Here is a 136,041-nt window from a genome sequence, read left to right on the forward strand (position 1 = left end):
GTATATGCATTTTCATGTGTTTCTATCAATTTCAGTGTTATCGGACACAAACTAGTCACTTTTCATCACATTCGATCTAGACTCACACCTAATGCTTGGTTCTGCTAGCAGAGTGAAGGCACACACAGTATATGCATTTTCATGTGTTTCTATCAACTTCAGTGTTAGTGGGCCCAAACTAGTCACTTTTCATCATATTCGATCCAGACTCACACCTAATGCTTGGTTCTGCTAGCAGAATGAAGACACACAGAGAATGTGCATTTTCATGTGTTTCTATCAATTTCAGTGTTATCGGACACAAACTAGTCACTTTTCATCATATTCGATCCAGACTCACACCTAATGCTTGGTACTGCTAGCAGAGTGAAGACACACAGAGAATATGCATTTTCATGTGTTTCTGTCAATTTCAGTGTTATTGGGCCCGAACTAGTCACTTTTCATCATATTCGATCCAGACTCACACCTAATGCTTGGTTCTGCTAGCAGAGTGAAAGCACACACAGTATATGCATTTTCATGTGTTTCTGTCAATTTCAGTGTTATTGGGCCCAAACTAGTCACTTTTCATCAGAATCGATGCAGACTCGTCCAAAACGCTCTGCTGTACTGGCAGAGTCACGGCACACACCGTACATGCATTTTCATGTGTTTCTGTCAATTTCAGTGTTATTGGGCCAAAACTAGTCACTTTTCATCACATTCGATCCAGACTCACACCTAATGCTTGGTTCTGCTAGCAGAGTGAAGACACACAGAGAATATGCATTTTCATGTGTTTCTATCAATTTCAGTGTTATTGGGCCCAAACTAGTCACTTTTCATCATATTCGATCCAGACTCACACCTAATGCTTGGTTCTGCTAGCAGAGTGAAGACACACAGAGAATATGCATTTTCATGTGTTTCTATCAATTTCAGTGTTATCAGACACAAACTAGTCACTTTTCATCATATTCGATCCAGACTCACACCTAATGCTTGGTTCTGCTAGCAGAGTGAAGACACACAGAGAATATGCATTTTCATGTGTTTCTATCAATTTCAGTGTTATCGGACAGAAACTAGTCACTTTTCATCATATTCGATTCAAACTCACACCTAATGCTTGGTTCTGCTAGCAGAGTGAAGGCACACACAGAATATGCATTTTCATGTGTTTCTGTCAATTTCAGTGTTATTGGGCCCAAACTAGTCACTTTTCATCATATTCGATCCAGACTCACATCTAATGCTTGGTTCTGCTAGCAGAGTGAAGACACACAGAAAATATGCATTTTCATGTGTTTCTATCAATTTCAGTGTTATCGGACACAAACTAGTCACTTTTCATCATATTCGATCCAGACTCACACCTAATGCTTGGTTCTGCTAGCAGAGTGAAGACACACAGAGAATATGCATTTTCATGTGTTTCTATCAATTTCTGTGTTATCGGGCCCAAACTAGTCACTTTTCATCATATTCGATCCAGACTCACACCTAATGCTTGGTTCTTCTAGCAGAGTGAAGACACACAGAAAATATGCATTTTCATGTGTTTCTATCAATTTCAGTGTTATCGGACAGAAACTAGTCACTTTTCATCATATTCGATCCAGACTCACACCTAATACTCGGTTCTGCTAGCAGAGGAAGGCACACACAGTATATGCATTTTCATGTGTTTCTATCAATTTCAGTGTTATTGGGCCCAAACTAGTCACTTTTCATCATATTCGATCGAGACTCACACCTAATGCTTGGTTCTGCTAGCAGAGTGAAGGGATTTGGGATGAGTTTGGCTCATTTCTGATGAAAAATGACTAGTTTGTGTGGAATAGCAGTGAAACTGATAGAAACACATGAAAAAGCATATGCTGCGTGTGCCATGATTCTGCTAGCAGAATCAAGAATTAGGGGTGAGTCTGGATCGAATCTGATGAAAAGTGTCTAGTTTTGTGGAATTGCAGTGAAACTGATAGAAACACATAAAAAAGCATGTGCTGTGTGCGCCGTGACTCTGCTAGCAGAATCAAGCATTCGGGGTGAGTCTGGATCAAATCTGATGAAAAGTGACTAGTTTGTGTAGAATAGCAACGAAACTGATAGAAACACACGAAAAAGCATATTCTGTGCGTGCCATGACTCTGCTAGTCGAATTAAGCATTTGGGATGAGTCTGGATCAGATATGATGAAAAATGACTAGTTTGTGTAGAATAGCAGTGAAATTGTTAGAAACACATAAAAAAGCACATGTTGTGTGTGCCATGACTCTTCTAGTAGAATCAGTGATTTGGTATGAGACTGGCTCAAATCAGATGAAAAATGACTAGTTTGTGTAGAGTAGCAGTGAAATTGCTTTTCCTGCAACCGTAGTGTGTACGATGACTCTGCTAAGTAGAATTACTGATTTCCTATGATTCTGGCTCAAGTCTGATGAAAATTTACTAGTTTGTGTGGAATATCAGTGAAACTGATAGAAACACATGAAAAAGCATATGCTGTGTGTGCCATGACTCTGCTAGCAGAATTAAGAATTAGGGGTGAGTCTGGATCGAATTTGATGAAAAATGACTAGTTTGTGTGGAATAGCAGTAAAACTGATAGAAACACATGAAAAAGCATATGCTGCGTGTGCCATGATTCTACTAGCAGAATCAAGAATTAGGGGTGAGTCTGGATTGAATCTGATGAAAAGTGACTAGTTTTGTGGAACAGCAGTGAAACTGATAGAAACACATAAAAAAGCATGTGCTGTGTGCGCAGTGACTGTGCTTGCAGAATCAAGCATTTGGGGTGAGTCTGGATCAAATCTGATGAAAAGTGACTAGTTTGTGTGTAATAGCAGCGAAACTGATAGAAACACATGAAAAAGCATATTCTGTGCGTGCCATGACTCTGCTAGTAGAATTAAGTATTTGGGATGAGTCTGGCTCAATTCTGATGAAAAATGACTAGTTTGTGTGGAATAGCAGTGAAATTGTTAGAAACACATAAAAAAGCACATGTTGTGTGTGCCATGACTCTGCTAGTAGAATCAGTGATTTGGTATGAGACTGGCTGAAATCGGATGAAAAATGACTAGTTTGTGTGGAATAGCAGTGAGATTGCTAGAAACACATAAAAATGTGTTTTTGAAAAAATTTAAAATGGTGGAAAAATTTTCATGGCGCAAATGGGCATGGCCTATATCAGTCTACTTGGTACCATCCAAGGAATACACTGTGCAAAAATTGTTTGGATAGGCCTCACGGTTCATGAGGTATAAGCCAAAACGTAAAACACGTAATAACTGACCACATGGTGGTACTATAGATCCTATTTTGAAATATGTTAAGCATTTCCACATGGGCCATCTGTCAATCAAGTTTGAAGACTTTAGCTCTTTTAGTTTTTGAGATATGAGCTCTCAAACATTGCTCCCATTGACTATATTGATTATATAAAATCATTGGAATAAGTTAGAGATAAGAAAAGTAATAGCACACATCTCCTTATGGGGATGCACAATTTGACATTGATACGACATGTATGACTAGTTGGACTATGAAAAACGGCTAAATAATAATAATAATAATAATGATAATAATAATAATAAAGAGCGAAGATAACATAGTGCGCAGCTCCCACACAATAATAATAAATAAAGATTTCTATAACAAAAGTATATAGAGCCTACTTTCTTTACATTATAGAGCCTACTTTCATCATTCCGGCTTTAAGAATATCTGTTCAAAGAGGAGAATGAGATCACCTAGCAGTTACACCATAGAGAATGCATGTAGCCTACATCTGTACAATGGATAGTAGAGTTCTTAGTAAACACTGGATTGTTGAACAGAATATAGTAGAGTTTTTTTGTTTTGTTTTGTTTTTTTTGAGTAAGCGATTGTAAACTTCTACGTACTCCGGCACGGTAGGTGGCGGTATACACCTATAAGTTGGTATTGCAATCCGCCAATAAACGCAAGGAAGAAGAAAGGGAAGGAGGAAATGTTTGTAGTAGTCCCTTAAGTTGAGTAGTTTCGACCAGTGACCGAGCGCAGCTTTGTGTTGAGCATCTCTACTGTCCTCACAGGATGGCTGAAGAGCAACATCACAGCGGCTTTGATAGAAAATCACTGGTAGGTTAGCACCGTTGTTAAAGGCCATTAAATGCTGTTTTAGTCGATGTGCATGTTGTATTGTTTATTTGTGTGCTTTGGTTTCTGTGTACAGTGTTAGCTGCGGCTATGCTAACTAGTAACCTTAAGCTAGCTTTGACAAAGACTGGGTTGAACTTAATAGCATGATAACGTGAAACGAGTGTGACTACCGTGATATAATGGTGCTTTTTCAGTTTAACGTTAGTTCTCACAATGTAAATTAACGTTTAACTGTCACTTGTTTGTAAACTGCCGTTTGTCCATTGGCTAACATACATGGCGATAACACTATAATGTTGGATAACGCTGTTAATGTTTTTGTGGTTTTGTTCAAAGCTCCCCAGATACATAGTGCCATGCATTTTACAAAGTGCCTTGCCATTAGCGAGTTGTTTTCCTTTTAGGCTTCAGTTTGCACACAGTGGACTTGAAACGTAACGGTAGTATTTCTGGAAAGTAACGTGACTGGCAGTAGCTAAAGGTACAAAACCTCCATCAAGTGGTTAACCTTCGTGTTGAACTTGATATGCTGTAACTTAGTGTTTACAAGCCCTCGTTAATACTGTATGTGCTACTGCTGTGGCCAATTGCATTTATCAGTGGCGGGTCTAAAACATTTTACATGGGGTGGCAAGATGTTTCGGCAGGGTGGCATGGGAGAGTGCAATGGAAGGGATTTACAACTCAAGGAAATCTGACCTTTTGTACAAACGAGTTAAATTGGTTAATGCCACATATTTGCTGACTTAGAAATAGTGCAGAATCTTAAATATTTCTTCTTTATTTTACATGTCATTACTTCTTGTGTTTTTCAATGTTTCTGAACCCTCAAACTCTAAATTATTAGAGATTTTCAATGTGGTCTCAGATTTTTGGACCCCATTGTATATCATTGGTTTTCTAAGGGTATAATATTAAAGGATAAATGATCATGAATGTACATGAGCTGCTGCTGCTGATAATACTTTACATTTTAGACTGAGCCTTGCAGCTTTCACATGATGAAATCCCTGATGCAGCGCTCTAATGTAGTGCCACAGCGCCACCAGTAGGGGGAGCGAGGTGTCACTTTTTTTGCTGTCTACAAGCCCTTGGGGAGAGCACACTTTACGTGGCAGCCACTCTCCCCGTGTATTCAACTGTTGTTGAGAAGACTGTCACATGTCACACAAATATCCTGCTGTATATGTGTTTTGAATGTACTGACAGTATCTAAATTGATTGATCAACGCTCCCAGTCTGTCTGTGAGCTCGCCTGTTTCACTACAGGCATATTCACTCGCTACAGTGGGCGGGGAAATAAAATCAATGAATCAATAAATACAAACACTGCTGATTTCTTCCCGTGGACCCGACATGAAAGCTATTTTGGTTCAGTAAATTTCTGCTGTCAGTCAGCCTGGTGAAGGCAGGTTATCCGGCCACTGGTCTGCAACTGCTGCGAACAGACAGCTGTTTCTGTGGACAAAGACACTGAACGCAGGTTTAAGTTGGTGTGAAGTCAATGGTTAACGCACTCGCTCATGTCTCGCTTCCTATGTGGACTCCCAGTTGTGTTGGTGGAGGCTTGCAGTACGAGGATAAAACTTGGTGGGCACAGGGGGCCACCTACATGGAATATTTGGTTACCTTTTTGTGGCTACGGGCCATGGTTAATTTCGAACTCTGCGTCACTTACCAGGGCCACTCATACTCTCGGAGTGAACCCATGTCAGAATTGAATAGTCACTTCTATTGCTAGTGTACAGATTCAGCTGTAGTAATCATTAGTAATGAAGTAGTCTAGATTTGAATGATGGGTTCCCTGCTATCACATATTGTTAATATGGTATAGTATTAATACCACAATGCAAAAATACTTAATTACAAGTAAAAGTCCTGCATTTAAAATCATACTTATTATCAGCCAAATTTACTTAAAGTATTATAGTGAAAGTACTTGTTTTGCAGAAAACTGGGCTGTGACCTGTATATTAAATAAATTGAACAAAGTACATAATTAATACTAATAAGTTGATGTATTAGCAGCATTTTATTGTTGTAGCTGCTGGAAGTGAAGCTAGTTTGAACTACTTTGCATTGATTTGATTTATTGGTTGGGACAGTGTGCAGTTTTAAACATCAAAGATGCACTGCACCGGAGTTAGTTTGAAGCTAATTTGCATCCATAGTCCCCCACAACCAAAACATACAACAGCACAACAACAAACAGTACAAAGCAAAAAAAAAACCCCAAAACAAACAAAAAACCCAAAACAAAACGAAAAAAACACACAAAACACACCATACAAAATACAAAGCTACCAAGATATTTAAAATCAGTAACTATGTCAATTTTTTCACCTTTGATGGAAATATCAGCATTAGGAGGTTGTGCCATAGGTTTAGAGAAAAACATGCCCTTTGTCTTGTTTACATTTAGACTCAGACATGATTGATAAAGCCAATGTGTGATCCTTTCCAATGCAATTGTTAGCTTAGCAGCAGCTAACTCAGCTGTTTTTGCATGTGTGTGTACACAACGGTATCATCTGCATACATTTGCAGTTCTACATCATGACACTGTTGAGGTAGATCATTAATATATAGGCTAAATAATAGTGGGCCTAACACTGACCAGTGTGGAACACCCATTGTGTACTTCATGTTACTGGACAGTGTGTCACCAACTTGAACACATTGTATCTTATTGGATAAATATGAAGACATCCATGCCAGTGCTCTAGATGAGAAGGTAAATTTAGAGAGTTTTGATATTAAACATCATGATTGACTGTATTGAATGCCCTATGCAGATCTAAAAATACAGCACCAACTACTCCTCCGTTGTCAAGTCTTGATTTAATTTGCTCTATTAAGTGCAAGGTAGCAGTTTCAGTGGAATGATTTGCTCTAAAACCAAATTGCATACAATGTAGACCAAAATTGCTTGTATTAAGAAATGTTGTCAGTTGTTTAGTGACAACTTTCTCAGCAACCTTTTGAGAGTACTGGCAGTATACCTATTGGTCTGTAGTTACTGGCTTTTAGGCGGTCTCCAGATTTAAAAACAGGCGTGACAGTGTCAATTTCCAGTCATCAAGAAAAGTGCTCTGTTTAAAAGACAAGTTAATTAAGTGAGCAGCAGGGGGAGTTAAAATAACTTTGTGTGATTTGACAAACATAGTGTCAAATTGGAAAGCATCTTTTGGAGCTTTTGAAGGAGCTGATGATTTTGTTTAGGCTAATTGTGACTCATTAGTCTCTACCAGCTTGAAAACCTGACCTGTAGCATCTATAGGAACAATATCCAGTTTCTTTTTCTAATTTTTTTCTAAGTCAAATACAGACTCAAGAAAAAAAATATTGAAGACAGAAGCAACAGTAAAATGATCTTCAATTAACTTAAACCCTATACTTTGAGCTTAAAATCTCTTAAAAATTTTGGGTCCCTCCTTGTGAAATTATCGATGTTTTTCCAGATCAATTTACTGTTGCCTTTTGCCTCATTCAAAATATTGAGATAAAAATGAGATTTAGCTTCACTTAGCTCTTGGATAACTTTGTTCCTTTAACCTTTATAAATCAGCATGTCAATGTCTCTTCTAGTTTTAATTGCCTTCCTTAGTGCAGCATCGCTAGATTTCATAAGTTTCCACAAATTTTCATTAAATCACTGTAAATTGTTTTTATTCGTAGATTTTATCTGTATCCTCACATTAAGTCTTTCCCTCACAGAGTTGATCCTGTGAGTAAAAGTATCACAGCCATAGTTCAGATCATCAGACAGTACATCATCCCAGTTCAAGCTGTTAATTTCACTGACAAATTCCTCTTGCTTAGCTCTGGGTATGCATTGAAGGATTATTGTCTTAGTTGCTGTGGTCTTAAATCTATTTTTAGTCAGTTTTCTCTCACATAGAGTTAGGTTATGATCTGATAAGCCAGTGATTAAATTATAGCTTTTAGTTATTCTGGTTAGTAAATATCAGATCAATTTGTGCACTGGAGCATTCTGCAATCCTAGTTGGGCCTTTTACTAGTTGTTCTAGTTGGAATTTCTCTGTGATCACTTTTAGTTTTTTCCTCTTAGATTTATCCTCCCAGTTCACATAATGAAACACAAGTAATAATTCTTTGTTGAGATTGCACTCTTTCAAGACTTCTTTGAGTTGGTCATAGAAAGTGTCATCTGCAGAAGGGGGCCTATAGACACCTATGCTGTTAGAAAACATTTGTTGGGATAACATTATTTTTATCCCAACATATCCTAGCATGTTACCCTCATTGTAAACCACATGTTCACATTTGATGTTGACCCTTCCTCCTCTTCCATTGGGTCTGTCTCTTCTGAAACATTGGTATTGGCATCGTAAGCACACTCGCAGGTGTTGTTTGTTTCAACCATGTTTCAGTCAGTCAGAGGAAGTCCAGATTTTGACAGAGGATGAGTTAGATGATTGCTCTTTGCAGTAATGCTTCTGATGTTAAAATGTCCACTGAATAGCCCCCTCGGTTTCAGCTTCGGGTCCCATGAGACTTTTGCATGATTGACAGTTTGGAAGGTTTTGAATAACCTCTGCCTCCTCACTGCAGGGTTTAGACACACACTGGTGTCAGCAGCAGGTTTTGTGAGAGACACTGGACCTATCAAGGTTTCCGCAGCCCGGTAGCGAAAAGTTATTCATTGAGACATCATGCCTCGTGTTAGTTAAGTTTGTTAAGGGAGAAGTGCAGCTCAGAAAGTTGCTGCTCATTCATTACTGGCACCAGAGGAGTCCCAGACACACTCGGGTACAAATCAGCATCGAAGTTCTGCAGCACTCTAGGGGTCACTGGTCCAGGATTTAGCTGAACATCTTCGGAGAGCAGGATCAGCATGAAGAGGAGACCTGCTATTCTCCGATTTGGGATGGCAGATGACCAGTCCACTGGATCGGTGATTCAATCTGGTACCTGGGTTTGCATAGATTGCAAAATATCCCAGTAAGTTATGATGAAAACTCACTGTAGGGGCGTCAACTGGCCATGAGCCAGCATTTGTCCCAAGCTCAATCACTCTGCGTCCCAGTTGATTGAGTTCCATCAGTGTTGATTGCTCTGGCCAGACAGACGCGTACAGGCAATACAGCAATGAGTACCAACAGTAGTCCAAAAAGCACTCCATGAAACACAGCCCAGGTGTTTTTGCTGATGAAACACTGCTTTGAATTTGACGCAGTTTTTGACAGGCATGCTCTGTGGTACGATTAACGGCCTCTGATGACAGTCCTATGTAGCAATCCCATCCAGGATCCCAGTGGCCAGAGGGTAGAAGCTCCTCTTAAGCCCCTCAGCACTGGCCCGGTGGACCCGGAATCTCCTCTCAACCTCAGCGGGGAGAAAAGGCCGCCATTCAGGCAGTTAGGAACCCCAGAAGATCCATGTGGCCAGGACCGTTTCCTTCGATGTTGAGATGGATATACAGATGGTCTTAATTGATGTTTAATCTGATGTTTACATTTGAAAAACTGGACTGGCCTGGTAGCAGAGTTGGCAGGGGGCTGAGGTGACAATCTCCCCATCCCAATGAGTGACCCTCAGTCATATGCCATCACTTCTTCAGTCCATGGTGCACAGAGAGACCCCAGCATACGTGGACCACACCACCAGCAAGGATGCCCCAAGCCCTCTTCTTGCTTTCAAAAAAACCTCTTCTGTTAGCTTCTTAAGTGCTGTCATGAGAGGGCCATGAGATAAATCTGAGGGGTTTTGAGATAATAGATTGGGTAGGAAAGAAGGAAAAATGTAGTTGTAGTAGTAAAATTGAATTTGGATTTATTTTTCAGAACTTTTCTTTAATCCTTGCATTTTTGTGAAATATTGGAGAGTTTAACCACTTTGGTTCTTAAACAGTTATTTTTTCAAAACCTTGTGAGTGGAAATGTTTCTTTAGTGTAACTGCAAACAACTCAGACATCTGAAACATGACAGAGAGACATAAATACCCACTGATTTAAAAAAAAAAAAAAACATTGTAAGGGGCCACAAGCCTAACAGTTTGGGAACCACTGGTTTAATCTTCAACAATGTATTGTAATTTGTTAACTCATCATTATGTTATATTATGGAAAAAATTAATCTGAAAAGTAACTAGCAACTAAAGCTGTCAAGTAAATGTAGTGGAGAAGAAAATACTAAATATTTCTCTCTGAAATGTAGTGGAGTGGAAGTATAAAATAGCATAAATTTGAAATACTCAAGTAAATACAAGTACCTTGATATTATACATAAGTACAGTACTTGAATAAATTTACTTAATTACTTTCCACCACTGCATTTAAGTAATTGAAACCAACTAAAGGATGAATGAATGAATGAAGCATAATTGTGCGTTCTAAATTTTGACACCCAAAAAAAAGCCCTGAAAAAAACAAATCAGTCGACCCTTAGTCAAAATGCAAATTCAAAGCTTCAAAACAGGAGTCTACAAACCAATAGGTGACGTCAATGTGGCTACATCCATTATTTTTAAGAGTCTTTGTACCAGACCTTTACTAAATCCCATGAATGAACTGTCAAGCTCCTCATTCTTTAAACATTATTGATTCAAACATAACGTAACATTTGTTGAACACTGCAATGACGCACTTGCAGCTCTTTCATATTAATTAGTAATAAGTTAATGTGGAAGAAAATTAGGGGAAAATGTACTATCTCCCTTGTAGCAATCAACTTAATTTTTGGCTAACATTGTAAATGTGTAGTTTGTCACACAGGAGTTGCGTTCATTACTAACTTGATTTGAGAAGCTCTGACCTCACCTCCACATGCAGCAGCAGCTCTCAGTAACTCCATGTGTTGTTGTGTTCTGACTCGCTGTGATTGTATGTGTCTCTTTATGTTTAGTGCAGTGCTGTACTGGCAGATTTCAGTGGCCAAAGTGGGCATTGAGGATTATAGATCTTCTTTCTATTTCTTGCTTATTTTAGTTCTTTAGACACTTTAAGAACATAGTGGTGACTGAAAATTATGTTTATTTTCCATAGAATAAGCCAATAAGGTGTGGCGTTTAGCCACTGGGTTGAGCGGATGTGTGGGGGTGTGTGGGCGTGTTTATTTGTGCTCTTAAATGCAACTGCTGTGGAACACTCGGAAAATAACGTTTTATTGATCTGATTGTCCGGCTTTCTCGCTACCAGCACTCACTCTCTTCATTCACTCTCCAGGTTGTTTGACCACAGCTGCTCTCTCTCTTTTTCTCTCATCTTTTTTAAAATGAGTCAGGAAGCCATTAGCAAAGCCTAACTTTACTTTTAACGTTATCAAACGAAGAGAAATGTCCTCCTCTCCTCCTGACGTAACTGTGATTGGCCACAGGCAGCCTTCAGCTGCAGTGACGTCAGGTTGCGTTTCTCCAGAAGTTGACTCTGGCTCAACTTTCAGGCTGCAGTCAGGTGCGGCACCACTGCAGCCAAAATGCCTGCAGCTGAAACACACTATCTTCATTCAAATGAATGGGAAGACTAGCCTTTTTCGCCACACTACCTGATTTGATCTGAATATGGCCTTACACAGATCTTCGTCAGATCACTGGAGCTGTATGAAGTTCCCTCCTGCTTCAAACACTCCACTATCATTCTGGTCCCCAAGAAACACCCATCAATCGAGAAACTGGTGTTGACCCACATGAGCGACACCACAGCCCCCCTGTTGGACCCCTGCAGTTTGCCTGCAACAGGTTGGTGGATGACGCAGTCAACATGGGACTGCACTACATTTTCGGTTCGGCATTGAACACTATCATCCCAGAAGTCCTCCTCACCCAGCTCACTGTGCCTGCCTTCACCTGTCAGTGGATCACAAACTTCCTGACAGACAGTAAGTAGCAGGTGAGGCTAGGAAAATCTCATCCAGCATCTGGACAGTCAGCACTGAGACAATGACAGCTATTATTCAGTGTGATCTGACTTTACAGCCCAGTGTCCCCCGCTGAACAACAGAGATTCAGAAAGCACCCAGCAACCCTACAGGGGAAAGCCGAGAAAGGCTCAGCTTCATGCAAATGTCCTCTGATGCCGTGTGAGTGACAACCAGCGAGAGCCAATTACACTCCTTTTGATTCATGTGGAAATGGAAGCACATAGTTGTTTGCTGCTCCCCTCTGCTACGTGAAATAACTCTAAACAAAATGGAGGAAAAGTTGATCATTGCGGTGTCCAGTTTCTCTACTACCTGTTTTTAACGAGCTGCAAAAAGCTGTTAAAAGAACAATGATGTGTGAAAACTAATCACAGACATTGTTCATTAGTATAGCTGCTACGCAAGAAAACAACTGTCCAGTTGGAGCAGAGTATGTGAATTACGTGTTCAACACAACACACACGGGTTCATGAGAGACCAAACACTACTTTGTATCTGTGAATGCCCTGTAACAACTGCGCGTGAGGAGACCCGTCTGTCCTGAAACTTGCAGACGACACAACAGTCATCGGCCTCATCTGAGACAGAGATGAGTCTGCATACAGACGGGAGGTTGAACAGCTCTCCTTGTGATGTGGTGGCAACAACCTGGAGCTGAACACGCTCAAAACTGTGGTTATGACAGTGGACCAACACTGCCCCCCCTCACCATACTCAAAAGCACTGTGTTGGCTGTAGAGACCTTCAGGTTTCTGTGATCTACAATCTCACAGGACCTGAAGTGGGAGTCCAACATCGACACAGTCATCAAAAAGGCCAAGCAGAGGATCTATTTCCTGTGCCATCTCACAAAGTTCAACCTGCCTCAGGAGCTACTGATCCAGAGGCAGGTTGTTCTCTGCACATCCATCACTGTCTGGTTTGGACCGGCCACCCAACAGGACAGGAATAGACTATAACAGTCAGGTCTGCATTATTGGTGCTGACCTGCCCACCATCCAGGACCTGTACACTTTCAAAGTTAGGAAATGGGCAGGGAAAATCACAGCAGACCCCATACACCCTGGACATAACACATACACAGACATGTATAAATGCATGTACTGTAAATAATCACCTAGCCTACTATATTTATATAAAGTAACTTATCACATTACCCATTCAATATTTATTCAGCACATCTTGCACTCTTACACACCTTTGCACTACTTGTATCCTTTTTTACATTCTACAAAAACTGACCTGTATGTAGACACTGTGTGTTGTTTTTGTTGTTTCTATAAGTTTATATCTATTTTTCACCTACTTGCCTTTATTTAATAGTCATATGTTTATGTTTGCACATCTCTTTTCAGTTTGTTGTCCTTGTTTTGGCTGCATGTCCATATATATTTTCCTCTTCCTGAACATTGTTGTGTATAAGTGCATTGAGAGCCACTAGAAACTGAACAAATTCTTTGTATGTGTAAACATACTTTGCCAATGAAGCTGAATCTGATTCTGATAAATAGGAAGTCATGCTTGTGAATGATGAAGGCTATTTTATGGTTCCTTTTGTTGATCAGACCAACAGTTAACACACTATTTTTTAACAAATATAATCTAAATGTTTGGAGTAGTCTGGCATTCAAAGAGTGGCATTACTCTGATGAGTTGGTTCTTTTAAAAAAATATTATTTTGCTCTTTCCAGATTGAACATTTCAAAAGTATAAGAAATGACTGAAATTATGGTAAGGAAGGGAAAACCCCCAAGAAGACAAGACTAACTCAAATTAAAATAGAAACAGACATTTAGATTACGATACAACAGTTGAGAGGTATTGGTGATACAATTAATTGGGAATTTGACCTATTGTTTTGTGATGTGATAAAAACATGATAACATTTTAATCTGGTTGAGAGGAATGTTTTTTTTATATAATCAATGAAAGGCTGTCATGTAAAAAGATTTACTCTTGTTTCTCAACCAATAGATATGGCCACCCAACCTGATCAAAGGCTCTTTCAGCGTCATTCATCAGATTTGACTCTGATATTTGTCCTGGTATAAAACTATGTTGTGGTGATGTGGTTTCAGATTGGCCAGATCTAATTAAGGAATGTGTCGGTCTGATAAAAAGACTTCTGTCAAGGATGGTTTAGTGTATCCTCACGCATGTGTCCCCCTGGATCCCTCTTTACTCCTCAATCTTAACTCTCCTGAACAGTAATAAACCAGTTGAGACATCCTTCAATTTCCGGATCATTTAAGGAGGGCAGAGGAAGGAAACATTAAATAAGGCAAATAAGCACCCCAATTGTCTGTTTCCTCTTTGCATTAACTTGTCTTCTTCTGTGATGTGTTCAGAACAGGTTCATGCTTGTGAAATAGAACCTCCAGGCTGCAGGAGGGAGGAAGTGTGTGTGTAGAAGCCTGACCAGTGACGTGGAAGTGATGGGTCCAAGGAGGAAGGCCTCTAAACTCCAGCCTTTAGTGGGCAGTAGTGAAGGAGAAGTGGTCCCAAGACCCAGTGATCCCAAAGACTACATCAACGAACTGTCCCATGAAGTCCTCTGTCATATATTCAGGTACACTGCTTTCCAGCTTCACCACTCTGGTGTGTACTTTACAATATAATTTTGGGCTGAGTGGGGTTCCATGGTATGTATGTGTTTTCTATTGTTGTGAATGTTGCATGACCATTACTTTGAGGAGGATGTTGTGACTGTGGTTGAGATTGAGACTGTGCATACAAGTAAGCATGCTGGTGACATCACCCTAACCTATATTTTAACAGAATTGTCTGATATACAGTACCTGACAAATCAAGGTACTTCATCACATTAATGCCAAACTCATAAAAATTAAATACTGTTATAAACAGTTCCACACATTGATTTGCAACATTGTCCATATGGTCTCGAAGACCCAGAGATATTAGAGGGAGAACTACTATAGTATAAACAGTATTGCAAAGTCTCTAACAGTAAACAAATGTATGTTGTCTCATGGTATCATCATATGACCCAACCCCACCACAGCTGACTTTTCAAAAATGAGTGACACCATTTTGAAAGTTGGAACATTTTTTGTTTTGCAGGTACCTTCCCATGAAGGACATCATGTGCATGGAGTGTCTGTCCAGAAAGCTTCGAGAGGCTGTAACTCTGTACCTGCGAGTGGTCAAAGTAGTAGATCTGTGTGCTGGTCGCTGGTGGGAGTATATGCCTTCAGGTAAGAGACTGCCGAACAACCACTGCAATCCCAACAACCTGATAACTAAACGCGTGTTCAGTGCTACAGTACAACTGCTTAGAAGTAGTTGTTTTTTAATGCTGTAAAGTTTTGAACTACACGTTAAATAACTTTTTCTACGGTCTACACATAAGCACATAGGCTTATGTTGGCATGTGATGTTAATACAAGAGATTTTTCCAACAATACACACTGTAAAAAATGATTTTTCTGCTCAAAATTAGCTTAGATTTGTAAATTCAGTTCAACCAAACCTTTGCCCCCCCCCTAATCATGACGTTTTAGGCAAGACTCTGAGTTATATTTTGTGTATCAGCTCCTGCGTCAAGTATAAATAACAAGACACTGGCTAAATGCAGCCTCAGTTTGTGCTTCTCACACAGAGCTGCTGGTTGCGTTAGCAAGCCTGATTAGGTGACAGGAGATAGACGACGTTTTACATGAACGGGAGATTTGTTACTCTTCTGTGGCAGTAGGGCTGTTTGATATGACAATATACATTGTGTGACGAGAGAAAAATGTTTATTGTTTCATATTTTGCTCTATCGTTTATATCGTTGTGACGCAAATCACACTCTCACTACCAGTGCTCCCTCTCTTCATTCACTCTTGAGCTCACTTGAACACAGCTGCTCTCTCTCTCTGCTGCTCTCAGCTCTCACTCTCTTTTCTCTCATCTTTTTTAAGGTTGGGAAGCCGACAGAAAAGTCTAACTTAACTTTTAATGTTATCAAACGAAGCGAAATGTCCTCCTCTCATTCTAGTAACGTCTTTGTCCTCCCTCATGGCAGAGTTTACACCTCTGATCAGTCTGATCTTCATCATGTCTCTGAATCTGGAACACCTGCATGCTTTGTAAAAGCACACACAGAGGCGGCTTCATGCCGGCGGGGGGAGATGGAGGGGATGGACCAACTATTTATTCATTGAATTAAAATGCACTATATCAGGATAGGTATCGTTATTGGCATATGAAATGACCTATATTGGGATATGAAATTTTGGTGGCCCAGCCCAATGTGGCAGTAAACATAATACATAGGCCTGCTGATAACTGTGCTATATTAAGAGCTTAACAAGATATTCAAGGATGACGACTGTAACAATAACCATGATTAACAACTTCAGACTGGGGTGAAAGATGGGCAGTGACTCTGGTGTCCTGGCCGAGATGAGACCACGGGGTCTTCAGAGTGACGGGGCAGCCAGTCGTCCAGTGGCAGAGAGGCATAAGGGTCATGTCTGAGTTAGGGATGTGACGATATGTGTATTTTTCCCAAACCATCACGGTATGGACTTCACAGTTTGGTGCATGCAGTTGTACGAAGAATATGCTCTGTGACCGAAACAATTACTGTCAAAATAGTTTAATAATCCAATTACTCATACATGCAGAACAATAATTCTAGATTGCGAGTTCCACCTGGAACGTTTCGGCAGAGCACCACTAGCATGCTCATGGGTGTGTTAGCCAATTTAGCCAAGGTAGTCTGCGTTGGCTACCCTGCCGTCAGAATGACAAACGAGAGACTCATAACACTAACTGAGTGCAACATTGTTATTAAATTATGCTTTGTTATCTCCGTAGTGAAACAATACTGCATCTCCCCATACCCCTCCCCTGCCCTCCCCTCCCTGTGACGGTCAGCTTTTCTCTCCCTTTCACTCCACTTTTGGGTCTCACTCGCTTACCACATGTTTCAAGACTCTAAGAAACCTGAGTCCTTGGTTGTTCGCTCCTCATTGTGAAATCCCATCCATGGACTCAGGTTAACAAAACTAGAGATCCCCCTCTTCTCATTCTCATTCTCATTCTCTTCTCATACTCTCTGCCACTCAGCTCTCTGCTCTCTGGTGTGGCCAGCTCACAGCATACTCACACAGAACTCTTTTCTTTACGGCAGAAGATGAGAGCCTGCCTAAGACTAAGACTCAGTAACTAAGTTATTTAGTGCCAGCAGCTACCACACAAGTCTGCTGGCTGATTTAACAAGTACAGGAGCCATGAAGCAGAGTTGGCTTGCTGCTAACTCTGTAAGGACTGCACAAAGGAGTGACCTGGGCCCTCTGACCTGCACGACTGGAGCACCATCTACCTAGCAAGGCCTGCATCCTTGGAGCCAAACTCATCTCGGCCTGACTCATCCACAGATTTGCCAGCTAAGCAGCAGCACACCATAAAGCATCTCTCTCCCTCCATGGACTTGGTAACAACTGGGCATAGCTTAGTAACATATAGTGTAGCATAGCACAGCTAAGCAAGACTGTTTAACTCGATCAAAGCACTGTACATGTATGATTTGGCTAATGTTATTCAGTGAACTATTGTTGTGATGTCCTTGTTGTGATGGTCAGGTTATTGCATAGCCACACCGCTAAGTTAATGTTAGCATGCTTAACACATGTTACATCCAGTAACTAGGCCTTGCATGCAACTAACCTCTTCCTAACCTGGCACCTTTATCCTACACCGATTGGTCTTGAACAGAGAACCACACAGTTAAGAGGTTTAAAACCTAGCTTTGCAAACTTTGGTTCAGGCAGCACATGTGGCCCAATACACCACATGGTCTGGCCTTTTGTCTCTCTGGTTCTCTTTGTCAGCCATATTGTCTGCATGCCATGTGCTCAGTCACCAGGTGACTTCAGCCCTACACACGCACGCACACACACACACACACACACACATACACTTGTATATATGTACCCATAGCTAGATTAATATTGTGTGTTTTGTTCTTTTACCTTTTTGTTAAATAAATGGTTTTGGACATACTTGTTGTCTGTTTTAATGTTGTTTTGCCAACCTCTGCTCTGCAAAGAACTCCAAAATCCTTCAACCTTAACTAGCTATTGATATGATGATTTTGTTTATAGTTATTAAGTTAATTATTAATCAAAGTTCCAAATTGATAGATTAGTACACTTTGAGACTGAATTGGCTATCTTTTTCCCAGGTCCAGGTGGTGGCCTGTTATTATTAATTCTTATTAATAATTTTATTGATTTTAATAATTACTAATTATCTTTGATCATTAATTATTGCTGATTGCCAAACTTGTAGCCAAGGCCCAACACTGCCTTTCAGTGAAGCCATTCAGAACAATTTACCAATAACAATATATTTGAATTCTGATGTGGTCAGACAGCACATCGTAAGAACCAGTTCTGAGAGAGAAAAACGTAGATAAAAAATATCTCAGTAAAAGTAGTTGGTCCCTTTGACTGATTTATTATATATGACATCATTAGATTATGAATAGTGAAGCATCAGCGTGTAAGCAGCATGTTACTGTTGTAGCTGCTGGAAGTGGAGCTAGTTTGAAGTATTTTATATACAGTTAGATCATAAATCAGCATAAAACAGCTGGCAGTGTTTCCTTGCAAGAAACAGGTTGTTTCTTGTTCCACTGCAGCACAACTATATTGTTTCAGTAATACTTACAGTCAATGAGCCATTGTGAGATGTTTACATTTTTTCAAAAAGAAAGACCAAAACTGTATTTTCTACCTTTCTCTTTTTTTCCCTGCTGTACCGAAATCGCGCTGAAACGTGACCCCAAAACTGAGGTACATACCAAACCGTGAACTTGGTGTACCATTACATCTCTAGTCTGAGTGTAATGTTTAGGCCCCAAATATGGTCCGCGCAAGTACGTGAACACATACGCTTCGAGCTATGCAAGTTCAATTTCACGTGTAGTTACATTGTGGAGTGTGACACCTGAAAAATCTTAACACAAGTGTGACCTGCACTTAGAGGCAATTGCAAGAAATAACAAGAGAAAGCTGACCGCTTCCTTTTGGGTTCACTTCCATATGTATAGGCATACTTACAATACTTTATCACCTCTTCATTCAGACAGCAATGCAATTGAAAATACTGTTCTGAGTGCCTCATCAAAATGCATGGGTTTGGACGGGGATAAATTCTCCATCCTCCCTTGTGAGATTTTGAGTAAAGGGTCTGAGTTGTGTTTTCTGGTTTAGGTTTCACAGACAGCAGCTTTCTGCTCCTTTTGAAGAAGATGCCAGATCTGGAGCAGCTATATGGCCTCCACCCTCGATACCTGGAGAGGAGAAGAGTCCGAGGTTACGAGGCTTTCAGTATACCTGGAGTCCTGGAGGCACTACAATTCTGTCCCAGTCTGCTGGTCAGTATGCATTGTGAGGATGATACCCTACTATAGGGAGGTGCAGCACTGATTGGTTCTTCCTCTTTGGTTGTTGGTGTTTGAATCAGTGAAGTGTCCTTCTGAAAGTGTTTGGTTGTATTAGAAATGTGTATATTCTTGGTATTTTAAGGAACACAGCAGCGTGTCTGTGCCTTACAGGCTTGTGATAAATCTCTAGTCTGTAGAGAATCAGTCTTTGCTCTAGAGTTTAGTGAGACACTGACAGACGTTCAGCACTTTTGTAGTTAACAGACTGGTACGGTAGGTCTTCTCAAGTTAGTTCCTCTATTCAGTCAGTGACTTTAACACATTCTTATACCCCATTCATACTGACACAGCTGCATCAGGGGTCTTTGTAAATGGGTCAGTGCTGACTGTCCTTCACGACTCTCCTCTTGACCAGGGTTGGACGTGGGTCAGAAGCTGCCTGGCTTTGGTAAACTGGCTTTTCCTGTTGGAAAGGAGGGATGGATGTAACATGACAAAGTGCACAGTGAACTCAGGAGTCACACATTTCTCCGTTCTCTAAACTTTGGAGCTAACCCCCTTCACTTTTCCAGCATTTGGGAAAACAACAAACTTGATTTTTTTAGCATTTATTAACTGTTGCACTGGAGTCTGTACTGTACATTTACTGCCTGACTTACTGCTAACTTTTTTCTCTGCTCCACTCGCATCCACTGTCACTTTCCTGCCGCTTGCTCTTTCCCACTCACTACGCAAACATACTACGCAATGCTGTATTCCTTAACGGAGTTATGCTACCAATAGTTTCACAGGCAACGACACAGAGGTAGACTCACGTACCGGGACAGCGCTGCACAGAGACTCCATAACGCTATTGATTTCCAAATGAATGGATATTTGGCGTTATTTCTGACATTAAAAAAATATTTTTTTGGCCTGGCGGGAGTTCTTGTTGTTTAATTATAGGAGAAACACTGATTCAGTAACCGTTTAGTATGTTCAGTAAACGCTCTGTAAACATTGAGTACAGTTACCCAGCAGACCTAGCAGTCTCCATTAGGTTGGGCGAGTTCAAAGTTGAAAACAACAGGGGTGTTTTGAATACAAAGTCTGTCCCTCCTGCCGCAGGAAATAATGGATTAATTCTGGAAGGCTACTGATGCAGCAATTTTCTCCTTATGAAAGTAACACAGAGATTATTTGACCAATGAGCATTTGATCGGATGAGAGCATATCGATCAACTAATTGACCAGTTGACCAGGAGACTGCAGCCCTATTAATCTGGTGATTATGCAGTGTAATTCAAAGGTTTGTTAGTGAAGTGTATGAGTACTATACTGCAGAATGGAGTCTCTAACAGTTAGAAGCAGGGTGACAGCTGTCTCATATTAATGGGTCTAACACGTCCTACATGTGTCTGTTATCTGTATTATTCAGCTAGCCTGCTTTTAGAGACATATATTAACAACATAAGTGGGTTAAAAAAACAATAAACAGTAAAATCTGACTGAGAAATGTTTAAAGCCCTTTTAACTTGTGTGTTAAACAGATTACTGTGCAGTTGAGAATACTTTTTGGTTTGGACCAAATTCTTCACAGGATGATAACAAAAACAGCCTTTGGACCTTGATTTAAGATCTTTTGTCAATTTAGGTTGAGAATAAATGTTCATGCTTATACTTACTACTTACTAGGTTTATATACTAGATTTTTGAAGCTAGATTTGAAGCTTCCGCATGACACAGTCCTCTTCAGTGGAGCGAAAGCTATGAGAGAAGCTAGTTAGTGGACCTTGAGATGAAGCTTTTTTGTCAGATAACCTTATTTGACTTTATCTCAGGGTGTGGAGACATCCCATCTAGAGCTGGTGGAGGCCATATGGAACTACATGCCCCAGGTTCACATACTGGGAAAATTCCGCAACCGTAATGGGGCTTTTCCCATTCCTGCTGAGAACAAACTGACCATCCCCATAACTGCAAAAATCCAAACCCTGCATCTAGTGGGTGAGTTGGACATCACAACAAACTGACAGTTAATGCTACTGCCTCCACATTACAGTGTATGAGCATGGGTTTGTGATGAACAAACTGGCCTGAAGAATGTTCTTGTTAGTTTAAATGCCATGGGGCCTATACTGTTTCACCTTAAGTTTTAAAAATACCATAGCTGTATTGATATATCTCATATAGTGTTTGTTTGTTGTAGGTGTGAATGTCCCAGAGATCCCTTGTGTATCCATGCTGCGCCACCTTTACCTGAAGTGGGTCCGTCTTACCAAACCACAGCCGTTTAAGGACTTTCTGTGTGTGAGCCTGAGAACCTTTGTCATGCGGAACTGTGCAGGGCCAACCAACTCCCTCAAATATGTTCCCCTGGTTACTGGTTTAGCATCAGCCCGGAACCTGGAGCAGCTGGAGCTTGTGAGAGTTCCCTTCCTGGGAGGGCTGATCCAACATGTGGTAGAGGATAGCTGGAGATCAGGTGAGGAGAGCATGTGTTTATTTAAAGCCCTACGTGTTGCTTTTACCAGACATACATCACTGCTAGGACCAAATCATTGTTTTTTGGGGTCATTTGTTGACAATAAAAAGGCCTTGTACTTAATGGTCAGCTCATTATTCATTATCATTCTTCAGCAGAAATCTGGCTGCTAACCACAGTATTCTTTATTCCCTGACATGATAAAGGAAGTTACAGGTCCTGTTCACATGGAAGTTTAATCAGATTACTGCTCAAGTATAAGCCTTCAGTGACCGTTTTGACAGCACCTGTCACCAAAAATTATTGGCGGGACGTTGAAGTCATTCATACATACAGATACAAAATAGTCTGCTGTCTCTGGCCTGTCATGAATCTGTAGTTTTGTATGTTTGTTGTGTTGAGCACGTAAATCACATACTCTGCTCTGACTGGGCAGTTGTTTTCTGACCTAGCCACCACACTAATGAACAACAATATCAGTGATTTGTTTCCTCATGTCATTCTTTCAGTCTCGACAGCTCATTAAAGGTATACTATGTAGGAATTGTCGGTTATCACAACATTCAAGGTTGGCCCCTCCTCCCCAGCCCAATTAGCCGGAGAGAGAGAGAGAGCAGTGGTCAAGCGAGCTAGATAAGGAATGTAGAGGCTGAATGGCGCTTGTGAGAATGAAGCTGTGAATCACAGTAATAAAACATTATTAACAGCAGAGAAGGAAGATGGAGAAGCAGGGGGAACACGGAATTAAATGAAAACACAGTGATGTCACCCACCCACTGCCCAAAGGTTGCAGAAGCATCCCAAACACAGCAAAATACAAGAAAATAATAACTTACCGGCAGTGGGTCATAAATGATGATTGCGAGGGATAACTTTTGTATGAGTCTATACATTGTTTTTAAGGAAAATCCTTAGGGCTGACTATCATTTAAGAAATTACGATACCAGTAGTGATATCAGTATCCTCAAAAGTGATACCGATACCAATATAGTACTTCATTTGGTACCTTTTTTTTCTACTTCATTCGATACCCATCATGTGAATGGAAGCATTCAGTTGCGTAAAATACCACCACTCCTCCCCATCCAAATGATTTTTACATGAATACATTTTGAAAGTGTCCAAATAACTGTAAAAATGTACAATGAAGTATTATCACCACAGACTATATGGGTTGTAGCTGCTGCAGGAATGGGCCAATAACATGTTGCATTAAATCAAAGAACACTTGTGGTGATTAGCTGTAAGCAAAACCATACAAATAGTCATTTTTTTTCTAGATCTGGGTACAAAAAGAAAAAATGCAGGTATTGTTTGAATGGAGAAGTTTCGATACTACTTGGTACTGGGTTATTTCAGTTGATACCTTAAAGGTATCAAGTACAGATACCTAGTCGTCCTAAAATCCTGTATAGTATACCTTTAAATACATGTCAAATACAATACATTGTTTACCTTTAAAGGACCAGTGTGTAGGATTTAGTGTGTAGAAACATGGCAGACTTTGAGGAAGGGGACCTGCTCCCTATGTAGATATAAAGGGCTCATTCTAAGGTAACGAAAACACAATGATTCTAATTACTAATTAAAACATACTTCTGAATGTTACATTCCATTTCTGCCAAGTTGGTTCTGCTAGACACCACTAAGTTCTACACACTTCACCTTTAATCAAAACGAACATGTTATTTAAGTTATTTCACATAGTGGAGTGGAGTAGTGAACAACTATGTGCTTCAGTTTCCACATGAATCAAAATCATCATGAGTGCAGTTGACTCTTGCTGGTTGTCACTTGCACTGTGTCAGAGGACATTTGCATGAAGTTGCACCTTTTTCAACTTTCCCCTTTAGTGAAGCTGGGCACTTTTTAATTCTCTCTAGCTCAGTGGGGCGCACTGGGCTATAAAGTCAGGTCTCTTTCACAATGAAAAGCAGCACAGCTTTTCAGTCCGTATATATACAGTGCTGCTTGAAAGTTTGTGAGTCCTTTAGAATTTTCTGTATTTCTGCATAAATATGTCCTAGTCCTAAAACTAGATAAAGTGAACCCAATTAAACAAATGAGACAAAAAACGCTTTTCATTTATTTATTGAGGAAAATTATCCAATCTTACATATTTGTGGAGGCAAAAGTATGTGAACCCTTGCTTTCAGTAACTGGTGTGACCCCCTTTTGCAGCAATAACTTCAACCAAACGTTTCCAGTAACTGTTTGTCAGCCCTGCACATCAGCTTGGAGGAATTTTAGCTCATTCCTCCTTACAGAACAGTCTCAACTCAGGGATGTTGTGGGCTTCTTTGCATGAACTGCGTGCTTCAGGTCCTTCCACAGCATTTCTGTAGGATTAAGGTCATGACTTTGACTTGGCCATTCCAAAACATTATCTTTCTTCTGCTCTAACCATTCTTTGGTGGAATGACTTATGTCTTTAGTGTTGTTTTCTTACTGCATGACACACTTTCTGCTGAGCTTCAGTTCACAGATGGATACCTCAACATTTTCCTGTAGGATGTGCTGGTACAACTCAGAACTCATAGCTCCTTCAATGATTGCAAGCTGTCCTGGTCCAGAGGCAGCAAAGCAGGGTTAAGGTTCTTATGCTGGAATGCAGTGTTTGCTCATCGCCAAACATAACGCTTCATTAATTAAAGTCAAAGAGTTTGATTTTGGTCTCATCCAACGTTTCAATCGCCTTCTGGCTTATCCATGTGATCATGAGCAAACTGTAGATGGCAGCAATGTTCTTTTTGGATAGAGGTGGCTTTCTCCTTACAACTCTGCTATGTGCACCATTTATGTTCAATGTTCTCTTGATGGTGGACTCATGAACATTGACTGTAGCCAGTACAAGAGAGGTCTTTAGTTCCTAGACGTTACCCTGGGGTCCCTTGTGGCCTCCCAAAGTATTGCATGCCTGCTCTTGGTGTGATCACTGTTGTTTGACCACTCCTGGTGAGAGTAGCAATGGTGTTGGACGTCTTCAATTTGTAAACGATCTGCCTGGCAATCGACTGGTGGAGTCCAAACTCTTGAGAAATGGTTTTGTAACAGTTTCCAGCTTAGTGAGCATCAACAACTCTTCTTCTAAGTCCCCAGAAACATCCTTTGTTTGAGTCATGACACACTTCCACAAACCTGTGTTGTGAAGCTCAGACTTTGATAGTGAAGACCCAGATTTCTCTTCTTTAAATAAGGTAGGACCTCCCAGACTCACGCTTGATTGTCCTCCTATTGATTGAAACACCCGACTCTAATTTCCTCTTCAAATGAATTGATAATCCTAGAGGTTCACATACTTTTGCCACACACAAATATGTAAAATTAGATCATTTTCCTTAATTAATAAATGAACAAGTGTAAGGTTTTTGTCTCATTTGTTTAACTGATGTCTCTTTATCAAGTTTTAGGGCTTGAATGGGAATCTGGTCATGTTTAAGGTCATATTTTTGCAGAAATAGAACAAATTCTAAAGGGTTCACTGTATAAATATTTTTTTTCAGTAGTAATGTTTTTTTCAATTTGAAGACACAAATTTTGCATTATATTCGCTGATATTTTTTTGGCTGATTATAGATTGACCAAATTGGGTCATTATTCAAGTTTCATTCACAAACCATTATGGCACAGTTTTCATGTAAAAAGATGAAGCATAACTATGTCCTTCATGCAGTATTTCAATGCTGGATCGAGAGAGGGCCAGAACACTGAATAACAAGTTATGGCCTGAACCCTAGTGAAGCTGCACTATACAGGAGTTGATTCAGTTCCCTATGGTGTATAGATACGACATGTAGAATTTAAACAGCATGTTGATAAGTTTTTTACTTTAGTATACTTGTGTACACCCTGTCAGTTCGAACATCATGTTTGGTGTCATTTTTCCCCTCATCATGTATTCATGTAAGAGAGGAACCAATCTTTTGAGGATGGGCAGCGCAAGTGCTTCAAGGTCAAAAAGTTAGTCTGGAGGCCTGAAGTGGGAACAATGGTTGCTAAAGTGCATGTAAACACTGCACGGGATATTCTAAATTGCTTCAATCAATTTTATATTCGGAACTAACAGTGTAGGTCCTTGTATGTGGGTTAGGACTTGATCAAATCGCTATTTGTCAAGTCTGTCTTAAAACAGACAAATTAGTCAGGTGCCATTATGAACATTGAAAGACGTTTTGCTTGCCCTAATCATTCCTCCTGTTTATACTGATCATCTGAAGATTCTTCACTATGAACTGTCAATGAAAACATTGCATCAAAAGTAGCAACAGTATTCTAAGTTTATCTGAAGCTTATATGAGGCTTCAGCAGTTTGAAGCCCCTTTTACACAGCCTGTTCAAGGTGGGAATGCTTTACTTTTATTCCGCCTCACTGGTCTTTATAAAGGTACGGACACAGAGTGGGGGGACAGAGTTGCACTGCCAATAAGCCGGCTACGGAGGTAGTCACAGAGCTGGATCAACATCTGTGTAAAAGTGACAGCTGGCACAGCGGGACAGGGAGCTGATGCTGGTGTGTTACACGTCACACCTCTGAATCCAGAACACCGGCATCATGCTATGTAGCACACACGGGGGTGGCTTTATGACAGATCTTCTTTACAGATACAGTATAATGTGGGATCTCTGTATAAAAGAGCCTTGAGTGAAATGGATATCATCAAGTCTTTTTAGGACAAAATTTGGTGTGAATAAGAAGTTGGGCGGCTGCATTCTGGACCAGTTGCAATCTGTTGATGGAGCTTGCACTGATGCCATAGAGGAGTGAGTTGCAATAGTCAAGATATGAGGAAATGCAGGCGTGGGTCAGTGTTTCAGCAGCAGAGCGTGTAAGAGAGGGCCTGATCTTTGCAATATTGCAAAGGTGGTAGAGAGAGGATTTGATAATTGGATGTGGGGCTCAAGGGAGAGGATGGGGTCAAGGGTCACACAAAGGTTACAGGCCTGAGAGGATGGGGAGACAGCGGTACCATCAATGATGAGTGTGAATATGTTGGTTCTGCTGAGGGTGGACTTGGACCTGATGGGGACGAGTTCAGTTTTGTCACTGTTGAGCTTGAGAAAATTTTGTTGCATCCAGACTTTTATTGTCAGGAATTAATGTGGGAGAGGGGTTGGTTGTGGGGGTATTTGGTGCTGTGGTATATCTGAGTGTCATCAGCATAGCACTGGAAATCCAAATTTAAGTGGTGGAGAAATTAAGTGTGATATGTTGGAGAGGTATGTTTTTGTGTGTGTTGCTTCTCTGTAATGCTGCTTATGTGTCTCTCCAGGTGGATTTCGTAACCTTCACACCATTGTGTTTGGAGCCTGTAAGAACGCTTTGGAGGTGGACTTGGGCTACCTTGTCATCACTGCTGCTCGCAGGTCCTTAGCCAATCATCAACTCCTCAATTTAGCTGAGAGGAAAACACTTGTTGATATACAGCTTATGTTCTTGAAGAAAAATGCAGTCTTGCAGTCAGCAGTATGTAACAAAGTAAATGAACATCCAAAGTAAGAAGTTCAGACTAGTGATACATATAGTGCAGTATATGACATTGTCAAGGCCAATACCCAGTTTTACACTGAGGTTCCTCATAGGCAGTATGTTTTGTCAGTATTGCAAATATTTGTGAGCAGTATATTAGTAGACAAATACCATATCAGAATAATTACCACAGCATTATCTTGTTATCCATATATTTTAACATTTACTTAATGTACATTGTGAAGTTTTCTTGTAAACAAAAAAATTCTAAATTTGTAAAACAATATTGTTTTAATGGTTTAGTAGGGATGGACATAAATGTATACATTTAAATTGATGATTTCTGTGTGTTTAACAGGCTTCATGAGCTGCGTATCCAGCCTTCACTGACTAAAGATGGAGTCTTTTCAGCTCTCAAGATGGCTGAACTAGAGTTTCCTCAGTTTGAGACACTTCATCTGGGATATGTGGATGAGTTCCTGCTGCAATGTTAGTTAATACTCTCAGATACCACTAGGCTTAGAGGAGAGATGACAGAAATTAGTGGCTTCTTCTGTACTTCATTGTCTTGCCATCATTTTATTTTGGTTGATTTTTGTTTTGGTTTTTTGTTTGTTTGTTTTTTTATTGAGTAATGATTTTTTTTGAATTTTGCACACAGAGGTGATGCAGACAAGAAACTGTAAGGGAGAGAGCGGGATACCAAAGGTCCCCAATTGGATCTTAGTATATGGTGTTTGGTCTTAACCACCATACCACTTGGACGCTCCTGTGAGCATTCATTCTAACTGGCATTACTCATAAGGCAGTCTTGTCTCTCCAAAGTCAGTTTGTTGTGAATATTGTGGCCCAAATGACTGAATTTGCATTGGCAGGAAGGAGGTAGGAAGTAATTGTACCAAAATGTGTGACCATTTTGGTGTAAATTATTGATAACTGATTCAGTTTATAGGTTTGTGAAAAAGTGCAACGTCTTGTGTGTGTTTAAATGCAGGTAAGATGAGTCATTCGGAACTGGTGAAATACGGTCTGGCTGATGTCATTGAGAACCCAGGCATCATCACGGATATTGGCATAAAGGTGGTGAACGAGGTGTTCACTAATATTAAATACCTGCTCATCTACAACTGTCCTCACCTGCATAACCCTCATCACTGGATCACAGGTAAAACATACTCCTGACTCACTCTCCACACGAGTTCTCACCACTACTTGCCTAACTTCAGTCACACATGGCCCGAAAAATGAATGCTCATATATTCGTTGTGTGCTCAGTTTCTGTAATAAAAAACTGTACTGGATACCAAGTGGAACCTTCATTAATCTGCTGTCTCCCATCCTTCTCGTTGAGTCATTGAAAAGTGAAGTGCTGTCATACTCTGTCTAGCTCTTATGTTCTACCCGTTTGGGTCTTCAGATCAGTCCAGATGGAGCCGTCTTGTTGATCTCACTCTGGTTCGCTGTCATGCTATCAAACTGGAATCCTTCTCCCAGTTCATAGAGTTACTGCCCAGTCTGGAGTTTATCTGTCTGGACCAGATGTTTAGAGAACCACCCAAGGTATACAGTATGTTTATAAGCACACACATACACACACCTTTCACATGCATTCATGTATATCTTACACATACCTATAGCCTTTTATAGAATATATGCCTCAAGCATTTGTTCTGAATCCCACTTATACTCAACATCCTTCATCCTTTAACTATACTGTATATGATTAGCTGTTTTACTATAAAGCTTTCTATAGCAGAACCACACTGTTATGTTCACTCTTCATTATTATTGTTATTATTATTGTGTAAGAAATGCAAAAAGAATAATTTTGACCCTAGGCCAGTAATTTAAGATTGGCATCTCTTGGCACCTTGTGCCTCGTTTCCAGATGACCACGCTGGTAGGTTTATATCTTAAGTAGTAACATCTCCTGCAAGTCCTGTAGGTGTTTTGTATGATTTAGTCTGGTTTCTGTTCATGTACTTGAAGATTAGGTTTTCTTGAGATGTTGTGTACATCACTTTGGCCCTGTGGTGGCCTTTGAAAGGAGAGTCATGGGCATGTTTGGACATTACCCACCACTGGTCTGAATCACTGGAGCAGGAGGGGTAAATGCATCTGATCCAGGTATTAATGGAGCCTTAAAGAGGTTTGAGTGCCTGTCCCACCCACCTCACCTCCCTCTTCCCTCTGCAGTGTGTCAGCTACCATGGCAACTGTTGAGTTTGAACCCTGGAGAAATATGGCTGATGGAGAGAACATAGTGGTGCCCAAGTGCAGCAAACACACCAAACATATTGTTGTTTATTATTTATACACAAAGATGTCTACATACTGTGTAACTGTGATGTCGTCTCAGCAGGTCTGGGTTTGTGTTGGTTGAGCTGTAGTTGACTGCAGTGTGGAGCCATCAGCGGATTTTAGTTAGTGCACAGCACGGAGCAGACATGCTTCGGATGAGTCTTTGTGGATGCCGCAGTGACAAATCACTGCTGAGGCAGAGTCAAGCTGTGAAAGAGGCTTCTTGTCAGCTTTACTCCTAGCTTGGCCATACTGCTGTCTGCAAGCAGGCCAAGATCCAGTTTAAGCATTGCTGTCTTCTTCAAAGTGACATTTCAGTTTGAGTTGAGGATTCAGGCTTTTGCTGGCTTCTTGTAATCTTAATGGAGTGCCGAATAAACTTTCCTGACTGCACTCAGATCTTTATTCAACAGTGGCACAAACTTCAAATCAGATCAAATAGTTAAAATCGATCAGATCGTTACAAATCAAATAAAAACAAACTGGATGTGTTTTAAAAGATTGAAATACGCGCATACTTGGTCGAAAACAAAAAGAAAAGAGATGTCTTAATAGAAGGATTGTGTCTTGGTTCATGAGTTTTTGGAGGCCAGCTCTTAAAAAATCCCTTTGTGGTTGTTTTTATGAGTTTAGACAAGACAGGCAGAGTTTCTGTGTGTTTTAAATGTTTTCGCGTTCGCGAGTTCTAATAAATATGGATTTTCTTTGTTTTGGGACTTTGTAGGTGTGGCTGATACTTTGGCTTTAGAGTAGTAAATTTCTTTTTTTACGGTGGGGAATTCAATTTTGAGTTTAAAATGCAAAATTCACACTTAAGAATCACTAATGTCTGAATACTTCATGTCACATTGTCAACAGTATATTTTAAAACCATAAAAAAACCAATTTAGCATTATACGTTTATTTCATAGTAAGTCAATCCCTCCTATCAACATACCAAACATTAACATTCATATTACAGTACTTGTGATGTTTAGACATTGAACTTTCATTGATTCAATCTTTTCAAACCAAAAAAAGTTTAAATCAACAATTATGTGGTTAGATTTAAAAACTTTCAGAAACATTATTTCAATTAAAGCTGCAAGTAGCGATGAACAGGCCCTCACACTTCTCGCACATCAGAGGGAGGGCAGCTGTGTTATCACTATTTGAGGTCTGTTGCCAAGGCTCTTAATTGTCAGGATTATCAGACATTGTGTGCATGGGTAAAATATTATTTCCTGTGTGCAGTATGTGGCGCTAGAGATGACTTATCAGAAATTGTGTATATATTTGATGAACTGCGGACGTGGCCGAAATTATTGGTACTCTTGCATTTTATTAAAATAATGCACCATTCACTAAAAAGCTTCACAATTTAACATTTTGAAGGTCTTTAGTTGTCACCTACCAAATTTGAAGTTGTTTGGGTTAAATCTCTAGGAGGAGTTTGTTAAATGCCTGTCAATGGTTTCACTTCATGAAAAAAATGCAAAGTAGACTCAAAATGGCTTACTTCCTGTTGGATTTAGAGTATGGCTCCAAGAGGCTTTTTTTTTAAATTGGGAGACAGTACATCTGCCTACCAAATTTCATATATCTACGTCAAATTTAAAGGTGGGGGCTTTGACTTTGAAATTTCCTAGGGGGCGCCCTTGAGCCATTTGTCCACACCCAAACCCAAGACCCATATCAGTGTGTGCCACTTCTGATGCATGTGCAAAGTTTCATGAGTTTTCAAGCACCCCTAGCACCTGCTAAAAGTAATAAGGTGGCGCTATAGAGCCAACAAGCCACGCCCTAACCCATATCACCATACTAACTGAAATTTTTAGTAGTTTGAACATAGTTGCAAAGTTTTGCGAGTTTTCGCGCACCTAAAGGCCTCAAACATGTTCGTAAAATAAAAATTGACGTACGAAATCTAAAATGGCTGACTTTCTGTTGGGCAAAAAAATAAGTATTATGTCAAGAATGATGAGCGCATGAACCCACTGAATTTCACCAACAAAGAAACTTTGTTCCAAAATGGTCCTGCGTTTGGGGGCGCTAAGGAGCCGGCTGGCCATGCCTGAGCCCAATCACTACAGAAGTTTGCAATTTTCACCAGTTCTGAGGTGTGTGCCAGTTTTCGTGAGTTTTGAAACATCCCAAGACCCTTAAAAATGCAATGGTGTAGGGTAATAATAATAATCGATAATAATAATTGTTGGGTCACCAGCTGACCACATGTTTCAAGACTCTAAGAAACAAAGGGAGTCCTCAAGAAACTTTCCCCAGTCCTTGATTGTTCACACCCAAGTGTGAACCCCACCCATGGACCCAAGTTAACAAAACTAGAGATTCCCCTCTTCCTTTTTCTCTGTCCCCACATGGCTGCTGCTGGAGCAGCTCTGCTGCTCAGCTCTCTGCTCTCTACTGTGGCCTGCTCACAGCAGACACACACAGAACTCTTTTCTTTATAGCAGAAGACGTGAGAGCCTACATAAGACTCAGTAACTAAGTTATCTAGATCCAGCAGCTACCACACAAGTCTGCTGGTGGATTGAACAATCACAGGAGCCACGAAGCAGAGTTAGCTTGCTGCTAACTCTATAAGGACTGCACAAAGGAGTGACCTGGGCCCTCTGACCTGCTCAACTGGAGCACCGATACCCAGCCATAGAGCCAAACTCTTCTCAGCCTGACTCATTCATGGATTCACAAAGCATCTCTCTCCCTCCTTGGAATCGGCAACAACTAGGCATAGCCTAGTAACTTATAGTGTAGAATAGCACGGCTAAGCAAGAATGTTAAACTCAATCAATGTACTGTACATGTATTGATTTGGCTAAAGTTATTCATTGAACTATTGTTGTGATGTCCTTGTTGTGATGGTCAGATTATTGTATAGTCACACTGCTAAGTTAATGTTGGAATGCTTAACACAAGTTACATCCAGTAACTAGGCCTTGCATGCAACTAACCTCTTCCTAACCTGGCACCTTTAGTCTACACCAGTTGACCTTGAACAGAGAACCGCACAGTTAAGAGGTTTAAAACCTAGCTTTGCAAACTTTGGTTCAGGCAGCACATGTAGTCCAATACATCACATGGGGTACGTCTCAAGTCTCTTATTTTATGTCTCCTTGCTCCTCGCCTGAACTGCAAGTTGTTCTTGATGCGCCATTTTGGATATGGATTGGATATCATTTATTGATTGGACGCTGCAGCTGATATGACTGATCTAATACATCACTGCAGTTTAATACCGAAGCAGAGACAGATTACAGATTAAATTTAAGTGTATCACTCCCAAGTTTTATGCTTTACTTGTTTTCTGATTCATTATATAGTTAAAAATCTGTTAATTGTTTAGTCTGATCAACAAAAGAACCATAAACAATTTTCCTCGTTTATTATAAAGATTTTTCTTTTCATGATCTGTTATTTCCTCCATTAAACTGTTTCTTGCTGACAGACAGACTCTTCATGACTTTAATTTTATCCACAATAACAGTTAAACACATTTATATTTTGCGTCATGGATTGTCATTTCCATTCAGTGACATGTGAGGCTGAAAATTCTTGAGCGTCGGGTTTGATATGAGATATATAATTTACATTTTCCCTGAAACATTTAGCCAAATTCATATTTTCCAGTGTTCAGAAGACACCATGATCATATTCTGGGTTATTGAATAATGAATTCACTATCAGGATTATCAAAAAATACAGATGCAAATAATCAATAAATAGTATGAATGCATTCTGCAAATAGAAATGGTTCCTGTGCCTCTGAGCAGGACATAGGACACAATATAAATGCAGAATGCAGGTTTTTATTTAGGTGTTTGTTAAACAGGTAACAGGCTTCAGAGAGAAAACAGCTGCTCTAGTGGTGATAACTGTGAACCTTTATAAGTGTCAGCACAGTGCACATGTGTGCAGACACAAACTCCATCAGGAGTCTCTACAGCTCTTAAAGCTGACTGACTGTCATCAGAAACGGACGTCGCTTCACATGACGCTTCGGAGGAGAGGACATCTCATGTCTCTTAAAACATATTTCCTTGATTCCTCTCTGCTTGCTTGGTTTCATTGCGTCTCTCCTTGCATCCACAGTGGGAGGGACTAAGGGGGAAATATTGGATTGGATATACATGTTGTCTCTTTAATGTAGCACAAGATTTTGCCAACCTCTGCTCTGCAAAGAACTCCAAAATCCTTCAACTTTAGCTAACTTAAGCTTAATTATTATGATAATTTTGGTTACAGTTATTACATTAATTATTAATCAGAGTTCCAAATTGATAGCTTAGTAGTAGAAAGTAAGTAGTAGACTAGTAAGTAGACTGAATTGGCTATCTTTTTTCCTGACTCCAGGGTGGTGCCCTGTTATTATTAATTCTTATTAATAATGTCTATTGATTTTAATAATCAGTAATTATCTTTGATAATTATTATTTATTGCTGACAGCCAAACTTTTAGCCAAGGCCCAACATAATGTAATAATAATAACAATAATAATAATAATCATCTTTACAAAAACAATAGGGGCACCTGGCACTTTCGTGCTGGGGTCCTAATAATTCTTTCAGATACAATAGGGCCTTCGTACTGTTTGGTACTCAGGCCCTAATAATTCCTTCAAATGCAATAGGACCTTCGCACCATTTCGTGGTGCTTGGGCACTAACAGTTCCTTCAGTTATAATAGGGCCTTCACACCATTCGGTGCTTGGGCCCTAATAATAATTCCTTCAAGTACGATAGGGTCTTCGCACCATTTGGTGCTCGGGCCCTAATACTTCCTTCAGATACAATAGGGCATTAGAACCATTTGGTGGTGCTCGGGCACTAACAATTCCTTCAATTAGAATAGGGCCTTCACACCATTTGGTCCTTGGGCCCTAATAATACTTTCTTCAAATACAATAGGGCCTTTGCACCACTCGGTGCTCGGGCCCTATTAATCTCTTCAAAAGCAATAGGTTCCTCACATCTTCAGTACCAGGGACTGTTGGGCCCCTGGCACTTTCATGCTCAGGCCCTAAGAACAATAATAATAATAATAATTATATCTACAAAACTATAGGTTACTCGCACTGTCGGTACCAGGGACCATTGGGCCTTGGCACTTCAGTGCTTGGGCCATAATAATAATAATAATAATAATAATAATAATAATAATAATAATAATAATAATAATAATAATGATAATAAACGGCACAAACACAGATGGGTTCTAGCCCTTTGGGGTTTGAACCCTGATAATGCAATAAACAAAGTAGTGCAAACATTACATGTAAAATGTGCAGTAAATTAAATTATGTAACAGTGGAGGATGAATGTAATGTACAAAGTTAAGTCCAGTTCGATGAAATATATGAAAGTGACTTGTGCCGGGATTAAACAAGGCATGGGAAATGTAAAGTCCAGTTTGATAACAGCACAGTTCAGCTACTTAGTAGGGCAACAGCTTCTGTCTGCTGTGGAGGTTTTTATGGATCTCAGTGTTTTTCCTGAGGGAAGAAGTTCAAAGAGTCTGTGTCCAGGGTGGGATGCATCAGAGATAATCTTTCTTGCATGCTGCCTGGTCCCGGAGGAGTGCAGCTGATCAATAGGGGGGAGTTTGCAGCCGATCATCTTCTCAGCTGAGCAAATGATGTGCTGTAACCTTTTGAATGTCCTTTTTTGCTGCACTGTACCAAACAGTGATGGATGATGTAAGGATGGACTCAACAATGGCAGTGTAGAACTGGATCAACACTGTCTGCGGCAGGTTGAACTTATTCAGCTGCCTCAGGAAGAACATCCTCTGTTGGGCCCTCCTGGTTATGCAGCTTATGTTGATGTCCCATTTAAGATCCTTGGAGATGGTGTTGCCAAGGAACTTAAATGACTTAACAGCTGCGACTGTGATGCTGTTGATGGTGAATGGAGGGAGCGATGGGGAGGCTCTCCTGAAGTCTATTGTTAACTCTACTGTCTTGAGGGTGTTTAGCTCCAGGCTGTTATGGCTGCACCAGGATGTTAGTCGCGCCTCTTGTGTGCAGGCCCAGGTTGACTGTGTCATCCACAGACCTGTTAGTCTGGTATGCGAACTGCATGGGGTCCATCAGGGGGTCAGTGATTGATCTAAGGTGGGGCAAGAGGAATCTTTCAAAAACCTTCATGGCCACAGGGGTCAGAGGGCCTGGCCTGTAGTCGTTGAGCTCTGTAATCTTCTGCTTTTTGGGGACCAGGACTATGGTGGAGGATTTGAAGCAGGCAGGCACTGTGCAGAATTGCTGTGACTAGTTGAAGATGTTAGTGTATAAAGAGGATGGTGACATGTTGTATGGTCTAACTGCTCCAGCTGCTTTCCGGGGCTTGACTGAATTAATATAATTAATAGAGGAGACACAGAATTTTAAAATAATCTGATCTACTTAATCAAGTTGTGTGTGCGCTGCTGCATATTATCCTGCAAATCTGTTTGTGTTTATGTGTGTGTCAGGGCTGTGCCAGGGTGGGCCTGAGTGCAGGCACTGGTATTGGTGTGTCCTCAGCACTGGTCAGCAACCAGAACTCCAACAATGACAACGACAACAACCACCATCACAACAATGAGGCCAACTTGCCTCCTGCTCCTCCACCTGTTAATAACATCAACAACAACAATCAAAGACCGCAGCAGCAGCAGCAGCAACAGCAGCAACAGCAGCAGCAACAGCAGCAACAGCAGCAGCAACAGCAGCAACAGCAGCAACAGCAGCAACAGCAGCAGCAGCAGCAGCAACAGCAACAACACAATGGCAAGTGCCACCTGCATTCCTAATCAGTGGAGCAACAGCAGTCAAAACGCAGAAGCTCATTGTCATCATAGATTATGATTTCTGAAGTATTTAGAACACTTCTCTTTTTCACATTTTCATTTGTTATGGACTTCAATAGAGACATAGCAAGGGCAGACAGTATTTCAGCTTTTATGAAAAGAAGCACATCTAAACCCTGTCCAGGATTACTAGTGCTCTGTACAAAGAAAGTGTGTAAAATGGGAAGTGAGTTGGACTCATGAACAATGTATTATAGTATGTTAGTATTAACGTGTTTCTGTTGTGAAACCTAAAAGCCAAATGCCATTACCAAAAATCTGAAAGCTGTTTGTTAAGCAAATTGCTTTGAGATCTGTCAACAGTTTCTGAGAGATCCTGTTAACAGACAAATAAATGGGACCTTTATGGTCTATGTAAAAGTAGTTAGTAAGAGTTTTGTTTTTGTTCATAGCACCAGTGGAGGTAAATGGGATGGAGGATGAGGAAGAAGAGGAGGAGGAGGTGATCTTGGAGGAAGAGAACATTGAGGCTGAGCCTCGTATACATCTGAAAGAAGGAAGAGGGGAGGTGAGGGTGGAGAAAGCTGACGTGGCTCCAGGGCCCAGTCGTCCTGCTGAAACATCACAACATCCTGATGAGGAGCAAGCAGGTTTGGAGCTGCTCTTTTTTTGATAATTAGCAGAGGGAAGGAGCAGTTGTGCTCCTACCCTCTCAATCCATATTTTATAAATCAGCTTCTTTTATTAATTTTTGATGTCTGTTGATATGTCCTTCCCACCGTCAGGTCCCAGTGGTTTAGTCCAGCAGTGCAGACCAGCTTATGCCACTGTTCCCAAGCCCCCACTGGTCATCTCAGACTCAGACAGTGAAGAGGAGGAAGGCCTTGTTGCAAGGCTAATGCCAGCTTCCTGTTCGCAGCAGCCAGCTTCCTGTACAGAAGGTGTCAGTATAACACAGAGCAAACACAGCTGTCAGATGTGTTTGATGAGCTTACCATCGCATATCATATTGGCTTGTGTACACACACTCACACACACACGCAACTGAAAACAGAAAAAATGGTTGAAAACACACCTAAATTTAAAGATCTTTGAAAGAACAGGAACTTTACTTGTTTTTTTAACATTTGACAAAATCAAAGTCAAATTTATTTTGTGAGGTTGTTTCTGGGCAAGTAATAGATGTCAAGCAAATAGTATCCTCACCAGTGTAATATACATGTGTTACATGTTTCCAGGTAAAGGAAAGACCCCTCTGCGGCGGAGCAACAATGTGGCTGTATCAGTGGCGTTCTCGGCTGATCAGACGAAGGCTCAGGTGTCAGAGAGCAGCTGTGAGAAGAGCTGTCAGGTGACCAGTGAACAGATCAAGGCAGACATGAAGGCTGCTGTTGAGAACAGCAGGAGGACTAGCAGTAAAGGAATTATAACTGAGGCTGGGGAGACCAATGCAAGGCCAGGGCCTGACAGTGGGACAGTACAAGGCACTGGGATTGCTGGGGCTGCACCAAGGACCGCAGTGAGGCCAGTGACTGGATGTGTGGGCAGGGTTGGACCTGGAGTGGCCACATCCAGACAAGTGGGTGGATGTGAGAGAGTGATGACAGGGGCCACCCACAGAACAACCACAACCAATGACAGAGCTACAGGAACTGGCAGGACTAGTGATTGCACAGAGGGCCCCTCTGGATTACAAACTGGGGACAGTTGTACAAAGGAGGCTGGGTTTAGACAGAGCTCTGGTCCTGTTGGTGTGAACAGTCTGGATCCCAGAGGTGCTGCTGTAAGCCATGCTTCCAGGAGACAGGGAGAGAGACAGCCTGCCCCTGCTGGATATGCCTCTGCTGCTTTTTCAGGTTCTCAGCAGGGTCAGACAAGAGGCGAGGAGTTTGTTCCCAGACGACCTATGACACGATCTTGCACCCGTATGTCCTCTGTGTCCCTGGTACCTGAGACAGGTAACACTGAAGTTATTTGTGTCAACTAACCATCTCTTAAGAGTAGTGCAACTAAAGCTGTGCTTTTGTTCATTTCCTAAGGCTTGGGCCTGTGGTTTCATAGTTGCACACATTGAGCTCAGTGAAGGGATAGCTTTGATGGATACTTGTGTGCAGTCAGTAATAATGTGGCTCACCATGTGGCAGGGGAACATTCTGGAGGTGAATGCACAGATGTGACACCACTTACACCTACTCACACCCTATTTGAGTCAATAGGGACATACAGACAGGTGAGAAGTTAAAGGAAAAAACAGTAAAGGCCTGAATGCTTGACCCCCACAGTGAGGGGCTCCTGTGGCTCTGTTATGCTTTGGAGGGTATTTTGCTGGCATGGTTTGGATCCACTTATGCCCTTAGAGGGAAAGTTCACTGCAAATCAATACAAAGTTGTTCTGAGTGATCCCCTTTATCCTATGATGAAACATTTCTATCCTGATGGGAGTAGTCTCCTCCATGATGACAATGCCCCAATTCATAGGGCACGAGGGGTCACTGAATGGTTTGATAAGTATGAAAATGATGTGAATCATATGCTATGCCAGCAAAATGCCCCTTACAGTAGAACAGAGCCACCAGATCCCCTCACTGTAAGGGTCAAGCATTCAGACCTGTACCAGTTTTTCCTTTAATTTGTCACCTGTCTGTATGGATTAGGCTGCAAGCTATTTTTATCATACATTCATCCTTTAATTGTTTTAGAAGCAGCGCGACAACATACAAAGTCAATGCAAAGACGTGAATTGGCCCAGGGCAGAGTGAATGGACACGAATACGCGTAACGCAAATTGAAAATCTTTCAACTTTGTGTGTATCGTGGGGGCTTTATGAATGTACAGAAAGGAGAGGGGGAAAAGGAGAGAGACTGGAGGGAAATGATAACTCACCAGAGACTCCAGTTCTGTCAGAGGCTTAACTGAACACAAACACACAGGCACTATCCCACAGACAGTTCATCTGTTGCTAGCTAGCTTACAGCTAATGGCCAGTTATGTATTTTGCCTGTTTGTGGTGAAAAAACACATGGTCCAGCGGTCAAACTCACGCAAGTACAGCAGAATGTGCAGCCAGATGTAGCTGGTGGATGTAACTTTATTTATTTATTAATTTTATATTTTTGGGGCATTTTATGCCTTTATTGGACAGAGACAGTTGAGATATGACAGGAAACAAGGGGAGAGAGTGACAGGGAATGACATGCAACAAAGGTCTGCTGCCTGAAATGATCTACAGACGTTGTGATTTTGTGGCATGTGTCTTAACCAGACACTGCATGACTTTGAGATAGCATTAGTGATCCCACACCGGTCAGACAGTGATGTTGAGGTTGGTCGCAAGGATTAAAGTCCAACTTACACAGAGACTCTGAGAGAGACTCTGGGTCTCTGCTGTTGTCGATGGTTCAGTGTCGAGTGGCCCGGTTCATTTGGCTAGATTAACATAGGGCCAAGGTCTCAGGTTTGAGAAGTTAAAGTTGCTGTTTCACTCCTCCATCTCCAGTTCTTCAGTTTAGTTCAGGAGAAAAAGCCATGTAGGGAGCATAAGAAACGTGCTAAGAAGATTTAAGAAGATTTAAGAAGCATAAGAGTAAGAGTCAAAGAGTAAGAGAAAGTGTCTAAACCAGTTATGGGGTGGCTGTGGCTCAGGAGGTAGAGTGGGTCGTCCACAAATCAGAGGAACGCCCGTTCAATTCCTGGCTCCTCCAGTCCACCTGTCGAGGTGTCGTTGGGCAAGATACTGAACCCCAAATTGCCTCCGATGGCTATGCCTTCAGTATTTGAATGTGTGTGTGAATGATTAGATCCTGCTGATTTCACCTAGCATGGCAGCCCCTGCCATCAGCGTATGTGTGTGTGAATGGGTGAATGTGGCTTGTAGTATAAAAAGTGCTTTGAGTGGTTGGAACACTAGAGTGGTGCTATGTAAGTGCAGTCCATTTATAGTATATTTTTGGGTTAAAGGGGTGTCGGCCAGGGGAGTTGACCCTCATCTTAGCACGAACCCTAAGGTTATACCTCTATGAACAGATGTTCCTATACTCAAATTTGGTCATATCTTGTAAATCATACCAGATATAAATTTGAGACTAATTTTCCCAAAACTATCATTATTTATGCTATTAAATGACATCAAACATGACATGTGTACCACAGTAAAAATACAGGTTATCCTGACATAAATTATAACACTAAACCATAATGATATGAACATGCAGAAAACATCCAAATACATGAAATTCTACTATTCATATCAGAAATAGGTTTTCTGAAATCTCAGACAGAGTTTTTGCAGATTTTGGAGGGAAATAGTCTTGGAGGCTGCGATACTTGATTTCATGGCAGCTACGTGGAACCAAAGAATGCTGTGGAGAACAGCTCTTAATGGAAAAGGGATCATCCAAAAAGAGGGTTGTGTGTGTTATCAGATGCTCTCTTTCACACAACATCCTGTGGGTCACTCTCAATGTATGAAGAGTGGCAGAGGTTAGAGAGTTGGTTTAGGGGAGCGGGGAGAAACAGGCCATATGCACTACATCAGTTGTTTTAATGGATCATTTCAACACAAAAAACTGACAGCCACTCACCTGCTATATAAAAATTCCAGACAGGTGTTTTTTCCATTGTTGATCAGAATTACACCTTTTAACAGACAATGGAAGTGATAATAGTGTACAGAAAGAGATATTGATCAGTAATGGTGTGTTGGCAGTGTCTATGCTCTGTTATACTACTATAACTTAGACAACTAAGTTGTGTACTACTGTGTGCTAATGTGTATTATTAATTAGGGCTGAGCAATAATTGAAAAGTAACCGAAACTGATACCAGTTGATATGTTCAATAAATTATTATATTGTAATACAAAGTCATGAAAGAGTTATTCAATCTATTTATAATATGACTTATTTTGACTGCTGCAAGATATGTTAAACAGAGCCGTATTTTACCCTGAATTTCACATTTCCAAAGTAAATGACATTTAATCGTGATCTTGGTTCCAAGTGATATCACCCAGTTCTAATATTAATACTATAACAATACCACTGTGTACATACCAACACAGTTTCTGAGCGCAAATGATTTGAATATCTCTCAGAATTATATATTTTATTCATTGTTCTTGTTTGTTTTCTTTATCATATAAAAACTTTTTGTATAAATACAGTATACACAGATAAAAAATTATCTTTATTTTCTTCCTTAAATATAAAAATAATAATATAATAAAAAACTATTAACAATGCATTTAAAAACAACTTAACAGTATTTTTGAATGCAAAACTGATGACTAAATGTGATTTCAGTTGAACTTTAAATGTGAACACACTGAGTGTTTCTCACAGTATTTTTGTATTGTTTAAGTTTATATTGCTACTAAGCAGCGGTGCGCACAACTCCAGATCTTGAGATTGTATTGGATGCACGGTTGTGATAAAGACAAAACAAACAAAACAAAACAACTGAACTCACTAATCCATCTTCTTGTGTTTTTTTTAATCTGTCCACAATAAAGAACACAAGATGGATTAGTGAGTGCTGTTGTTTTGTTTTGTTTGTTTAAGGTTATATTGTTGCCATTTATGTTGTGTAGATCTCTCAAGAGCCAGGCCTCGAATAGCAGTGAGGAGGAAACGTATGGCTGACAAATCAACCAGTACATCAGACCCGGTCACCGAGGATGACCATGTACAGGTACAGACACGCACACGCACATACACACACACAACCCGATTTGTAGATACAGTGCTGCTTGAAAGTTTGTGAACCCTTTAGAATTTGCTCTATGATCAGATTTCCATTCAAGTCCTAAAACTAGATAAAGAGACATCAGTTAAACAAATGAGACAAAAACTTTACACTTCTTAATTTATTTATTGAGGAAAATGATCCAATGTTACATATTTGTGTGTGGCAAAAGTATGTGAACTCCTAAGATAATCAGTTTGAAGGGGAAATTAGAGTTGGGTGTTTCAATCAATGGGATCACAATCAAGTGTGAGTCTGGGAGGCCCTACCTTATTTAAAGAAGAGAAATCTGGGTCTTCACTGTCAAACTCTTAGCTTCACAACACAGGTTTGTGGAAGTGTGTCATGGTTCCGACAAAGGGGATTTCTGAGGACCTTAGAAGAAGAGTTGTTGATGCTCACCAAGCTGGAAAGGGTTACAAGACCATTTCTGAAGAGTTTGGACTCCACCAGTCGGCTGTCAGGCAGATCATATACAAATTGAAGACATCCAACACCATTGTTGCCCTCCTCAGGAGTGTTCAAACAACAAAAATCACACCAAGAGCAGGCGTGTAATAGTCCAGGAGGCCACAACGGACCCCAGGGTAACGTCTAGGAAACTAAAGGTCTCTCTTGCAGTTGCTACAGTCGATGTTAATGAGTCCATAATCAGGAGAACATTGAACATCAATGGTGTGCATGGCAGAGTTGCAAGGAAAAAAGGCACTTCTCTCCAAACAGAGCATTGCTGCTGTCTACGGTTCACTCAAGACCACATGGATAAGCCAGAAAGTGATTGGAACAATGTTCTGTGGATGGATGAGACCAAAATTAAACTTTTTGGCTTGAATGAGAAGCATTCTGTTTGGCGATGAGCAAACACTGCATCCCAGCATAAGAACCTTATCCTATCTGTGAAACAAGGTGGTGGTAGTATCATGGTTTGGGCTGCTTTGCTGCCTCTGAATCAGGGCAGCTTGCAATCATTGATGGAGCTATGAGTTCTGAGTTGTACCAGCAAATTCTACAGGAAAATGTCAAGGTATCTGTCTGTGAACTGAAGCTCAACAGAAAGTGGGGCATGCAGTAAGACAATGACACTAAATGATAAGTTGTTCTACAAAAGAATGGTTTGAAAAGCAGTAGAAAGATAAGTTTTGGAATGGCTGAGTCAAAGTCCTGACCTTAATCCTAAAGAAATGCTGTGGAAGGACCTGAAGCATGTAGTTCATGCAAAGAAGCCCACAACATCCCTGAGTTGAGACTGTTCTGTAAGGACAAATGGGCTAAAATTCCTCCAAGCTAATGTGCAGGGCTGATAAACAGTTACCAGAAACGTTTGGTTGAAGTTATTGCTGCAAAAGGGGGTCACACCAGTTACTGAAAGCAAGGTTTCACATACTTTTGCCTCCCACAAATATGTAAGATTTGATAATTTTCCTCAATAAATAAATGAAAAAGATGGGGAAAAAAAGATTTTTTTTGTCTCATTTGTTTAATTGGGTTCACTTTGTCTAGTTTTAGGACTTGTGTAAATACCTGATCACGTTTTAGGTCATATTTATGCAGAAATACAGATAATTCTAAAGGGTTCACAAACTTTCAAGCAGCACTGTATTTGTTTTGACATTTCAGTCTTTTTCTATTAGTCACTGTTTAAAACAGTTTGATCAATTCACTGTCATTCAATGCTCTAGTGAGTGAGTACTCCATATATGTTACAAAATGATTTTGAAAGTAAATTATTATTGAGGTTGTCCTCCCCTGGGGGGAGCCATAGTGTTGCAGATGGGGCTCAGAGGGAGAGACTTGAGGTAAGAGGGACAGGCACAAGCTGATGACCAACAGTTAGACGCTGGTGCCTTCTACAGCAGGAAAAAAAACATGAAGTGTGAACAACAAACTTATGTTCCTCTGTACTTCTGTGCATTTATTCACAGTAGAAAAATACAAGAACCAAACTGTTTGCATAACCAAAAAATAAACAGTGAGAGTGTTTTTCCCTAATGCTTGTCTAATGAACAAAATTAGATGTCTGACTCCTGTTACTACAATAGGCTAGGATGCACATGTGAGGGGCTGTAGTATACTATATGTTTTGAGATACTGAGATGATTTTCCTTGTGCAGGTATTATCTCTGAAGAGTAAGAACCTGGTGGGCATCACTCTGACCAACTGTGGAATCACTGACCTAGTCCTCAGAGACTGCCCCAAGATGATGTTCATTCATGGTAAAAGACAGACAAAGAGACTGATATTTGATGATTCATATAGATGTTTCTCTGATTTTTGCATTACTTTTTAGGGATGCATGATATTGGATTTTTTGCTGGTATGCCAATATTTTCCAACTCATTTTGGCCGATAGCCAATACCAATATATGCACCTATATTTTTCCCACATGACTGAGGAGACTATTACACATGCAATCATAGATTGTGCTATGATCAAGAAAGACTTGATGAATGAAGAACTTAGGAAGACTGGACTTTTCAAACAGAGTGGTTCATCCTGTCAGTCGAGATTTTTCTTATCTGTGCAGCCGAACACAGCAGCTCCCTTGTGGACTGTTTCCACAGACTGTTACACCACGGGCCCGGTGCTTCCTCCGCAGGCTCCACTTCACTCAGCTGCCCGACAGACCCGCTGCTTCTTCCCACTTTGACCTGAATAATAAACTGGGGCTCGGTGCTCCAGTTGGATCCACACAGAGAACTGGGGCTAGCTGAGTGAAGTGGAGCCTGTGGAGGAAGCAACGGGACCATCAGGGTGAAACAGTCTGCAGAGATAAGCACAGCCAGGCGGTGGATAAGAAGGCAACAAATCGGTCTGTCATAACAGCAGAAATGTTCATTTCGGACCAATGCCGATGTTTCATTTTAAAGCCTTTATTGGCTGATACCAATGATGTGCCGATGTTATTGTGCATCCCTATTACTTTTATTCTTTTTCTAATTTAATTGGGAAATATTTTTGTCAATGACAATAATACAGAACAACAACAACATTACTAGGCACACATATACATGTATGTATGTATGTATGTGTGTAACATTTCATACAATTCTGATACACACTATGTTATCTTCATTCTATTGCGCGGGGGCCTTCATTGGGGCCTAGTGACCACTTGTGATCGGATCTCACTTCCCTGCTCTATATGCAAATAAACAGTGCATTGTATGCCCTTTAACAAAATCAAATGCCCGTCCTATTGATTTGCTGTAGCTGCGTCTGAGCATATATATCAAAAATAGTTATATGCAGCGATCTCCCCCACACTGTGCACATTTAGGCACACGGCACAGCAGCCTAACTTCATTGATTATTTAAATCTCTGACAAACCAACAGGATCGGTCAGGATCTAATGTTAATTAATGTTCTGTGTTATTCTAAAAGGTCAGCTGTTACACACACACAGTCCACGTTCATACTGTTAAGAATAAAGCAGCCGTCCTCCTGATAAATCCTGAGCTCTATGATATTGAGCAGCACAGCAAGACTAAAAACTGTCATTATCATTGACAGGACAGAGGAAACTATCCAGCAACGTTTAGCTTCTGAAATATTTTTTAGACAGACAAGTAAAAAACAAGTTATTTTCTTATTTTAATTTTTTTTTGTTTGTATGCTATTACTTTTCTCATCTCCAACATATTCCAGTGATTTTATATATTTTTTTAAAATATTAAAATTTATAATGGAAAGTGTATGGGAGTAATGTTTGAAAGCTCATATCTCAAAAATTAAACGTTCTTAAGTGTTCAAACTTGATGGACTGGTGACCCATGTGGAAATCCTTAACATATTATAAAATGGGACCAATAGCACCACCATGTGGTCAATTAATATGTGTTTTACGTTTGGGCTTATAACTCATGAACCATGAGGCCTATCCAAACCATTTTTGCACAGTGCAGTCCTTAAATGATACCAAGTAGACTGATATAAGCCCATTTGCGCCCACCTTTAAATGTGATGTAGATAAATGAAATTTGTTAGGCACATGTATCATGTCCCAATGCACAAAAACGCCTTTTGGAACCATACCCTATTTATAACAGGAAGTCGGAGATTTTGAATTTACTTCTCAATTTTTGTACAGTTTTTGCCATTTGCAGGCATTGTATTTTAACAAGCTCCTAGAGATTTAATCTGACCAGCTCCAAATTTGATCAGTGTCATCTAAAGCTCTTTGTGATGAAAAGTTAGCAAAATCTTGAGTTTCCATTCAACACTGTTACCATGGCAATGTAGTGAACTTGGGTGTTTTGCCATGAAATGCAAAGTTGTAACTTGAATGTTCATTGTCCAACCTGCAACAAATTTCTCATGCTTTATAAAAGTCCCTGCCTGAACACATCTATATGTCAATATTGAGTCATAGTCATAGCACCACCTACTGACAACAGGAAGTGAGCCTTACATGACAAACATCATCCGGCCTTTACCACAGATCCACAATTCAAACCAGGAATAGTGACAGTAGTTTAGTAACAGGTATTATTTACAATATATAATGTTATAACTCCAGAGATGAGGCTTATGTTTTACCACGAGCTGGCTGCAATGACATGACTTTGCAACATGGCTCTTAGACATGGTAAGGTCAGATGATGTTGTGTTTATGTTGTGTGCGCGTTTGTCTGCTATCTTCTGTAGTTGTCCACTATTTTCACGCAAGACAAAAGTAATGAGCAATGAGCCCATTTAAATTTCAGTAATTGTAATTGCATTATCTAATTTGGAAAAATAAGTAGGTACACTACTAGATACTGCCCAAGGTAGTGGAATTAGAGTTATTCCCAACACTGCTGACAACAAGAAATCAGCCTTATGTGACAAACATCATCCGATTTACATGAAATTTACATGGTTATACAGCAACATGACCTATATTTAATGGGTGTTCTGTAGCACCACATAGTGGACACAGGAAGTGACATTTAACTCCTTTGTGCAATGTCCGATATTCATGAAAATGTGTATCCATATCAGTTGCCCTCTGGTAAATATATTGCTGCATTAATATTTCACTCATGTAGTATTGCCTACAGGCAACAGGAGGTGCAGCTTAAACGACACATAGTTCATCAAATGTATACACAATTTCCAACGTTTCATCTCCAGCGCCACATACTGCACACAGGAAATAATATTTTACCCATTTACACAGTATCTAATAATCCTGAAAATTCAGAGCCATGTCAACCAACCTCTAGTAGTGATACCACGGCTGCCACTCCATCTGATGTGCGTAAGATGCAAGAGCCCTTTCATCACTGCTTGCAGCTTTAATATTATCTTGTGTGTGGCGATCTTGTTTAGTCATGGTCAGTTAGTTCAGGAATGAAGGAGTCTGGTCTCCTGGACATGATGGATGCACACAATTTGTCATCCTGATTTATAATTGAATCGAAATTGGTCTATGTGAGCTTCATAAGATTAAAGAAGTTTAATTTCTTCAATGCAGTCTTCAATTCTTTTTTGTAATCTGGGATGTTAGACATTGATTTGTATATTCTTCAATTGAGGGAGTTTAAAAATGCCTTTGTATTCTCTTTCCTTTCTTGTTTTGGTTGTGAATACAGGGCCTTGTAATATGCTTGAAATGCAATATTAACCTCATCTAGATTGTTATATGTTTGCCCTGTCTAGGGATCTAATATTCTTTTACAGATTGTGAAATCTGTTTTTTTCAGTATTTTATTTGCTCTATTTTGTAGCTTTAGGAGCTATTTCAAGATTGTTTTTTTTTTTTTAATAGACTTTTAAAAAATCATCTTTGTAAATGTCTGAGATCTGGCTTCTAATTTCTTTCATTTTATTCATTATCTGATGGCTGTGATTCTCACCATGTTCCTTATCTAATTCTTTTTGATTATTTTTTGCTTTCTTGAGAACTGTACTAAGGGATATTAATGTTCCCCTGATACCTGCCTTTAAAGCGTCCCAAAGTATATTTGGGTTAACTCCCTCATTGTCATTAAAGTCAAGGAAGCCTTAACTTTGGATTTTACTTGCTGTACGACCGTTTTGTTGTTAAGCAAACTTGTGTCCAAATTGTTTTCTTTGGTTTGCTATCTAAATGTAATGTCAGGAAGATTAGAAAGCGGTCTCAGATATCTCTGGTTCCAGTATCGCAATTCTGAATTCTATGACTATCATTTTTAAAAATAAAGAAATGGTCTATTCTTGAGTATACTGCATGGGGGGACGAGTGATAAGTATAATTGTTATCGCATAAGATGCAAGTCCCTCCAAACCTCCAGTAAGCCAATTTCATCCAGACCTTTTCTCAGTAATTTAGTCTGAGGCATTACATTCCTGTTTTATATTATATTATAGTATTCCATTTGCTCTTCATTCATTTAAGTCTCCTGCACAAATTAATGTTCCTTTTGATTCTGAAGCAATCAGTTCAAGACCTTTTAAGTTTGTGATCACTTTGTGGGAGCAGACAAACACAATATATCCGCCCTCACTGTACTTAATCCCCTTAACTAATTAAAAATTAATAGAGTTATGTAATAATTTTGCGACCCCTCTTTTGTGACCTGTCTTAGAGGTGCTGTAAAATGTGTTCCTATACCCAATTTAAAAAAAAAAAAAAATCATGTTCATTTTGAGATAGAAGGGTTTACTGTGTAAATATAATTTGATTATTTTCCCTTCTTCTTTATTTTAGTCATTACTCAACTCCTTTGAACTGGGTTGTTCAAGCCATTCACATTCCAAGAAGCTACTTTAAAGTTACTGTATCCCATGACAGCTGTTCGAACTAAATGTGCCGGCAACATCAACATATGAACAGTAACAAATAATATTAGCAAGAACATCGAGAACCAGTGGAACAGTGACTTCCAACTTCAGGACCTTATACAGCCCTACCACACTCTCAAACCTATGTATGTGATCTTGAAGAAACAGTCCTACATCCTGTAGGGGTTCTGCAGACACCTTCGGGGGGGGGGAGGGATTGAATAAAATTAAATTAAATAACAGGAGGGGAAATGGACAGTTCAAATATAGTGAAATTATCACTGCAGAGAAAGTGGTCAGGGAGCAAAGTGAGAAAAAAAGGGTGTGTGTGTATGTTCGCTTTACCTGGAGATTTCTGCTGTCGGTGGAAACCTCTGAGCCTCTCTCAGACTTGTAGGTTGTGGTCCCCATCTGTTTTGCTCCAGTGTATGCCTTGGGTTAAGTTTCTGTTTCAAAGTTGTTTCAGTCTTCTATGGCAAGTCCACAAGATAGCCTCTCTTTTTCATGTCCTTGGATACTTCAGTTGCATTGTTGTAGAGGCAGAATCCATCCTTCCAGTGAATTCTCATCTTGGCAGGATATGGTGTCTGGAAACAAATGTTTCTCCTTGAGAATTTTCTTAATGTCTTTGTACTCCCTGAGTTTACTGTTTACGTTGGCAGGGAAGTTGTTTACTGTTTACCTTGGCAGGGAAGTTGTATGCAAACACGACCTCTTTTCCTTCGTGGGTGATTTGCTTTGAGTACTCTGCCTTTCGTGTCATATCTCTGGAAATTAACCAGAATAGATCTTGAGACCGCATTGTCTTGAAGTTTAGGGCTGATTAACTGGTGGGCACACAGTAGATCGGTGTCTCTGTCAAGTGCTAGCACCATCTTTCGAAAGTTATCAGTGAATTTTAGCATCAAGGTTCCTTCTGTGCCTTCCTCAATGCAAATATCAATATGTCGTGATCTTCCTTTTAAGTATGTTATTTTAGCTTAAAGGATTCTCTGTTTGAGAGAATGAATCAAAGTGTCACTTAGCTCAGTGTTGGCTGTCTCAACCTCTCCACCTGTTGCTCTGCTTGGTTTAGCCTTGTACCGTGGTTGCAGACATCTCCAACAACATTTTGTAACTTATGATTTATCTGTGTCTTGAAATTGTTGAATTCTATTTTAATGTTACTTGTGAAGTCATTTTTGATATCCATTAGTTCTTGCGTCAGTTCAGTTTTCCAGTCTTGCATGTCTCTGCTCTGACTTTGGATAGCTTTAGCAGTCATTTTAGTTTTTTTTAATTTTTTTTATGAGCAACAGTTTTGTGTTTTGGTGGGGTTTTTAACTATTTGACCGGGAGAGTTAGAAGTCTATACTGCCATCTTGAAACGCTCACCGAACCAGACTTCCCCCTTTAGAAATACAGTAATTTAAATATTCTTGCTTACTTTAGTGCCACCTGGTGGTAAAATTTTGTGAAATTTTATAGGGCTGCTCAGTGGCCCAATGTGCGCATATCAAAGAGTTATACCAGTTTATTCAAGTTGAACCCCAACGACTACTTTGGTAGCCACTTGCAGGAGAATGGTATGGAATATCAAAAAAACAAATGTAGCCATTGTTCCAGGGGTTGTCCAAATATGGTATGTACAAATTTTGGTGAAGATTGGATAAAATATGGAGAATAGGATGTGAAAAATGTTTTGCAAAAAATTTCTAAATGGAGGAAATATTTCCCCTGTGCAAATGGACATGGCATATACCAGTGTCTTCATCTGTATCCAAAGAATCCACAGGAAAAAAGTTTCTTCTACACCTCACAGTCAGTTAGTTGTTAATCAAAATGCTACTTCTTCTATAACTGGCCACATGGTGGTGCTATTGGTGATTTTTTTTCCATAGGCTGAGGGCAATCACATAGGGATCCTGTGCACCAAGTTTGAGATCTTCAGGTTTTATATACTCCTCCGGGGATGCTATGACATCCTAGATTTTGTGTATGTTGCCCCAAACTGTGGGAGGAGTGGTAGTAGTAGTAAAGTACAAATGTAAAGTTTGCAAGGTACTCGAGGAGAAGGTCTCGCCAACTACCACAAAATGTCCCATGTTGACTGAAAGGGGTCAGTACAATAAAGTCATAAAACAATATATAAACCAACTAATTTTGGTTCATGTGTCACTAAATGTACATCACACAAGTCTCTATGTAAGGACATTCCTGCCTCTGCACATTTTTCACTATTTCATAAAATATGGTAAACTTATTTTTGTAAACTTGTCTCTGTTTTTTCTTCACTTAGACAGGTGAAAGTGTCAAAAACATTCTTTGGAACCGGTTTAGCAAATCAGTCATATATTTACTGTTTGCTAGCTTCAATATCTTTGATTGTAGTTTTTGTAAAAAGTATGTTTACATCTGAGTTTGTGTTGGATTTTTAAATACTTTTTAATATTTAATAAAGCCAGTAATGATAGCCCAGTTTAGTAGACATATTTAGAGTCAGATCCAGTATCCTGTGATAGCAGGTATAAATGAGTCATACATGAGAAAATGGGGTCATTACCCTGCGTCAATACAGACTTTGTGTGAAAGTAGTTAGTCCTCTGAAGAAATCCATTATTGAACTTTATGTTGTTTTATAAACATAACTCCCAGCAGTTTATGTTCAGTTTTTACACTGAGTCAGAAAGCATTCAATCAACTGCTCTTTGTGTCTTCTGTCTCTCTGTAGCCACCAGATGTCGAGTGTTGAAACAGCTGCGAGTTGAAAGCGCTCCGATAGTGAACAGGTTTGATTATGCTCAGTGTAAGAAACTGGACATGGAACAGGTCCTGGATCAGATACTGAGAATGCCTCCAGAGAGGAACCGTATCATCTACATGCGCCCTATGCACCAGGTTTGTCATCTGTGATGTCATCTCTGTTTCTGTAGAAACTGGATACTAACCTAAAACATAGTTCAGACATCAGTATCCACTGTGCTGGGCAAGAGACAGTACACGATATGTGTATCCTAGTACAGGCTTCTCAATACAGTATTCACACTAAATATGACAAACTGCTGTCAGCATGTGGATGAATTAAATTTAAAGTCATGCTTTTATTTACATCACAGGAAATAAAGCTATGTTGCTGCACAAATGTATTTAGAATTTAGTTTGTGCCAAAATCTAACTACTACAGTGCCAGTATATTTTTAAAAGTTATTGTTACAGTGATCAACCATGTTTAGTTTACTTCCTACATTATTATCATTGAGTAATGAGAATGTTTTTATTGTTAACAGAATCCCCATTAGCTTCTACTGGCATGGTTGCTCCTGGGGTCCATTGATATTAAACTTTGTTTAGTTACAGTAACAAAAAATAACATTTGGAGAATGTTTCTGTTTGTTTGCTTTTGGAGATGGATAATGTTTCAATGTAGCAATCAAACTACTATAATACAAAAGTGACTGCATGTGGCTCATAGTTAAAAAGTCTTCAAGCAAGGAGAATTAAAGGCTTTTATTAAAAAACAAACAAACAAAAAAAAAAACACCTAGAAGCTCTGAGTAACAGTCACCAACAGCTTGACTGATTGTAGCTTTTAACCAGTCTGGACATTTTTAGCTGCTTGTTGTTTGAACAGTTTTATGCAGTAAATTAACCTCCTATATACATAGTGAAGGTAGAAAAACATTACCCACGATTTCCAAACTGATGAAATTCAAATCATACCTGATTGTTTCTCTTCATCCCTCTGTCTCTTATTACTTCCTTTGTTCTGTTTCATCTCACTGGAACACTCCATCTTTTTACTTTTCCTTCTCCTCTCTGCAGATTGACTCAGTAGCGTTGGAGCGTCAGCTCTTCCAGGGGCCCTATCCGTATCACATTGCTATTGTGCACGAATTCAGCAATCCTCCAAATATACGCAACAAGGTTCGCATTCGCAGTTGGATGGACACCATAGCCAACATCAGCCAGTGAGTAGTATCTGTCATGGCAGAATAGTCCAACTGTAGTGTCAGTTTTTTTTCAAAAGTCATCTAAAAAGTTCTGGAATTACTGTTTTTGTTGCCTCTGTCTCACATAATCCCTGAAGCTACAATGTGTGGGCTACTAGCTTCTAGGAGATTGCTTTGAACAGAAATGTTGATTCCTACTGGTGTGTAGGTACAGCAGCTGTGCTCATGGTTAGACAAGTGCTGATTGGGTCACTCACTCTTACAGTGAGTTCACATATCAGATGCAAAGAGGTAGTCTCTCTTTACCCAGAAGCTTATAAGTGTGTTTGTGCTGAGCACGGAATTTCCATACTTAGCTTGAACTTGGCAGTTGTTTTCTCACTTTACCTTCATACAAAACTACTGCCCAATAGTCCTGCATTTCGTGTAACTATGTGCTTTTGTTTCAAAATGACTAAAAACGAGTTGTCACCATCATTATTGAAGGCACAATGGTCAGTTTCATCTTACTGTGTAATTTGCTATGTAGATATACATAAATGTAGGAAGGTGGAATCACATTTTCACTGTGCGCATACAAACACAGAAGAATATATTGGATGTAGCAAAACAGAAAGAAAGCTCCAGAGAAAGACAAATTAAGTTTATTGTGGGTTTACAGCATCAAGCCCACAAAAGGATGAGCCCAATCAGTTATCTATGACTACCAATGTAATGAAATGCAAAGTTAAAATGTTTGTATTGTCAAAGTATGAAGTTTGAACATGACGTGTCACTAGTGAGCCATAAATTGATCACTTTGTGTATGTCTCTCTCCCAGGGAGTTAATCAAGTATGAGTTCTTCCCAGAGGCCACCAGGACAGAAGAGGATGTGAAGAAGTATCCCAAATATCCCTGGGGGCGGGACATCTATACGCTGGAGGGTAATACACTGTCAGACCTACACCGACCAATTTACTTTATATGTTACCACTGAAGGTGGACATGCACATACACATCAACCAACCAAACATTTTTCTGCTTTGTAGCTAGTAACCTGTTAAATCATTTACAATGCACTCTTTAAGGAACAGGACATTGCTGTCTCTATATTCAAGCATATAGGATTTAAAGTGAAACAACGACCTATGTTTAAATGTTGAGACATTGCCCTTTTATAAATAATTATATATAATTCCCCAAATTGTACATGTTAAAATGAGCTTGAGTAAAATAACCATGTTTAATATGTAGATTCAGTTAATAACTTACTGAAGTGTCTGACCCACAAACATCATCATACTCTCAGTTAATGCTCTGCCAGGCCTGAAATGCTGTCAGCTTCACTTCATCCTTATCTGGACTGTTGCCATGTCTGTATGTGCAGGATCATTATCCTGCTGCACTGCACTATAAAAAGGGCTATAAGTCCTCTTGTGTTCACCTAATATGAATATGAACACACTCAAACTTTACTACCAGGCCATGAGGGAACCATATGTTTCTAAATCTGAAAAAGCTGAATTATAACTATATAACTAATTTAGTTACTTACTTACTGTAGGCTATTATAGGCTATTTTGGGGATAAATACCTAGAACTTGTTTTTGCACCATTCCTTTGGCAAAGCCTTCAACTTGGTTCAAGGCCTCCGTCATCACTCCTTGACTCCCTGTCATGTCATGCTCCTATCCCTCTCTCCTGTGCACTTTCTCCTCTCTCTTACTTTTCTGAACCAAAACTTACAGCATTAGTAAACAGTCTCCTGTCTTTATGGAGCCTGAAGAACAATTGTTGGGGACAATTGTTCTTGTCCAATTTTAAGTTGAAATAAATTAATGGATACTACATTAAAGTGCCAAGTCTCAGCTTTAATTTGTGTAGGTTTACATCAATATAGAAAGAGCTGTGTGTCAGATATAGCACTTTTCAGAGCTCAAAGTTTAGGGGTTCAAACACAATTGAACAGATGCTCATGAAGTCAAACAAAGTGATCATATTTAATATTTAGTGGAAAATCCTTTGCAGTCAATGACTAGCTGAAGTCTTGGACCTAAAGACACCAGCAGACGCTTTGTATCTTCCCCGGTAATGCTCTCCCAGGCATTCACTGCAGACACCTTCAGCTCTTGCTTGTTGTGGGCTCTCTTTGCCTTTAGCCTGGTCTTCAGCAGGTGGAATTAGTAAATAATCTCTTGTCTTTAGTAGATGCAAAGAGGTAGTCTCGTATTGAGATCAGGTGATTGACTCAGCCAGTCGAGGATATTCCAGTGTTTCCCATTTATTACCTAGACTTTGGCAGTCTAATTTGTCCCACCACAGTTTCATAATGAACAGGAAATATTTTTACATTTCTTCTAAAATAAAAGGTCTCTAACGTTGTGTTTTGCGCCGTTGCTTCAGCATAGCATCTTTCACTCCCAGTCAGGCCCCTCCCCCCGCTGTACATGCACTCACACACGCGCTGGAACATTCCTGGCTACGTCTGAGACACCAAGGCATTTTGAGGACACATCGTTTGATGTAAGTAACATTAACTGATGTTACAGTATCCACTGTAGTTATCTACTAGTCCAAACACAATTTTATCATTATCAATATATAACAGCAAACAGATAATGTTACTGCAGACGTTAACATTTATAATCAGTGTTAATCTAATGTTAGCTAAGAACGTAAGCTGCGAGTCTCCTCACTTATGTCAACTGACATATCCAGCTGCTAGTTGTGAAAAACAATGTATAACATATGTAATGCTGTATGTAATGTAATGTTATATCTAGCTAGCTAACATTAGCTAATTATCTAACGTAAACATTATTACCCGCAGCTCTGACAATGTAACTATTTTCAGCATCTGAGGAGCAAGTTGGCTTATCATGTAATGTTTGGCAATTTGTAATGTTAATCAAGTTGAAATAAGGCTACTGTTTTTTACCCTTGATTTTCAGATCATGAGCATTTTTAAATATTTCAAGAAGAGAGAGCGAAATCCACCACAAGATGAGGAAGACACAGCTACAGAGGTAGCTAGCTAGCATAGCTAGCATAGTTAGGCGGCAAGTCAGTAGCCAAACAGATTATTCATAGGCTTTTGTCAAGAAATAAACTGGAGTAACTGGAATTTTAACATTACTTGTTTCTTGGTAATAGAAGAGACAGCTTCTCCGGGTTGCAGAAGAGACAGCAGGGGCAGCAGGAGAGACAGCCTCAGCTGACTCTCATGGAGGGACAAGGCAGGTAGTTCCCATAGTGGCAGCAGGGGAGAGCCTCCCCTGAAGGAGGGACAGCAGGTGAGTTTGACAGCAGAGAAAGGGGCAGCACGTTAGAGTAGTTTCAGTAGTTGTTGGTGTTTGTGGGAAATATTTATTTTGTTTATGTCATCTAGGTGCAGGCAAACACCAGAAATCAGGGTGGAATCCTGAATGGCTGCAATCGCTTCAGTTTAAATACTGGCTTTATGTTACTTCACATGGTAAGTTACAGTCCCCTCCAAAAGTATTGTAACAGCAAGGCAAATTCCCTTGTTTTTGTTCACTGAAGACATTTGGGTTTAAGATCAAAAGATGAATATGAGACAAGAGTTCAGAATATCAGCTTTTATTTCCTGGTATTTACATCCAGATGTGGTAAACAACTCAGGACATACCACCCTTTGTTTGAATCCACCCATTTTTCAAGTGAGCAAAACTATTGGAACATGTGACTGAGGTGTTTCTTGTTGACTAGGTGTTGCCTTTTAGGTTGATTGTTCAAACATTAAATAGCTCTGGATGATTAGTCTACTTTTTGGCCTAGGTTTAAACCTATAAAGACTGCATTTCTTGTTAAAGAGGATAAACCAACATGAAGACAAGAGAGCTGTCTATGGGAGAAAAGCAAGCCATTTTGAAGCTGAGAAAAGAAGGAAAATCAAGCAAGCACAACAATTTGGAATGTCCTGAAAAAGAGAGAAACTACTGGTGTACTGAGCAACAGACATCGAACAGGTCGGCCAAGGAAAACAACAGTAGTTGATGACAGAAATATTGTAATAGTTGCGAAGAAAAACCCCAAAACATCAGTAAGTCACATCACCAACGACCTCCACAGTGCAGGGGTGAAGGTATCACAATCTGTTCAAAGAAGACTCCAAGAGCAGAAATATAGAGGCCATACCACAAGATGCAAACCACTCATCAGCAGTAAGAATCAAAAGGCCAGATTGAAATTTGCAAAGAAGTACAGAGATGAGCTGCAAAAGTTCTGGAACACAATCTTATGGAGTGATGAGACCAAGATTAATCTCTACCAAAGTGATGGAAAGGCCAAAGTGTGGAGAAAGAAAGGAACTGCTTATGATCCAAAGTATACAAGCTCTTCTGTGAAGCATGGTTGAGATAATGTCATGGCTTGGGCGTGCATGGCCGCTTCTGGAACAGGCTCATTAATATTTATTGATGATGGTAGCAGCAGAATGAATTCCGAAATGTACAGAAACATTTTATCTGCCAATTTACGGAGAAATGCATCCAAACTAATCGGGAGGAATTTTATCATGCAGCAGGACAATGACCCAAATCACACTGCCCACAAAACAAAGGACTTCATCAGGGGAAAAAAGTGGAAGGTTTTAGACTGGCCAAGTCTATCACCTGACCTTAACCCAATAGAGCATGCATTTCACCTCCTGAAGAGGAGACTGAAGGGAGAACCCCCCCGAAACAAACAAGAACTGAAAGAAGCTGCGTTAAAAGGTCGCAGGCTTGAGGCAGTTATTGCAAGCAAGGGTTATGCCATCAAATATTAAATGTTATTTACTTTAAGATTATTTGTTCCTTTACTTTTGCTCACCTAAAAATGCTGTGGTGTAATACAAACAGTGATATATCCTAAGTTGTGTAACACATCTAAATGTAAATACCAGGAAATAAAAGCTGACATTCTTAACTCTTGTCTCATACTCACCTTTTGATCTTAAACCCAAATGTCTTCAGTGAAAAACAAAAAAAAAGGGAATTTGCCTTGCTGTTCCAATACTTTTGGAGGGGACTGTACATATTTGCATTTGGAAGTGGGGGCATTCCATATGAATTTGGGCCCTTTTTCTGACTTGACCTCTCAGATCTTTCAAATGTGTGTATGTATGTAAAGAATGGTCCTAAAATGAGACCCTTTGTGGAGGTCGTGGCTGTCCATTACAGAAAGGATTATCTAGAGCATCATATCAATACTGAACACCACCAACAGAGCATTAAATTCCACAAATCAATTGCATCACATAATTTGTAAGCCTTGCTCCAGCCACATCATCAACCCATTCAAAACACAATCCCAAAAGTTTCAGATGCGGTTAATGGGTAGTGTTCAGAGAGGCTAAAATTACACAGAGAGGCAGAATAAGAATAACAACAACAAAAATAATGATAATAATAGAGATATGACTAGTATAATAATAGAAGTAATAGCCGGAGAAGGACACCAACAGGACTGCACCACCATCCTGGCACCATCCCCGTGTCAAAGGCCCACAGTTTGCATCCTAGAGGTTCCTACGAGATGAGAAAGCACAAAAAACTCCGGGGAAGAAGCCAAGTTAGTAACATGCATGCCAAAGCAGTGAAGCTAAAATGGGAGAAATATGATCTCTTTTTCTAGTTTTTGTCAGTACACATACAGCAGCATTCTGGACCAGCTGGAGAGTCTTTAGAGACTTGTTAGGGCAGCTTTATAATAATGAATTGCAATAATCCAGCCTAGAAGTAACAAATGCATGGACTATTTTTTCTGCATCTTTTTGAGAAAGGATTTGCTTGATTTTTAGAATATTACATAAGTGAAAAAGGCAGTCCTTGAAATTTGTTTTATGTGTGAGTGAAAGGACATATAAGGTGTTTAGGGCTGAGCACAAGAATTTCAGTTTTATCTGAGTTTAGTAGCAGAAAATTGCAGGTCATCCCGGTCTTTATGTCCTTAAGGCATGCTTGGAGGTTATTTAACTGTTTGATCTCATCTGGCTTCATTGATAAATATAAATGGGTATCATCTGCATAGCAATGAAAATTTATGCAGTGTTTCCGAATAATATTACCTTAAGGAAGCATATATAAAGTGAATAGTGTTGGTCCAAGCACAGAACCTTGTGGAACTCCATGTCTAACTTTTGTGGGTGTGGAGGATTCATCATTAATGTGTACAAACTGAAATGGATCTGATAAACAGGATTTAAACTAGCTTAATTCAGTTCCTTTAATGTCAGTGTTCCAGTCTGTAATAGGATGTGATGGTCAGTGGTGTCAAATGCAGCACTAAGATCTAACAAGTATAAAGAGAGGTCCTTTGTCTGATGCAGTTAGGTCATTTGTAACTTTGACCAGTCCTGTCTCTGTGCTATGATGCGCTCTAAATCCTGAAATCCTCAATTAAACTGTTGTTATGTAGAAAGTCGCTTAACTGATGAGCAGCTGCTTTCTCAAGGATCTCAGAGAGAAAAGGAAGATTAGATATGGGTCTGTCATCACTGGTCAGATTTGGCAGGGCCCCAGAGAAAACTATGAAACATTGTCTTTGCATATGTACACACCAACTCAACATTAATTTTAGTGACCTCCGATTGGCATAATCGGGAGTCATTCCCACTGACATGAATAACAATCGTACCATATTTACTCTTATCCGTAGCCAGTAGTTTTAAATTTGATTCAGTGTCGCCCACTCTGGCCCCAGGAATATATTTGACTATGGCTGCTGGTGTCGCCAACTTCATGTTTCTCACTATGGAGCTGCCAATAATCAGAGTTGGTTTCTCAGCGGGTGTGTCACTGAGTTGGGAGAACCTGTTAGAAATGTGAACTGGTCGGTGGTGAACCGTGGGCTTCTGCTTAGGGCTTTGCTTCCTTCAGACAGTCACCCAACCACGCTGGCTTCTCGGCTGCTCAGGAACTACCGGGGGAGTAGGAGCTATGCTAGATCAGCCCGCACCAGCTACTGGGGGGTGGCTAACTATATTAGCTAATGGTTGGTTTTCCATGGTGCAGAGCTGCGCTTCCAATTCACTGAGCCTCGCTTCCAACACTACAGATAAACTACATTTATTACACGTATCATTATCACTAAAGGAGGCAGAGGAATAGCTAAACATATGACACACCGAGCAGGAGAGCGAGAGGGAGAGAGAGAAGCCATTGCTAACTGCTTAGTTAAGTTAGTTGCTAAGCTAATTGCTGAGCTAAAGTAACTAACAACTGTGGGGTTAGCGAGAAAAGTCACTAAAAGACAGAGAGAGCTAAGAGTGCTTGAGTAGAACTAGTGTAAGTGTAAATATACCACAGGTATTTATCCACAGTAATGAGGAATATAGTAGAATTAACTGATTTGAGAGCAGCAAAATGCTATCAGTAAACACAGTCAGCAACCGGAAACGACAAAATATACTTACCGCAACACACCAGCACATCACAGTCTCAATCAGAGAGTCTGTTCGAAAGATGGGACTTTTGTATCTCTGAGGTTCTAAAGTAGTTGGAGTAATAGAAGCTAATAAAGGCATGAATAACATTATCAGGGATGTGATTTTTCCTGCTTTGTCAGGAATATATTTTTAGACATTCCTGTTTTCCTGCTTTCCCCCATTAGCTCTTTCATTTCTTTTTTGAGTTATTTTTTATCAAACAATTATCATGGTATACTTAATGTTGTTTTTGTTTCATTCAGATACCTGGATAAAGAGGGACTGGTTTTTAACCAACATCATGACTGTCAATGATGGCTAGGCTGACACCATTGTCACTGCTGTGAAAGCTGTCCTGCAGAACAAGCAGAAAAAGGTGCCAACAGAGAAACTCATGTGTGCTTGACACTGATGGGTTAGTGGTTATGACAGGTGTGATCATTTTACTATTCCATGTTTGTGTGTTTTTAAGAAAGAAATGTATATGCAATTTGCCTTGTTGTATTATTTGACATGTAAACACAGGGCGTGTAAATGGGGTTTCTAAGTAGCAAACCAACAGCGTCCCCATGATTGTTACTGTGGCTTGTGCCGCCTGCCGCCTTGCCCTGGCCAGTAAGGACACATCAAATGATGTGAAATACATGGTGACCTTCAGGGACCACCTCCAGGAACTACACCTGTACTTCCATCATAGTGCAAACTGGGTTGCAGCACTGAAGGCAGCAGCTACCACTCTGGGACTGTCTGACTTGAAGATGAAAGTATATTATTTATTACATATACTATCATTCACAGATGGTATTTCCCATCTACTCAGTACTAACCAGTGTAAGTCCATACTGACATAACACTGGTTTATTATTTCCGGGAGGAAAAAGACACATGGTGGCAAATCAGCACCTGGCCATTGAGATACTCAAGAGAAATCTTACAGCTGTGCTTGCCACATTGGCAGAGGAGGCAGTGCTTTAAAAATGCTTGGTCACCAAGGGCCTATACACCGTTAGTGCAACCTACAGGTTTGTGGTACTGGTGTATACCTCCAGGCTGACATATTGCCACATCTTGCACGGCTGTGAAAAGTCTTCCAACCGGCAAATTTCAACTTCCTTCACATCAAGGAGCAGGTGTGTTATGATTAGCTTATAATGTTTTAGAGTTTATGTTATGTCTTTCTATGGTACTGTTGGTTACCATTGGAGACAGTGCTGTTACCATTGGAGACATTATACTGTAAGTAATAATGATAAGAATTAAAGCTGCAAGCAGTGATGATTGGGCCCTTGCACCATTGCATAAGTTGGGGTGCGGCACAGTCGAAGGGCTTCTGTCACGGGCATGTAGATGTCTTCAGACCCGAGTTGTTTTCAGACAGTTCAAGAAGGAGATAAACATCACTTCCTTTGTCCACTATTTTGCGTGCTGCTGGGGCTGCTTCATTGAAATTTCAAAGGGGGTGCTATTGAGCCATTTTGCATCACTGATGGAATATTGTCATGTAGATGTGTTCAGGCCTGGACTGTTATCCATGATTATGCATGATTATGTGTGTGCAGATTTTCGTAGATGTAGGTTTAACGTGGTGCGGGCGCTGCTTCGTTGAAATATTGTAGGAGGCGCTGTCGAGCCATTCTGCCACACCCATGCCCGCCAGCTATACAATATTACAGACTTTAAGACCTGTCACGTGTGTGCAAAGTTTTGTGAGTTTTCAAGCATGTCTTGGCCCTTAAAAACAGCTTCGTATTTTGTGGCGAACAATGTGTTGCCATGGCAACGGCTTTTGATGAAAACTCAAAAACTTCAGGAGTTATCATCATCAAGGTCTTACACCTGGGCTGACCATATTTTATGTGTTTCTGACTAACCTGCTAGGAGTAGTGAGCAAAAGAGTGGCACTTAAAACTTCCTGTTGCCAGTAGGTGGCGCTATGACTGTGACTCAATATGAGCATGTACTTGTCTTTAGAGTGGGACCCTTATGAGGCATGGTAAATTTGGAAAAGACCAGACCATGTGGACTCAAGTTGTAAGGCTTTGAAATTTCATGGTGAGACATCGAAATTCGCCATGTTGTAATGGCGACACCTTTTGACAAAAAGTCACCAACTTCAGAATATGCAAACTCCAAGTTCTTGAGGCTCAACGCCATGCCACGGCCACACACTTCAACGTTAACTAAATCTTTTGATAACTTTTGATCATAAACTAGTCTAGATGACACACACTGATTTTGAAATCGTTATGATGAATTCTGTAGGAGGAGTTCGTTAAAATATAAGACAAGCAAAATTGCCAAAATTGACCACTAAATTCAAAATGGCCGACTTCCTGTTGGGTTTCAGGTATGGGTACAAGAGACTTTTTTGTGCGCCCTGGCATGATTATGTGTGTGCAGATTTTCGTAAATGTAGGTTTAACGTGGCGCAGGGGCAGCTTCGTTGAAATATTGTAGGGGGGGCGCTGTAGAGCCATTCTGCCACACTTATGCTAGCCACCGATATGATATTACAGACTTTAAGACCTGCCATGTGTGTGCATAGTTTTGTGAGTTTTCGAGCATGTCTTGGCCCTTTAAAACAGCTTTGTATTTTGTGGCGAACAATGTGTTTCCATGGCAACAGCTTTTGGTGAAAACTCAAAGGCTTCAGGAGTTATCATCATCAAGGTTTACACCTTGGCTCACCAAATTTGATGTGTTTCTGACTAACCTGCTAGGAGTAGTTAGCTAAAGAGTGGCGCTTCAAACTTCCTGTTGCCAGTAGGTAGCACTATGACTGTCACTAAATATGGGCCTGTACGTATCCTCAGACCGGGATTCTTAACAAGCATATGAAATTTGGAAAAGATCAGACCATGTGGAGTGAAGTTAGAAGGCTTTGAAATTTCATGGCGTGACACTGAAATTCGCCACGTCGTCATGGCAACACCGTCTGACAAAAGGTCACCAACTTCGGAATATACAATCTCCAAGGTCCTGAGGCTATTCTGAGTATATTTGAGGTGGATCCAATCACTGTGCTTCCCACAGGGTGTCAAAGTGTAAAACATGTTACTTCCTGTTGCCAGTAGGTGGCGCTATGACTGAGATCCAGTATTGACACATGGATGTGTTCAGGGTGGGACTCTTTTCAAGCACAAAAGGTTTGGGTCTCCTAGGATCATGTATGCCGGAATTATGGCCGTTTCAATTTTCATGGTGAAGGATCGAAATTCACTGTCCGGCCACACCCCCCTGGCAATGTTGAAAACTCACTGTTTTGATAACTTTTCATCTCCAAGGTCTTTATATGATACTGACTGATACTGACTCAAGTCTGACATTAAGAAGACAATAGTAGAAGACAATGAAAAACAATAGATGATAAAAAATAGATGATAGACCACCAGAGTGTTGGAGCACAGCCTCCTTCAGGATCCTGTACCGGGAAGACAAGGGGTCGAAGACTGGGATGAGGGCCATTTATTTGGTTTCACGGTGGAGTGGCCAGCCACCCAAGCAGTGGAGGGAAAGCTGTGGTGTCAGCAGGCACTGTTTTGAGGTCCAGATCCGGAAGAGATGGAGCAGCGAAGGCATCAGCTAGATGGACTAAAGTGTCATCACACAGGGCTGCATAGTGATTGGAGAGGCTCAGGTGAGGGATAGAGCCCATCTCGAGTCCCTCTTGCGGCCACGAGCCACCACATCAGCCAAGGATGACTGGTGGGTAGGTGTCAAGCAGGAGGAGGGCCACAGACAGGTAGCGAGATCCCACACAACTGTGTCGTGGATGGCTATGCTGAGCGAGGCCAACTTTTAGGACTGCCTATACGCCACATCCATGAAGGTGGACAATAGCGAGTCCCTCTTCAGCAGTTCATCAGAGAGCTGTTGGATATCCTCCATAAGGTCAGCAATCTCTTTGTTTGCTTTCCTCAGCAGTACACCGTCCTGACAGGGTGTAGCTGGCATGGTTTGTTTTAGTTAGGAGTAGGCTCAGTGCTAGCACTGCTAAAAACAAACAGGTTTGTGCTAGTGTCAGAAATCAGGTCATGCAGTTAAAAATCTAAAAACGTCCAATGACTAAAAACCTTATACCAGATTAAAATGGCAAGGTTCCAAAAGTGTGTCATAAAACTTTGGCTTAAAGGCGCAGTGTGTAGAATTTAGTGGCATCTGGTGGAACGGACTTGGCAGAAATGGAATATAATATTAGTAAGTATGTTTTAATGAGTGTATAATCGCCTGAAAATAAGAATCATTGTGTTTTCATAACCTTAGAATGAGCCCTTTATATCTACATAGGGAGCGGGTCCTTTTCCATGGAGGCCATCATGTTGCACCACCATTTTTCCATAGTAGCCCAGAACGGACAAACCAAACACTCACTCTAGAGAGAGCCTTTCACGTTTTTTGTAAGTTTCCTGGCCATTGTAGGTTCTCCCACATGTTTGGAAGGGTAGGGTGAGGGGAGGGGTATTCATTTGGTTGCAGTCTGCAGCCTCACCTCTAGATGCCACTAAATTCTACACATTGGACTTTAAAAACTGAATAAAGATGTCAATTTGTGACAAAGCTTCAGCCCGACAGAGACACACAGACGCATGCACACATGTGCATGATAGACCCGGTTATATTTACAGCAATCTGATGCCAACAATAACATCTATCTACTAAAGCAACAAATCTCTGTTTGTGTGTCTGTATGTCTGTATGTCCTTTGCGTATCTCTTGAACCATTCATCGGATTGATTTGACTTGGTGGGTGCATTGCTGGAGAAAAAACATTTGCTGTGTCAAATTTGGTGCAATTTAGACACGCATCATGATAAATATCAATAAATTTAAACTCTGAATAAACAAGTCATCAGCTGCTCTGCTCTGCAGCGGCGGGGCAGGGCTTCTGGGCTCTGTTACTGCATGTCACGATCAGAGCTGTACAATCCTGCCATGAGAAAGAGGAGGGGACAGCATCTCTCTTTGTTTAATAACGCAAAAAGTTATGCTCTGTTGTTGGTTTCTTGAGTAATTTTAAAAAAGACGAGAAAAAGAGAGAGAGAGGATGAGCGCACTGAGAGCACAAGCGAGCAACAGAGGCAGACTGGAAAGTTTTCTCTGAGAGAGACAAAGCCTGTGAATGACAGCAATATGTAATTTTCTGATTGTGACAAACGCTCTTTTGGTGCAATTTTGACATGTGACACATTTAATATTAATAAGCTTTGAATAAACAAGCGCACCGCTTAGCTCTGTGTCTGAGTGCAGCGGGGCTGTTTGATATAAATACTGTCACATCACAGTGGGGCGGGCTTCTGGGTTCTGACTCGACTTTACACTTGGCGGATGTACTGCTGAGGACCTAAGAAAATGCAGTGTGAGTGTGAAGTTGTTTGGACATGCGACACGTTTAATAAACTTTGAATAAACAAGTGAACAGCGGGCTGCTTAGCTCTGTGTCTGAGTGCAATGGGGACTGTTTAATACAAATATTGTGACATCACAGCAGGGAAAGGGCTTCAGGGCTCTGACTTGCTGAGCAGGACAAAGACACGCTCAGTTAAACTGCCTGAGAGAGAAGAATGAGCATACACAGGAGAAAAAAACAGAGGCGCAGGCAGTAAAACTAGCCAATAGGAGCACAGACACATTTGTTTGGCAGCAGAATCAACCAATGGAAGGCCATAAACTGCTTTTACAGTTCAACCTCAGTTTAGTCTCACTGATGAAGTTTCTGTCTGGATTAAAACCATTTAATTTATTAAATCTGTATCATTTTCACTGATATGTTTGTCAGTTAATAAATATATACATATATATATATATATATATATATATATATATATATATATATATATATATATATATATATATATATATATATTCTAAATATATATATATAAATATAAATAAATATAAATATATATATATATTCTAAAGAAATAAGCAAGCAATCTGCCCATTCCGAACAGGCATGTTTTGAATAAACACTGCACTAGTCTTTCTATCTTTGGGTTCCCATCACGATTGAGACCCCCAGACACATCAAGGATTCAGGTAAGGCTCCCTGGGTCCTTTGTGTCCCATCTCCACCAAGACCTTGGACTTGGAGCCTTCCATCATGAGGAGGAAAAGATCAGGAGAGAACAGGATGTTGAGGACAGTGGGGCCATGCCATGAGAGGAGCAGTGGACAAGATTCATGAGAGAGGTAAATGTTTGTTTTTCTCAGATTAGAATATAAAAGAGTATTGGGTTTTAGATTGAAGGTGCTCTTTTGTTTGGGGTTCCATAGTTTCAAAAAGCAATTGAGAATCCAAGGTTCTCTTCCTGTGAGTTAAAATGTCTTCATTGAAATTGCATGTTAAAACCAGACTTCAGCCAACATACCCTTGTAAGGGAGTAGTGAATACAATGCCAAACTCTAGTGTTTCGTTTCAGAGTCTGGTTTTAAACTTGTCAATTCGATGAAGGTACTTTAATTAATCGGAAGAGTGCCTTAAATTCTCTGCTGTTTGGAGAGTTTGGGGGTTTTATTTTTCTTTTCTGCTAATTCTAGGTAGCCAGTCCTTACAACAGGGACCTGATACACCAGATTCCAGAATCTGAATATTATTGGGGCCTTCAGCATTTTGGGACCACAGGCAGCTGCACAGACCTTGATACTCCAGGAGTGGCAGTCCTTCAAGGAGCACATGCATGGAGAATTCAAGGTGGGTGAATGATATTTAGATATTGCACTGTATTCATTTATCTTATCGTCAGAATTAGTCATTCTTGTGCAGCAGGATCAGAGTGATAGCCTACAAATCCCCAAATCTACCTAATGCTTATCACCATGCTGAACCCAATACACTTACCTTTATACTTACCTGTTGGGAAATATCCTATTGTAAATAAACCAGCTCAAATTATTCAATTTAACCTGCAGAGTCAGACACACCTCGTTTAATTTAAATAATGTAAATTAACATCTTTTTAAAATTATTTCTCTAGGAGATGAACCAAGCCAAAATAATGACTTTGCTTGCCAGTGAGTGTGACAACTGGGAACAGATCTACCCATTACTCAGCAGTTGCACTTGTCATCCCGGTGTGAAACATCAACTGTGAGACAGACTTCTCCACGATGAACAGGGTAAGGACAGAGGGCATGACAGTATGACTGAAGTTGCCAAGATGTGTGCCAAACATTTAACCTGCTTACATGATAAACTGCATAATCCTCTTAACTAAAAGAAGAGTATTAACAGTATGCTCCAAATGCACCTTTTATTTTCATTCATTTGGCTAATTGTGGTTACCTTCATTTTCAGGTCAAATCAGAACTTCGTAACAGGCTGCAAGGAGAGCACCTGGCTGCCTGCCTGGGGGTCTCCATCAATGGGTCAAGCCCAGAGGAATTCAACCACAAAAGGGCATTAGAACTGTTACTGTCAAAGCCCAGGAAAATTAAATGTCAAAACTCAGGTTACAAAGTTTGCCAATGGGGACAGATGATCATCCTCTATTTATGATTTATAATAAATCTGTATTAAAGGCCCCCACGCATGAAATACAGACTTTTCAAGTCCAGTTTGGTACAATTTGATTCGGCCTCGAAAAATGTTTTCAGATGAAAAAGGTTTATTTTTGGTTGAAAGCTTAAATTTTTCTATTACAAAGTTGAACAGGGAAATGACAATGTGCCCTCCTCATCAAGTATATTCTTTATTTTCAAAAAAAATTAACCAGTTCAACACAAGTAACCACTTTTGCTTCATTTCTTTGATGGCTTAAATGAATGCTCTACTCAATTTTGTGTGTTGACCATTTGTGAACTGTGTTAAACTCTGTCCTGTTTACCATGCTTTGTGGGTGTGACTTTTTTGCTGTGTCATCACCATTCCTATCTATACAACCAATGTGTTTATCATTAAATTGTTTACTAGAGCACAAAATCGTTTACAAGAACGCAAAGTTCTTCATAGATATAGCCTCTTAATTTTGCTCTCAAAGTGTACCAGCTTGATGCATTTAACTTTAAAATGTACAAAATTCCTCTAGGAGGGTCCAGGAGCATCCTAACAAACAAAAGTAAACCAAAGGACATCCTAACAAACAAAAGTCAAAGCACACGATTAAACCCTGCTGTAAAAGTATCTTTTAATACAGGTACTAACACTACACAACAAGTCTATTAACATGATTTTTTCTTCAGCTGTCAGAAGGTTGTTGACCTCAGTAACTGTTGTAAACACAGCACTAAAATTGACAGTTTCGGTTATTTGGAAACAAAATGCCGATTCATCATTCATCTGACTGATTGATTAATCTGCAAGTCAAACTGTTGTCTTGATTTGGCTTTAAGTTTGAGCAAATTAATTCCCCAGAAGTCAGTTATGTTATTTTGTTATATTACAAACACTAATCTATATTATGGTACTGAAGCATAGAGCTTGAAGAACAAAAAATGTGTAACTGTCCAAAATATTTTCTGGACTGCATATGGGTACATCAGTATTGTATTAAGAAAGACATGACAAAACAAACCTATACTTTACACTTTTCACACAGTGATTGTTTCATTTCAAATTCAATGTGCTGGAGTTCAGTGAGAGTCACTGTTGTTCTGTTTACAAAATGCAGTGCATAGCAGGATCATGCTATGTTCATTTTAATACTAAAATATACTAAAAGTAGCCTGCTCAGCCTTCCAATGTAATCTGTTTTAGTCATGGTATAAACAAGTTGTTTAAGAAATTAAATTTGTTATTTGCTGAAAGTTGCAAAAGAAAAAAGACATTTCTCCATACTACATCATAGCTTCATTTATACCAAGCAGTACACCTTGTGGAAGATGTTTCCACTGTGAATAGGTGGAAGGGTTTACAGTGCATTAATAAATGACATAGAGAAACACTGTGAGAAAAAAGGACAAGGAAGATTTTATGGTCTTTTATGTTCCAAAGAAAACAAGCTGAATGGGAAGGCTTATCTGTATACCTTTAAATAAACCCACCAACCAGCTGGTTGGAGGGTTTAGAGTGGAGACATATGAGATCATCACACATTCGTCCGTAAGGTTGATTTGTGGTCAATCAGAACTAGTTCTTACAATGGGTTTTCTGACCACATCAGAAGTCAAAAGTGTTCACAGTTCTTCCGAATGGTTTCAGTCAAAGGCGAAGTGAAAAGCTGACCATCACAGAGAGGAGGTTCATGTGATATTGTTTAAATATGGGGATAGTGGCACAAATATGAAAGTTACTGAAATGGTTATGTCAGGAATTTAAAAAGAGACACGTTAAAACCCTGACAACTTTCTCATCTCAGCACAGCTGACCAATGACGGCATGATGTGAATGTCGAATTTTCCGTTTCAGAAATGGCTGCGCACAATCCCCCCCATATCAGACATTGCAGTGGTGTGGGAGGAGGGAGTTTCCAAAACTATTCGAACATTTGACAAGCACGTCTGGTGGACTATACCAACCCCTTTAGAATTGACCATCTTCTACAATGTCTTGTGTTACTTTCAGGAGTGGTGGATGGCGCTCCCTACAGCATGATAACAGACTTCCCCTGGCTGAGGACTCTTAGAGCAGCCAATCCTAACAGCTATGCCCGCTATGACTTCGAGGACGATGAAAGCAGTGAGTGCAGTCAACACATCCATCTCTTCTATCAGCAGTCACAGAAGTTGATCTCTAAATGTACACAATTCTTAGTATTAGCATTGCAGTTGTCCCTGTAACAAAGACACAACCTGATCATAAAAGCACTTGAAATGTTTTCCTCTCTGTTGTGTCATGTGTTAGCCACCATCTACGCTCCACGGCGTAAAGGCCAGCTGTCAGCCGACATCTGCATGGAGACTATTGGGGAGGAGATCTCAGAGCGACGACAGAACAAAAGAGGAGTATTTCAGAGAGTGGTGGTCCTCTTCCTCCATCACTGTGATACACCAGGAGAACCAGTGGATGATGACTACATCTAGACACCACAAGACACTCCTCTGTCATTAAGAGTGATCCCAGCAGGTGACAGTCCTGCTTTTGCACTGCCTGAGCTCCTGACTGTGAAGATTCAATTTGGAAAAGAGACAAAGGGATGTTAAGTTTGTTTGCTATGGAAGCTGCAGGTCAAAGCTGTGTTTCTAACACACTGACATGCACATGATGTCTCAGAGACTTTACTAGCTTAATCTAGAAGGAATAATTACAGTCAAAAGGCACTGGGGAGGTGCTGCCAAAGATGAATTAGATAAAGTAAGGGCACTTTGCAAAAACACTTCTGAAGAATCTGTATTTCTGTGATTTGGTTCATTAGGACCAGTATTCACCCTTTTCTGCTACATGGGAAAAAAGAAATGGATAATCTTTAGTGGATTTGGAACATTTGGATGAGGTTCACGCCTCATATCTGATGCTGATTTCCTTATTATTTCATCAAAATCTTAAGGCATATAGAGCGCCCTAGCATACTGCAAATTCATGCATAAAAGCAGAGGCTAAAAAAAATGTTTAGATTGTGTAAATTATGGTTCACATGGGAAATTCAGCATATTGTATATTTTCATTTAGTGATTAAAAAATTTCACTAATTATTTTTGAATTGCTTCTAACATGAAAGTAGTTAGGACTAAAGACCTGTCTCTGCTCTAAAGAAAGGCCTGGCTCTCTGCTGTTGAGGCCACTATTGACAGCGTAAACCCAGTTGTCTGTACAGCTAGTGTTTTCAGCTGTCTTGCTGTACATTATGCTATCACTGAGAGCAGATGTAGAAAAGGACTATGCTGTATTGTTGGTCTGCCCTTTCATCTGCCCACTGCTGCAGACTGTCTACCTCTGTTCCACTCACAGACACAAATGGCCTTAAACAGAAATGTTAAAGAACATGTGCTTTTTAAATCAGTCCTAAGTTTTCCTTCCTTTATTTTTTCCCCTCAACGTGTGTCTTGGTTAAACATTTTACCTCAGTAAGCATTAAATGGAGAATAGACAGATGTTTAGTCCAGATGGAGCTGAAAAAAATACAACAGTTGTGAATTTAACTTCCTTGCGGTTGATTTTCTTCAGTCCTCTTTGCCTGTTAGGTCTATTGGATCAAGACTAAATGCCCCACCACTAGGGAACTAGACTTTATAACTAACTCCTGTCCATCTAAACTGGAGAATCAGATTAACTTAATCATGCAGCTCGCATTTTTGGCCAACCATCCTGAACTGGACACAAATCACAACACTTGCATGCAAATATTACATGCCCTATATGGTGTTGCCATGTTAAAATGCTGTTGTTACCACTGACTAAGCAACATGAAGGGAGCTAAAAGAAGTACTGCAAAACTCAACTTTCACCTTTGAGAAAACAGAAAGTGTTTGATAGGATATGTCCAAAGAGCTTTGATGTTGGATTTGGAGGTGAGGTCTGGACTCTCTAAGAGTCATTATGGTCGTGTTTCCCAGTAAAAATACAGTATATATGCCATTGCCGTTGAACATCATCCTGGTTGGCTTTTCAACAATCTGACAGAGGGCTTTCTCACAGTGAAAGATGTCTTACTGGAGAAATATATACCAAACATACACAGTCCATTGTGTAATACAAAAAAATTGACTGTGACAAAAAAAAAGGTCTGAATGTAGTTGGTGTCTAACTTAAAGAACCCTATGTTCACAAGAGATGACTGCTCAGCCTGTCTCCTGGTACTTCACTGCTTCTCAAAGATGTCTCATAATCAAAGTCTGTGTGATGGCTATCATGAAGAGAAATCAGACCACTAGATTGAAATAGTGTATTTTATAACAGATAGATATGCTCTGAGATTTATGTCAGCCAGTTACCTCTCTTTGCTAAAAGGAGTTGTTTTATTTATTGTTTATATATGTATATATATATATATATATATATATATGTATATATATATGTATATGTATATATATATATATATATATAATAATCAAATTGGTCCTGTATATGGAGAGCTCAGCCCTTAGGACTACAGAGCAGTGGATTGCATTGACTTTTCTAGATTCGGGATGTGGATTTTCCTCAAATGTGCAAAAGATTTGAGTTGCGAAAGACTAACAACTTCATTAAAAACTAACATTCACTATCTAATGAATTCAACATTCTGTTTGAAGATCGAATGGACTGAATATGATTCAGCCAGCCTTTTTTGTGTAACTGTACAGGTATCATGGATGACAATATGCTTCCATGGTGTTTATATGTTTATAAAGAAAGAGCAAGACTATTTCACATAATAAAAAATAAAAGAACTCAACAGGAAATAACTTTTGTTATGTCTTTGTTACATGTCCTAATTTCAGACTCTCTACCATTGACTGGGATTTATTTATATATATACATATATATATATATATATATGTGTGTGTGTGTGTGTGTGTGTGTGTGTGTGTGTGTGTGTGTGTATATATATATGTATATATATGTGTATGTGTGTATAAGGTAGATGTATCCTGTAGGGACCATAAATACACAGCAAAGGTCAAAGTCATCATTTGTTGTCATCTGATGAACAAAGTCAAAGGTTTAGAGCCCCAAAAAGTACAGAAAGCAGTAATGGGCTGTTTGACCAAAAGTTTAACTGATCAGATAAATAATAGTTATATGAAGCTATACCTTTACCTTAATTCCAATCACTTGGTAACACATTTTATGTTGTCTTTATTTTCAGTCATTTGATAAAGTAAAACTTCAAGCTAATATAAGCAGCAATATTTCCAATTTTGGTACCCAAAGTGATGGTATCAAAAAGATGCTGTGGCATACATAAACATACTACTACAGCCACAGGTTTGACTTAACGCTCAATGCTATTTTTGTCAATTGGAACCAAGACCTTCCAAATAAGAGATGCTAACATGGATATATATAAATTTTCTGTGGCTTGGACAAAGAGCAGAAGGGTTGTGAACACTCATTGAAGTTATGAGCTGTAAGATATCCTGAGTCTTTACATACCTTCTAAAAGGAGGAGGCTGTTTAAAATACAATTTGTTTCTCACATTTGACAGTGAAATCATCTCTCCGAAACAAATTTGTCGATGACTTGTTTTGGTTTTCAAAGTCATCTCAAAGCCACAAAAAGGCTTGGGCAAGCCTAACATCTGCTAGGTTAATCTCTGACAATAGAGAAGCTCAAACACAAGAAATAGGTCCCCATGTACCTGTAACCCCATATCCATTTAATAACCTTTCAACTGATATAAGATAATGCTAGTTCCATTTGGGAAAAGGGAGAAACCCATTATTAAACACATTTAGGTCTGGACATATGACTCAGTTGAAGAGCTGAGGGGTTGTTTTAATGCTACTGAATGGGACTTATTCCTCAATGACCAGGTCTCCTGTAATAACCCTGAACTGTTAACCTACACTATCACCAGTTATCTCAACTTCTGTGTTGACTATCATTAAAATATAAAATGTCAGAATCTACGCCAATAACAAACAACATATGACTAAATATGTTGAAACAACATATGACTCAATAAATGACTAAAACACCATTTAAATTGAAGGAAAATGGCTTTTCTGGAGGGAGACCTGCAAAAAGTGAGAGATTTGGAGAAGGAAATGAGATACGTGGTTAAGAAAGCAAAAAAGGACTACAAAGACAAGGTTGAGAAGCTGAGGAATATCGTAGATAAATCTTTTATCTACCATGATAGTCAACAAGTGTAATTAGACAGTTAGCACAGTTGTCAGCAATGATTAATGTTCTTATTAGTGATTTAAATTACTCTGACTACTTAAAAATTACATAATTGAAAGCCAAAATGTTAATATGTGAGAATATGAGATACAGTCAGTGACAGAGACCCTAGTTTGTCAAAAAAGATGTAACTATGGGAACAGAAAAATCAAGAAATACCCTGAAATGACGAGTAATATGCACAGACTGCAGTAAAAACAAAACAAAACAAAATAGAGAAAGAACAAAAAAATCAAAGAATTAATGGAGAAACATTTTGAATGTTTAAAACATGCAGCTAAATTGTCTGTGCCCAAATATCTTAAATCATACCTCCCTTCAGTAGTTCATACATTGATTTTATGTATTAAAACAATGTAATTTATCTACTTTATTCAACATATTCATCACTTTCTGTGAAGCCTCAGCAGATAGAAATTTATAATCCCAAGCAAAAGATGAGTTCTCAGAGTCAGGTTTTATCTGAAAATTACCTGATCATGAAAACCGCATTTAAAAATGTGATTTTCATTTTATATATTTATAGTACATTAAGGGTGTCTTTTATTTTGACTAATGCAAGAGAACTGTACTGTATATGAATTTTACTAACTATGCCAAACCTTTGAACCTCAAAAACTCAAAAGTATGTAGGATAGAATGTAGATAGAACCTTATAATTCTAAGGTCATCAAATGTAGTCAATGTGGACAGTGGCGATTATGTATTATTGTGTAGTTCAGTTTAGAGCATACTAAATGAAGCTTTTAGCAATAGTTCAAGCAAGAGGATGATTATCATTCTAATTTTATCATCACACTGGAGTTCCAGCTCTTAGTTATTATCCAGTGATTTCACTGAGATTGGTTTGTAGGCTTTCTTGTCAAACGCTGATCGATCATCTTAGCTCATGTATGTGAACTATGTTACCTCTTTGGTCTCTCTTCTGTCATGTGCCTCACAGGATCTCTAATTGGTTGCTATTCATAGAGTTATTTCCCTATAAATCTGTCTTATTGCCAGGTCAACACCGATTTCTTACTTGTTCACTTATAAAGCTTTCCTGATATGAAATTTTATCATGTATTTATCAAGCATTTGAATGTAAACCTGCTTAAACATCCATGGTTTTAACCTGCTTTGAGCATGCTGTGAATGATAACAGTCATGATACTAAAGTTACAGAGCAGAAGGCATCTAACAGAAAGCAGGACTCTGGCAGTTGTAGAGACAGGGCAGATCCACCTGTACACACCATTCTAATTTTGGCCTCACTAATCTCTGCTCTTCCTGCTTTGACAATTTGGCGTTAAGCAAGATGGAGTCACACTCTCAGTCTCTGTGTCACACACACCAGGTTCCAGTGAATCATAGTCCTCTGCTGCTGTTACTGAATGTAAACACAGTGACACTGCCCACAGTATTCTGTCAGCCTGCACAGCTTCTTGCTGTTCTACTGGACTTCCTTTGACACTAAACAGTTTCTATTGGTTCCTCACAGTTTCCACACAACATGGACTCTCATCTGATGTTTACAATGTGTTAGTCATAGGATCATTCATATAAGTAAATGTCATGAGTTGATTAAAGTAATTAAAAGGCCGAGGTCTCTGCAGGAGGAAAGTTTAATGTCAGAAAAAGTGGTAATTTGGTCTGAATGTGAATATCCAGTAATCACAGAACACCATACAGCATGTTACACCTTAACTTTTGAATGGATACTCTCAGAGGACAATGTGAGTGTAAACCACTACCTGTGGGAACATACAGCTTTGTCCTTAATTACATAATTACCCAATAAATTGTGTTTTATTGCCTGCAAAGACTAATGATTCAGTGTGACTCTTCCAAGAGTCTTTGTATATGATGAAGGTTGCTTTTATGTAATAAAAGCAATTAATTGCAGGAGGTTGCTGGGGCAGTACAGAGCCAGTAAGAAAGCTCTACCTGGAAGTCTCAGTTCAGGGCCAAAAAGTGTTGTTCAATAGACAGTGCTGGACCAACATTTATTTTGTCTATGAACATCATCAAGAGCATAAAAAAAACAGATCATACAAACTTAACAGGTCAGTCTGTTTTTTTTTCTTAAAAGTAATACCTCTAATGGTGCTGCCTGCTGTCCTCATCGTCATATATTTTAGAAATCCTTCAAAAGTTTTAGTCTTTTACTTTGCATGTAGCAAGTGCGTAGATGTTTACTTAGTTCATACGGTTTAGAGGGTAGGACTCCACTCCATATGAGGGAAAAGACTGCAAACACACACAGATTTATAAAGGATTTACTCCTGATGTAGACTGATTGTACATTTAGTGTGTATGTGTCTGTGCACGTGCATGCATGCATACGTGCGTGCGTGTGTGCGTGTGTGTGTGTCCATGCGTGGTTGCCATTGCTAATAGCCCAGTCTTGTCAGCTGCTGTAAACAGTGAACCATCTCCAAACATTACCTTATTAAGACACAAGAGACAGAACAGACAGAGAAGAGAGCTGGATTATACCTGCCCCCCTTCTCTCTCACTGTTGTCACATGTTAAACATCTACTTTAACAGGGGGAAAATCTGTCTTTATCAATGAAAGTTACAAAACATATAGGACAGACTTTGATAAAATATGAGGATAATAATTCAAGCTTGCAAAATAGATATGAGGGATAATAAAATCAATATACCAGAAAAGAATTAGATTTAAAATCTTTTTTTAATTAAATAAAATCATAAAAGCACTGATGATCCCAATATATTCAGATATTCCAAACCAAATAAAATAGTTTAGAAATACTGACAGCAAGATCAGCTTAACTTTGAATCAGAGAGAACTGTTTTTAAAGTGAGCATGGAGACACAGCAGCCTCCTGAAGTTTTATATAAGACCAAATATTCCAGTCAGAGGGAGCAGCAGACATGGTGCTTTCCCCCTTTCCCCCTCAGCACACACCATAAGAACAGGGAGAAGATATGTCAATGGAGTGTACAGCAATTCCCAGCCTTATTTGACCTAACAATTGCATGAATACAGAGGTACAATACCTGTTATACAAGCTTCTTGAGCAGGATATCACTTGTTTTAGTTTAAACACTTATCAAAGGGCCTAGTGGTACAGCCAGTGGTAGTAGTATGTTTATCAACCAAGATTCACAGACAAGAGTTGAAGTTGAACCTTATATTTAATTACAGACACCATTCAAACTGTAAAATGTTCACAAAACTTTGAACTTTCAAAGTTATCAGATTGTTTAGTGATATCTTTTATAATTTTTCAGCAATTTAAGCCAAAGGTCAGGGGTTTTTCAGACTTTGTCAGGTCTCACCAGTGTGTCATGTGATCAGGCACAGTGGCGAGCACAGATAATTTTAGACCAGAAATGTTTTTCTAAACTGCTGTCACTCCCACAATTTTAACTCCTCAAGCACATATCTTTCCTCAGGATGTTGCCACAAGCCTCCTCTCTCTCAAAATGTAAGTACATTTCACATAGGACTTATAGTTTTTGAGATCTGAACCTTAATTGATAAGAGAGTCCCTGTCATGTTCTCATTGACTGCAATACAGTCTGCAGGATGTGTGTCTTCTCTCACTGCAGTTTCTTAAACTTACAGATTCTCTCTTCCTTCAAACACTTTTTACACATATCATTCATTCTCATGTTAAACTAGTCTTGCTTTCACTAATGATGTACAGATCTCTGGGCTTCAAGCTCTGGTTTGAGACAAATACATTTTCCTCATCAAAATGGAGATTTTTTCCTCTCATTTTTGTGAATGTCTGTTGGCTCGGTGGTTTAGAATGCTGCTCTCTGATCAAATTCACCTTAGATGACAAGGTGCTGTGTTTGATACCTGCTCACTGCAGTGTTCCTCATAATATTGCTCTCATGTACAAAGTTGCCTCACATCTTTATCCTGTACCAAAATTCAATTCCTCTCTAGCTTACCTTAACATTATTACCTAAAATGTGGATTGATACGCTTGTTAAATACATCTTTTCCTGTGCTACACAGCATGTGTGAGTAGTCCAGTAGTTTAAGGTCATGTCATTTCAGAACTCCTTTTAGATCCAAAGTTTTGAGCCCTGCTTAGGGTGGAACTCAGTAGAGTTGAAGGCTGAAGGAGTCCAGGTGATGTCATGCTAGCTGAGCTGAGCTTTTTTGTCAATTTCATGCAATTGACAGACTAAACACCAGAACCTGGCATTGCTGTGTGACATGTTAGCTCAATGCATAGCATGTCTATCTTACAAACATGAGGGTGTAGGTTCAATTCCACCCATTGCTAATTTTAATCTTGGTAGATTTTTCGATGGTGTTCAGCTTCCAGTCATGCAATCTAAATTCGCTTTCAGCAATCACACGCAATTTCTACAGAAATTGCATTTTCTAGTTATTCTTATTCTTCCATACTTTTTTGCAAGCTTTCAACTCTATACTTTGAGCGACAGAAACCATTCAACTATCAAAATGTTCAGCTCTTTGAGGACATCTATGCTAGTACTTTTCAGCTTTCTATCATAATCCATTGATTTTATATAATTTTTTAAAATATTAAATTTTATAATGGAAGTCTATGGGAGGAATGTTTGAAAGCTAATATCTCAAAAACTAAAAGTGCTTAAGTGTTCATATTTGATGTACAGGTGTCCTATCTGGAAATGCTTAATATATTAAAACATAGTATCAATAGCACCACCATGTGGTCAGTTATTAAATGTTTTGCGTTTTGGCTAATAACTCATGAATGCTAAGTCCTATCAAAGAAATATTTGTTCAGGATGTTCCTTGGATGATGCTGATTAGACTGATATCGGCCACGTCCATTTGCGCCTTTAAAATTTTTCCGCCATTTTGTTTTTTTAATGAACATGTTTTGCTTCTGTTGGCACATATTTCATCCGATCTTCACCAAACTTGGTATATACCATATTTAGAGGACCCCAGACACAACTTATTTATTTGTTTTCAGATATCACTTACAGTTTGTCTGTAATTGGTTAGCAAACTTTTCAAGGCGTGGCGTAATGCACTTAATGGTCAATAACTCCTCAATACTGAATTGGATTGCGACCAAATTTGGGAATGTTGTACACAAGGTGACCTTACAGAAGTGTGTAACATTTCATAAAATTCTGCCCGAAGGGGGCACTAAACTAACCTTATAACTTTATATTTCAGTAATTCTGTTGTCTTTGATGAAATGAAACTTGGTACACAGGTTTTCCATGAGAATCTGCATAACATACTGAATCATGGCACCAATAACCCCACCTTGTGGTCATAAGTAAAACACTAACTACTTATTTACTACCAAATCTCTTAAATGCAACATGCCATGGTAATCAAATTTTATTTGTACAGATGGGGATCCTGAAGAAGTGTTTAATATTTTCAGCAATGCTTTGCGATTTATTGTAGTTTTCAGCATTCACACGCATTTTCCGCAGGAAATGCATTTCTAGTTTACTCTGCTCTCCCAAAGAAACAGCAACAACTTCTTAGGATAATTGGAGATATTTATTAATAGCTAAATGTCTTGAGAATACATGATAAAGCATAAGACAATAAAGAACAATAATAAGGCCTTTAAATGATACTAAAAATAAAATAATGAAGAAAATTCTTTAGAAATATTGGCTTGAAGTGTTTGACTTGAGGCTAATGTATTGCAATGGGAATGATAAGTGAAAGCTACCTCCACTTCTCTGAAGAAATCATTTTAATTTTAATTTTATTCAACATCAACCCTTGATCACAAAGCCATGTTATGCCTTACTGTTGATGAATATTTGTTGTAGCTGATGTCATCTCAGCAGGTACAGTGTTGTTTTGGGTTGAGCAGGAGTTAATCTGTACAGCAATGTGGTGTGGCCCGGCTTGGGCTGTGTTACAGATGAGTCTTGGTGGTGCAGCAGTGTTGAACCACTGATGAAGAGGAGTCAAGCCGTGTTTCAGGCTGCCATGAAAGAGTCTCTGTTGGCTTAATTCCCAGTTGGCCGACTGCTGTGAGCAAGTAGTTTCAATAGTCACATTCTTCTTCAGAGCGACGTTTCAGTTGGAGTTGAGGATTTAGGCTTTTTAGTTTAATCTGACTACACTCAAATCTTCATTCAGTAGCTGATAACTCCATGTGAGTTAACATGTGAAACATTAACATTCATACTCATGCTTATCCTGATGTTTAGACATTCAGCCTTCATTGATACAACCTTATTAAACCCTACTACACGTCTATTAGTGAAATAGTTAAAGCAACTTTTGCATATTCAACATATTCTAATATCAATTCAATATAACTTACTTCATAATATAAAAACTTCAGTATGATTATTATTTCATGATAAAAGAAAACTTAAACCTGAATTTCTTCACCCATAATATTTTACATTCCGATTACTTCAGAAAACTTCATTCATTCAATACAACTACTTTTCTAAATTAACTATTAAAATATGATTGTCTATCAGGTTAATAGATCAAAAGTTAGACTAAGGTGATTTTAAAATACCATTGCATATTTACCATAAGAACATTCATTAACTCTTAACAATAAAAAATTTGAATTTATTGAAATATTATATTGTATTTATTGGGATAGTGTACAGTTTTAAATATAAACGTTAACATTTGATGTACTGCACCAGAGTTAGTTTAAACTAATTTGAAGTTCTAACCTTACCAATAGAGGGCAATATTGTCACATGCAAAATATAATGAAATCAAAAATTTTCCTTAATAGATTACCACACAGCTATCAAAGTTATACCATTCCAATTTCTATAACAAACAGCATTACATGGTTTGCATAGTGATTAGACATTTAATTCACACAAATTCAGATTTGGCTTAGATTTGCATAGAGACTCATTGACTGTCCTTCAGGAATGTGAGTTAGAGTTTATGACTATAGTCTGTGTAGATAATAAAAGGGGTTTTCTCTCCATGTGTGTTGCGTTATTGGTCCTTTCTCTGAGTTCAAATGACCGCAAAGGAAAATTCTGAAGTCAGAGCTGACTACACTGGACAAGATTGTATCTCAAAATACAATGCTGCCACAAAGCTCTAGCTCCACGACCACCCAAGGATGCACCACTGAGATTCATATAGTGATAAATTTTCTCAAGTACAAAATCAAGGAACAGGTTCTGTCCACCGCATAGAAAAAGGAGATTTTTTTCAAAGACAACAGAGTCTACTTTGACCACGATTACCCAATAGAAATAGTGAAGAAGAGAAGAGAGTATGCCGGAATAAGAGGAGTATTCACAGAGAGAGGTTTCAAACCAAGCTTAAGATGTTTTTGGATAGCAGACCTAGGATTTACAATAACACAAGGGCTGCTGATGACCTGCAGAAGAAAGGGTTTCCCAAGCCCAACCCCAAAATCACATAAGACGATGTAGGAAAAGGTAGGAGACAAACATTAGCAAAAGCATTCCATTTGGAGCAGATATGGCAGAGCTGCGTGTGTTCTGCTGCAGCCCCAAGGAGATCTGATCCAACAGTAATGATGGAGCTGGGCTGACTCCATCCAGCTACAACCACTATGTCTAATGACTCCACAGGACAAAGTGACAAGCCATTGTCTACTAACATGATTTAAGTTGTGTGTTTTTCTTTTCTTTGAAATATCAATGTGGTCTGATAATCTGGAAACGTCCCTATTTAGCTTTTATTTTCTTCTTCCTCTCTTTCTGGAACAATGCACTGATTACCTTTTAGCTCAAGATAAGATGATATCGTGAAACTGGAAGAATACCATAGGAAAAACTGCCATAGTAGAATGTTATTCATTAGTCTTAGGAACAATCCTACTATTTACTCTAAACCACATTTGTTCTGGTTGTGGAAGTCATTTTGCTTTATATTCACTTCCTCAGACCTTCAGAATAGTACACTGTCTGCAGAGATAACCATCACCAAACTGGACAATACTATCGCCTTGACTGAAGGCAAACAAAACACCTGGGTCTGATGGCAAACAAAGCAAACAATGTGGGCTTCATAGACAATTGGCAGACTTTCTGGGGAAGACCTGGTCTGATTAAGAGAGATGGCATACATCCCACTTTGGACGGACCTGCTCTCATATCTAGAATTATGGCTGAGTTTATTAGCAGACCAAAACCATGGCAACCCAGGGTTGAGACCAGGAGGCAGAGCTGCATTCCTACACCCTTCTCTGTGCTTTCATTAGAGCAGTTACCCACCCAAAACCACATAGAAACTGTGTCTGTCCCCTGACCACTTAAATCCGTTAAATCTAAAATAAAGAAAAGAGGGGTCATTCATAAAAATCTAATAAAAATTAACACCACCTCTGCAATAGCACAACAAAATAGGAGAATTAAATGTGGACTCTTAAACATTAGATCACTATCATCTATTAGCTGTATTGTAAATGATCTAGTCTCAGATTATCATATTGATTTATTTTGTCTCACTGAAACCTGGCTGTGTCATGAAGAGTATGTCAGCCTAAATGAATCCACTCCCCTCAGTCATATTAATACTCACATTCCTTGAGACACTGGCCGAGGAGGTGGAGTTGCAGCCATCTTCAACTCAAGCCTAATTATCAACCCTAGACCTATATTTAATTATAACTCATTCAAAAGACTTGTTCTTAATCTCTCTCACCCAACCTGGAAAACTTTACAGCCAATTCTATTTGTTATAGTGTACCGTCCTCCTGGCCCGTACTCTGAATTTTTATCTGAATTCTCAGAGTTTTTATCAAACTTAGTCCTTAGTACAGTGGACGTTGATAATGATAGTCTTAGCATTGCGTTTATCTCATTATTAGACTCAATTGGCTTCTCTCAGAGTGTAAATAAATCCACACACTGTCTTAACCACACTCTTGATCTTGGTCTGATGTACGGCATTGAAATTGATCATTTAATAGTTTTTCCAAAAAATCCTATTTTATCAGACCATTACTTAATAACTTTCAAATTCCTAGTATTGGATTACACACCATTAGACAAAAATGTCTTCACTAGATGTCTATCTGATAGTGCTGTAGCTAAATTTAAGGAAGCAATTCCATCAGTATCTAAACCATCAACCTGTCTTTTAGACCCCATCCCAACTAGGCTACTTACCTGCTTATCCTTAGTTAGCTCTTCTTTACCAGATATGATCAATCTGTCTTTAGTAACAGGCTATGTACCACAGTCCTTTAAAGTAGCTGTAACTCAACCTCTTCATAAGAAGCCTACTCTTGATTCAGGTGTTTTAGCCAACTATAGATGTATATCTAATCTTCCATTTCTCTCCAAGATCTTTGAGAAAGCAGTTGCTAAGGATTTAGACAGCACAGAGAAAATCACAAATGATCTCCAAACTGCGTTGTACAAAGGATTTATCTCTGTACTCTGAGAATGGAACATTTAATTGGCATTACAGGAACTGCATTAAGCTGGGGTAAATCCTATCTATCAGATTGATTTCAGTTTAAACAATGAATCCTCCATGCACGCAAAAGTTAGACATCGAGTTCCTCAAGGTTCTTTGCTTGGACCAATACTATTCACATTATATATTCTTCCTTTAGGTAATATTATTCAGAAACACTGCATAAATTTTCATTGCTATGCAGATGATACCCAATTATATTTCTCGATGAAGTCAGATGAAACCAATCAGTTAACCAAACTCCAAGCATGCCTTAAGGACATAAAGACCGGGATGACCTGCAATTTTCTGCTACTAAACTGAAAACTGAAGTTATGTGCTTGGCCCTAAACACCTTAGAAACACATTGTCTAATGACATAGCTGCTTTAGATGGCATTGCCCTGGCCTCCAGCACCACCGTAAGGAATCTGGGAGTTATCTTTGATCAGGATATGTCCTTTAACTCCCACATAAAACAAATTTCAAGGACTGCCTTTTTTCACTTATGTAATATTGCAAAAATCAGGCACATCCTGTCTCAAAAAGATGCAGAAGCACTAGTCCACGCATTTGTTATTTCTAGGCTGGATTATTGCAATTCCTTATCATCAGGCTGCCCTAACAAGTCTCTAAAGACTCTCCAGCTGGTCCAGAATGCTGCTGCACGTGTACTGACAAAACCTAGAAAAAGAGACAATATTTCTCCCATTTTAGCTTTGCTGCATTGGCTTCCTGTAAAATCCAGAATTTAATTTAAAATCCCTCTCCTCACCTACTAAGCTCTTAATGGTCAGGCACCATCATATCTTAAAGAGCTCATAGTATCCTATTATCCAACTAGAACACTGTGCTCCAAGAATGCAGGCTTACTTGTGGTTCCTACAATCTCCAAAAGATTTGGGCCGGGGGGCAGACACCCTCTCTATGTCTCCTTTTTGATAAATCTTATAGTTAGGGTCGACCAGGCTCACTTTGGACCAGCCCCTAGTTATGCTGCTATAGGTCTAGACTGCTGGGGGACTTCTCATGATGCACTAAGCTCTTCTCTCCTCCTCCTCCTCTTCATCTGTATGCATTCATGTACCGTTAATGCATGTTACTAACTTGGCTTCTTCCTTTTTTGTGCTTTCTCATCTCGCAGGAAACCCCAAGATACTGTGAGCCTTCGCTGCGGGAGTGGTGGTGCAGTCCTGTTGTCCCTTCTCCGGCTATTGCTGCTATTTGTTATTGCTAGTCTTATCTCTATTATTATTATTATCATTTTTATTATTGCTGTTATTATTGTTGTTATTCTGCTTCTCTGATAGCTGGAATAAGAATTAATGGGTAACTATGCCGACCCATGAAGGTAGAGAGAGAGTGTTGCCAAGCTTTTGGCTCAAGCAACAAGATAAATGGGATTTTAATTGGTGATATTGAGTATATGATAAGCTTATTTGCAGATAATATTTTGCTCACACTGACAAACCCAGAGAGAGGTATACCCAAATTGATATCCCTCCTAAAATTGTTTGGCTCATGCTCATATAAATAAAATGCATATAAGTCCCAAACACTTTCTCACAACTTTACACCAAATGCTGATATGCGAAGTACAGTAGACTTCAAATGGGACTCCCCTGCTGTTAGTATCTGGAGAAACATCTCCAAAATATATGAGTGTAACTATGGTCCTCTTATTATTTAAAACAGACCTGGACTGATGGACTGTATTGCCACTAGACATGTCAAACTGAATTGAAATGAAAAAAATTAATGTACTCCCTTGGTTCCTGTACATTTTCCAGTCATTTTCTGTTGCAGTTCCTTCTAAAGAATCTAGTGAATGGAATAGGATGATCTCAAGATTTCCGTGGAACGGTAAGAGCCCCCGGATTAAATATAGTACCCTACCACTATATAAAGATAATGGTGGACTTTCCCTTCCATTCATTGCGGAATATTTTTTTGCTGCTGAGCTAAGACCATTGGGGTGCTGGTGCAGTCCAGAATATTCAGCCAAACGGAAAGATGGAATTAATGCAATTAAATTTACCAGCACAGTCTATATTGGCTAATTACCAACACCAGGATCCTTATGTGGATAAACCCAAATAATGGACCAAGGTAGCCATTAGGGTGTGGTTTGAGGCCTGCAAAAGGTTTCACCTTTAGAAATGCAAGATTTGTTATAGTGCCTCCTATAGATGGATTTGCACCAAACCTGGTATGGTAGATTGTGACCACTTCTTGTGTTGGTGTACCCAGTTTGATGTCAAGTGAACACAGTCTTGGTGAGATATACTGTTTTCCCAAAAATTACACTGTACAAAGATCATATTAATTTAGCTGGGAAACAAAATGCAACATTAAAATGCTGTGAAATTACAATTTCTAAACTTGTTCCAAAGAATCTTTTGACAACAATTTGAAGTCTTTGACATGAAAAACCAAGGAGCTATTCAAAAAAGTAGATTTTGTATATTTCACAATTTTGAAAAAAAAAAGGATGGATCCAGGTTAACAAAACCAGAGAGCCCCCTCCTCTCTTTCTCTTTCCCCTCACAGCTGCAGCAGGAGCAGCTCTCTGCTCCGCTTTCTCCTCACAGCTCTCTGCTGGAGCAGCTCTCTGCTCTCTTGTGTGGCCTGCTCACAGCAGACACACACAGAACTCTTCCTTTATGTCTACCCTGCATCTTTCAGCTATCTTTAAGACATGTACAGGACAATACTGAATTACCAGGAAGTTATAGGCCCCATTCTTTTAATGACAATTCCTAGCAGCTTAACTAGATCCACCTAATATTTGGTCAGCTAAGTTGTTAGACCTTGATGATGCTAAATACTGAAGTTTTTGACTTTTAATCAAAAGCTGTTATCATGGTGACACATTGTTTGCTATGAAAGAGGAAGCTGTTTTTGAGGGGCTAGGGATACTTGAAAACTTGGTACATGTGTCAGAAGAGGGGTATTTAAAGGTCTGATACGGATTTTGGACTTGGGTGTGGCAAAATCACTCAAGGGCGCCTCCCACAAAATTTCAAAGTCAAATCTCCCATCTTTAAATTTGATGTGAATTCACAAAATTTGTTAGGTACATGTATCATGTCCAGGCTTTAAAAAAAGCATCTTGGAACCATACCCTAAGTCCAACAGGAAGTCATCCATTTAATGTAATTTTTTCTCTGTTTTGGCCATTTGCAGGTGTTGTATTTTAACGAAGCCCTCCTAGATTTTTGACCTGACCAACTTCAACTTTGGTTGGTGTCATCTTAAGATTTTTGTGATGAAGTTATCAAGTTATCAAAATCTTGAGTTTTCGCAGAATGCCCTCGACGTGGCATGCCGTTTAATTAGCATGTTTCACTATGAAACAGGAAGTTGTTGTAACTCCACTAGACTTTGTCCAGTCTGCCCCAAAGGTCATATGCTTGATAACAGTCCAGGCCTGAACACATCTACATATCAATATTGAATCATAGTCATAGTGCCACCTACTGACAACAGGAAGTCAGTGGCCATTTTGGAACAAATTTGCTTTGATTTTCAAGACATTCATTTCTCTCATCACTACTACCCAAAATACCCAGAATTTTTTTTTTTTTTTAATGTTTTTGCCCGACAGGAAGTCAGCCATTTGGATGTTGTGCATAAAATTTTCATTTTACAAACATGTTTGAGAACTTAAGAATGAGCAAAAAAAAATTGCAAGTATGTTTGTACCAGTAAGTATTTCTATTTGATATCACAAATGGACTTGGGCATGACGTGTTGGCTTTATAGTGCCCCCTTACTACTTTTAGCATGTTTGAAGTGCAGGGGTGCTCGAAAACTCACCAAAGTTTGCACATCCATCAGAACTGGCATGACTTGACAAATGATATGAGTTTAGAGCTGAGACATGGCAACATGGCTCAATAGTGCCCCTTACAAAATTTCAAAGTCCAGCCTTCACCTGTAAATTTTGACGTAGATTAACGAAATGAGGTAGGCTCACACTCTCCACACTTGTGAAAAAAAGCCTCTTGGAGACATACCCTAATTCCAACAGGAAGTCAGCCATTTTGAATTTACTTTGCAATTTTTGCAGTTTTTTTGCTATTTGCAGGTGTTGTATTTTAACGAACTCCTCTTAAGATTTGACCTGACTGACTTCAAATGTGGTCGGTGTCATCTTAAGACAGGTGAACATCTTAGGACACATGTCAATTTTGAGTCATTGTCATAGCACTACCCACAGAAAACAGGAAGTCAGCGTTATATGACAAACAACATCCAATCTACATGGAATTTACAAGGTGTCATGTACATATGATATATGGCAAATTGACATGTAATTAGTGACATAATGGATGCAGGAAGTGGTATTACTGTATATCTGTGGTAAGGAAGTGGTAACTTCTTTGTGCAACATCAGATATTCATGACAATGTATATGCATGTCAGGTGAACTTCAGTAATTGTATTGGTACATTAATGACCCACTTGTGTAGCACCATCTACTGGCAACAGGAAGCAAGCCTTATGTGACAAGGGTCCTTTGATTTATATGAATTTGAATCATGTGGTATACATTTGATATACAGCAAAATATAGGGTTTTTCCAATGGCACTTCTGGCTGTGCTGACTCAAACGTTGATTTGCATTTTTACTGCCCCGAGTTGTGGCCAAGATGGACCATCTCCGGAGTTGAGCTACGTCCGACCAGCCTCCAAGCAGGCCACAAGCTGTGTTGCAAGATTCAACATGTCTGTATTGGAGACCAGAGAGAAAGACGTTCTTAAAAGCCTCTATGTGTTCAATTCACAGTACTTTTGTAGCTTCTAACAGAATCTCTGTGGTTTATAGATTAGTTTTTCTCTCTTGTCCCTCTTTGTACGTTGATAAATCTCCTTTATCTTATTGTTTCCTGATCGCTTTCAGCCATATCACCATTAGTCATAGTCATGATGGATAGAACCCACTGCTTTTTGACTCAAGGCAAGCACGTCATCACTTAAAAGACACACCTTTAAGAGGGTAACCCTGTTTTAATGGAGATTGAAATCTCTGCTGTGCTGAGCTGACATGCAGAGTCACAATGAGTCAAGCCAAGTCAGCACATGTATGGAAAAGGCCTAATAATGTACATTTAGTTTGTGTTTTCCAGCACAATATCGTGGAGAAAGACAATGACAGTTATCTCATAAATGCAATGTCCAATATTCAGAAAAATGTGTATCTGTGTCTGTTGCCCTCTAGTAAATGCTGCATCATGTTGCTCCGCAATAACAGCACTTCACTGCGGCGCATCCTGACATGAACAAAGGTGTGAGGGCCCAATCATCACTGCTTGCAGCTTTAATTATTAGGGCTCAAATGGTGCGAAGGCCCTCTTGTAATTGAGAGAATTATTAGGGCCCGAGCACTGAATGGTGCTAAGGCCCTATTGTAATTGAAGGAATTATTATTCTTCTCTATTATTAGGGCCTGAGAATCATGTTGCTCTGCAATAACAGCAGTTTGACTGCAGCGGAGTTTGTCTGCAGTGCACCCAGACCAAACTTTCCACATGCATTAGAAGTGGCGTAACTTGATATCTGATATGGGTCTTGGAATGCCCTTGGCATGGTGTGCTGGACAATCTACATATCAATATTTAGTCATAGTCATAGTGACACCTACTGACAATAGGAAATCAGCATATGTGACATCATCACATTATATGAAATTTCACACATGGTGTGGTTTATACATGATATATAGCAACATGGAAATTAGTATAATTAGTGGCTGTTCTCTAGCGCCACATAGTGGACACAGGAAGTTGTAGTTAACTCCTACATACAATGTCCAATATTCATGAAAATGTATACCCTTGTCAGCTGCCCCCTGGTAAATTTATTGCTGTATTGATATTTCACTTATATAGTATTGCCTACATGCAACAGGAAGTGAGGCCTAAATGACTCATATTTCATCAAATGTATAAACAGTTTCTAATAAGTCATCTCCAGCTCCACACACTGCACACAGGAAATAATTTTTTACCCATTTACACAGTGTCCCAAAATCCTGACAATTCAGAACCATGTCAACAGACCTTTTGACAATGAGGGATCCCCTGTCACTCATGTTAATATTTTATGTGACTGTTTATCAAGAATTATGGTGTCATGCTGATTGAGGATTATGTGTTATGAAATATTACATATACATACATAAAATAAATAATACATAAATAAATAGATATTACATACATACACATTACCCTCAAGAGTCTGACAGGAGGTGTAATGTTTAGTTTTTGTGTATTTATCATATTTGTTTGTTGTTGAGTAAATCAAACAATGAGAATCTCTGTGTAGAAGATAGAAGCAGAAAATGCTGTGTAGCAATTTCTCAGGCTAAAGTTTTTTTTGTCTATGCAAATACACAACAAAATGACTGATGAACTAAATCTTGATCTTTATCTTGAATCTTGAATCTTGAATATTTTTGTATTTTTCAGAAAATCTCTGTTAAATGTGTAGCACCAGATTGAACCTGTGTGACACCATTCTGTGTTGAGTCATTCAGGCCTCACTTCATGTGTGTGTGCACGTGTGTGCAGCCCTTATTTTCTCTGACTTGTTTAATCTCCTCTCGACACACAGAAATCATTATACAGGTGTTTTCAAAGGCTGAGTGGTACGCAAGTAAACTGATCCTTATGTGAATAATCAGCCTCTTTCCTCAATCGTTGATTACACTGACAAAGCTTCCACTCAGCAGTAGTTAAAAAAAGTTAATATTTACATTTACATTAATTTGACAGATGCTTCATTCCAAAGCGACATGCAAGTAAGTTACAATCCAAGTCACAGTAGATCAAGGAGAAGCCTTCAACAATAAATGTTCAATATGACAGAAAGAGAGAGAGAAAGTGAGAGAGAGGATGAACTAATTGCAGAAAATTGATTTTTAGAGATCTAACCCTTGGAATATCACTTCAGTTTCTTCATGATCTGAAGTACAATGAACATTTTCAAACCCATCAACCAATACTGAAAGACTTAATCATCAGACCACATTATATTGTCATGAGTAAACTGCTTCAAACGGCCATGTGCATGTGTGCGTGTGTGTGTTTGTGTGTGTGTGTGAGAGAGAGAGAGAGGGAGAGAGAGAGAAAGAAAGCAGTCAAACAACTTGGTTACTCCAAATAATTACACCCCCCCCCCCCCCCCCCCCCCCCCCCCCAGCAGTGTAATAGGTTCCACATGGCATTAGAGTTTGCCATCCAATCAGCTGCCCAAGCAGAATAAGCCCAAATTTAGAAGTAATATGAAACACTTTTTCATTCACTGAAGAAAATAAACCTCCCCACACTCCTCCTTCTTTTCTCCCTCTCTCTCTCTTCACTCTTTCTTCCCTTCTTCTCTTTTTTCCTTTTTCCCTTCCCCTTTCTGACCTCTCCTCTTTCTCTGCACCCTCCAACTCCCAACTCACCCCCCTCCTTCCTCTTTTTCTTTTTCTCCCTCTCGTTTCTCATTCCCTCCACTTCTCTGTTTATCTCTCTCGGCCCCTCCATCTTTCCCAGACAGACTCTACGGGTCACTAGTTGAGGCCTCTTGGGTCCTCTGACATCAGCCAATCAGTCATGTCTTGAGGGGGCATTCCCTGGTGTAAGGCCCGCCCCAAAGTGACCATACAAGGTAACAGAGGAATGCATGGCTTGGCAGGCCATCTGCTTCATAAGGAAGACACACAGAGACCAGAGGATGTCTCACACTGATGAGCAGATTTAAACTTACTGTGGAAATACTGCAGCTGTGAGAATGTTTAGAGAACTTTAGAAGGATTCCAAACCTGCTCCTCATCTGATCACCAGCAACATTGATTGCGAAGGCAGTAGTCACCAGCCAGTGGAGACCTCGTCTGTCCAGCAGTGAGTCTGCAGATGAAAGCTCCCAACAGTACTTCAGCTGACCTGCAGCAGAGGACTCAATAAGGTATGATCACAGAGGCATACCATAGTTCTGAAAATGTGTATATATAAATGTGTTTTTCTATAATCCTGGCAGCCATTGGTTTTATTGCTCATTTTATTTCAGTATGAAAGTTGCTTGATTATGACATGAAAATCATGTCCTAATTCTTTTTTGTTGTTAGAGTTAGGTTTTAGTTAGGTTTTCATTGTGTTAACACAGCTGATGCAAATTAATTAGAAAACTCTTCACAGTATTACAACACCAAGATAGGAGCAACTTTTAAAACAGACTTGATGTTCATTAAAGGCCTACAGACTGTGTCATTTTGGATTTTGGCAGACTGCAGTTGACAGTAATGAGAGAAACCTAGTGAAATTTTTGGTAGTGGTCCTAGATCTCACTGTGAGACACGTCCATTGACTGCTGATTTAGAGCTTTGGAGACCAAAGACAGCCTCCGTCGAAATTTTCACAATATCACTGCTGCTACAATCCATCACTAGAAATAACCAATCAGAGCGCAGCATGAAATGATGCAGAATACACTGGCCAAAACAACATTGTAAGTTACCACATACACTGAACACATAGGTACTTCATTGGTCTATATTCATATAACTCTGCAGTTAATTTAAGAAACACCACCAGTGCTATGGACAAAGCCGTTTTTTTGCTGCATGATGCGAGTAGATGACCTATCTCTGCCAGCACTTTTTTTTTGCATAGATAACACTCATGACAATATAATGTGGTCTGATGATTAACACCATATGATTCAGCAGGTTTTGATTGCACATTCTGACATCATGAGACTGATATCATACAGTCTGAGATTGAGACCAAGTCTTTATTAGACCCTTTTTTCCTTTAAATGGTTTTCTGGAGGTGGTTTTGTATAATGTATAGAATATAAAGCCCTGTTTTTGGGCTATACAATAAAACTGACTTGACGTGACACACTGATAACAGTGTGACATGACATGTACATGTAAGATTGCTGTTATTACACACTGTTTAGGGGCATTGAGACGGAGGACCTAACTCAATTCTAGTTACATCTGAATCTAAAACATTATATTACGTTTTGATAAATGCATATAGGAGCATTTATGCAAAGTATATGGGACTGTGACCATACCTGTATTAACACCATACCGGTGTTTAAGGTGTGTTACTGAGTCAAAAAATCTGCTCAGGGTTGACAGAAAATATTAAAGGACAATAGCAACACCTTTTCTCTTGTCTTTGTCTTGTCCCTGTTGAAACACAACTCTGGAGTGGAAGTAGGATTTATTTTGCCTACACAATAATAGCATGCATTCATATATTCACTGTCACTCATTCATCCATTTACAGGGCCAACACACAGATACACAAAGAAACTGTCAAGTTATTTAGCAGTGGTTCCCAATCTGTGGGTCAGGTGAGGATTCACAGTAGATCTACAGTTCTACTACACACAATTTGATCATTTATTTTTAAAAATTTGTTCTAAGCTTTGCGTTTTTGACTTATGAACTACTGTAAATTTTATCTTTAAATATATTTTTTTAAACAGCGAGTAGAAAAATCACTCTTTGGTTGAACTGATAACAACAATACACATATGCACCCAAGTCAAAAAAAAGGTTGGCCACTGATTTAGAGTGTCCAAATCACACTTGGAGGGAGTGGGAACATGTAAAAAAAACAAACAAACAAAAAAAAAAACATATCATACATAGGCTACTCTATAACTCATGTATGTTCCCCCAGAACATTGCCTGTGTGTATGCACACTCAGAGACAGATGAAGGAAGGAGGAGAATCAAGAGGTGAGGAAGAAACAGACCAGGTAAGAGCACCACATATACAAAAACACACACACACACACACACACACAAGGAGCTGTGCATGCAGGTTCAAGCTGATTTTACATCTGGAGATAATAAAGTAAGGCCTTTGACATCTTGTATGTGTGTGATTTTCATATAGCCCATATTGTTCATCTATAGTCCCCTGTCCTAATTTGATGTTGTGCTGCAGTCTTACATTTTCTTGTTCTTGCACAATGCACAAGAAGTCAGTTTTTCTTCTGACTTCTCGTGGAAACATACCGATGGGTGACAAATTAAAGGAAAAACCAACATGAAGTGTCTTAGTAAGGAATCAGGCCACCACGAGCCTCCAGAACAGCTTCAGAGCTCTTTTCCAAGTCTGTGGAACTCTATTGGAGAGATGAACAACATTCCTCCACAAGATATTCCCTCATTTATTTAAACAACCTTTATTTCATCAGGTCGTTTCATTGAGATCAAAATCTCTTTTGCAATCACAGACATCATTAAATAGATTTGAAGATGAAAGTTTATATTATATCATTTGGTCTCATGGAGATGGTGGTGGAGAGCATTGTCTTACACGTTGGTCCAAAAGCTTCTATAGGTGTTCAGCTGGGTTGAGATCTGGTGACTGTAGAGGCCTGAGCATTTTATTCACATCATTTTCATACTCACCAAACCATTGCGTGAACCCTCGTGCATGAAAACATCTGCATTTGATATGTCTCTCCACTCTTTCTCCACCATTCAGGTTTTTCCTCTAATTGTCCCCTGTCTGTATATGAGTGTTCTGTAAAATCATGGTTTTAAACCAGCTTTGATGGTCTTGAGTATCCAGTGTCTTAAGAAATCTTGAGATCTCTACTAGTGTTTAAAGTTAGCTTCTCTGGGTTTGGATTTGCTTGGCTGTTTGAACTGACAGACCGGGAAGTGAATCTGACAAGCTTTAGGACATTAATGCTAATGTAAATGTAAATCTCACATTGAGGTCCCCATTCCTAAAGTCCAGCTCATAAATATGTGTTGAAATCCTCCAGCAGCCAGGAGATGCTGTCCTGTTTAGGACTGGGATGGACATGAGAAAGTGTATGGAGGGAGGAGAGGAGGAAATGCTGTATTTATTTACTGAGCAGTCAAAAGTCTTAAGGGCATTGGGTTAGCAGGATTTTCACATAACCCTCCTCACACACACACTCACACACACCCTCACATCAGTCCCCTTCTGGGACCAAGAAACCATCATTCCCAGGGTCAATTTTACATGGGAGGAGGGGAGGAGGGGGGAGGAAGAGGAGGAGAGGCAGATGGAAGGCGAGAGAAGAATGCAGGAAAAGAGAGAAAGTGATGGAGAGAGATGAACCCAACCGAGGCCGACAGGGTCATAGCTCCAATGCCATGTATAGAAACACACACATACAGAAGTTGTATTAGTTGATTTGTACAGCATCTGGTTGCAACAAACTACAAACTGCTTCACATCACATTAAAGCAAGTCTGTTACTGTATTTGCATCACCAATAATTTAATTTACAATTAATTTTTATTTTTTAATACCTCTGGTACATGTCAACTGTGTAGTTGTTGTTGCTTAGATACCAGCTGAAAACTTAAACTGCTCTTAGTGTACACACTTCTTCAGTTCAACTGACACTTGATACTGACATTTCAACATCTTTCATTCTCTACAAGTCAACTGACACTTCAGCTGATTTTCACTTTTCAATTGACTGTTCAACCAATTTAAACTGATGTATCGCTGACAACTGCTGGCCTTCCTTACATTACATGTATTTACAGTGCACATACATCAACTACACTACAATGCTTAAACCTCATGTGAAAATTCAATTGCTTTCATCATTTACAGTTCATATTACATTTCAGCTGCTTTCATCTCTTCAACTTCAAAGGACTGTGCAAAGGCTTTCAGTGCTTACATGTCAACTGACATTTCAATTGCTTTCATCTCTTGCTCTTCAGGTAATAGTTCACCAGCTTTAAGCTCTTACTTTGCATCTGTCAATTTAACCTCCTACAGGGCTTAAACTTTGCAACTCCTCAACTAAACCCTCATCTCCTTTCAATGCTTACACTTCAACTGACACCATTTCAGTGCTTCAACTCAAATTGTAACTCCCATTTGCAAAGATATAACATTGTAAAAATGTTTGTTTATAATGTTAACAGTATTTGTACTTGTGATGTCCAGTTAAAATGATCTTTAATGTAGTATTTTCTAGTTATTTCTTATAATTCAAGTTCTATGAAAACAGGTGAAGCCTCCATTAATTTCACTACTGTGTGAAAATCAAATTACAGAGTTAATGCTTTTTTGAATTATAGATAATACATCCCAGTGAACACCTGCTTTTTCAGGTTTTATGTTGTTAGTCACATAATGAAAATTAACTACCTTACTGACCTCAGTGATTTGTCAGCTGATGTGATCATGCCACAAGAGCAAAATCTGGAAGAGCATAATAGGACCAGTATGTCCAGTCCTTTTTCCTGCTGACACTGATGATATTGAAAAGCTTACTCAAATCTTTGATTCCCTCTGGACTGGGTTTCTGCACTGCAAATATCTCCATCTTATCGAGTCATTTCTCTCTACAATTAAGCCCTAAACAACTTGTTTTTAAAGAATTTTCTACAACTGAGTAAAAGGCTGCAGTTTTGAAAAGATTTCAAAAAATACTCAAAACAAGTTCATTTATATTGGAAACAGGCTGATATTATCTTACTTCACTAGCAGATATTTACATTTATATGGAGAAAGTAAGATTGTAAGGATTCAATTACAGTGCAGACAAAAATTACTTTGTCTGCACAAAGGTTTTTGTTTTGGTTTTTGTATAAGTAACTGGGTTGGCATGTCAGCAGTCTTCTGTCATCATCATTTGGTAAAAGTAATTATGTAGCAAATGTTTGATAAATGTATTGCACTTCAGTGTATGTCTGAAGTTTTCTGTTGTCAGCAACAGCAGGTATAGCACCCTATAGACAAAGGCTGGATTCAAGATTCAAAGATTTATGTGTCACATTTCTCAATATGCTGGGGTGACATACTCCACAAAAGGTGATAAATGGTTAGCATGACATAATAATATTAATAATAATAAGAATGGAGTCTGCTACATCTCAGCCTCTAGGATGCTGCTTAGTATTGAAGTCTCAGAAGTCTTAAGTCTTGAAGTGCTGTGCCACAGCAGCAGCACACCCAACCATAGCAGCACAGATGATAATTATTTGTTTTCTTTCTTGTCCCCTTAATAATGTTGTGACTCTTCTTCAGTAAGATTCCTCAATCTCCAGGTTGGGACCACTGAACCTAGGCCAATTACAACACTTGTAGGTTCCTTTAGAAACCAGCCAGACCCATTGTTTCACCCCGAGCCCCTGGGTTCCAACCAAAAACCCTCCTTAAGTTCCTTACAGCACCCTAAATTCTTTTCAACACCCCTTAAGCCCTTCAGCAGCCACTATGTTCTTCACTTCGCCATCAGTACGTTCCTGCTTTAGCTGCTCTGATCTGGGTCCAATGTTTGACTTGTGCTCATTTCAGCATTGCCATTTTTGGAAATTGATTTTAAGATCCAGAGTTAAAGTGACTTTCAGTGAGACTGATGTGTGTGCTTTTTTCTTTTTGTGAACTATACTCTGACATTGTTTAGTTCTTAAATCACTGTAGTGATTAACTTTCTTGGTGATTCTTCGCATGTGATGTTGTCCTGAATATTTTCTGTGTAAGAATTTGTAAACATTGATTTCACATTATGCCGGGATCACTCAGCTGTTTGTTTGTGTGTGTGTGTGTGTGTGTGTGTGTGTGTGTGTGTGTGTGTGTGTGTGTGATGGTCAGACGGAGTAAAATGGAGGGAGGGCTTCCTGTGTGTGATTTACAGAGCCATGGGGGAAAGAGAAAGACAACCATATTAGGAAATGTTTGGCTCAACAGGAGAGATGGCTCTGACTGTTATCACAGCCTGTCACATCCCCGCAAGCACACACACACATTCCCACTCAGGGCTGGTAGACTGTCTGCACTGTCACGTGTCCTTCCATTACAGATAGTTCATATTTTGCTTTAAATCAACTCTATTGGCATGACATGAAATGCAAAGTGTTGAAATGTTTGGGCTTTTAATTAGTTATTTAAAACTCTATATAGGATTATGGAATAAATTTACATATGGAAAAAATTAAAATTAGTTAACTCAGTTATGTTTGTGTTGGCCTTTAGATTGAATATATAACTAATCAATTTTAGCATGAGTTAATAAATTGTAATTGAGGTCAAATGCATGCCCGTACACAATGTAAAATATTATTTTAAACTTTATATAAATGTGTATTTTTTGTCATACTGAGGCACTTGGGCAGTCTCCCTAGCATCATGCCTTTTCCTTTCTGTGATGTAGATTCTGTCTGTATACAGTTTTTAGTCATTTAGTGTTTAACAAGAGAACGGATAGGCAGAATTCAGTTAAGTTCAGCTATCACCCTACACGCCTGACCCCTGATAGAGTTTAAAAGATCAGTTCACCAAAATCACAGATATGTTCTCACTTTTGACTCTAGTGTTGATTGGTCTAGAATAATGCACAATGGATATGTTGTTGTACTGGATTGCATTACTTTGCAATATTTTGCAATATTTTGTCCAGCCCCAGTTAGGTATTGTATGGAGCAAAATATTTGAAACACATTTCAATATCATGCAATACAATTGTACATTTTTATCTGCCCCAGTGTCTTTTCTGATGCTATACTAGGAGTTTCCAAAGTCAAGGATGCTCTAATCTTGGACATAGGGGCTTTAATTACATTTTGGTTTCACATTTCCAAACATGTAAAAATAGATCTAATAAACAGTAAATATTTAAATTAGTCATACTAAAAACAACACATTGCCATGCAGTTTGGTATCTAGTTGATATAAAAAATCAGAACCATGACTAACAGAACATCCAATGAAAAGAGACAGCAACACAACAATTCAATGGTGTCATTTTTAACTGGAAGGGGTGCATAGGTGTGATGTGTGTTTGAGTGATGGGGTGGGTATGAAGCTTGCTGTGTAAAACAATGCACTATGATATGGCACCATGGCATAGAAATGTTCGGGCCTAACCTTTGTGGCTTCCCATCCACAACAGGGACACACAACCAGACTGCTGTAGGGCCTGTCTGCACTCTGTACACACATGTTGTACAACTGACACTGTCAGTTGTACAACATGTGTATTCTTCATAAATTAGAAATTCATACATTTATATTAAAGATCTTCACAGTAGGGTGGGACTGGATAATGTAATAATCCAATGAGAGTCAGATGATTTCAAGTTTAATGTCAAACATTTTTGCACATTAGATGCAATATATGTTTGAAATGTTCTCCATACTGAAACTGAATGACATTATTCTGCAGATTTTGATGACATTCAAATGATATGAAATCATTCATACGTCAGTGCCAGCTTTACCCATGTATTATATACATTAGCATATTCTTTTTTTTAACTAAAAAATAATTAAATATGTTCTGAAAATACCTTCACAGAAACCCTCCTTACAACAGCAAAGAATGGACATGTGAAAATAGTTATATTTATGTTTTACCTGAAAGGTAATTTTATATTCTGTAATAGTGCTGTACATGTTTAGCATTCCACTAAGCTACACTTCCCTTTCAGCAGAAAGTAAGTTTCTTTGAAAGTTTCCCAGCAGCTCTACAGGCTTCTCTTGATCAAGTGTAGATTGTATGGACTGATTTCTCTGAATATTTCTGTAATGATGAGGCTGTAGAGTTCCAGTTCAGTCTCTTTTTGTAATAGTAGTATTTGTAGTTGTAGTTTAATGTATGCAGATGGAAAAGGTTGTAAAGCCAAACAACATAAAGTATCTGGTCATTTACTAGTCCTCACTTTACAACTTATTTTTGTTATCCAATTCAAACCCCAGCCAAACAAAACATCTTTGGATTTAAAAAAATAAGTCCTATAAGAAGTTTAATCTAAAACAGCTGGCTAGAATGTATATTAAAAAATTACACAACAAAATGTATCTGAATCAAGGCTGATGAGGAGGATGATGTGATGAGGACAAAATGAGGGATGTTGCCTGTGGTGTGAAACTTGGGAACAGGGTGCAGGCTTGAAGCTTGATGTCATTTAATACAGACACACACATACAGGCTGGGAGAGGGCAGACGTGCTTGTTGCTTTAGTTTACACAGGGATAACACCTCCTGAGGAAAAACCTCAAGACATGCCCTACTGTTAGACTGTGGCTTTCTGTGTGTGTGTGTGTGTGTGTGTGTGTGTGTGTGTGTGTGTGTGTCTCAGAGTGTGTGTATAAGAGAAAGATAGAGAGCAGGTCTTTCTTCTTAATATGGACTTCTTGAGCCTGGAGTATAGGGAGAAGGGCAGCGTGAGATAAAAGCCCCCTCTCCCTCTGCTGCCTTTTAAGTGAGTCTCTCCCCACTATGACTAGAAAAGGGAATGTATGTAGCCAGCTGGAAAGAGGAGGGGGTGGAGGGTGAGGGGAGGGATGACAAACTATCAGTGGGAGTGATCGCAGACTGGAAGAGGGAATGTTTATCCAAAGCAGCAATCCCATTTTCCATGATCCCAAAAATAAAAGGCCAGCTCAGGCCTTATATGGGCAGACTGGGAGTTTTGAGCTGAGCAGAATCAGAGCATTCCTGGAAAACACCCGGCTTCTCTCTGTCTTTATATGTCTCCTCTCTTCTTGATGTATTAGGTGTGTATCAGTGATAGAGAAGGAAATTGTTAGAGTGACAGTGCTGGTGCTCAGAGGACATTAAAAGGTCATGAGAACATTGTAATTATTTTAATTTATTTTAAGAATGTGTATAAAATATGTGCTTTGTTTGTTAAGGTGTTGCTGTTGAGATGAGATAATGGAGATCAAAGATGGAAATCTAACAGTCTTCACTACAATGCTACAAGATGGGTAAGGCCTCAAGAATGACACACAGTGTCTGTTTTTGTTGGTTTCAGAAAAAAAAAGTTTTTTAGGAGTTTAATCAACATCTGTACTTTTTATATGATTCTAAAAAAGTTCCCATAGAGGCTTTTTATCTTCCAGACCAGCACTTCATCTGAAATCACAGGAAGCTATTTCCACACAGTCTTTAAAGACTGCATAATATAATTCCAGATGGTATTACTGCAGATTAAACAATAACATACTCATACCATTCAGAAAGCCCTTGTGAAACTGTAGCATTCATTAAGTTTTCTCACTCATTTATCCTGGTTTTTCCTTCAAATGTCTTTTGTCTGTATGTCTGCAATTAAAATTGAAATTGGATTTTTAATATTTTTGATATTTGCTAGTATGTGGTACATCTGTCTCCTAATAGCCATGTTAGTATTTAAAGGATTCTGTAAAACAAACTGCTCATTCACTCCAGACTCTGGAGACTACAACTCTCACCAAGGTATCTGTCTCTGAGATTTCTGCCTCCACCACAGAATCTGTGCTGCTCACAGCACTGAAAATGTCATTTGAAAAACTCAACAGCATGCCTTTTGAAAAACATTCTTTTGGTTACCCTGAATAAATCCACCACTCTCACTGTAAACCATTTCCATTTAGACTATTTTCTACTGGAGAAATAATTCCTATTCAGGGTTCTTTTAATTTGTGACCCATCTGTATGTCTTTTTGTAAACTGTGTGAACTGATCCTTTAAGGTCTGTCTTAATTTACAGTAGACAACTCTACAACTTCTGGGTTTAAGTTAGAGAAAACTTCATGGTTAAAGGAAACCATGAGGTACAAAATGGGATGTGAACCCTAGCCACCTACGTCAACATCAAATGTACCACCTCAACCTACCTATATCACACTTCTTCATGCTTTGACCCTGATTATCAAAAATAATCAGTAACTCCAGTTGTCAGATAAACATAGTGAAGTATAAAGATTTCCATGTGAAATAGAGTGGAGGAAAAGTAGAAAGTCTCCTAACATGGAAATACGCGTGTAAGGCAGCAGACATACTAAACTGTACTTGAGTGTGTATGTGCAGCGTCAGATGTCTGCCATTACAATGTCTCTCAAAGTATGTGTGCTGTGTTTCAGATGTCAGAGACGAGCAGCAGAAAGGTGAATATCACTCACTCACTCACTCACTCACTCACTCACTCACTCACTCACTCACTCACACACACACACACACACACACACACACACACACACACACACACACACACACACACACACACACACACAACACACACATTTTCACCTTTTTTGTTTTACACTGCTGTTTCTGACTTGTTAGTAGAAAGACATGTTTCAAAAATCCCTCAAAACATTCAAAATCATTCTAATGAGCCACTAAATTGTATCTTATCTGTAAATTAAGACATTGTTGTATCATGACAGGTCTTTTCTACCACGTGAGGCTGATAATGTGTTTGAATCTGTTGGGCCACATGGCTTAGTGTGGTTTTGTGAGATTAAAAATCAATAATATTTCTTGGTCAGCTACAAAGTATGAAGTACATGTTGCTTAGTCAGAACAGAATAGTACCAGTCTGTGAGATGTCTGTGAGTACAGACACTAACACAACAAGTGTTAGTCAGATAACATTGAGATAAAAACATTGACAACAGACAAAACGTAATCATCTTTTTATGGTAGTCTGTGAAGTTAGATTACTTTTTTATTGTGTATATATTGTTTTTTAATGGTTGATAGTGTAAGAAATGTGTATATTGTGTAAATACAGTAAGATCTGCAGCTCTCTATAGAACATTCTACAGTGTATTCTACAAGAATGAGTCAGAAATGCAGCAGGGAAGATTTCAGTGAGCTTTATTTCTGACAGTTTATCTTGTTTTTTGGTTGAATATGGATGGATTTCAGTATGGTTACGATTTGGCAGATTGCTGTCCTTATAAATACATGTTAGTTTTTTAATAAACATAAACATAAACTGAAGAGTGTTGAAGTGAGGATGTAACCGTGTAAAATGTGCTGCAGATCCACAGATCTGCACACAAGAACAGAGTTGTTTGTGTTTGAGTGAGAAAAGTATCAGGAAATTTGAAGGCTGTAGTCACTGAATGCTTTTTGGGTGAAAACAATGCAAATGTGTATGGTATGGTCCAAAATTGTAGCTATTGTGTCAAATGTGTGAGGAGTTTTGAAGATGTGGACTCAGTATTGAACTGTGCAGGTAACCAATCACAAGAAACTGTAACATGGCATCTTAAATGACTGACTGTGCTTTGTTTACTGCTTCCCCTTGTTTTTCTCCAATTGACCTCCTGGTCCATCCCTGTGGCCCATGGTGCAGTGCTGCATCTCTGGTCAGTTGGTAGTCTGAGATGAAGCACTGTAGCTCGGGACGGAGGACCGAAATATCAGCCTCTGCACATCCACAGCAGGACAACAAGATCCACCAGCAGGTCTCCAGAGCTCTGATTTGCTTCAACAGGGAGAATGATATGAATGAGTCACGGGACAGTGGACTCAGCTGACTCACAGGATCACATGGCACTTTGTAGATCACTGTCAGGCAGGATTTTAGATTAGAATGGACTGTTTCACAAAGCTCACTAATGTTTCCATCAGCAGGAAAGTTGTTTCTGTCAAAATAAATCATATTTAGAGGACAGAAAAAATGTATGTTGTAGAATTCATCACACAATAAGGAACAGAGAGATACATGTGAAAAATTTACACATTTCCTTGATAGTGTTAAAATATTTTGTTTAAATGTATTATAAATTACCTTTAAAGAATGCTTACTGTCTCATTCATTTCTATTAAGAAATACTATCACGTTCAACTTTTAAGACCAACCATTAAGATTTTCAGATAAATGAGATTTATAACAACTAATATATCATACACCAGATTACACAATTTAGGTGTTTAGACATACCATCATCAGGTCAAAGAAAGAAAGAATCAGTTTTGTGACAGTTTCAAAGCTTCAAATGGACTATCTATAAATGGGGAGTATGGAAACCGGAGCTAGACTTCTCCATGTGAGAAATGGGATCTATCAGTGTTGATGTGATGATTGATGATGATGAATGGATTACATCATTCTCACTGACCTCTTTTTTCTCCTCTCTCCTGGGGTCCAGTTTTCCCAGGAATCCCTTGACCAATCAGAAAGGGGGATTCCTGGAAATACTGTTCTTGGGGGCGGGGCTTACCAACAACTCCATGAGTGTTCTAATGATGGGTGATATGCTTTGTAAGCAACATCTATAGTGTAATATTGTGTTTTTACTGACTGGTTTTACTGATCAGACACCAGAGAAACACAAGTCATTATCGTTTCAGTCAAGAACAGAGTTTGAAGTCACATGTCATGTTCCTGTTTATGAGATGAGACTTGTTACTGGAGAGTTTGATCCAATCTGGGTGGGAAAGTAACTGACTTCCCCTCCCTCCTTCCTCACTGCTGTGGGGCTGCAATGTCAAGATTCTGTGTAAAACATATTCTTCAGTGTTGAATAAACATTCAAAACAGAAATATATGTAAATATTGTCATTTTTATGGATAATGCAGTTTGAGATTAGAGCAGGGTAGAAAACCTGATAAATTGTTTGAAAATATGTTTTTGGCCTCACGTCAGGTGTAATAAAAATAAATAAATCAGACAACAGTGACAGAACTGAATTTTATTGAACTGTACAGACTAAATGTGCTTTTAACATCAGGCCACAACAAAATTATGACATATGATGTCAAATGTTAGTTAAGAGTGCTAAAAAATCTAATAAAAGAATATATTACATAAAGAATAAAAATAATACTAATAAATGATGTATATGATGAAGACAGTGTTTGTGCAACTATATTTCTGTAATGGTTTACTTACATCATATTATATAAGAAAAGTAAGAGAACGGAAAAGTGAATAAACAAAAAGAAAGAAGACCAGGAAAATAGAACATATTTACTGTATTGCTGCAAATGTATATACTGCATTGTATGACCTACATTTTTATTATCAGATCTTGATGGGGGTGAGCAACTGAAGTATAAAAAGGTAAAATTTAAGATGAAACATTAACATGGCTTTGAAGAAGTTGATATACATGCTTCAAATATATATTATACACCATGTATCCACCAAAATTTAAGCGACTCTTTAAAAAAAAGTATTGTAACAAATATTTTCAAATATATATTTTTGGCATTTTATGTCTTTATTATACAGCAATAGCAGAGAGATAACAAGAAACAAGGGGAGAGAGTTAAGGTTATGGTATGCGTAGGCTACCAAGCACACTAACGTAGGTGACTCTTGGCCTGTTTAGATAAACACAAAGCTGATATTCTGGCAGGAATTGATGAAAAGCACACACAGAGCTCTTCCTTGACAGCTCTCAGTCACTCTCTGTTTTTAGTTTTTATAGCAGTTAGACCTGAAAAGCCATGCTCGCATATATATGTTTTATTAATGGGAGCAATGTTGAAATAGCTCTGTTTGCCACAATTGGACACTCCTTGGCAGTGGTCAACCAAAAATTGTCCAAAGTTGGATCAGCATAGCTCAGTTTTAAGCCATGGTCTTGTCTCAGTTCAATTAGTTGCTCTTGCTGCAGCAAAGTCATGTCCTTTTCGAAAACTACAGCTGAGCTATATGGGTACCTAACCCAGTCAAATAATTCAGTGGAAGCTGAGGGGAAATTTAAGGATAATTTCTCCTCTTCAAATTTTCAAATTTTTCAAATGTTTACCTAACATCTCACAACGCAACAGTGTTAAATAAGTCCTTGCCATTTTTGGGTGAGGGGGAACATTTCAAGAGTGGTCCTTTCCAGATGTTGTTGCCTCACAGAGACTTTTGAACAGAATCTGTTTATTTTGTCTGTGCTTATGAACAGATTTTTGTTTTAGCCTTGCCTTCATGTATTCAGTTCATTCAGATATTGAAAAATATCCGCCTTGCACACTGTGTCACTTGGCATTAGTTAAAAAGGTTTTAAGTCCCTCCTTTTTAATTAATGGCATAACTAAAAGTGCTGGACCCATTACACCCATTACACGCCTGTCTCCAGCACCTTTCTGCGAGATGACCATCAGACCTCTGTATGGAGCAATAAGGCTTTATGCTCTGCTCCCATCTCCTCACATAAAGTTGCGAATAAGTGGCTTTTCAGAGGTCTTGTTTTGATAAAGTTTATGATACACACAACACCATCCAACACATCAGCTAGGTCTGCTGGTTAAGTCTTGGTAACAAGTGCCTCGCTATGCAAAAACAGTGTGTGACCACAGCATCTGGATTTCTCTCTCTTACTCTGCTAACAAAGCCCTTAGTGCACCTGACCTTAGCTGCTGCTCCATAAGTGCAGACACTCACACTATTGTCCAACTGAAGTCCTCCTTGTTTGAGATACTCTGACGTGACCTGAAAAATGTCCTACCCTGTTGTTTATTCGGGCAACGCCTTGCAAAAAATGAAATTTTCTCTGATGGTTTCTTCATCCACAAAGCATACATTGGCCAAGAGTTAAGCATGTCCACTGATGTCCATCAACTAATCAAATTGCAATGCAAATTTCCCACTGGAGGTATCTTCCCCGAAACAACACTTTCGAAGTCTGCAGACATCAATTTGTCTGGCAGTTGTGTTATCCAAGAGGGGAACTTTCAATTTCTTTAACAGCATCTGGGCCAAACATTGTGCTCACAATGGCTTTGCAGGCCGGTAATATTAATGTCTCTACCACAGTGTGTGCCTTTTTTGATTTGGCCACAAGTTCAGCTACTATATAGCTACATTAGAAAGCTCTCTCAGACACCTTTGTGGTCCTCCTCATCAAAGTTGCCTATGTGTCAGTGTGATCATGCAAACAAAGAGAAAAGTCTTTGTTCTTGTTTTGGAGTGATGGGTGTTTCATTTGCAAATGGCATTTAAGCTTACTAGGGACCACGGCACTGTTGGATAGCTTATTTCCCACATACTAAGCACAACAGTCAGTGCAGCAGGATCCCCAGTGAAAGAAAATACAAACGACAGATAAGTGTCACTGTATTGCCTTGAGCTCAGCATTTTTGCTTTCGTTTGACCCCCACTTATAGTGTGCTCTTCATCTGGGTTAGGTCTGGAAGGACTTTGATCAGGATCAAGTCCAGGGTCTGTGTTTTTCCTCTTCAAATATTTATCTATATATCCATCTTTATTGTAGCATTGTCACTTGTTCTAACAGACTACCTGCATCTCTAATTCTATTGTCTGAAATCAGCAAGGTCATTAGCCTACTAATTGCGCTACCACCCCCCACAGGCATAGAAGAGTAATAGACATTGACTTTGCCTACTACAAATAGCACAACTGTAGATGCTCAATGAGAGCTGTATGAAATCATCTCTTTGGCACAACATCAGTTTCCTTTTTCTGGAACAATTAGGTGGAATTGGATTGAATAATCTCCCATGGCACACCTGATGACCACAGTGGTTGAAAAACACAGAACAAGAAAATCGTGTCTCCACATTAAAGTTCATATAACAGTACTGAGGCATATTCATCACAAAAGGAGAGGAAAACCTCTGTGGACCTGCAATCTCAGCATTATTTCACTGAGCAGTTGTGTGGTGAGAAGCTGTGGCTGAAGCAGAACTTGCAGGAGAGAGTGCAAGGAAGAATTCTGCTACCTGTCCTGAACCTCAGGTTTTTTCAAGTCTGTCTTAATACTATACTGATGTGTCATTATATACGTGGAAATGTGTCTTCATCACTGTAGCAATTCCTACTTTCCATACTGACTTGAAGCTATTCTCTCGGAATGTGACTACACTGTAACAAATGGGGGCCAAAGTCTGTGAAGCATCATATAAGCATCAGCTGAACTTAAGAGTGCCTATTTGCACAGAATGAGGTGCTGTAGATTTCTTACAGTGCAGTCACATTCTGAGAGAATAGCTTCAGGGTCAGTATGGAGAGTAGGAATTGTTACAGCAACCAAGGGCCATTTCGATGTACATAATGGAATATCAGTATTATATTAAGACAGACTTGAAAAAACTTGAACCTATCCTTTAAGCATGGAAGCTCATTCTTGAGTTTGGGGTCATTATGTGCAATGTAATCTAAGCTCAATGTCCACTCTGTAGCTTTTTCAGGGCCTTCAACCACATCTCATGGTCTTCATCAGCGAATGGAACTTGTACAGGTGTGATCATATGATTTAAGTGTGGATCACTGGTCACATGATAACAAGTGGTTGTATATTGGAGGGGAGTAGTAACCCCTGTCTCAGAGTAGATAATAATAATAATAATAATAACTTTATTTATATAGCACTTTTCAAAACACAGTTACAAAGATGCAAAGACAAACTAAAGCCAAAAGAACTAAGCACATTATAAAAACACAGAGTAAAGTGAACTAAAATGCCATAAAATATAATAAGATCACCGAAAATAAATTTTAAATAAGTGGGTTTTTAATAGTGATTTAAAAGATGAGAGGGAGTTGGCAGCCCTGATCTGGCAATAAGAGATCTGATAGTTAGCTTGGGGCAAGGCCTCTCAGGTTTTGTAAGTAATCAATAAAATCTTAAAATCTATTCTAAAAGAAACAGTGTAGGGAAGCCAGGATCTTTGAATGAGCTGGAGGCGTGAGAGAGATTTTTTGCTGTTGCCAGAGAGCATGGAATTACAGTAGTCCAATTGACTGGTTATGAAAGTGTGAATAAGAGTTTCCAGATTTTTGGCAGAAAGAAATGGTTTAGTCCTTGATACTGTATGTTTCTGAAATGATAAAAACAGGATTGAACCACTGAATTAACAGGTTTATCTAGGGTGAGGTTTTGATCAAAAATGACACCAAGGTTTCTGCGATGCTGAGTTATTGAATGAGACGCTCACAATGCTGAACAGCTGCTAGAGTAGCAAAGTAAGCAGATCTCGAAATTTTAACCTCTGTATTAAAAGTTTTAAGAGACCTAAGATGTTCCAGGTGAACTGTGAGTTTAGATGATTTCCACAAACAATCCACCTTGCGGCATTTTTGTTTCAGCTCCTGAATATTTTCATTCATCCAGAGTATTGAGAGGCAACTAGATTTTCTGGTCTTGAAGCAAGCAATTGCATCTAAAATGGAGGAACAAGTATTATTAAGATGAAGGTAGCACAAGGCAACACTCACAAGGCACACAAGGGATCAGCGTATCTGTTTCTGTTCAACCAACTATCTGTTCAACCAACTATCTGTATCCGTATCCGTATTCAGAATGGGCGGGGCAGAGGACTATAGAACAAATTTTTTATAAACTTTAATGAATAAACCTCAGTAAAGCAATGAATACAACACATGCAGTATTAAGAAGTTGACACTTTTAAATGAAGAAGGGTGCCAGTCAGAGTCACATCTGACAAATAATAACTATAAAATAGCAAGAAAATAGATCTGTCAAACCATACAAAACAATAAAGCAAATAGCAGGTGTAACAGGGTCAGAAATAATAATGATTATAATTATAATTATGAACAAAACAAAATAGATATGCCTGTCTTGTATGTACATAGTTTTAGAGCCACCTGGTGGAATAATAGCGCAACTGCACAGATAGCGTTCCTCTCTGCACACCGTACGTGCCTCAGCAAAGAAAGATACTATCAAGCTGGAGGTACACATAAGCAATGTTGCAACCAATGTGCCCATGTTTGCTTTAATGCCCATGTTTGTTTAATGCTTTAAAATGCTTTTTGCAACAGTCAGTAGCATGCATTTTGACTATAAACACTAGTAGTATTAGCACTAGTAGCAGGCAGGAATAGTAACTTTATGCACGAGTGGTGCATTGATTAGCATGTTGAGCTAATGCTAGCTAGCTAGCCTCGCACTTGCTGGCCTGCTCTGGGGCGTAATGACTTCTAGTAATTATTTGAGATGGTCATCTTTTGACTCTTTGTTACACAGACCTGAATGCTTGCAGTTGCATTACACGCTATTGACTGGTGACTGTGTGTTGCTGATTTTTGTACCAGGTAGGCTTTTGTTAAGTGTGGGTTTTACGTATTGTCCATACAAGGTTTTTGTAAAACAGAAATGACATGTTGCACTACATATATTTCATTAGTTGTTTATGGATATAATGTTAATTTAGGTTATTTTAGAATTTTTTTTGTGAATTTAGAAGAAAATAGCTCTTACTGCTTAGGTGTTCAATAGAAAATCATACATAATGTTGCCACTATACGATCACATGTTTGTTTTACAATAGAATGTATAGGAATAAAAGACTTGTAATGTGAAGATGTATTAGTCTTTTGTAAAAAATCAGCAAAAGAAAGATACTTTCACGCTGGAGACCTGAATGCTTACAGTTGCATGACACGCTATTGACGGTGATTGTGTGTTGCTGATTTTTGTACCAGTAAAGAGAGCCAGAGTAAGAGCAAGTCCTGTGTGGCCATGCCGTTCTTCCTGCACCGTTGACATCAGGGATACATCCACCATAAGTCCACAGAAAGACACAACCCATCACACAAGTAGCAATGAAATATATATGTGACCAAAAACCAGCACAGCAAAAACAAATAGACCACAACTCAATTCAGTTTTCAATAGGTGTATTAACTAATGCAAGCAAATAAATATTGGTGTGTGTGTGTGTGTGTGTGTGTGTGTGTGTGTGTGTGTGAAAGACTTGTCCCACAATCTCAGAGTTCAATCCACTTGGTAAAAAGTCTGTTTTGTTTTCCCCACAGCCCCAAAACAGTTCAGCTTAATCTAGTTCTCAATAAAAACAACTCAATAAAACAAGAATAAAACATTTTCATGACAGAGGTGTCAACATTATAACTTCTGAGCTTTTGCTAAAAGTACATACACTGGTGGGCCTTTCCACAGACAGCATCAGTGTTAGAGTCAAATGTTAATTTGTTGTCAATTATTGTCCCCAGATACTTGTACTGTCGGACAACTTCAACAGCCTGGCCGTGAATAAAAGCAGGCAGAGGCTTCTTTCTGAAGTCATTTATCATTTCTTTTGTTTTGGAAACATTTATGTCCAAGAAGGAGTGTTCACACAATTAACTAAAATCATCTACCGCTGGACCATGGTCAATGTCATCGTCACTGAGCAGGAATACGATCACAGAGTCATCTACAAACTTAATGATGTGTCTGCCCACTGACACTCATTAGTGTATAAAACAAATAATAGTAGTGAAAGGACACACCCTGCGGGGAGCCAGTAGAAGATAAGAGGACATTGGATAAAATGCCATTGACTCACCTTCTGAGATCTATTTGTTAAAATCTCAATCAGCCAACATATTAAACTAGGGTCATGTTGTGGATGCTGGTAAGTTGATCTGCTAAAATGTAAGGTTGGATACAATTAAAAGCTGAGGAGAAGTCAATGAAAAGCAGCTGTACAAAGTTCTTTGCACCATCCAGATGACGCAGGACCCCTGCCCGTGGCATTCTCAACACCCCTACCTGCCCTGTAAGCGAATTGGAGTGGGTCCAATTTTAACTGAGTTGCACTCAAAATCTCATCTTTTATAATTTTCTCAAAGATTTTCATGACCAGAGAAGTAAATGCCACAGGCTGAAAGTCATTGAGGAATTTTGGTGCTTTAGTCTTGGGCACAGGTACAATTACCGAATCCTTCTAGAGGTGAGGAACCCTGTGAAGTTGAAGTGACTTCACGAAGATGGAGGAAAATATGTAAGCCAATGGCTCTGCTCAGTTATTAAGAAGGCAACCACCAATATTGTCTGGGCCTCTCTTTCACTCCCCTGAAGAGTTTAAAAACTATGTCTAAAAACAACATATATCTCCTTCAGTTCTGAGCAAACATTTCTGTACATAGACAGTTCTTTACTAAAATGATTATAAAAAACAGATCATTAACACACACAGTCAGACTTACCAGCAAGGGAAACAGGACTCTTCTTAGACTGCATGCATTATAGACTTTACGCCCTCCATGCAGGGTATGAATTTCCAGTGCTCAGTAGGGTTTCAGCTTTGCCGTTATATCTAAGTTTAACAAGTTTAAGTTCCTGCCTAACTCCTGCCTCTGCAAGTCCCTGCTTCGAGTGACATCCCCTGGTTAAAACTGATGTTTCTCTGATTAATTTGGATACCGATGGTTTATTGTTAGGAAAGATAAAAATTAATTTCTTGGGAATTACTAAATCTTCACAAAAATGTATGTATGCAGTAACAGTCTCAGGAAGTTCATGCAAATCGGAGCAAACATCTTTAAACAAATCCCAGTTTGTGCAAGTAAAGCAATCCAGGAGGCACTGGATAGAGTTCTCTGATCAAACCGGAACCAAGCATCGCTCAGGTTTTGTTTTTTTCAGGACAGGTTTGTAGGTCAGAGCCAAATAAACAACAATGTGGTCAGACATGCCAAGAGGTGCTCTACGCAAGGATTTGTAAGCATACTGTATGGGACCATAACAAAGGTCCAGACATTTCATATTCCTGGCAGGACAAGTGACATATTGATGAAAGTTACCGAGTGACTTTGCAGGCTTACAATGGGTATACACGAGAGTAATAAATATCTGTGTAAATTCCCTCGGTAAATAAAACAGTTGTAAGGAGACAGACAAAAGTTCAATGTCAGGAGTGCACAGTGTTTCCCTGACCACAACAGTGCTGCACCAGTTTTTATTAACATGTGTTTATATGCCCACCCCCGAGTGATTTCCCAGTCACTGCTGGGTCTCTGTCAAGTTGCAGTGGTTCCCCAAAACCATCGATTTCCAGATCGGATTGTAGGTCCTGCTGCTTGAGCCATGTCTCTGTCAAGGCAATAGGGCAGGCATTGTATTCTGGCAGGCCTGTATTCCGAACTTTCCGACTATATGTCCGAACTTGACATTTGGAAGGGGAATCCTCTGATGGCCTTGTCTTTTAGGCCTTTGGCACATTCTGGCGTGTCTGCCCCTTTTCCTCACCCCCGTTGGCCTAGATGCCCAGCTCCTACTCCCCGTGGAAGCACCATGCCGAATGATCTCTGTGGAGAAAGATGATATGGGGTCAATGACTCCTGTGCCTGAGTTCCTGAAGTAGCAGGACAGTCTTTCTCCTCCTGGCTATACTGAAGTGGCTCCAAAGTCCTCTCAAAAAGTGATAAAAGAGCGTCAGAGTAAGGAGAAAGACTGTTAGTCTGAGGTGAGTTATCACTGCCATGATCAATCACACACAAGTTAAACAATAACTTAGTAGTGATGGTAAAACGTGGTTAAAAATCAACAGGGTATGGACAACACACAACAACTGCTGCTGCTTGTCGCCATTAGACCAGCGCCATGTAGGGATGGTGGTCTATTTATTACCAAGCATAGACAAGGAGAATTTCCTTTTATCAGGAAAGGAAAGGCTTCAGAGCTGCTAAACAGCCCCAAATCAATGCTGGAGCATTTGTAACTATTTTTATATAAAAGAGCAACCCCACCACCCCTGCCTGTTTGTCTGGGATAGTTTAAAAAACAATAACCAGCAGGGCTGGCTTAAACATGATCATTTGGTTACAGTCAAGATTCTCTGATCATGAAGAGATCAAGATAATTTGAAAGAATAAAACCGTTGCATAAAAAAGATTTGTTAACAAGTGTTCTCATATTGAGAAATGCCAATTGCAATGAGAAACTGGCAGAAAGGGTAGGGGATGTCAAAAAGGAGGGTTTAATGTGGAAAATATTATTCTGATTTTAAAAGTTGGGGTTCTTATGTTTAACATCCTGGTTATCACTGATTATGACAGGGATATAACTATAGTTATAGTATAGTGGTTATCAATACTGTGTGGATATTCTGGAACTGCCAGCTATCATTTGGGGTTTTATTATTTGAAACAGCAGCACCCTAACAATAGTGGGTGTGTTTAGAGTCCAGCTGAGGATTTTTATTGTTATGCTGGGATGTGGGTCAGAAAGAGTTAAAAGCTAAATATTTGATAAGATTGTACATCAGTTTTCTGGTTCCCTTCCAATTTGGGTTTAAGCCATCAGATTTATACAAGTCACATTTTGTCCAAAACTTGTCAAAATGACTGACAAAACCAAAACCTGATGCTGTACAGAAGTTTTACAACCACTGATGAAGGCTAAACAGATGCTGAAACATACAACAACAGATCTGGCTAACATGTTGAGGAAAGGACCAGATAGGAGACAGTGATTGCCCAGGTTCTCAATGGTTAATGCCAATGATTCAGTATCACTCTGGAGTTTGATTGATTGTCTGGCCATGATGTCATTTGTACCTGCATGCACTATAACTGTGTGAACCGAGGGGTGAAGATCAATCAGTGTTGGTGTGAGCTCAATAAAGTCTGCTACTTGGCCACCAGAAAGGCAGTATGTTGTGGCACCAAGAAGGTCCAGAGATCTAATAATTGAGTCGCCTAGAACCAGAACTTCGGGGTTATCATAGTTTCCAGTGGCACTACACACAGAGTTTGGGTGGAAGCTGATGATTAGAAATCACTGCGCTGTCTAACTTAGCCTCATTAACATTGCTGGAGTAGATGGCTTTGTGTGAAGAGGGAGGCATTGGCTGTACCTGCAGGGCATGCATGGATTTACCTCTGGGACTAATACTACCCACTGATGTTGAGGCTGATAATCGGGGATGTTTGCCAATAGGAGAGCTATCCTGGGAGTTGGACATATTAGGTATACAGCGTCTTTTGGATGATGTTGCCACATATTTGGCTTTGAGAGCATGAGAGGATGGGGAAACTGGGTTGTCAGTGACCTTAGCCAGAGAAATCAAGTGGTTGAAGAGCTGAAGAGAATTATCTATTCCATGTGGATCGTAGAGAGAAAGAGAAAGCTTCCTCTTGCCTTTCACCACCATTGCCCAGGAGGAGCAGCCGGGAGCGTCACCCACTTGTGTCATGATTGAGACCTCAGTTAGCCCTAGATGGGCTAACCAAGAAGAGAGTTCCGTTTGTTGCTGGAGAAGATCCATGATGAGACATTCGATGGATTGCAGCTCAGTTTTTATGTCTGTGATTGCTGATGTTGAAGCCATTCTTCTTAGATCATTAGAATTCTGACCCAACTTAAGACCAGAACAAACACCAGATACATCCCTTTGGCACTCCCACATCTAAGTCACAAGGAGTCTGAACTTACTATAAACCATTCTGCACCTCAAGATCTCTGCTGGTACACCCTAAAGACAGAGGAAGGTTAGAGTGGTGTATGACATCATACTGACATTAAATGTTACAGCAGTGAAAATGTGAAACAGTAAGGACTCTGGACAAGATACTGAATGAACACCAGAAACAGACATCAGCTGTCTGTGAACACCACAGCAAAACCACTCACACCATCCACTGAGAAGAGGTCAAAGGTCACTGGTCAAAGGTGACTGGAGAAAGATCAAGGAGGACATTCACATTTGGGTTGCGTTTACTATCTCCTTCCATATACAATCTGTGTGAACGTCGTGCTTAAGTAATTTTGTTAGACAGACTGTGCAGTGTTGGGATCTTACTGGAGCTCAGACAGTATTTCTCTGCACCATGTGGACCTGGACAGTATCAAATTGTGTTAATTAAGTGTTAAACATTGATCTTGTATGTGCCATGAAATCCAATGAAACTAGAAAATAGATTTTGGGTGTATAGACTCCTCTTGCCAACATAAAATCACAGACTTATGATGTTTGACCACAAGGTGGCGCAGTTGTATCATGTAGCTGCACACAGCCTTCTGCTGACTTGGCCCTTTGTTAATGGAGACACAAGGACACACAGACCTTCCTCTTCCTCCTCTTCAAGGAACTTGACTTCACATATTCAGACATGGACTATTTGTGTTTATAGGGTGTTCTCAATTCTCAAACTGATTATGGTGTCCCATATTTTCACATAATATGTGATAAATGATAATAATTATTGTCATTGTTATTTTCACAAGCTGGATTGTGTTTATCCATCTAATAACAGTAAACAGACATAGAGGTCCTCCCATGCTGCAGCCTGATGGAGATGTATGAGACAGTTTTACAGAAACACTCTTGTCTTTCCTGTTCTGGTCTATATGACAACAGGGACATTGCTGCTGCCAATAGACCTGTGCATGCATTACTCTGCTCTGGCTTTTACTATGTTCCTTTTGTACTTGTTGGTGGTTGGATATGTGGACATGGTGATGCTGAAGGCCTTTCTTGGCTATGAATGACACTATAGACACTTTGTTTTGACATGTATGTTCAAGTTGATTGTACTGACAGCTCTTCTGATGGAGGGTACCTGTCCTAGACACTAATATGTCAGCCAGATGACTGTTGGATTTGATCCTGAAGAAAGCAGTCTGCTGAAATATTGATCTTTAGAACTAATTATAGAGGAGAAGGAAGAATGATATTGTATTTTGTGAGCTTATGTCCTGTTTAATAAGTAACATAACTCACACTCAACACAGATGTCATGCAGAAAGCCTCCAAAATGGAAACATCCACATTAAGTAGAACATTGTTCTCTTTGCCCCTCCCTCATTACCACCACTGAGGTACCCTTGAATATGGCCCTTAGCCCCAACTGCTCCAGTGGAGCTGCTCAGTGGCAGATCAGACTGTGGTTGTACTGGGCAATTTCCAGAGGTGAATGTGTGTAACTGTGTGTGAATGTGATCAGGGCGTTCCTGCAAAAGAGAGGCTACCTCTCAGTGAAACTTCCCTGAATAAATAAAGGTTTAAAAAACAACAACAAAAAACTGTACGTTAGTGTGTTAAATGAGTAAATATAACTTGTTTTTGACTCAATATGTGTCTTGAAAATCTTATGCCTTGTTTTTTCAGTCATTATATTATTATATCCATATGAAAGGCAAATCATCCAGACTTTAAAATCTCTTTCACACAGATAAAGATAGAAGATATAAAGATAGTAATACTGTAAAGCACCACAGTATAAAAAAAGAAAGACTGAGAAGGGAGCTGGCTGGGACAGGAGAGGTCAGGATTGGTCTGTCAGTTTGTCTAACTCTAAACAAGACAGAAATCTCAAAGAACCAGAAGCTAGCTTACGCACCCATTGTCCTGTACTGATAACATGTTGGAGCAGGAATACTCTTGAGAAGACCTCTAACTGTAAAGAGAGCTGCTGTATTGCATATACTGTACATCCTGTACTACAGCACTGTACACCCTGTACTACAGCATGGTACACAGTACACTGGATCATCATAGTATAGCTTCCTCACTTATGTAATTAATGGTGGAAACAATATTGAAGAATATATAATGTTTGCTTTTAAAACAATTTAAGTTAGAAGTAGATATTCAAACCCAAAATTCAAACCAGAAAATGGACTGCATGGTAAATTAACTGTGTTTTCTAGTCTACCGACCACTCAATGTGCTTTACACTACATGCCAACATTCACCCATTCACACACACAATCATACACTGATGGCAGAGGCTGCCATGCAAGGTGCCAACCTGCTCATCAGGAGCGATATAGCATTTTTTATCCAAAGTGCTTTACAATGTTTCTAGTGCTCGCTTGCCCTCGCCCACACACACACACACACACTCATGGCACAACTAATGGGAGCAATTTCGGGTTCAGAATCTTGCCCAAGGACTGGAGGGGCTGGGGATCAAATGACCAACCCCCTGATTGGTGGATGACCCGCTCTACCTCCTGAGCCATGGCTGCCAAACACCAGAAACTTGTGATACCAGTTCTGCACACATTAATCCAAGGCACAGTTTTAATAAACAGAACAAAGATTTATTTAGATATTTACAGATTGTGATGTGATTACATTTAGATCACATTTGTAATATCACATTGTACAACTTTGTACACAACAGCAGTGTTGGAGGTTGTGTGAACACATGAATACTAATGATTCCCACATCTTCTGGTCATGTGAAAAGATTAATGTTATGTTATGATTAATGAGACATTTATGGTTATGAGATCCTGTAAGAGCTTGGTTTGTGATTAGAAGTAGTATAAGAAGCTCTCCATAAAACCTAACATGTTATGTAGGGCAGCTGTGGCTCAGGATGTAGAGTGGGTCGTCCACTAATCGGAAGATCAGTGGTTCAATTCCTGGCTCCTCCAGTCTGCATGTCAAAGTGTAGAGTCTGCAAGTGAAAGGGCATGATACTGAACCCCAAATTGTCCTGATGGCTGCGCCAGCAATTGCTGTGTGAATGGGTGAATGTGGCTTGCAGTGTTGAAGTGCTTCGAGGGGTTGGAAGACTAGAAAGGTGCTATATAAGTGCAGTCCATTTACCATTTACCTGTATAATCACGAAAAACTGCTATAAAACTTCCCACATTTAAATAGGGAAGTAAAAATTCATGTTCTTGTACTTGAATAATTCTACTCCACCACATTTATTTGAAGGCTATAGTTACTGGTTACTTTGCTGATTGACATTTCGAAAGCCTATACTGAGCAAATAAAATATGCATTATTATACAGTAAGTAAAATAAGCTAACAGTATATAAAATACTTTATTTACTTTACTGCTTTAATTAATTAATGCCTTGACCAGGAAGAACATTCTCTCACAATCTAGTTAAACGCTGTACAGGCCATTTGGAGTTTCAGCACAGCACTGCAGTCCTGCACTCTGTTTTCTCATGTTATCAGTCAATCTTTTCAACAATGCTTCCAAGTTAAGAGACTGAACTGGTTGAACAGCTGGTTGAGTGTCACATGTCCTTGGTTGCTCTCACAAAAGAAAACAGTGCACAAAGAACCCTTGGTATGTGTCAGGATCTGTCTGATTTAGCTCTGTGGGTGACCTTGATTGATTGATTGATTGATTGATTGATTGATTGATTGACTGATTGATTACATTGTAAATGCACTTTGCTGTAATTATTTACAGCAGCAGGCTGCACTGTCAGAAAAAAAATCTTACATTTGGATAAGTCGAGTTAAACAGCTTAAATCAGTCATATTCAGGTGGTGGGGATGTGAGAAGAAAAACTCTCCTCACAGTCAAAGGAGAGCAGGCAGCACCAGGATAAAAATATGATAATCAACAGCTGAACACATTTTTTACCCAACAGATTCTCCATCGAGCCTCAACAGAGTTTCTTATCTTTGTACTTGTGATGTTTGGAATAGTTTGAGTTGGAACATCATCCCCTTTACTTCTCTTTGCTTTGCTGGCAGTGTAGTATTAAAACATCTACATTCTGCCTTCTGATTGCCTCTGCACCATGTCTTATATTGTGTAAACTTCCCCTTTACAATTAATCTGTCAAGGCTTTCTGCTACTTTATGTTCTAGCTGAATAACACTGAGTAAGCACCCTACTACTACTTGTCCTGCAGTTTGTAGTGTCCAACAGAAAGTAAGCATTGATTTTATATGATATTTATCTGATGTAACTACATATGGCTGGTGAGACAACTTTACACTTGGAACTGTGTCTATGTGTTTGTCAGTGGAGGAGGTGTCCACAGGTAAAAGCATGTCCTACAATATACACACGTCACACACACCTGAGGCCAAAAGTCTGTTGAAAGTCAGCATGATTATTAGTCAAAAAGGAGTGGCCGAGCAACACACACACACACACACACACACACACACACACACACACACACACACACACACACGCGCGCGCTTCCCCATATGTGTGTATTTACACAAATAGAAACACACCTTGCTGGGTGTGGCTCTACTGAACTTTCACTGACTCACTACAAAGCCATGATCACAGACTGACTGTTTAATGTATTTTCAGCAGAAAGAAAATATGTCATACAGACTTTTTGAAGAGTGTGCTAGCTATATTCTTAGTTGCATCAATGAGTTTTATACATAGAATATATTTTTCTTACAGAAGGATAATGAAGAATTTTCAATCATTGGCAATTTGTTTATTTTAAAGGCTACATCAGGCTATATTCACAAACATAAATTCCTCTTATTTGCTGCCCTTTCTTTCAGAAATCTAGTGTCTCTTAAACCCACATTGGTTTCTTATTACTGCCTTGATGAACAGAACTCATATAAAACATGGATATATTATATTTTCCTCTGATTTTTCTGAGCATATTCGTTTTCATCACTAATGATGAAACAATAACATAGTTATTTGTATTTACTATAAGGTGCACTATATTTAGTGTCTGCCATTTTATTTTATTTTTTCTGGTTGTTTAATACCACTCTAAGAGCTTTGAGAAAAGTACTAATTTCTTGAATTTTTTGAATGCTGTTAAACAAGACTGCAAGACTACACTATTTGCAATTATCAATGAAGATGTTGTCCAAATTAACTTGATTTCAAAATAAATGAGAAATTCTACATCATTGTTAAATGGAATGGTAAATAGACTGATGTATTTGTATAGCACCTTTCTAGTCTTCCGACCACTCAAAGCGCTTTTTACACTATGAGTCACATTCACCCATTCATATGCTGAATGGGCACAGGGACTACCATGCAAGGTCCCAACCTGCCCATCAGAGGGGATCTTATCATTCACACATATCCACACACTGATGGCACAGCCATCAGGAGCAATTTGACATGTGGACTGGAGGAGCCAGGAATCGAACTGCAGATCTTGCGATTAGTGGATGACCCACTCTACCTCCTGAGCCACAGCCCCCCTGTTTTTGAAGAGCTGTCCACATATGACATTTTGTGATGTTTATAGGTGATTATGGATATTGTCCAAAATATCAATGTACTTCTCATTATAGAGTAAGTTATTGTCTGTTTGATAGGGAGCCGTGAATGAGCGAGTGAAGGAGGGATTTCAGATGTCTCGCAGTGTTTCAGTTGGTAAATGACAGCTGAGCAATTCTTACTGTTATATATATGCAGCCAGTTATTTGCTCAAAAAGAAAGATAAACATATCATGATGTTAACATATTCAAACACACAGAACACCAACAGTAAGCCGTACTGATATCAGAAACAGAGCAGGGCCTTGCAATCACTTAACCAACTAGTGGACATCACCCATACTAACAAACCCAAACACAGTGTGCAGTGATTCAGTGTCAGCTAAAGGTTGCTGATGTGGGGAACGTGTCCTCCACACCGTGGTCAAAGTACAGACCAAACAAACTGCTGCTCTCTGCTGTGTCAGCTGATAAGACACCAACATGCATGCACACACACACACCCATATGTGCGTATTTAAAACTACAAAAAACACACTTTGTTGGGTGTGGCTGACCAAACAATTAATGCTGAAAACACATTTTAAAATCAAAATCATTTATATTGACATTAACATTTCTGAAAAGTTGAAACCTGTTTAGACCTACTCCATGTGAAGTGCCCTGAGATAACTTCTGTTGTGACTTGCCTTGACTTGACTTATGACTGCTAATCACCATTTTCCCAAAACACCGCGCCTCTTTCTCGGTTTACCTTTCAGAGGTGTGGCTTTACAGGTTCAACTGGTTTCTACAGGTTCTTACTATTTCCATGACAGTTAGGTAGATATTCACCTGAGGCTTTCTATGACATTCTATAGCTGACTTGTTTGCCCTTCCTGTACAGGCAGCACACTCACAAACTATATAATCACCAAGAGTACAAGTATTTTAAACCTCTTTTCACATTCTATTTACTCATTTACCAATACCCTAAATACTGTTTTAAAAACATTACAATTTTAAAATAGTAAAAAAAAAAAAACAGGAGGCAATTTTTAAATCACTCATTAATACTAACAACGCTCACACTTGACATCTTTTCATCATCAGTTATGTAAAGGAAAACAGCCCTTCTCAAGACATTTATTATTTGTGCGAAAGCTCAAGGGGCATGACTACATGACCACTGACAATATTTCATTATGTTAATACTCCTTGAACCCACTGGACTAATTCATGAATATTCTGTTGTTTCATAAATATTTATGGTTTTGGTTCATTTTGTATAAATGTACAACGGGAAAGAAAAGAAAATTCTGCTGTTTCTTATTAAATCACTGTCACTATGGAAAACAGCATGGGTATTCAGACAGAGAGATTTTAAACAGGTGAAAACCCCCAAATCTGCAGTACACAACCTGAATACAATAAATTCAGGTTGTCAAATTTGAACCAGGAGGTTATTCTGCAACATCTAACTTTACTATGTACCTCTGATTTTTTCATTTCCTACGTGAATGAAGAGTTTTAAATACATATAGTTATGCTGTGGTTGGCTCTTTTTGGGGCAGCTGTGGTTCAGGAGGTAGAGCAGGTCGTTCACTAATTGGACGATCGGCAGTTCGATTCCCGGCTCCTCCAGTCCACGTGTCAAAGTGTCCTTGGGCAAGATACTGAAACCCAAATAGCTCCTGATGGCTGTGCCATCAGTGTGTGAATGTGTATGAATGATTAGATTCCCTCTGATGGGCAGGTTGGGACCTTGCATGGTAGCCCCTGTACCCATTCAGCATATGAATGGGTGAATTTGACTCATAGTGTAAAAAGCGCTTTGAGTGGTCGGAAGACTAGACAGGTTCTATACAGTCTATTTACCATTCCATTTAACAATGGTGTAGAATTTCAAGTACAGTCCATTACCATTTACCATCTTATTTGCACTAATACATTCACAGACCAATAGACTTGTAAAGAGACACACACACTGCTGGATCCCTGTATCTAAGCAATGAACTTGGCGAGTAAAATGCACTGATTGGTGGATTGTTATGAATTGTTATGAACTTATGAAAGGTGTAGTTAACATCCTAGAGACGAATTCTATTAATGCTAGTCAATATGTACAAGTTAGACAGGCAGAGACCCTGAAAGCAAAGGCTACCAGGGAATTATGGTATTTTGAGGTTAATCATTGAGATTAAGTATTATCTGCTGCCAGCCAGTTCATGTCATATCTGTTTATTTATTTTGCTTTTGCTATTTGAGCTCACACTATTAGTGATTGGGTTAGGTTTAGACCTGATTCATGTCATCAGCACATAGAGAGTGTGATTGCAGACCATCGTACCACTGCAGGTATTGTGAATTGTCCAATAAGTTTGTTTAATTTTTTTTTCCTGTGGAAGCTTCACTATGTATAGTTCACTCAGCAGAATAAAAACCATGCCTGGGAGAGGTGTAAACATGTGCATGCAACAGAGACTATTTCCACTTGATGATAACAGTTTACTAACAATGGTCTGAAGGCAGGCTATTCTCCCATTAGCCCTCTATTCAACAAAACTCTCAGTCAGCTCCCCCAAAAAGGATGTGATGTCACAGTTCCAATGTGGCTAATACTGAGTAGAGCAATCAGATAGTACAGGGTATGAGTGTGATGCTGTAGTCTGGTAGTATAATTGTCATTGTCCCCTGTGTGTGTTTTTTTTTAATGTTGAACTGAAATGATGAAGGCACATCATGTTGTGTAACAGTGGTTGCACTGATTTCTGAGGGTGAGAGCCAATTCTGTTGGAGATGAATGTTTTATTGTTATGAATTAATCAGTACGCATAAGTGTAGTCCTTAGTCATTAGTTTAGTCCTTTTGATGTTATTAGTTCAGTCTTTTTGATATTATTACCTTGTATAATGGACTGAGCTACAACAGAAAGCATTTCAGTGCCATTATTTATGGAACATGGAATTTATTTGATGCATATGTGACAAATAAAAACCTTGAACACTACATAGATAGCGCAGGCAGGCAGATGATAAGTTGAGACATGGTTATTCTAGTGTCTTCATGTTTTTTTTTTGAAAACTGATATTAAAAAGGTGGTCCATGCACTCAGATCTGATACAAATTGCCAACACGTATCTTCTCTCAGATGTCTTTTGACAGGCCCTGAAAAGTGCCATCATCAAGCCACTCTTAAAAAAGAACGATCTAGACACCTCACTAATGAAAACCATATCAAACTTCCCATTTTTAAGTACAATCTTTGAAAAAACTGTTCTTCAACAGCTGAACAACTTCTAGGCACTAAACAATTGTTTTGATGTCTTTCAGTCAGGATTTCGACCACACCACAGCACTGAGACTGCTCTTGTTAAGGTCTTCAATGACATCCACGTAAACACAGACAGTGGCAGAATTTCAGTCTTAGTATTACTGAATTTCAGTCATGCATCTGACATGGTCAACTACAACATATTACTAGACCGACTGGAAAACTGAGTGGCAGTTTCTGGCACAGTAATAAACTAGTTTGAATCCTACTAAAGTACTCTGTGTCTATTGGTAATTACACATCTGAGAGGACAAAAATGACCTGTGGAGTTCCACAAGGCTCCATCCTGGGGCCTCTTCTGTTCAACATCTACATGATCCCATTGGCTCAGATTATGGAAAACAACTAATATTACTAAACAACATTACTGTAATTATGGAGATGACACACAAATTAACATAACTATATCACCAGGGGACTACAGTCTGTTACAGGCACTGAGTAAGTGCATTGAACAAATCAACAATTAGATGTGCCAGAATTTTCAAAACTGAAGTAATTGTTTTTGGAGCCAAGGAAGAACAATTAAAAGTCAGCACTCATCTTCAATAGATAATTAAGAACCACAAATCAAGCCAGAAATCTTGGTGTATTCATGGACTCACACCTGAATTTCAACAGCTACATTAAGACCATAACAACGCCTACTTTCACTTTAAGAATATATCACGGATTATGTTTCAGCAGGATTTGGAAAAATTTGTCTATGCATTTATCTTCAGTAGACTGAATTATTGTAACAGTGTCTTTAAAGTTCTACCCAAAAAGTTGCAGCTGACAGCTTAATGTTTTATGTAAAGCATCTTGAGCTGTGTTGTTGCTAAAATGTTATAAATAAATAAACTTGCCTTGCTTTCAAGGCCTGGTTTATCTGTCAAAGTGTGCTACATAATACTGAATGTCCTCTCAACTTCCAAACACAGTACATCACTGTTTCTATTGGCTGACAAATTTACAGGTCCAAATTGAAGAGGTGAAGTCTGTGTCCCGGGAGTTCTCATCAAACAGAAAAATGCTTGAATTTGTGTGTTGTAGAGGCTTGAATTGAAATGAATGGGAGACAGAGTGAATATTCACAGAACACACTTACAAAAAGAGTGACTGTGGGTGCCAGGTATGGTAGGCTTGAATATATTCAAGACTGCAGCTGCTGGGCTTGAAAGGCAGCAATGTCAATGATGAACAATGACCCAACCACAAGACATTGTTGACTGTGGGGAAATGTCATGTAGCTGGGTTTATAACATGGGTAGTCAGTTTGACAGGCAACATCACAACACACAATGATGGAGTATCATTTCAGAACACACATTAACAGCTGATGCCAGGACATTACCTTTATCCATCACGCAGACCAGGGTTTTCCATTCATGGAAATCTTGTGTCTCTATGGAGTCAGGCCAATTCAGTAAGATAATGCTCCCTGTCATGGTGCAACCATAGCCTAAGATGGATGTAGTGCAGTGTGATGTCACTCATTGGTTTGCATCAGAACTGGTTTGAAGCCCAGAGTTGCTGATTATGGTTGGTGTCATCATTTCTGTTTGGAGCAAGCAGAAACTACCACAGCTTGAGGTTGAGGCCAGTATGGACGTACCTTAAAGTGCAATGCCACCAACAGCCACTAGATGCTCCCACTGAATCCCATTCAAAAATCATCAAATTTCTCTCTAGACATAATAAATCAGTAATTTCTTTCAACAAGTCATTATGGTCTAAATCTCTGTAAGTGTGCTGATGGTCATTTTGGAAATGATTGCTCTGTTAATAAGATTTGAAGACTTGTGGTAGCTTTGATTGGCGGTTGGCTCACTTGCTGCTCTCCCCATGGAGATGGGGAGAGCAGCAAATGAGACTTGCACTGAATTGGACTACTATCACAATGTTTCAGTAAGTTTAATGTTACTTGATTACAATACCTGCCCTAGCTACAATTTGGGCTAACGTAGCTAACATTAGCCTGGTGTTAGCTTAGGTCCAAGGTAGTGGGGCGTGTTTCCAGAGATTGAAAGGAAACACCATGCATTCCTTATTTGGAAGGTCCTGGCTCCAATTTTTGGTACCCCTAGATTTTATTAACCCTTGAAAACAGACGTCCCACGGGCCCTAGACTGGCTGCAGGGGGTCGCTGTTTACATAGTCCAATTCAAATAATTCTAAAATAAAAACCATCACAGCTAGAGCTTTCATTCTTTTTGCAAGTGAAAGCTAAGGCTCTCATCTTTTACGCAATCACATTGTACACTTGTGTCAGAAGATGATGACACAATTATATTACATTACGTGTGGGTAATAAAACCGGGTAAAACGTAATGACAACGTGGGGTGGCACGGTGGAGCGGAGCAGAGCAGAGCGGAGAAGCAGGTCAAAGCCAGAGAGATTGAGAGAAAATTGAGAGATTCAGATTCAGATATTGATAGAGTAAGTGTATTTTTGGAGCATATACGTGTCTTTTTTTTGTCGTGATGATGAAGAAAAGAAGGCTTTGGAGGTTTTGTTCACGGGTGGTGACCAAACAGAAGAGGCGCTTTCTTCTGATCTGGACTCCTTCAGTGAGGATGAAGACCATTTTGCTGAAGGCATCGATCCATATCAGGATATGTAACATTGTACAACAATACAATGTAGTACAACAACAATGTACATTTTTAGGGATTATTATTTATTTATTTGTTTGTTTTTTACATTTTAGAAAGTTGTTTTTTGTGCTGTTTGTGTGTATGGCTGGTGTGTGTGATTTTTGCGGGTGTGGGAAGTTTCAGATTTTCTGCACAAAGCAGAATGTTTCTGCTTGTGAAAGGATTATATTTTCAATTTCATCATTATTTTTAGTGATATGTTTCTTATAATGTCATTTTCATTTATCTTTGTTTAAACCCCACTGGAGATGAAGGAGCAACAAAGGACCACCCAGAGGCAGAGCATCCCAACACACATTTTGTATTTTGTTTAATTTATGACACAATTTCAATACTATATCAATCATTATGGTTTATTGGCTTGCATAACCTTTTAACTGTACAGATTTTATAGGGATATGAAGCATTTTAAGAAATATGTCTCTTGCAGATGAAACAAAACGCCTTTGCACTCTGCTCATAAAAATGAGCATATCTCAAAAACTAAAAAATGTACAGAGTTCAAATAACTTATGGAATGTTAAGAAATATTTTGTCCATGTTTCTACATTCAGAAATGTTTTGGATCAATGTGTTTTGTGTGTTTATTCAGTAAAATTTGATGAAAAAACATGTTGATTTTTGTATTTTTTAAATATATGACACAATTTCAATACCTATATCAGTTATTATGGTTTATTGACTTACATAACCTTTTAGCTTAGGTTGTACAGATTCTAGGGATATGAAGATATTCCAAAAAATGACATCACAATAAGCAAAAATACCAATGTAGGCATTGGTGGACTATTTCTATTGCAGAGTTCAAAGGGTTAAAATAATGCACAATTTGCCCTGAACGGTGTTGAAATTAAAAGATCTTTTATTGTCAGTGCATGTCTAAGTTTGGTTTGCAGTGGAACAAAACAAAAAAGTTATGAAAATAACTGAATTCATGCTTTTTCTACAAAGACATCCTAAATCAGCTTTTACTAAATTACTGGTACCCTTTAGAAGTTGTAAGAAATAATCGATATGTAGTGGTACTTTAAGCAGATCATCGTGTTTCAATTAGTATCACAGGTGTTTTCAATCTTATAATCACTCATGCAGCCAGTTTAAAAGGAGAAAGTTACTCTGCTGTTTTGTACCACTGTGTGCATCACACTGAACATGGAAAACAGAAGGAAAAGTAGAGAGTGGTCTGAGGAGATTAGAAAAAAGGTACAAGCATGGTCAACATGAAGATTACAAGACCATCTCCAAAGACCTTGATGTTCCTGTGACCACTGTTGCCAATATTATTAAGAAGTCCCATGGAACTGTAGCCAACATCTCTGTATGTGGTCACAAGTAGTCGTGGCCTGAGATTGAACTGATGGATTGCTTGAATGGTTGAGAAAGAACCAAGGAAAACTTCAATACAGATCCATGTACAATATTTCCAAGTTGCATCATCCATTGCTGTCTGAATGAAAATGGGCTCCATGGTAGAAGACCCTGGAAGACACAAAAAAGCCAGACTGGACTTTGCCAAAATGTATGTTTACAAGCCACAGTCCTTCTGGGAGTACATGCTTTGGACAGATGAAACAAAATCAGAGTTTTTTGCTAAATCACACCAACCATATGATTACACAGGAAAAAATGCTTTGCTGCCCCTGGCACTAAGTGCCTTGAATCTGTGCAGGGCACAATGAAATCAGAAGATTATCAAGGCACTTTGGAGCAAACATACAGACTAGTGTCAGAAAGCTGTGTCTTAGTCATAGGTCTTCCAGCAGGATTATGACCCCAAACATCCATCAGAAAGCACCCAAGAGTGGATGAGAAGAAAAAATTGGAACATTCTGAAGTGGCCTGCTATGAGTCCTGATCTGAATCCCATTGAACATCTGTGGAAAGAGCTGAAACTTGCAGTTGGGAGACGGCACCCATCAAACCTGAGAGAGCTGGAGCAGTTTGCTCAAGAAGAGAGGGCCAAACTACCCATGAAGAAGTGTAGAAACCTTATTCAGAGTTACAGAAAGTGCTTGTTTGCGGTTATTGTCTCCAAAGGCTGTGCTACAAAATATTAAGATAAGGGTAGTGATATTTTTGGCCATGCCATTTACATTTGCTTTATTATTTTAAATAATATGTAAAGTTGTAAATCAGAAACAAAGTTCAGATATATTCAATGTAAAATAAAGAATGATGGATACCATGTACTTCTGTCAGTTTCAACTAAATACACAGAAAATTGATTTTTCTTTTTTTTTTTTAAAAGGTGGAAGGGTACCAATATTTTTGGCCATGTCTGTAAAAAGCGGGATGTAGCAAGGTGTGATGTCGCCTGTTGGTTTGCATTGGAGCTGGTTGAAGCCCAGAGTAGCTACTTATGTGCAGTGCCAACTTATCTTCTTCTTTGGACCCTGGTCTTCAAAATAAGGAGTGCAGGGTGTTGCCTTTCATGCTTTCAACAGGGCAGTTCTTGCAATCATGTAACATTAACCTTACCGAAATATTGCGAATATAGTCCGAATCTTGGAGCTGGAGAGAGCAGCAGTTCAGCAAACTGTCAATCACAGTCAGAGCTGTTTATAGGCATAGGGGAGCTAAATGGTCGCCTAGGGCGCCACCGGCTGGGGGGGAGCCAAAGAGGAGGAAGAAATATTTTGTAATTTATTCCAGATGTCTGATCTACTGTTAAAAGTCTGTCACACTGGCATCCAATGCACCCCTTACACAAAAAACAGTCACTGCTGACAAACACCTGATTGAAGAGACTAGAGGTAGACTGTAGAAACTTTATTGGGGGCTGACGCTCTGTTGCGCATTAACCTGCTGGCTGCTGGAACAACCAGGTTACTCCTGTTCCATGCAAACATCATAATATGGTCCACAGCAAGGAAATTCATAACCAGGATATTGATAATACCATGTGTGCAGTACAGTACACAGTGCCTGTGTATGCACAGGTGCGTCCACAACTTGAGTCATGTCAGTGAGTCATTGCATTTAAGAAAAGATAGTCTATGATTATAAACAATGATCTACACCTTGAAATTAAAGTAAAAGAATTGATGTCCTAACCCAGGTAAATCCAGGCATTTTGATTGATTGAACAGTTATCCACAATAAATCAAGATGTTCGCACAAAATGGCAGTTTCAGTTAATGACATGACGCAGCAGCAGTGAACAATGTGAGCAGAGTTTTGCAACAGTTTCATTAATGTTTTGCAGGTGAACCACACCTTTGAAGTGCGGTTGTTGGTGGAAAACTTTTGTTGCATTTTGCTAATGCAGAAGTTAATTAGTGTTTCTTAACCCTATCCAGACAATCCTGTCACAGCATATTCACATTGACATCTCTATCACATCTCTATAGATATTACAGAAAATACTATATGAACTTTCAAAAATATTATAGGGAAACAAGCACATTATATACAGTACAGACCAAAAGTTTGGACACACCTTCTCATTCAATGAGTTTCCTTTCTTTTCATGACTATTGACATTGTAGATTCACACTGAAGGCATCAAAACTATGAATTAACACATGTGGAAATATGTACTTAACAAAAAAGTGTGAAACAACTGAAAATACGCCTTATATTCTAGTTTCTTCAAAGTAGCCACCTTTTGCTCTGATTACTGCTTTGCACACACTCTGCATTCTCTTGATGAGCTTCAAGAGGTAGTCACCTGAAATGGTTTTCACTTCACAGGTGTGCCCTGTCAGGTTTAATAAGTGGGATTTCTTGCCTTATAAATGGGGTTGGGACCATCAGTTTTGTTGTGCAGAAGTCAGGTGGATACACAGCTGATAGTCCTACTGAATAGACTGTTAGAATTTGTATTATGGCAAGAAAAAAGCAGCTAAGTAAAGAAAAACGAGTGGCCATCATTACTTTAAGAACTGAAGGTCAGTCAGTCCGAAAAATTGGGAAAACTTTGAAAGTGTCCCCAAGTGCAGTCGCAAAAACCATCAAGCGCTACAAAGAAACTGGCTCACATGAGGACCGCCCCAGGAAAGGAAGACCAAGAGTCACCTCTGCTACGGAGGATAAGTTCATCCGAGTCACCAGCCTCAGACATCGCAGGTTAACAGCAGCTCAGATTAGAGACCAGGTCAATGCCACACAGTTCTAGCAGCAGACACATCTCTAGAACAACTGTTAAGAGGAGACTGTGTGAATCAGGCCTTCATGGTAGAATAGCTGCTAGGAAACCACTGCTAAGGACAGGCAACAAGCAGAAGAGACTTGTTTGGGCTAAAGAACACAAGGAATGGACATTAAACCAGTGGAAATCTGTGCTTTGGTCTGATGAGTCCAAATTTGAGATCTTTGAGCGACGCAGAAAAGGTGAACGGATGGACTCTACATGCCTGGTTCCCACCGTGAAGCATGGAGGAGGAGGTGTGATGGTGTGGGGGTGCTTTGCTGGTGACACTGTTGGGGATTTATTCCAAATTGAAGGCATACTGAACCAGCATGGCTACCACAGCATCTTGCAGCGGCATGCTATTCCATCCGGTTTGCGTTTAGTTGGACCATCATTTATTTTTCAACAGGACAATGACCCCAAACACACCTCCAGGCTGTGTAAGGGCTATTTGACCAAGAAGGAGAGTGATGGGGTGCTGCGCCAGATGACCTGGCCTCCACAGTCACCGGACCTGAACCCAATCGAGATGGTTTGGGGTGAGCTGGACCGCAGAGTGAAGGCAAAAGGGCCAACAAGTGCTAAGCATCTCTGGGAACTCCTTCAAGACTGTTGGAAGACCATTTCAGGCGACTACCTCTTGAAGCTCATCAAGAGAATGCCAAGAGTGTGCGAAGCAGTAATCAAAGCAAAAGGTGGCTACTTTGAAGAAACTAGAATATAAGACATATTTTCAGTTGTTTCACACTTTTTTGTTAAGTATATAATTCCACATGTGTTAATTCATAGTTTTGATGCCTTCAGTGTGAATCTACAATTTTCATAGTCATGAAAATAAAGAAAACTCTTTGAATGAGAAGGTGTGTCCAAACTTTTGGTCTGTACTGTATTTTTAATAAATTTATCTAAGTTGCTTTTCTAATTTTAATGCACACCTGAAGTGTGCACTGTAAGCTTTATAATGAGGTAAAAGAAAGGGATTACAATAAATATTGGATAATAAATGTGGTCAGAACAGTCATAAGTGAAAGTCTTGTACAGAGAATACCTACAGCTCAGTACAGAAATGACGGACTGTGCTGAGGACAAGGATGTGCTGCAGTAAGCATATTGTCTCATTTCTGGTTGCTGTGTTACTGATAGCAGTTTTGCTGCTCTCAGCTCAGTTAATTTTGCTGTATTCTTCATTACTGTTTCCATTTTAGCTGCTGTACATTTAAACTTGCACTAGTTCTGCTCAAGCACTCTTTGCTCTCTCCTCCTTTTAATGACTTTATCGCTAATCCCACAGTTGGTTATATGCTGTTCAGATCTGCTAGTTTAGCTGTTTAGATTAGCAGCTAGTGATGGCTTCTCTCTCCCCCTTTCATTCTCCTGCTCTCTCCTGCTTGGTGTGTCATATGTTTAGCTATTCCTCTCACTCCTTTAGAGATAGTGGTACATGTAATAAATATAGTTTATTTGCCATGTTGGAGGCAAGAATCAGTTCAGACTAACCCTAACTCACCCAAAACCCCATAGAAACTGTCTGCCCCCGACCACTTAAAACAATTAAATCTTAAGTAAACAGAAGAGGAGTTATATATAAAAACCTAATCCACTCCCCCCAGTCATAGTAATACTCACATTCCTTGAGACACTGGCGGAGGAGGTGGAGTTGCAGCTATTTTCAACTCAAGGCTATTAATTAACCCTAGACCTAAACTTAATACCTCATTCGAAAGCTTTGTTCTTAGTCTTTCACACCAAACCTGGAAAACTTTACAGCCAGTTCTACTTGTTATAGTGTACCGTCCTCTGAATTTTTATATGAATTCTCAAACTTCAAATGTAGTCCTTAGTACTGATAAAGCAATTATGGTAGGTGACTTTAATATTCATATGGATGTCGATAATGATAGCCTCAGCACTGTGTTAATCTCATTCTTAGATTCACTTGGCCTCTCTCAGAGTGTAAATAAACCCACTCACTGTTTTAACCACACCCTTGACCTTGTTCTGGCATATGGCATTGAAACTGAACATTTAATAGTCTTTCCACAGAATCCTATTTTATAGGACCATTACATAACTTTTGAATTCCTATTACTGGACTACATGCTATTAGACAAAAATGTCTTCACCAGATGTCTGATAGTTCTGTAGCTAAATTTAAGGAAGCGATTCCTTCAGCATGTAATTCAATGCTATGTCTGGATATAACAGAGGACTCTAATGCTAACTTTACTCTCTCCCAAATTGATAATCTCGGTGAGGTTAGCTCCCAAATTTGCAATTTAAAGCAAACATCTCAAAAACTTCAAGGGATATGGCATTCTTCCAAACTGGAGGAATCTTGCTTAGGCTGGTAAATTAGTCTTAAAAGGTCCTCTGTCATGCCAGTGCCACCATCATTAATAGAGGAAAAATAAAAACAGCCCTAGGTTCCTTTTTGGCACTTTGGCCAGGCTGACAAAGTCATAACTCTATTGATCCATGTATTCCTATAGCTCTCAGTAGTAATGACTTCATGAGTTTTCATGACACTTTAATGATAAAATTCTAACTATTAGACACAAAATTCATCACTTCCTGCCCCCAACCAGCACCAATTTATCCTCAAACCTGATATATATTTAGACTTTTTCTCCAATCAACCTTCCCGAATTAACTCAGTATTTCCTCTATAATGGTACAGGCCTGGCGGGCCGCCAGGCCAACGAGAACCCCTGCCAGGCCAAAAAATATATTTTTTAATTGCCTAAAATAACGCCAAATACCCATTCATTTGCAAATCAATGGCGTTTGGGAGCCTCTGAGCAGCACTGTTTCAAAGCGTGAGTCAAAGTCTGTGTCGTTGCCTGGGAAACTGTAGGTAGCGTAACTCCTTTTAAGGAATAGGGCAGAGCGTAAGCGAGTGAGTAGTTAAGCGAGAGAGCGAGCGTCAGAAAAGTGACGGTGAATGTGACCGGAGCAGAGGAAAAGGTTCACAGTAAAATGTCAATCTGACAGTAAATGTACAGTACAGGCTACAGTGTGTCAGTTAATAAATGCTGCAGCTTGTCAAGACCATGAAAGGTCACATCTGTTGTTTCCCCAACTTCAACGATTTCTTCATCTAAACCATCAACCTGTCTCTTTAATCCCTCTCAACTAGGCTGCTTAAAGAAGTTGTACCCTTAGTTAGAACTTCTTTACTAGATATGATCAATCAGTCTTTTTTAACAGGCTATGTACCACAGTCCTTTAATGTAGCTGTAATTAAACCTCTTCTTAAAAGGACTATTCTTGATCCAGGTGTTAGCCAACTATAGATCTAGATCTAACCTTCCCTTTTTTTCCAAGATCCTTGAAAAGCAGTCACTGATCAGTTGTGTGACTTTTTATTTGAGGATTTTCAGTCAGGATTTAGAGCGCATCATAGCACAGAGAAAGCACTGGTGAAAGTTACAAATGACCTAACTGCATCAGACAAAGGACTTCTCTCTGTACCTTAGTGCTGCATTTGACACGACACCACTGTCCATCACATCATATTACAGACTGGAACATTTAATTGGCATTAAAGGAAATGAATGAAACTGGTTTAAATCCTATTTATCACATCAATTCCAGTTGATACACGTTAATGATGAATCCTCCATGCACGCAGAAGTTTGACACAGTTCCACAAGGTTCTGTGCTTGGACCAATACTAATTACCTCATATATGCTCCTAGAGAGGTAATATTATTAGGAATATTATAAGGAAACTATCCATAAATTTCCATTGTTATTTTCATTATGCTGATGATAACCAATTATATTTATCAATGAAGCCAGATGAAAACAATCATTTGACTTAAGTCCAAGTATGCCTTAAGGACATAAAGCCTTGGATGACCTGCAATTTTCTGCTACTAGACTCAGAAATGACTGAAGTTTTTGTGCCCGATCCCCTTATCGACTCTGGCTGGCATTACCCTGGCTTCCAGCTCCACCATAAGGAAACTGGGAGTTATCTTTGATCAGGTTATGTCCTTTAACTCCCACATAAAACAAATTTCATGGATGGCCTTTTTTCACCTATGTAACATTGCAAAAATCAGGCACATATCGTCTCAAAGATGCAAAAGAACTAGTCCACACATTTGTTACTTCTAGCCTGTATTATTGCAGTTCCCCATTATCAGGCTGCCCCAACAAGTCTCTAAAAACTCTCCAGCTGGTCCAGAATGCAGCTGCACATATACTGACAAAAACTAGCAAACAGATCATTTCTCCCATTTTAGCTTCTCTGCACTGCCTCCCTGTAAAATCCAGAATAGAATTTAAAATCTTTCCCTAACCCATCTACATGCCTGCAATAAAAAGCCTTTCAACTGTGGCGTGCCCCGACATGCAAAAAGGTGTGAGGGCCCAATCATCACTGCTTACAGCTTTAATTATTGTTATTATTGTAGCTGTGCTTCTATGTCCCTCTCTCCCCCTCCCTCTTTCTATTTCAGCCCAACCAGTCAAGGTAGATGGTCACACACCTAGTGCCTAGTTCTGCTTGAGGTTTCTTACCGTTAAAGGGGAGTTTTTCCCTTGCTGCTGTCACCATGTGCTTGCTCATGGGGAAATGTTGGGTCCCTGTACATAAAAAGTACGGTCTAGACCTGCTCTATGTGAAAATTGTCCTGAGATAACTTCTGTTTTGGTGCTATATAAATAAAACTTGACTGTGATGTGGATGAGTCAACAACACTCCTGTACAGATGATCAGTAACATCGATAATGTTATATTACAGGGATAGTAATAACCAGGTTATGTTCTATAAAATATCCTTATAAAGTATTTACAATCAGAAAAGTCTTAACAGGAACTAGAAAATAAAACACTACCTGAAAGATGATGTTGATGACATGACAGAATAGGTGAGTGAAGTTGAATAGTTACATTTAAAATGAAGTATCAAAAAATTATGAGAATTGTAAGAAAATATTCTAATGAAAAGATCGAGTCTTTCAGGGACGCAAGTGGACATGTCACCTAACACACCAAAATGTCCAGAAATGGCCTTGATCACAGCTGTCAATCAACACCCACAAAGCAGAGCTACTGTAAGTCTTCTACTCCTATTTAATAGAGCAATCATTTCCAAAATGACCACCAGCACACATTTTTTTTTCATGAATTTAGCAATTGAGACCTTAAAGACTTGTAAAAAACAAAAACAAAACTGATTTACTATTTCTAGAGAGAAGTTTGGGCTTTATTAATTTAAGTCAGCTGGAGCCAGCATCTAGTGGCTGTTTGAGGCATTGCACTTTAAGGTACTTCCGCATTGGCTTCAGCCTTGAGCCACGGTAGTTGCTGTTTGAGTGCAACAATGATTTGTTTTAATAGTTTTTGGACCACTATGGAGCTTCATGGCTGTGACAACCCTCCCACTGTCTAGGAGGCTGCTTTCTGGCAATTGGTGGACAGTGGAGGGTCTTCAAAGTATTTAGTTTATCCAGGCCTTGCAGGCTATAAAAGCTGGCTATGTTCTCACTCTTTCAATTTTCTGCAGCTGGCATGCATCACCGTCTCTTCTGCCATTTGCACCTTGTTGTACACACTCTACAGTTTGTATTAGTTTTAATATGTTACATTTTTATATACTACAGTAAAATATACTACTGCATGGACGCCCTCCTCGTCACATTCCTTGAGCCAGTTTGTGACAATAGCACATTGGAATAAGATATATCAGGCTTTGGATACACACACAATACTTGTTGGTAGATCAGTTTATTGTTGGTTTGGCTATGAGTTTTGATGACAGACAAAAAAAAATCACCAGACTTATCCTTTAATGATCATCACTGCAGTCTCATGACATCAGGACCATCACTTTTGTGTTCAAGTTGAAGTAGTGGATAACTACTGCAGGATAACGGTGTTGTGTTGATTGACCAAATTGAAGTCAGCACCTGTTGCCTGCAAACCCTTCATCTAATCACTTAACTGTGGCTGCTGTCCTTTTACTATGCCTCCAAAAAGAGGAGTTATATGACTCAGCACGACCACATGGACACACTTATTGTGATACAAAGATGGGTCATGCTTTAGGTGCTTTGCAAGTTCAGTTTCATCTATTTAAAAACAGGCATCAAGAGCAGAAACAGCAATCTGAAGTGATGGCATTATTTTATGAGTGAAATTCCTTTTTCTTGACTTATTCTATGATTATCACCCATTTCAATTGTTTAAATAAACCTTCAAGAACATACAAATTGCATTGTATATTTATGATATATCAATAT

At 39.3% G+C, this 136,041-nt stretch overlaps 1 protein-coding gene and 1 long non-coding RNA gene across 2 annotated transcripts; both read left to right on the forward strand.

The window, feature by feature from the left end:
- The first annotated feature begins 3,852 nt into the window (after positions 1 to 3,852).
- On the forward strand, positions 3,853 to 72,147 carry fbxo38 (F-box protein 38). Its single transcript, XM_044362929.1, has 21 exons — positions 3,853 to 4,110; positions 14,361 to 14,581; positions 15,094 to 15,227; positions 19,239 to 19,402; positions 21,232 to 21,397; positions 21,600 to 21,875; positions 27,147 to 27,240; positions 27,702 to 27,832; positions 28,338 to 28,508; positions 28,761 to 28,903; positions 36,108 to 36,289; positions 36,873 to 37,075; positions 37,211 to 37,366; positions 37,664 to 38,383; positions 42,014 to 42,114; positions 44,280 to 44,382; positions 51,626 to 51,792; positions 52,717 to 52,862; positions 53,665 to 53,768; positions 69,753 to 69,866; positions 70,032 to 72,147. Exons 2-21 carry the CDS (start codon positions 14,448 to 14,450, stop codon positions 70,208 to 70,210), a joined length of 3,588 nt encoding a protein of 1,195 aa, XP_044218864.1. The 5' UTR covers positions 3,853 to 4,110; positions 14,361 to 14,447; the 3' UTR covers positions 70,211 to 72,147.
- An 18,886-nt stretch (positions 72,148 to 91,033) lies between these two features.
- LOC122990523 lies at positions 91,034 to 103,610 on the forward strand. The gene is made up of 5 exons (XR_006405394.1): positions 91,034 to 91,279; positions 93,013 to 93,091; positions 99,982 to 100,056; positions 101,194 to 101,217; positions 102,417 to 103,610. It is a non-coding gene; the product is annotated as an uncharacterized LOC122990523 (long non-coding RNA).
- Positions 103,611 to 136,041: the final 32,431 nt, after the last annotated feature.

Source organism: Thunnus albacares, chromosome 10, assembly GCF_914725855.1.
Source record: "Thunnus albacares chromosome 10, fThuAlb1.1, whole genome shotgun sequence".
In the NCBI taxonomy this organism is placed as follows: Eukaryota; Metazoa; Chordata; class Actinopteri; order Scombriformes; family Scombridae; genus Thunnus; species Thunnus albacares.

Bases quoted from the DNA above. Each gene is read 5' to 3' on its own strand.
- fbxo38 (XM_044362929.1), top strand. From the start codon at position 14,448: ATGGGTCCAAGGAGGAAGGCCTCTAAACTCCAGCCTTTAGTGGGCAGT. The intron at 37,367-37,663 runs GTGTCAGTATAA...ACATGTTTCCAG, and splicing joins GCCAGCTTCCTGTACAGAAG to GTAAAGGAAAGACCCCTCTG. The intron at 53,769-69,752 runs GTAATACACTGT...TGTTACTTTCAG, and splicing joins GGACATCTATACGCTGGAGG to GAGTGGTGGATGGCGCTCCC.